The sequence below is a fragment of the Pygocentrus nattereri genome, chromosome 26, assembly GCF_015220715.1.
Source record: "Pygocentrus nattereri isolate fPygNat1 chromosome 26, fPygNat1.pri, whole genome shotgun sequence".
In the NCBI taxonomy this organism is placed as follows: domain Eukaryota; kingdom Metazoa; phylum Chordata; class Actinopteri; order Characiformes; family Serrasalmidae; genus Pygocentrus; species Pygocentrus nattereri.
This window is the reverse complement of record NC_051236.1, coordinates 12,658,890-12,767,004: the sequence shown is the minus strand read 5'-3', so window position 1 is coordinate 12,767,004 and position 108,115 is coordinate 12,658,890. Positions and strand designations below refer to the sequence as shown.

The 108,115-nt window shown below is 39.3% G+C and overlaps 5 protein-coding genes across 8 annotated transcripts; 4 read left to right on the top strand and 1 right to left on the bottom strand.

Moving 5' to 3' along the window:
* Nucleotides 1-11,687: 11,687 nt before the first annotated feature.
* igfn1.4 (immunoglobulin like and fibronectin type III domain containing 1, tandem duplicate 4) lies at nt 11,688-31,096 on the top strand. The gene is made up of 23 exons (XM_017697818.2): nt 11,688-11,725; nt 19,576-19,661; nt 20,363-20,485; nt 20,603-20,742; nt 20,849-20,948; nt 21,047-21,082; nt 21,174-21,216; nt 21,300-21,486; nt 21,583-21,696; nt 21,801-21,969; nt 22,045-22,317; nt 23,800-24,201; nt 26,086-26,207; nt 26,330-26,471; nt 26,588-26,881; nt 26,998-27,297; nt 27,511-27,690; nt 27,830-27,958; nt 28,064-28,143; nt 28,234-28,426; nt 29,855-30,148; nt 30,456-30,776; nt 30,900-31,096. The coding sequence occupies exons 2-23, from the start codon at nt 19,613-19,615 to the stop codon at nt 30,902-30,904; spliced, it is 3,696 nt and encodes a 1,231-aa protein (XP_017553307.1). The 5' UTR covers nt 11,688-11,725; nt 19,576-19,612; the 3' UTR covers nt 30,905-31,096.
* Nucleotides 31,097-41,372: 10,276 nt separating this feature from the next.
* On the top strand, nt 41,373-63,933 carry LOC108427572 (immunoglobulin-like and fibronectin type III domain-containing protein 1). The gene is made up of 25 exons (XM_037534822.1): nt 41,373-41,456; nt 43,521-43,597; nt 45,764-45,790; nt 46,349-46,471; nt 48,452-48,591; nt 52,095-52,194; nt 52,278-52,301; nt 53,058-53,106; nt 53,271-53,460; nt 53,607-53,720; nt 53,830-53,998; nt 54,127-54,399; nt 54,507-55,001; nt 57,492-57,616; nt 57,821-57,962; nt 58,145-58,438; nt 58,550-58,846; nt 60,076-60,255; nt 60,380-60,508; nt 61,075-61,383; nt 61,472-61,557; nt 62,001-62,193; nt 62,612-62,908; nt 63,273-63,599; nt 63,740-63,933. Exons 2-25 carry the CDS (start codon nt 43,567-43,569, stop codon nt 63,742-63,744), a joined length of 4,119 nt encoding a protein of 1,372 aa, XP_037390719.1. The 5' UTR covers nt 41,373-41,456; nt 43,521-43,566; the 3' UTR covers nt 63,745-63,933.
* Nucleotides 63,934-66,584: 2,651 nt separating this feature from the next.
* On the top strand, nt 66,585-71,036 carry zgc:66479 (uncharacterized protein LOC327541 homolog). Of its 2 annotated transcripts, none has more exons than XM_017697814.2 (4): nt 66,585-66,932; nt 68,290-68,768; nt 69,233-69,407; nt 69,557-71,036. In XM_017697814.2, the coding sequence occupies exons 1-4, from the start codon at nt 66,672-66,674 to the stop codon at nt 70,595-70,597; spliced, it is 1,956 nt and encodes a 651-aa protein (XP_017553303.2). In that variant the 5' UTR covers nt 66,585-66,671; the 3' UTR covers nt 70,598-71,036. The 2 variants fall into 2 exon arrangements, with proteins under 2 accessions (XP_017553303.2, XP_017553304.2); XM_017697815.2 differs by having other exon boundaries at nt 66,586-66,932; nt 69,233-69,380.
* A 2,695-nt stretch (nt 71,037-73,731) lies between these two features.
* Nucleotides 73,732-84,277, top strand: tarbp2 (TAR (HIV) RNA binding protein 2). Of its 2 annotated transcripts, none has more exons than XM_017697813.2 (7): nt 73,732-74,021; nt 74,768-75,085; nt 78,498-78,567; nt 80,005-80,122; nt 80,414-80,541; nt 80,655-80,847; nt 83,416-84,277. In XM_017697813.2, exons 1-7 carry the CDS (start codon nt 73,969-73,971, stop codon nt 83,571-83,573), a joined length of 1,038 nt encoding a protein of 345 aa, XP_017553302.1. In that variant the 5' UTR covers nt 73,732-73,968; the 3' UTR covers nt 83,574-84,277. The 2 variants fall into 2 exon arrangements, with proteins under 2 accessions (XP_017553302.1, XP_037390764.1); XM_037534867.1 differs by having other exon boundaries at nt 73,997-74,076.
* A 379-nt stretch (nt 84,278-84,656) lies between these two features.
* tespa1 (thymocyte expressed, positive selection associated 1) lies at nt 84,657-104,442 on the bottom strand. Of its 2 annotated transcripts, none has more exons than XM_017697811.2 (12): nt 104,176-104,442; nt 103,521-103,695; nt 95,191-95,233; nt 94,131-94,171; nt 92,760-92,816; nt 91,194-91,233; nt 91,046-91,099; nt 90,842-90,940; nt 88,959-89,167; nt 87,470-88,626; nt 85,648-85,735; nt 84,657-85,197 (listed from the first exon to the last, which is right to left on the bottom strand). In XM_017697811.2, the coding sequence occupies exons 2-12, from the start codon at nt 103,672-103,674 to the stop codon at nt 85,097-85,099; spliced, it is 2,043 nt and encodes a 680-aa protein (XP_017553300.1). In that variant the 5' UTR covers nt 103,675-103,695; nt 104,176-104,442; the 3' UTR covers nt 84,657-85,096. The 2 variants fall into 2 exon arrangements, with proteins under 2 accessions (XP_017553300.1, XP_017553301.1); XM_017697812.2 differs by having other exon boundaries at nt 90,842-90,937; nt 104,176-104,441.
* Between the last annotated feature and the right edge of the window lie 3,673 nt (nt 104,443-108,115).

Sequence of the window (108,115 nt, the reverse complement as noted above, 5' to 3'; positions counted from 1 at the left end):
GCTGTTGTATCATGGTGACCCCTTGACCCTGCCTCACCACAGCAATAAAAGCCTTCAAGCCTCTCAGCTCATATCTCAGCACGCATGGAGCCTGCTTTGGGTTGGCCTGTGGTGTGAAGCACTTAAAACTTCCTAAAATATCTATCGCTGTCAAACATAACATCCATCGGCAATAACAGTTTCCGGGGCATACAAGAAATGATTTATGATTTTAGGGAGAACAGCTTCTCTTTCATACTCCAACAGCGAAGGCCTAACTGAGCATCTTAAACAATTGAGTTACTCTCTGCAATGAATCCATGATTACAACACATTACTGGAGCAGAACTGCTCTTTATTAAGATACAAGTACAAACACACTGTACCTATCTCAAATTGAATTCCACGACACAATCTGTCAGACCAAGTCTCCCGTAATTTGCTGAACACAATGGAGCCTTGTTATACCACACCCTCCTGACAGCACATCACTGACATCGCTGTGCCCAAGTTGTACAAGGAGGTAAAAACAAACTTTCATTTTATTTTATTTATATATACTGAGAGGCAAATGGTAATTCCTTTGTTCACACTGCACAAGAAGTAATGCTATAGTGTTAGATGTGAAAGGGACTGTGTTAAATGCAATTGTAGATCCCTCTGATTGGATAAGTAAACTTTTAGTTTGCTCTGGTTTTATACATATGGCGCACAGTGTGTTTTTTATGCTGACAGATTTCCTAAAATTAGATAAATAAAATTACATTATATCAGCTTGCTTACAGTATCACAATATATTGCAATGTATTGAATCACACTTGTATCATGATATGTATTGTATTGGCAGGTTCTTGCCAATACACAGCCCTACTATTTTACCAATATTACCACTACTTATACAAGCCCAGAAGACCACTGTAAAAAAACTGAATCAGTAAGTTTCTCTACAATGAATCGATTCACATCAAACCACTCTGAATGAGTTTATTTACATTTTAGAAATTTACAATTTAGAAATAAATGAGTGAACGTCCTCTTTAACTGGCTCAAGTCTGTCCTGTACACCTTTTGAGCTGCTTCTCTACCAAGGCATGCGCTGTACTTCTGTACTTCTGTCCTGTTCAAAGTTTACTACAGAATCATTTGATGGAGATGCTTATTTGTTAGTAACAATGATCGTACAATTCTGTTATGAACAGATGAATGGACTTGTCTCATAATGGAAATCCGCTGGAAATGAACGTGACAAGCAATAACAAACAACACTGCATTACCATGCAATACTTATCATTGATTGATGAATTATGATGCTTTGGAATGTGGTACAATATTAATATAGATTATTGTATATCCTTTTAAACTTCTCTTTAGTTTGAACTAAAGTCTAACACAGCTACACCTTTCATGAGCAACATGTGCTCTGCACCATACAAACCATCTGATTCTGTTGCTGCTTTGCTGGCTAGCCTGAAATTTCCAGTGTTATGGATGTGACTGCACCATAAAGGAACACTGCAGTTCAACTCCAAAAGAGAGAATGTAGAAAGGCTGAATGCAGATGGTGTAAAACAAGCTCCAGATCCACAAAAAAATCTTCAAAGAAAGGCTGTGTAATTACAGCACAACAATGCGCAAAGCCAGACAATCTTTCTTGTCCAGCATTATCAACAATAATATTAACAACAAAATACTCAACGCCACGGTTGACAAGCTAACAAAGTCACCTACATTGTACATACATGCTTTAACACCCCTTGCCCCTAACACTTAGCCCTACCCCTCCGTTTAGCACGGTCATGTCTAGGGGTGGGGTTGTACCGATTGTTGTTGAGATGGAGGGGTAGGATGAAGTGTTGGGGCTATTTGGCCCTTCAAACTGAGATTTTTCAGAGGCACTACAAACGGAGCGATATGAGAAAATTCCCAGAATGCCCTGCAAATCATTTGCAAGATGGCTGCACAAACGAACAAAGAGATACATAAATGTAGGTATTTCTCTATTAAAAAGCCGCTGTATTGTAAAAGAATCATTGTAATAGTGTGTTATCGTCATTTCCTTCATAACACGCATAAAAATCGCCAGTAATACGCTGATGTCTACCAGGCGAATTTTCCCATTCCACCTTAAATGGTGCAGCAGTTATGTTCTGGTATATGAGGTTGCCTCACCATTTAAGGTGGAACGGGAAATCGATGAAGCTGGCGATTAGAAAGCTAAGATCAGCTTCATATCACAGAAGAATTCTTGGTGGTGGTGATAAATATTTACCCCCCTCTTTGAAGGCGTATGATGCCCTAAATGTATTTAAGCAGTGAGGAGCTGAACTTTCCCCTCTTCTGCTGTCACTGCAGACTGGCAGGGTCACCTACAGAGCTGTGCTAGTAGCTGTTAATGAAGTGATGTAGTTTTTTGTTTGTGCTCTTTTTTATGGGTTGGGAATGAATTGCGAGCGCCCATGCTTTCCAGTCTCCTTCAGATAAATGGCAAATGTCAGTGTGATATACCATTATTGCTATAGTATGGAGACAAAGCAGGAAAACATGTCCTGATTATTTTTCCAGGCTATTTTAAATATGATTCACCTGTCCTGTAATGTGACACCCAAGTGAGATCACCACAGCCAGAGGCGGCATATTGGAAATTATGAGAGGCAAATCCTGCCAAAAAGGGAATGAAAATGAAAACAGTAAAATGTAAATGCAAACCTCTTTTTGCCATTTCTTTTTCCAAGCATCTGCGCAAATATCCTGCCAAAATTGAAAATGAAATGCCTTCATTTGCAATTTCATTTTTCACATGAGCATGAGCTGTTTGTGACAAAAATAAAAATTAATTGAAAACACCTATTTGTCATTTTATTTTAGTTGTTATTCTGGTTTTTCATGGCCAAATCTAAAATGAAAAAGCTAACAGAAAAAAGAAAACAAACTTCACTTTGGCTTTGGCTTTTCTTTGTGAAAAGCAGAATATGTGTCAAAACTAAAGTCAAAATGCAAAGTTTACTTTCTTATTTCTTTTTCATAGTGATAGGCTCCATATCTGCCAAAACTAAAATGAAAACTTAAAATGAATAACTCAACAGCAAAGTGACAGTCTGTGATTCCGTTTTCGGTGTGGAAGCGCTTTAATTGTCAGAATGAAAAGGCAAATGTAAATGAACATCAGCGCCACCTGCTGGAGATTCACTTTTCATTTTCCACTTTTCATTTTCTTTTTCAAACTGACCAACATGCAAATATATGTTAATTAGCACTAGGCGGGGCTACAGGGTACATTTTAGGAAAACCTCAGCCAAAAAACACAGTGGTGTCTCAGATCTGGTGACCAAATGGCCCCAGAGAAAAGGTATTAGACCAAACGGCCTCAGAAAAAACTGTGAAAGTGTTATACTGGCATTTATATCGAGATACACAATAGTTTTCTAAGTTATACGAACCAGTCTGCGCTCGACCAGGCTTGTGGTCTGATACCTTTTCCCTGAGGCCGTTTGGTCTGATTCCTTTTCTCTGAGGCCGTTTGGTCTGACGGCGTTTGATCTGGTGTGGAGTTTCACCAGATCTGAGCCATTACTATGTTTTTTCTGGAGACTTGAAGTCTTTTATCTTGAGGAATGATGGCGATTCTGATGTGGACGGCTGATGATGTCATAAAATGTTCCCTGTAGCCCAGCCTAGTGCTAATTAACATATATTTGCATGTTGGTCAGTTTGAAAAAGAAAATGAAAAGTGGAAAATGAAAAGTGAATCTCCAGCAGATGGTGCTGATATTCATTTTCATTTGCCTTTTCATTCTGACAGTTAAAGCCCGTCAGTGCCGAAAACAGAACCACAGTGTCACGATTGGCCCCTCCCAGTCCTGTCCATGTGTTTGTGTTGTGTTTACTTCCCAGTTCTGTCCATGTGCTTCTTTGTTTTGGTTTTCAGTCCTGCCCCCTTGTTTTCTGACTCCACCCCTGATAATTGCCACCTGTTTCCCACTTGTCCCTCGTCTTCCCTCTGATATATAAGCCCTGTGTTTGCCCTGGTCTGTGTTGGTCTTTGTATTGCTGAATGTTTTGTTTATTTGATGTTTGATTTTCTAGTCTTTGACTGTATCCTGTGTTCTGTTTGTCATGTCTGTCCCGTGATCTCTCCATTTTGGCTGTATGAACCTGGACTGTTTCGACTATGACCCTGGATTTGCCCAAAATAAATCTCGCTTTACTCATCATATGTATCCGCCTCATCGCTCCATGTTACACACAGACTGTCACTTTGCTGTTGATTTATTCATTTTGCATTTTCATTTTAGTTTTGGCAGATATGGAGCCTATTGCTATGAAAAAGAAATAAGAAAGTAAACTTTGCATTTTGACTTTAGTTTTGACACATATTCTGCTTTTCACAAAGAAAAGCCAAAGTGAAGTTTGTGTTTTCTTTTGTCTATTAGTTTTTTTTTTTCCATTTTAGATTTGGCCATGAAATACCAGAGTAATGACTAAAATGAAATGACAAATAGGTGTTTTCAATTTATTTTTATTTTTGTCACAAACAGCTCGTGCTCATGTGAAAAATGACATTGCAAGCAAAAGTATTTAATTTCATTTTTACATTTGAGGACACTTGAGGAGATGCTTGGAAAAAGAAATGACAAAAAGAGCTTTGCATTTACATTTTACTGTTTTCATTTTCATTTCCTTTTTGGCAGGATTTGCCTCCCATAGGAAATGGCTGAAAAATCTCGTCTTGTCTGTTTATGTAAAAGTTCCTGATGACAACTGATTATGTATTCGGTTCTTGAAGGGTTGTCCCATTTCATAGGGGGAAGATTTCAACCACTACCCCTTCTAACTCAGATTCAAGGTGGAGGGTTACACTTGAAAACAAGGCGTAGGGGTAAAAATAAAAAATAGGATTGGGCCTAAAATCCATAATATCAGACAAGCCATTAGTACATCTGCAGTGCCCTTCACAAATATTGGCACTGCTGGTAATCATTAGCAAAATGAGCTGTATGAATATTCTTAATGACTTTTTCTTTTTGATCTTTCATGCTAACTATTAGCAAACATCTAACCTTTTTAAGCTATAATGATTGAAAGAAAAAAGTAAACCTATGTCTTTGGGTGCTACAATTATTGGCATTACTAGAAATTCTTCTTCTTCTTTCGGCTGCTCCCTTTAGGGGTCGCCACAGCGGATCATCTGCCTCCATCTTGCCCTATCCACTGCCTCCTCTACTTTCACACCAACCATCTCCATGTCCACCTTCACTACATCCATAAACCTTCTCTGAAGTCTACCTCTTCTCCTTCTACCCGGCAGGTCCATCTCCAACATTCTTTGCCCAATATATCCACTATTCCTCCTCAACACATGTCCAAACCATCTCAACCTGGTCTCTCTGGCTTTATCTCCAAACTGCTCCACCTTCACTGTCCCTCTGATCTGCTCATTTCTAATCTTGTCCATCCTTGTCACTCCCAACGAAAATCTCAGCATCTTCATCTCCGCCACCTCCAGCCTTTTAGACAGAGCCACAGTCTCCAAACCATACATCATAGCAGGACACACTACTGTCTTGATCACTAGAAATTCTAAAGAGTAAAATCTAACTAAGATATATTCCCATTCATATTTTATGTTTTACAGTAGAAACACTTAAATGGTCGGACATGGCTTCCGGTTTCACCAGAGAATATTTATGAGATGAAACACAGGACAAATTCCCTCAGTCATCAAAGTTACAAGAAAGACCAGAGAAAACAGCAAGGATGTACGACAAAAGGTTGTTGAACTGCACAAATCAAATGGCTACAAGAAAATAGCTAAACTGTTGAAAATGCCTATTTCCAGTAACGGGTCAATAATGAAGAAGTTTGAAAAAGAATGAAGATATTAAGAATCTGCTGGGAAGAAGATGCATATCTATACTGACCCCAAACACAATGAGAAGAATGCTTCCCAAACCACAATCAAACACCACCTATATAACCACAAGTTGTTGGGGGGGGCCTACAATTTGCCAAATGTTACTGCAACCTTCAGTGGGTCTGTGTTCTATGGTCAAATGGGACCAAAATAGAGGTTTTTGACAAGAAACACCAGATGTGAGTTTGGTGTAGACATAACAAATAACCATGCAAAGAGTACCCTATCCCCGCTGTGAAGTATAGTGGTGAATTTGTGATTATGTGGGGCAGTTTTTCTTTCAAAAGCCTTCAAAGGCCAAGTCAATCAGATACATGGTATCACAGACTCCATCAGGTACCAGCAGAAATGAAATCAAAACCTCAGCCAAGAAGCTTAAACTAGGCCATAGTTTGTCTTCCAGCAGAACAATGATCGAAGGCCCACCTCACAATCAGCACAAAAATGGTTCTCTGACCACAGAATTAGGGTTTTGCCATGGCCACCCCAGAGCTGACAAAAGGGAAATTACAGAAAGTACTAAATGAAGGGGTGCCAAGAATTGTGGTACATATCAATATGAGAAAAAATATTTACTTCCTGGTAAGATTTAGATTTCTTTTCAGTAACTGTACTTCAAAAGGTTGGATTTTTAATAATATATTGAATAAAGATTTTTTTTTGCAGCCTGCTTTTCTTTTGTTTAATCATCTTCAGGCAACTTAGAGGCTTTCTGTCCTGAAATAGCTGTCTAGTCAAATTTCAGTCAGGATTGAGACTGGTCTAATTAAGGTGATTAATGACATTTGTTTAAATACAGACTCTGGAAAAATGTCTGTTCTCCTACTGCTCAATCTCAGCGCTGCCTTTGATATATAAGATTCTCGTACATTTTCTTTTTTTTACCAGAGGTGCCAATATTTGTGGAGGGCACTGTATATCCACCACTAAGCCTGTGGTGTCTTCACCACCACAAAGATATCATGGTTAAATGACCCAGTTTAGGGCTATTAATAATGCAATTTAAATCGCTACAGTGAGCAGCCCCAAATCATCCACTTACAGTCTTGACACGTTATGAACCAACTGTTTAAAGAATGTGTTTCACTCAATAGCAGCAGACATACTTCAGGCAGTAAACACTTCACTCTTGTCAAGCATCTTTCCTAACACAATAAAAACAACAGCTGTGAAACCTTTCTTAAAAAACAGAAATCTATAAGCAGCTCTATTAAGTAATTACAGACTGATCTCAAATCTACTTTCATTGGAAAAACTGTAGGGAAAATCATCTTCAAGCAACGTAGAGGCTTTCTGTCCTGAAATAGCTGTCTAGACAAATTTCAGTCAGGATTGAGACTGGTCTAATTAAGGTGATTAATGACATTTGTTTAAAGACAGACTCTGGAAAAATGTCTGTTCTACTACTGCTCAATCTCAGCGCTGCCTTTGATACATAAGATTCTCGTACATTGAGTTCAGAGATGGGTTGGTCTCTCAGTAACTGTCCTAAAATTGTTTATTTCATACCTGCAAGAAAGGAACTACTTTGTTGAAAGAGAAAATAATGTTTCTGAAGCCTGGTTTATACCTGATGCTTTGCAAAAGTTGCAAGAGGCAATGAGGCAAAAATTATGTCACACACCCAGGCACACCCCTGCGAGAAAGCCATGAGTGACTGTTGATCACCATGTCGCTAATTACATGGCACTGACTTGGGAGAGCACCAGAGAACCAGGGTCCCCCAGGGTTCCGTTCTTGGGCCACTCTTGTTTAATTTATACATGCTTCATTCACTGATAACTAATTTATACATGCTTCATACACTGATTACTGTAGTACTGTAATACCAGTATATTTAATCTGATATGCTTCAGTAATAGGAGACAAGCAGAACTCTCAGGAATCATTAGGAAGTGTTAGTCCTGCTTAAGGTGAAGACTAAACATGGATAAGCCGATTGACAGACAGAATTAGAAGAGCTTAGTTTAAAACACTGTTAGCTCTACTGCACTTCTCTGTTGTAATGGCACTCTATTATACCAATTTACTTTTAATTAGATTTTTAATTTAATGATTAATTTCTTGTTTAAAATGTATTATTTTAATCATGTTTCAATTTCCATTTAACTTCATTCATTTGGATTATCTTTGTATTTTTTTCTTTTGTAAAGCACTTTGAATGGCCACATTCATTCTTGTGCTCTTTACTAGTTCAGAAATGGCAGCTCAAGACCACTAATCATCAGAGGGTGTAAAATGTGATAATGTCAGGGACGACTGTAATATCATATCAGAAATCCATAGGGGTCCCTGGCTCAGATGTGCAAAGTCACATTGCTGTAGTCACTGCTGGTCACATGATTTTCATATTCCTTTCACTGAATGAAAAGCATAAGCAACACTTTTTTATGGTAAACATTTCATTTTCAGCACTGTGTGATGACTGTGTGATAACGGTACTAAACAGATTAACTTCAATAAATAAACCAGGTACTAGGTGGCTTAGTTAGATGGTTTTTAGCTAACAGTGACAGCTAACATATTCAACAGCAAGTTACTAATTACTTAAACTATTAAACCATTTACTCCACAGCAATAAACAACTTCTTCAGATTAGGTATATTAAATAATATAGATAACATGGATATTATCATGTGGTTCCTCCTAGTAATGGTAAATAAGCAAAAAAGCTAACATTAACTAATTAGACACACAGCATTGCTGCTAAAATTACATATATTTTATCTGTCTTCGGGTGAACTGAAAAAACTGTAGATAGAAGCTATTGAAGGAGGTGCTGAGAAGCGTATATATTCATATATTGGTGCTAGTTAAAGAAGGACCGACATGAAAAAGTTCTTCATATAGAGAGACAAACTTGGACATATGCTTATATTCTGACCTGCATTGCTCAAGAATTTTAAAAAGTGCCACAGAATGCATTTAGTCAGCATTTTAAAGTTCTCTGCTCTCTACATAGAAGGTATATGACTTTAGTCAGGGCGAGATGTCCAGATGCAGTTTTACACGTCCATTTCCAACCCTGTGATTTGGCTGTAGAAGGAAACAAGCCGTTTTCTGTTTTTTAGTGGGCCCATGAATTATTTGATGAGCTCTGCTCAGATTTGCTGGCATACAACGAGACACTACACAGAAGCAACATGTCAAAACAGACTCAGGCAGCAAAATGAAATTAACCTCTGCGCAAATAAGCTAAGTCGTCATACGTCAACGTCAAGCCTGGTCGATATTGTCAAAGGTTCAACAAACTGTGAAATGTGCAGAGCAAACAAACAACTTTGAATAAAAGTTGTCCAGAATCCTGTTAAACATGTCAGAGCTGAAGCTGGCTTCCTATTCACCAGCTTGCTTTGCAAATTTTGCGTCCCACATTTTATATTGTCATGGGCTGTGTAGAGCACAGGAGTTCTGGTGATGCAAAGTTGCTCTTGGAAAGTGTAAAAATACTACTGCTGCTGTTGCGTAGCTGCTAATCATGTCATTGTTAGTTTAAGATGTGTACTTCTTGGCTGTGTTTTATTGTGTCAAATGTGATAAACACTTGAGATTTCACATATTTCCCTCACCAACATCCGGGATGACTGTAATAGCTTATACGGAAAAGTCCACAGGGGTCCATAGCTCAGATGAGCAAAGCCTCCACTGAAGCACCCAGAAGTCTATTTTAGGCTGGTCAGGTTGTTGTGGGTTAGTTAGTATGATTGTAGTGTTCTCTGTCAGTGGTGAGCATGTTATTTTCCCTGTGATTCAGTAGCACTGGGCAGGGCATTTCTTGCTGCTTGTTGGAGTATCTGTTCAATAACAGAGAATCTGTCTTCTCTGTCTGAATGTTTTCCACATCTTCTACTCCAACACCACAATATTTGTGTAGATTTCATTTAGTATTCTAAGTAATATTCAATCTTTTATTAATCTTCTCAGATTTTCATTTATTTAGATTTTCAGCTTTTATATATGAATGGAGATAAAGCAGAAAGGCCAAGCAAGAGCATTCCAACTGTATATGTCATTATATATTGTTGATGCCACAGAGACTCACTGAATTATCAAACATTTTAAAGCAAAACTGAAATATATCAAATGAAACCTGGAATCAGAACCTGGAGAATGTTTGTTTTTGGATGAAGAATTAGCTAAAAAGTGAAAACACACAGGATGAAGTGAAATACTGCAGTCATGTTTAAGCATGTTTTTATAGGTAATGTATACATTTTTAAAATAATATGGATTTCTTTTTCATTTAATCTCCTTGCAAATTCCATGTTGAATCAAAACGGCTTTGAATGCTCTTCACTGTCATATAATATAAAAAGATGAGGCAAGCCTGCATTTTCCTATGAGAAACTGTTTCATTTTCCTCACTCTGCCTACACTAACAGTTAAAACATTTAAACTCACTCAGCTGTAAGTTTGCATTTACTACCTTAATGAAATTTAAGTGTGTTTAAACTGATGGAGCAACGTCATGTTAATCCAGCTTTACTGTAAAACTAAAATAAGGATTACTATAGTTTTAATGGACAGTTTAAATGTAGTTCAATTTTTAAAAGAAGTTATAATAAATAGATGCACTTAATTTAAGTTAAAAGCTCTACAAGTACACGTGACACTCAAGAAGTTATTCATTTAGATATGACCTTTCCACCACCCACTGCTTTAACTTAGACTCCCCCCACCCACCATCTCGCCCCCCCCCATCTCGCCCCCCCCCCCCAACCTCCCCAGTGCTGTCTACATGCCTAGACATCCCTTCATGCTGGTATTTTCATGAGGTCTTTCAATCATATGACTAGTTTTATGAAGACATATTGAACATAGTCTGGATTGATTTAGCTTATCGCTTAGAGCCTGACAGACAGGAGTCAATGCTTAGTCTATAATGCATTCTTTGGGAATCTGGGACCAGGTGTCCTTATGATTTTTTTGGCTGTGTCTGAAATGGGGTGGGGGAGCTGGGTCCCAAGTTTTATGCATTCTCTGTTTGTTAATAGGCAACTGTACGTCTGATTTATTAATTGCCGAACTCTTACACCTTCCTTCGCATAAAATTACACACTAGTATGCCATTGTGCAACCAGACATCACTTATGAACTCATCCAGCAATGCATATCATCACAGTGGTAATGGATCTGTGATTATCCTAATAATAGCTATTATAATTGCCATAATAAACTGTGTAGGGATTAGAGTCATGCTGAACTCCATCGTCTGTAACTTTAGTCTTTATCCTTTTCCAGTATAAAAGCATTGCATTAAGCTTGGGCAACAGTGCTCTTAAAATACTGGCAATGCTAACTGCCAGTTCTACTGTAGCTTATGTATGTATAATGATCTTACTGTTCATGGTATTCATTTGTATCCTTTAGCTTTTATCCAGTGTTTCCTCAAAAGGCTGTATGTGACAATATTTCAGTTAACACTGTAAAGATCGTGCCACTCTTATCTCTATATTACAGACCCCATAACGGCTATAAAGTCTGTACAATGGAAAACCTTTCTTGCATTGCAGGAAGACTTTTGTGCTCAGAATTTTGTGCTATCACTTTTCACATGGCTAATTAGCCATTCTCACATCAATATATTATCCAAGCATCTATGCCATTAACCACAAAGCACTTCAGCTGTCGCTCTCATCCCTTCAGGGGGATGTCTCTGTCTATGATTTAGTACTCTGAGACTGGCAGTTACTGGGCAGTGGGGTCTTGGGGAGCGAAACCTTGCTGCTGCCCTGGCATTCCTAGATGGATTTATTAGCCTTGTGCATCCAGAACCTTCACTGGACTATAAGGCAAGGCAGCAGAGCAGTACGAGCAGAGGCCATCTCACAAAGGGTAAGCTCATTCGCCACACTTACGTTGCACCAAACTTTCAAACAAAGGTTCACTCTGGAGAACAGTAGTATTGCTCCTGTTAAAAAGGTAGTACTTAATTATTTAGCTTATTTTGTTTTCTTTCTTTGGTGAATGTAGGTTCATTTGGTTTAGACTGGAACACTCTTCATTCAGATATTGCTCATTGATCCTATGACGTAAATATGTCTTATGCTTTTTAGCATCTATGTGCAAAAGAGAGGTTAAAAAAAACTCAACATATTATTTGTTGATTTTAATTCGTCTTTTTGGCTCATTTTTGGTCACCACAGAATGCATCATTCTCTCATGAACTAAACATGTGCATGATGATCTAGTTCACAGCTGACTCATCCTTCCTGGATGGTAAATGCTAATCGCTGCCCTATTTCCTAGAGAACAAATAACCAATACGGCAATGCTTTAACTCCACCAACATGTAATCAGTGTTTTTTTTCTCTGCATGTAACAGCTTACATCGACATCTGTTGCCAAATACTGTGAACCTGAAATCACACAGCTATGCTGCTGAGAGGTTATTTAGAAGACAATCTAAAATCAGCAGCTAAAAGTACATCACAATGGTGTCAACTCGAATACAATTATTATACAGTTATTACAGTCTGAGCACATGACTGGATTCAGAAAACCAGCGCTAAACAATTAGACTGTTACTCATAGCATTTGCTTGATATTGCTTTGGATCACAACAACTCAGTGAGTTGTCCCCATGCGTTTTTGCCTCAGTATAAGAGAACATTTTGACAGTTAGCTGCACTGAACCTGCAGTAATGTAAGTGGATTACATTCCCTGCTCTAAAACACTGTTTTAGTGATGTATGGAGTGCTGAATTTAGTGCGTACTCCCTAAACTGTGCAGTGCAGAGATACTCCAGTGGGGAAACTTAGAGACACTAATCTAGACCACTGTGTCCTACAGCTGCATGGCTGATCTCTTCAAAGGTCTGCTGCTCATCTAACATAATATTGTGATTTTGAAGAAGAGTATATACATTGTCAAAATGCTTTGGGCTTATCATGTAAGGAATCGGTATCTGCTAAAAACTGTTTAGCTATTCAGTTTTGTTTAATCTCAGTTACAAATCCATATTAGTTGCCCTACAACCTGTAGTTCAATATAAAGCATATTCAAGAGCAAACTCTCCTTTCTGCCTCCTGTTCCAAAAAACATTTTACTCACAGATTCGTAGGACCTTTTTATGCAAGAAAGCGAGAAGCCTGTGCCCACCCAGCTGTATAATTTCCTCTGACCTCAGTTCAATCTGCTAACATTTGTCAAATGCATAAAAACAAGCTTCCCATTAGCAACTTTGGCTGCTCTTACATTAGCCATCCAACTTGCTAGACATTATGTATGCACAGCAGGCAAACTTATAATACTGCAGGGACCTTTACAATACTGAACAGGCCTTTAATAGAGTGAAGGGATGATTCCTCTCAGCAACTGCTACATCATTGTAGGCAGACCTGGCAACTGATCACTGGCCTGAGACCCGCAATAACAGCCTGCAAACTTCCATTATTATTGATGAATACTAAGCAGTCGATGGGCAGCAGAGCAAACTATTATATAACAGGGCTTTTGAATGGTACGACTGACTAAGACCAATCAGTCATAACTTAAACCACCTCCTTGTTTCTACACTCATTGTCCATTTTATCAGCTCCACTTACTATAGAGGTACACTTTCTACAATTACAGACTGTAGTCCATTTGTTTGTCTGCATACTTTTCAGACCCCTTTTAACCCTATTTTTTAATGGTCAGGGCCACCACAGAGCAGGTATTATTTGAATGGATCATTCTCAGCACTGCAGTGACACTGACACGGTGGTGGCCTGTTAGTGTATGTTGTGCTGGTACATGTGGATCAGACACAGCAGTGCTGTTGGGAGTTTTTAAAAATTGTACAACACACACTAACACACCACCACCACATCAGTGTCACTGTAATGCTGAGAATGATCCACCACCTAAATAATACCTGCTTTGTTGTGGTCTTCCTGTGGGGGTCCTGACCATTGAAGAGCAGGGTAACAGGGAGCTAACAAAGTATGAAGAGAAACAGGTGGACTACAGTCTGTAATTGTAGACCTACAAAGTGCACCTATATAGTAAGCGGAGCTGATAAAATGGACGATGGCTGGTCAGTGTATTAGTGAGGTACATTCCAACTAATTTAGAGACTGAAGTATCTGCAAGATTTAATGAACAGATTAACCAGTTAACCAGAGGAAAAGGAAATGAACAACAAACGGACTTTGGCTGAAATTACAGTACCGCTGCAGGCGGACATTTAAGATTGTAGCAATGAAGGTTAAAATTTGAAAATCTGTTTTCTTATTCAAAAATAGCCTTGGGAAATCAATAGGTTTTCATGCTGGATGAGTAATGGAAGGTGCCTCTTCAGAGGGGTCAACAGGGGTAAGATAATGCTAACCGGTACAACATTGGTCACTGATGTGGTTCCGTTATGTTCTACACAAGGCATTTTCTCCTCAGTGGATGATGTGCCAACATACTTTGTCAGAGAAATATCTTTTCATTGTTTCTTGAGCTTATTAACATCAGCTAGAGCAGTTAGCCTAGTTACCGATAAAACTGCTCCAGAGCTTGCCACTCTATCTGTCTTTTTGGTCACATCCTTCACAACATGTGCACAGTTACTTGCAAAATTGTCACATTTTACAGTCCTGTTAAAACAAAGTTGGCATTTCTCTCAATTGTTAGCCTGATTTCCTCAATATTTACTGTAAGGGAATATAACGAATACTCAAATAGTGATACCTGGAACGGTTAACTGAGTACTCTTGCACATCTTTAATCAATACTGATATTCACAAGCTTGAAAGCCACAAGTATATTAAAGTTACATGTTTTAGGACAGTTTATATTTTGTGGCAGAAGGGGTGAGACATACCAAGGACTTCTCACATGGAGTTTTGGATTTTTACAGACAAAAAAAAAAAAAAAAAGCATGTCAAAATCAATTTTAAAAAAGAGTATACATTAACACTACTGGATTGTCTAGCTTGTGGCTGCAATGGCAGATCCACAATGTACTGGACCCAAGCTAAATCGCTAGCCATATTTACTTGCTCAAGTCTGTTGACCATATTCCTCAGCACCTGTATGCATTAGATAGCCTCGTCTCGAGCAATAAAATATGAAAAGCCATGCTGTTACAAACACGTCTTTGTCTGCTTCTCAGTAAAACATGGCTCTCAGTCTTAGGTCTGGATTACCCCTGCACACTATAATGTTCTCCTGCTCCAACATACCCACCTCAGCAAGGAAAGAGCACAGAAAACATCAAAATGTGAAGGACGAAGCCACTGCAGGACCATGTGTGAAAATCACTGCAGTAACGGTTGTCAGGAAATAGTTGGTTACTAAAGTTGATTCCTCAAGGGGAAGGTGGTGTTTTTAAGCTACTCAGACTTAATGGCCTCAGTCTGCTTGCATACAGAGTGCCCTTGAGGAGCACCTTTGGTGTTTGGTCACTCCACGCAGTGACACAGCTATGTTTTCCATGCTGTTCTTCTGGCCAGGCCATGAACACTAGTGGCAGGTGTCTGCATTAAATGTTAGCATATGCAACGAGCCACATGGGACCATAAAAACCGACCCCAACCATGTCAGGCGGCCCAGCTTTACGTGTTCTGTCAGTGGACTAGAAGCTCATTTTCAGCCACAGGATCCATGCCAAGAAAGGAGCAGCCCCCTGTCCTGGTGGGGGCACAGGCCAAATTTACACCCACAAGTGTTTGACAAACCTGAGATTAACACTTTCTTTACAAGCCAAGTGATATCTAATGTACAGCTTCGGTGCTATTTTGGATGAATGTCCTGAATCTCATTCTAATACCACATACCTATTAACTGGTACTAAAGAAAAGTAGTCAAGTGTAAACTGATACATTCCTGCCTCCATATTTCTTGATAGTAAAAAAAGACTACAGTAAATGCTATAGTGGTTATATCGGTCACAGTCATGTGAATGACACGTTCTCTCAGCACCACAAAAACAGTCAATAGGGATCGATTTATTCAGTCTTTTCTCTCCAAATAAACTCATCCATGTTCATAATGTATCCAGAAGGTGATCCTGACTATGTTCTCTATGCTAAGTTGAGAGAGCTCTAGAATAAAACTTCATTTAGTTCTTTTCACTTGTAGACATACAGATTTAAAAGATACAGAAAACACAATTTATGGATCCAAAAGGACTTTTATGTAAGCAAGTTCTATTTTCAGAGTGACGATCAAATGCTGCTCATTGATTTATTTTACTTTTATATGGCATGAGGTTCAAATAACTATGTAACTTGCTACAGCCTCACGAGGGCTTGCAAGGCAGACACTTAGAGTATCATACATTTGTATCACATGCAGTTTTGAATTACATGAGATGGTAATTCAAAATCTTATAATATCTTTATTAGTTCACAAGTTTTACGTCTGTAACAGGTCAATCATGCCTGCAGTTCATCTTACAGAACATGTTATTTTTATGATTGAAGCTAAAGTAAATGAACATTTCAGAATATCTGTCTTAACCCCCTTAAGGTCGACTGGAAAAAGTGTCTATTTCTGCTGTTAGATCTGCTCTCACATGCTCACTCCAGGGGGAAAAACTAGAAAGGAAGCCTCATTCATCTTTCATATCGTGATAAAATGCATGTAGCATGTAGAAAGCTACCATGTTAAAAATACCAGCTTAAACTTTTTTTTGCATGATAGATTTGATGACACATGTAAACAGTTACAAGTTCTATTTTTAACTGGTACATTGAAGCCAATGTTGCTTAGGAGAGGGACATTAAATAACTATAGAACGGGAAATCACAGCAGCTTGTTTGTGTGTAAAAGGCTTATTTTTTGATTGCACCTGTGTCCTGAAGCAATTAACACCTCCTAAAGGATTTCCTAGTTTGTATGTTAAATTTAAGTACCTATCCTGTATGTAATAGCTGCATCAACTACAAACCACCTATGTGCATTAGAACATCACAATAAGTCAGAAATATGTCATTTCACTGTATAAATATAGATAAAAATGTTATTTAATATATTTGTATGCTATTATTTGCAAGAAAATACCTTAACAATACATAATCATTATTTAAATGAAAAATACTTTTTCACAGAGGTTCAAAACATGCTGTTCTCCTCAGCTGTCTACATTATGAACACTCCATTGCTGCCCAGGTTTCAGACAGCTTCATACAGTTCCTCTTTTCTGCTTTAGATTTAGTAGAGACCTCAACAAGTCTGTAGATTACCGAAAACATATCAACATGTCAGCATGGGCTCATCTCAGTGTTTGTGGCCAAAGGGTGAGTGACACCTGCTGTCTTCCCCTAAGAGCAGGACAAGACAAATGATCAGGGTGAGATCGGGGTGAGAGAACTTGTTCTAGCATCTAAAGGTCACGCGTGGATCTCACACATTGGTCCAAGAATGAAATGAACCCCTACGAGTTTTCTCCATCTCTGATGAAAATAATTACACTCAGCCATTCAGCAAAAATAAGATTGAAAAAAAAAATATGAACAAAATATCATGCTGCAATTATGTTGCTCACATCGTCATTTGGGATAAACCTTTCTATATAGTTGTGCACAAAACTTTGAATTCTACAACCCCAATTCCAATGAAGTTGGGATGTTGTGTAAAACATAAATAAAAACAGAAAACGATGATCTGAAATCCTTTTCAACCTATATTCAATTGAATACACTACAAAGACAAGATATTTAATGTTCAAACAGATAAACTTCATTGTCTTTTGTAAATATTCACTCATTTTGAATTTGATGCCTGCAACACGTTCCGAAGAAGTTGGGACAGGGGCAATAAAAGACTGGGAAAGTTGAGGAATGCTCAAAAAACACCTGTTTGGAACATTCCACAGGTGAACACGTTAATTGGAAACAGGTGAGTGTCATGATTGGGTATAAAGGGAGCATCCCTGAAAGGCTCAGTCGTTCACAAGCAAGGACGGGGCGAGGTTCACCACTTTGTCAACAACTGCGTGAGCAAATAGTCCAACAGTTTAAAACCAACATTTCTCATCATGCAATTGCAAGGAATTTAGGGATTTCATCATCTACAGTCCATAATATCATCAAAAGATTCAGAGAATCTGGAGAAATCTCTACAAGTAAGCAGCAAGGCAGAAAACCAAAGCCTGTGACCTTCAATCCAGGCGACACTGCATTAAAAACTGACATCATTCTGTAACGGATATTCCCACATGGGCTCAGGAACACTTCAGAAAGCCACTGTCAGTGAACACAGTTCGTCGCTCCATCTACAAGTGCAAGTTAAAACTCTGCCATGCAAAGCGAAAGCCATATGCTGCCATCCAAGCAACGTGTTTTTCAGGGACGTCCTGCTTATGTCAGCAAGACAATGCCAAGCCACATTCTGCACGTGTTACAGAAGCGTGGCTTCATAGTAAAAGAGTGCGGGTACTAGACTGGCCTGCCTGCAGTCCAGACCTGTCTCCCATTGAAAATGTGTGGCGCATTATGAAGTGCAAAATACGACAACGGAGACCCCGGACTGCTGAGCAACTGAAGCTGTACATCAAGCAAGAATGGGAAAGAATTCCACCTACAAAGCTTCAACAATTAGTGTCCTCAGTTCCCAAACTCTTATTGAGTGTTGTTGAAAGGAAAGGTGATGGAACACAGTGGTAAACATGCCCCTGTCCCAACTTCTTTGGAACGTGTTACAGGCATCAAATTCAAAATGAGTGAATATTTACAAAAAATAATAAAGTTTATCGGTTTGAACATTAAATATCTTGTCTTTGTAGTGTATTCAACTGAATATAGGTTGAAAAGTTGTTGATTTGCAAATCATCGTATTCTGTTTTTATTTATGTTTTACACAACGTCCCAACTTCATTGGAATTGGGGTTGTAGGTAAAAGCAAATGAACACATCCTCTACAGAGAACAAGCTTATATATGTTCTCTTTTTAGTTTTATTTATTCATTTATTTATTTATTTATTTATTGCAAATGTTGAATGTGCCATAAATTTAATTCACATTTAGGCTTTTTCTCAATATGTTTTTTCTCAATATGTTAAATTCAGCAAATAAACATAACTTTGCATGATGTATGATAATATGTATGATAATATATCAACAAAACTCATAATCTGAATGAGGTAAATGACTATGAGTAATGCAAGTAACATAATTCTGTAACGGTAATGTGTTCACAGTAATTTATACTATAACATATTACGCAGTATGTTAACAACAGGGTGAAGTACCAAGGCTAAAAACTGCTCTGCTTTATTTTGAACAAAAATATTCACATTACTTTGACTATATGAATTCTGATATTCACTAAAGCCCCCACAGAAACTCCTCTGGAACATTGTGCAGGATGCTTATAGAATCACAATGTTTGTGATATGGGGCTCATTTGCACACTGCAGACATTTGTGATATCAGTGTGGTCAAAGCCAATATTGTGATAATGACTAAGCAAACAATACATTGTGCAGAGCTTCTACATAAGCTCTCAGCAAACATATGGACTCACTCATAAAGATGATCCTAAAGCTTCAGCACTTTGGGTTAACTCAGATGTGAGTAGTTAGTGCCCCCTGCTGGTAGTTTAAAGTGGTACATTCTATTATGGGGGTCCTAATTATATTAAAAATCACAGTTAACTTCCAATTGATACACCGATCAAGTTTAAAGCAGTTATTTGCTATTTTAAGCATCATCTAAATCATGGATCAATACTGAATTAATAAATCACTCCTTCCTTGTACACTTTCAGGAAAACCTTGTCTGCGATTACTACTACTACTAGCAAAATGTGGAAGAAATCATCAAAGGTGACAGATCAGACAGCAGCAGGCCAAGGTAAATCTATTCAATTACAAAAAAATCTCTCCCACCTCGTCCACTGTGTGTGGGTGGGCGTGATAATCAATCCAACATGAGAGTTATTTCTAGGTACTTCAGGTATAAGTGGCACAAATCTGACAGTCCCGCTATTTGCTTGCTCTACTTCACGATAAACAGGTCCTGACCAAACAAAGCCCTGGTGTATGAAATAATAACAAAAACAATGCCTGAGAAATTATTTGTGGCTTTGCCCTTAATTAAAACAGGGCATGCATGAGTTTCTGAACAGTGCTAGGTAACTGAAGTACCCCTCATTTCCCTTACACCACCACTGAGAATGTGGCTGAATATTTTAAAACCTTTAAAAAAAAAACCTAAAACTGAATCTCTTCTACTCTGTTGCCTCTGCTTTATAAAGAACTATAGTGTACTAGTTAATACAGCCAGGCAAACAAACACATAAAAACCCTCTAGTCCAGAGGTGTAAAACTCTGTTCCTGGAGAGCCTGTGTCCAGCACAGTTTGGAGACTTACCTGCTCAAACACACCTGATTACCTGTTCAGTGCCAGGTTTAGTGGGTGTGTTTGAGTAGAGAAACTCCAGGACTGGAGTTGTACACCCCTCCTCTCGACTTTGAAAGGTTCTGGTACACTCAGAGTGATCATATCATCACTTTTCATTAATACTGTGCGCAATTTTTTTTTTCTAAAACCAGTGGGCATTAGGAAGAAGTCCAAAGTGCCTGGTGTGATGATCATGCAATTTGTGGAAGAAATTCCAGAAGGAAAGTCTCATCCAGACTTCACCCGCAAACCCATTGCTCTGACCATCCAAGAAGGTGCACCTCTTTCAAAAACAAAACACATATACTTAATAATTTATACTGTGTTCATTGAAAGTGAATCAGTACATTCAATTATATGCACAAATTATGACTCTCTTCTTTGACCAACAGGCAAATTAGCAGTATTCAAGGCTATTGTCATAGGGGATCCTAAACCCACAGTCACATGGGGCAGAAATAACGGAGATGTCTCTGATCCACAGAAATATGAAATTAAGTTTGATCCTGTTTCTCGCGAACACACACTTGAGGTTTAAGACACTTTACTGTTTCAACAAAAGCTTTTTTTTCTCTATACTGCATATACTTTTCTGAAATTTTCAAAGGATAATCCTCTCTGGCTCCTCTGTGTTTCAGATGCCTAACATTTCACCAGAACAAGCTGACACGTACAAATGTTTTGCGGCTAATGAGTTTGGCAGGGCTTCTGTCACCGTTATGCTGAACGTCATTGAATGTAGGAAACTGGCATGAAACTGTCGTGCTTTGTGTGCTTACATTCAAACTCAAATACATAAGACATACATCACTAATCATTTTGCATATGCATTTCAGTGGGATTCAAAAAGGACAAAGCACAGAGAGCAACTAGTGAGTCCTTATAATCACAGTCTTTCATTGTGTTATGATGAATGCAAATCAGTGAGTGATTTATTGATGTACTGCGTTTCTTCTTCTTCAGAAGCGGAACCAACTGAACTCAAGATGGCACTGAAGAGAAAAAGGTTTAATATAGTTAACACCGTAAATATGAATTTCATTCTACTTCACATTTCAGTTGCTGACCTATTCATTGACTTCCACACAGTAAAGTTCGTCCAAAAACTGAGCAGAAAAAAGAGGGAGAGATTGACCCAAAGTTTTGGGAGATTTTGCTGAGCGCTGATAAGAAAGACTACGAGCGCATCTGTGCTGAATATGGAGTGACTGACTTCCGGTGGATGCTGAAGAAGCTGAATGAAATGAAAAGAGAACGAGAGGAAGAGCAAGCGCAGGTAGGTCAAAGAACTCCCAAATGATGGAGTGAAGCTTTAGGTAACAAGCACAAAGGATCATGTTCTCCATACTCATAATCATCCTATCCTCTCCAGTTTGTCAAAAGCATTTCCAACCTGAAGCACATCGAAGTCAAAGGCGATGGCACAGCCTCATTTGAAGTTGATTTGGACCTTCTAGACATGAGTAGTAGGATTTTCGTCTACAAGGTAAGCTGACTAGCTTTACATGGCCTAGTTTGAGCTCATATTTCAAGATAAATTCAGAACCCTGAAGAGCCGTGGCATTTTGAAAACTGATGTATTATCTTTAGGATGGAGAGATGATTGAATACTCCAAAGACATGGACTTGGAGATGAAACACAGCCTGAAACAAGTGGGCAAGAAATTTGTTTTCTCTGTCAGAGACCTCCTCCCTGATGACGCAGGCCTTTATCAGATAGATGTTGAGGATGTAAATATGTTCTCCACAGAATTTAAAAGTAAGCGAGCACTCAAAATAATCTCTGAATACTCTTTGTCATAGTTCCACATGACACTGAATGAATTTCTCTCAGTTCCACAGGTGGACTTCTTGGTAAAGATTCAGGAGGTCAAGGCAATAGAAAGGGAAGACGCAGTGTTTGAGTGCGTTCTGTCCAATCCCTTCTCAAAAATCCTGTGGGTGGGGAAGAATGTTCCCCTTGCACAGGGAGAAAAATACGACATTACGGTGTCAGAGGACAAGCTCATTCACAGGCTTGTGGTAAAAGACTGTATGCAAGTAGATAAAGGCATCTATGCTGCTGTGGCTGGAATCAAATCTTGCAATGCCTGGCTGTTAGTGGAAGGTAAGGTCACTCTCCCACTAGTGCTGGCTGATACATCATTTCAATCGATACACTGTGACACTACACAACCTACATACATACACATCCATAGTAGTAACAAAATAAGTTTTAAGTTAAAATACTGAATAATACACCTAAGGGGTCCAAGGAGTTAAAGTGGTGTCTGGAGGTTTGTAAACCCTTCAGAATGATCTGAATTTCTACATTAAACAGACCTAAAATATTATCAGATTCATCCAATTCATAACAGACAAAGAGAACAATTAAATAGTTTTTCATTCATTTATTGGACAAAGTGATCCAACATTAAATGTCTTTGTAGGTAAAAGTATGTGAATGACCATAAGTATACAAATGATTAGTTTGGATTAATAATTGATTAGGGTCAGGAGGGTCAATAAATGGGCTGTGAGCGGAGGTCCTGCCCTACCTAAAACACATTAACCTGAGTCTTCACTGTCTGGCACAATATTTATCAGTAAAAGAACTCACAATGCGCATCAGGCTAACAGATGTTTCCAAACAATTTCTGAAGAGTCTGGACTTAATCTATCCAATGACAGGGCATGAAGGGAAAAATTTCAACGTTGTTGCTCTCTGTGGTCATCCAACAAAATCATGCTAAGAGCAAGGCATATACATTTCTGGGAGATCACACAGAACCCCAGGGTAACATCTCCCAATATGTAGGGCTCTCTTGCACTGGCTAGTGTCAGTGTTCATCATTCCAACATCAGGCAAACTGAACAAGTATACTACGTACAGAATGATAGTAGGGAAGAGGCCACTAATCTTCAGGAATATCACTCCCTGTTGCATGAACATCACATGGATGAGCCAGATATACTGAGGACTGATAGGGCAAAATTATAACTTTTTGGCTTAAATAGGAAGTGTTATGGTGAAGCACACTGGTGGCAAGATTATGGTTTAGGGCTGTTTTGCTGCCACTGAACCAGCACAGCTTTTTTTTTTGATGACACTATGAATTCTGGACCATCCTAAAGCTCAACAGAACAGCAAGACAACAAGCCACCACAGAAGAATTTAGCATTTTGGAATATCAAAGACAAAGTCCAGACCTTAATCCAACAGAAATGTGGCAGAATCTCAAGCAAAGAATCCATGCAAGAAAGCCCACCAACATCACAGAGAGGGAGCTATTCCGTAAGGAGGAATGGGGAAAAAACGTCTCCACAAAAAAATCAATGAGCAGAACTCAGTTAGTGAAAGCAGGGGTTCATATTTCATAACAAAGACATTAAATTCTGGATAAATTGTGTAGATATAGATGAAGATCACAATTTCTAGCACCACTGTTTGCTTTTTTGCTGTATTAAGTCACTAACTTACTAACCTGTATTCTTATCTGTCAGCATAGCTAGAGTTGGGATTATTTGAAATTGCTTTGCTTTCATGATCCTTGTGATGCAGAAGGACAAGCAGTTTAGAAAAATGTATGTGTGTGTTTTCCTGATCAAGCTGACAATGATCCAAAACTGCAAGGCAAAAAGAAAACAAGAAAAACAACACAGGCTGGAGGATCAAGCCTTGACCTGACAAAGATTGCAGCAGAACAGCAAGCCAAGCTGCAGAAAGAGAGAGCGGAGAGGATTGAGGCTGCTAAAACAGCCAAGGCAGAGAGAGACACAGCAGGGGGAGGAGCTAGCAGCACATCTGGACCTGGATCTGGCATCAGTGCTGAGGATGGTGTTTCTGGAGCTGATTTAGGATTTGGTTCGAGCTCAGGTTCTGGATCTACACCTGGATCTGGCTCTAGTTCTGGGGATCAATTTGGAGCTGGGAAAGAAACAAGAGGAGACACTTCTAGACACGCTGGGCATGCTGGAGATGGACGGACCGGTGTAGCCACTGACGGGGCAGGTAAGAGAGCCGTACTAATAGATTTTTTCTTGAGGAGAAAGAATTATTAATCGTAATCATTTATACAATCATGTTCTTTGTTTTATTTTCTGTCTAACATACATCACTTGTGGAAAGATTTGTGATTACATTAGACTGTTCTTGTAAATATTGCACCAACATGAAATATGAATCTTAAAGAAGATATTAAATCACATTTTTACAGAGGTAAATAATGAGTGTATCATTCTTATCAATCACTTAATGAATCTCTTCAGATTCATGACGTGTGGAGACCTTTTAAGCGTAGAAGAAACTAAGAGCAATTTGAATTACTGCATTATTGTCAGTAATTGCATAAAAACTGTCAGGGTCATCAGTACAACCTACAGGCGATGGTGTAGGTACTACTAAACTACTCGGAGACTCTGAGTTTGGTAAGATTGTAAAATATACACCTACTAGTGCATGGAAGCAAATAACTTTTCACCTTCTCCATGACGGCACTGCTTCACTAATTGTATAATGCATACCTTAACAGCAGCTCTAAAGTGTCTGATGATAGAGAGATATAATACCAGAACACAACTCTACAGTCACCAATAACTTGTCACCTATGGGATTGTCATATTAATGTTTGGCCACAGTGTGACACTCTAAGAACACTTTAAACATCATCTCTCTAAACATCTCGGTACAGATGGGATGCTAGCGCTTTATTTCTTTCATAAGCTGTACGTATTTATATCAGCTTTGTGGATTGCGGCTACAACATTTCACAAATATAATAAATGACTGTTTAGCTGAGAAAAACACATTTCCACAATACAAATGCTGATCCTGCTTGAGCAAACTTTTTGCCATTTATTCTAAAAGGGTTTAGTGAAGCAGCACTAATCTTTGGAACGGCATACAGTCATTATTGCAGCAGTTCATATAAAAATCCATCAAAAAGTAACACGCAGGACAAGTGAGTCTACAGCAAATGATGTAATTACATTTGGTAAAACTACAAGGAACTCAGTGAGAAATATTGATTTACTTAAGAGAAAACATTGTGTTTTTTGCTGAATTTGTGCTAATTATGATGGTTTATAGCTGGTTGTCATTCAGGGCCTGGTGATGGGGAAGATGCATACCATACATGCATCACTATTGATGGAAGAAAACCTTGTATCTCCAAAATGGTAACTTCACAGGGGAAGGAAAAACAAATATTTTGCTTTAAATAGAAGTCAAAGGAACCAGACTTCTTTCCAAGTCATTTTGGGACATTTCTTTGAGCCCATTCATCATGACATTTCCAGTCAATGTAAAGGACAAAAGGGCATTTTCAAATTGTCAAAAACTGAAAATGACAAAAATGCAGGTTTTCTTCTGACAGCAATGATATGTGTGTTTGTGTGTGTGTATAGGCATCAAATAAAAGTTTAGATGTGATCAATATTTCAAAACAATGTTTGATGTATTATCTGTACTCCAGAACAACAGAATGTTTGCGTGATGTTAGGCTACTTCTTTGTAACCCTTCACAAATACATTTTATATTTACATTTTATATTTATCTGTAATGCTGCTCTAGTCCCAATTTCTACGTTTTATATATGCATATGTACTGATATCAGCACTGGCCCACTATTCCTGTATCAGTGTTTCTCTAGAAACAACAAATCAATGTAAAATAATTCTTGTGTTTGCAGCCCTGGAATTTGGTTTTCATTATATGAAATGAATGCAAATGAATACAATCAACACTTCCCATCTAACTTTCATTATACACCAAATAATAAAACTCAAATAACCTGGAAATTAAATCAGCATATGTTGAGAAACCACACAAAGTTACCAAAAATTAAAAATATCATTAGCTGCCTAATATAGCCATTCCATCTGTGCTTCTGCTAGACAGCCAAATGCACCTGACCAGTGGACTGTCGGATGTTTATGCAGCCCGTGGCAAGCCAGCAGAATTAGCCTGTAAACTCAACAGCAATGTGGACGGAGTTTGGTTCAAAGATGGAGAGAAGGTAACACACTCCCTAAAACCTTTTTTTAATGAACTATTTGTAAAAACATATTTTTTTAATATTCTCTTATGTTTGCTCTTCAACAAAGCAATTCTTTTTTTCCTCTTCATAATTTTTGGTAGCTTTCCTCTAAAGGTGGACTGACTATATCCAAAGATAAGAGTATTCATAAACTGACTATCCAAAGTTGCAAGGATTCCGACTCAGGCCAATATGAGTTTGAAACAAATGACTATAAAACCAGTGCTACAGTGACAGTTGGAGGTATCCAAGTCTATTTATGGTGCTTTTCTTTTTGCAAAGTATTTATGTCACTGAAAATGTTTGCAAGAAAAGCTAACAAGATAGCATGCATGCGGTCATGTCTATGACTGTTTCAGATGCTCCAGAATTTGACCCTGATGAACTGCACAACTTCTCCAAACCTGTGGTAGTGAAAGTGGGCCAAACTGCATCCTTTAAGATGATGTATCCACCACAAGATTCTCTGGAAATCAAGTGGTTTAAGGATGCTTATGAGCTGAAGGATGGTGGTGGGGTGAAAGTCGTGAAGGAACCAAATCACAGTCGCCTTCAAATAAAGGACTGCCTGGAATCAGATGCTGGAGAAATTAGGATCCAGCTTAAAAACCTTTTTGGTACTGTTGAGGCCTTATCCAGACTAATTGTGCTTGGTAAGGAGAATTTTTCAAGATAATTTGTTACCCTCCATTCAGAATATTAACTGTCTATTAAGACTAATATTTATATGAATGAATTATTTCAAACACCACATTTGTTCCCCCAATAGGCAAGCCAAGTCCACCAAAGGGCCCTGTAGATGTATTGGAAAGCACTGACTCTGTAATTGAACTTAAGTGGAACCCACCAAGTGATGATGGTGGCTCAGCAGTAACAAACTACATAATTGAGCGTCAGCAAGTAGGCCAAAGTTTCTGGAAAAGGCTGGGGGATGTGTCAGCAGATCGAGCAACATTTAGGGACAGAAATGTGTCCCATGGCAAGAGGTACACCTACCGCATTTATGCAGAGAATCCTGAGGGTATTGGTGACCCCCTGGAGACTGACAACATCATGGCCGGCACTTTAAGTAAGAGGGACTGTTTGTTTGTTTGTTTGTTTATATTTATGGTCAATAAGTTCTGGTATGCAGTACACATGGCAGGTCAAACCACAAGTAAGCATGAGTCTTGTTTTGGTTGCATGCTTTGTATGAACATAAAAAGGACCACACTGACTGTTGATGGAGTCATGTTAACATTCAGGTACACAGAAGCCACTTAATACCTGTAATGTGTTGCAGTATTCCCTGACCCACCAGCTCCTCCTAAGGTGGTCAGCGCATTTAAGAACTGCATTAACCTGGAGTGGACACCTCCAACAAAGGATGGAGGAACAGAACTTCTGGGGTACCTTTTGGAGAAACGCAAGAAAGACACAAACCAATGGGTAGCTCTAAACCCTGCCAATGAGCCCATCAAAGGTATTTTTATTTGACCTGCAGATGCTTGAGCACTGCAGTAATTTCAGCGATGTTAACACACAAGTTTTAACTTAAGTGGTCCTTAAAATTAATAAAAATGAAATGCTCACATTAATAAATATACTCTGCAATCTCTCAGCGTTGAAATATGCTGTGAAGGAGGTGTCTGAAGGGTCAGAGTATGAGTTTAGAGTGTCAGCCATTAACGCATCTGGAGCTGGAGAACCGAGTCGGCCCTCTTTGATGGTCTGTGCTAAAAATCCCAACTGTAAGTGGCTGGAACAACAGGCATAAATGTAAAATCTAATGGAAGCTAAATTAATATGAAGTTTCGAGCCTTTGTAAATATTTGTCTTCCTGGATTGGTTTTCAGTGAAACCTTATTTCAAAGACCCTGAAGACTTCATGGTTGTGCGAGCAGGAAATTCTGCCAGAATCAAAATCAATTATGAGGTAAGATACTGATTTATAAACTATTTTTAAAGTAACATCCTTTCCCTTTTGCTACGACTCCCTGTAACATGTGCAACTGCTCATTTACAGGCTTCTCCACTACCAGAAATCCAGTGGTTGAAAGAAAATGAGCCTGTATCTCCATGGTTCAATATTGTCAACGTTGAGGGCACATCGACTCTCATTATACCCAACTCAAAGCGCTCAGACTCAGGCGTGTACACCATCGTGGCCAAAAATTCCAGCGGAAAGACTAGTTTTGACATAGATGTCAGAGTAACAGGTAACGTTAGCCTCTATTTTACCGTCATTTTCGTCTCACTACAGGAATAATCTGGGTGTACTTTGGTAATGGTAGCTGTAATAGTTTATTAATGCTTACATAAAACCCAAGCATGGCTGACTCAAACAGCATTTTACAGTTGTAATCAACCTTATACACAACAATATATATTTTTTTTTCTTCTGATGAAATCTTTCCATTTTAATCAGTGTTCGCCACTGGCTGTTGATCATTTCTGCGTGAATGAAGTGAAACTACCACTTCTTTGAAACTACTGGAATGTAGTTTTCTGAACTACACTACTACTAGTCTTTCTGACAATGTAGCTTCAGAGAGGCTCCAGCACTGTTCTTCAGCACTTCTCAGTTACAGTGGTTAAAAACGTATGATTTTGTGGAAATAAACAGATCTGTTCTTTGTGCTGTCAGGTTTTAAACCTGTTGCAAAATTGTTTATTTAGAAAAGAGGGAAAAAAAGCTAACATTCCTGCCTGAAGTGGTCAAGTCACTGAAGTAGTACTCAGTCAGATAAGGCTCATATTTGAGATGATTCATCAAACTTGTCGTGTCTCTATGGTATAGCAGTTTCTTATTGCCTATCTTTGACTGGCCATTTTCTCATCCTATATTTGTGATTTGTTCCAAGTCTTCTTTGTTTGTTTTTGGCTTCAACAGCCTCATGGAAAGATGCACACTCTGTTAAGCTCTGAGATAAGGAGACGCACATGCCTGGCATGAATTTATGATGCATTCAACTAAAGCAGCCACATATATTTTGTTTCCCCTCAACATTTTCTATGTATTAGTATTTGCTATTCACTCAGAATTAAAATTATTCAGACCAGCCCTGCTGTAAAGTAATGCAAATTAAGTTCACTTGCATCCTAAGGGTGAAACGTTGATCAGGCTCAATAAACCAGTCACAGCATTGTTAGCATTGTTAATTTATTATGGTGGCCAGAAAATCATGTGAAGGATATGGATTTGAAGGAGATTTTACAGACCAGCAAAGGCCAACACGCTCAAAAAAGGTGGTTCTTCAGAGGTACTATAGTAAAGGCCATGGTTTTAATTAGAACACCAAGTTCTAAAGAACAATCATTGTTTTATATGGTTCTACACAAAACTTTTTCAAAAACCTTGTATATAGAACCACATACAACACATTCTTCATCGGTCAGAAGAACCATTTCTTCATGAAATGGCTCTATATAGTAGTCAATATTCTAAATTGAGCCCCTGCCTTTACTAAAGAACCCTCGAAACAGCGTCTTTTTCAATTGTAGTTGACATGAATGAAATTTACATACTGTGACTTAGTTGGCCATTTTCCTTAATACACATTGAAGGTACAAATTATAAACTGCCTACTATCCATCCACTCTTCTAATTTTTATGCCACCATTCTTTGTCCACTGCGTGCCATCAGATGAACCCAAGCAACCAGGCCCAGTGGCACTGGAGCAGATGGTCCATGGTAAGGTCATCATTACATGGGCTCCTTCACCAGACCAGGAGCTGGACGACCGGCTGCACTACATGATAGCAGAGCATGAGTCCAACACACGCATATGGCGCCCAATAGCTGATCGCCTCTACTGTTTAACTTTTACCACCAACATCCACTCGGGCCGAGAGTACCGCTTCAGAGTCTATGCCAAAAATGACATGGGACTATCCGAGCCCTCTGAGTCACCAAAATGGGGCATCAACAGTTGCAAAGGTGAGGATAAGTTACAGAGCAGAAATTGTAGGTCCCATATTAAACTGCACAAACTGGTCACTTATCAATAGCAAAGGTGTTGTGTGGTGATTAATATCAGCTTTGTATACCTATAAGCAATTCCAAGTGTCAGGTTTTCAAACTATACAGAGATATTTGAATACAAGCCTTGCAGGTGGTTGTACATTCTTTGAACCATTCATGACCATCTAAACTCATTTGCAAGACAAAGTTAATTTATAAATGATATGCCATTTTGCAAATCATCATAGGAATTCATTCTGTTTGCTTTCTGTTGCTTGTCTAGCGTCACAATTCACAGCTCTGCCAGCCTTAATCACCTTTGAGAGACCCCCCTCCATTCTGGTTCCTTTGAAAGTCCACACTCCACCAAAGGGGTACCAGTGCTATATGACTTGTGCCATTCGAGGCTGCCCTGCACCCAGCGTCTCATGGTACCTGAATGGCATCTGCATCAACTCTGACAACCACTACTACATCACCAACGTTCACGGAGTTTGCTCCTTATACATTCTCAGAGTGGGACCCAGCGACGGTGGCGAGTACAAAGTGGTGGCAGTCAACTCATTTGGGAAAGCAGAGTGTTCTGCCAAGCTGAAAGTAAAAGGTAAAGGAAATATGCAGATTACACTGGTCCAGCTTATGTTATTGCGATTATTATCATTATTAACAATAACAACAGGAGTCTTGCTGCTATTAACAGTGATTTTCCAATTTCTTTATTTTTCAGATTGAACTTCTGCATGTGATAATGGAAGATAATGTAGATGATTCATTTATTTTTCCAATCAGACCATTCACAAACACTCACCAAGTGTGCATAATCTCTTTTCTGAACATTTACCTGACCATTGCAATGTCTGGTTTATTACCCTGTGGATGTCTGTTAAAATAAGAAGAATTAAACTTAATTTGACTTTCTGTTTCTCCATTCTGTTATTGGGTGTTTGTGTTCTGTTTGTTAAGTCCCCCAATATCTGCAATATCTGATTGCAGAGGCTGTGTAAAGGTGTGCCAGATTTCCAGTTTGGTGTTACGTGATTTCAACTGAACTTAGCATTGTGTAACTACATAACAGTCATCAATGTGATTTTTAACATTAGTTTAAAGTAAACACTGCCAGAATGCTATGGCTGAAGTTATATCCCAAATGTTTATCATACACAAGCTATTTTTGGTAGTTCTGTTTCAAACCATGTGTAATATGAAATGAACATATATATGAATACATATATATATATAGCAGATGTAGAGTGACACATAAAGGCAGACCCTGTAATTTAGGTGTCACAGTATTAATAGCTGATCATCTCTACTGTTCATCTTACACCACCAGTGTCTACTCAGGGCAAGAGTACCACTTCAGAGCATATGCCAGTAAAGACATGGGTCTATCTGAGCCTTCACAATCACCAACATGGGGCATCAACAGTTGCATAGGTGAGGATAAGAGACTGTGTGAAGGTGTGCCAGTTTTCCAAACTGGGGTTACAAGATTACAACTGAAATTAGCACTGAATAATCACATAACAGTCATCAGTGTGATTTTTTCATATTTCACACACACACTCACAGGCCACATCAACTATGTAGGTGCACATGTAGGTGTTTACCCTGTTCTTCAGTGGTCAAGACCCCCACCAGAACCATCACAGAGCAGCTATTGTTTAGCTGGTGGATCATTCTCAGCACTGCAGTGACAATGACGTGGCACCTTGTTGGTCCACCTTGTAGATGTAAACTCTGCATGCAACAACTCATCTGTTGATAAACAGTTTGTTTTACTCATCCTTTAGGCCAGGGGTCACCACTCTTATCTGCAAAGAACCAGCATAGCTGCAGCTTTTCATGCTAACCAAGCAGGAGCTCACCTCATATAACTCAGGCTCATTACATGCTCAGGCTTATTGTTCAGTAACTACAGGGACTTCCATGCAAACTAGGTGAGCTATTCTTACCTTATACAAGTGTGTCATAAAACTTCTGGCCCACCGACAGGCCACCATAGCAATCCCTATATGGATAAGGTTGTTCAATCATGCTTTAGACCTTCATCAGTGGTCACAGTGGATGGATATTTTTGGTTGGTGGACTATCCTCAGTCCAGCAGTGACAATGAGGTGATTAAAAACTCCAGCAGCACTGCTGTGTCTGATTCTCTCGTGGCAATACAACCCAAACTAACATGCCACCACTACAGATTTAAAACATTTGTAGATTTTAGAGGCATCAGGGCACATATTCACAAAGCTTTTCAGAGTAGGACGGCTTTATTCTTTACTTTGACTAGCCACCTCGCAACTGTCTGAGAATGTCAAGTCTGTTCAACACAGTACATAGGAAATAAAATCCTTCAAGTGCACCAACCCAAATACATGTCTCACCATAATTTCAAAATGGTCTAATACGCTTTACGTTTTATCAGGTCATCATTGCACTGAAAACAGCACAACTCACTCAAGGAAAGTCTACGTTGACATCAATGTGAAAGAGCAAATGACTGTTTCTGAAGAAACAAAATGATACAGACAACTGAGGAACTGAGATCTTAGTACAATGAATGTTTATACCTTATTTTAACAATGAGATTATAATCTGTCATGGCATCACACAGATAATCAAACATTCTGTCTTACTCATTATTACAAAAACCTGAATGGCCCATGTTCAGGACCTCATCCTCACTGCCAATGTGAGCCTAACCCAAATATAACCCTAATATGCCAGCTGATCTAGTTAACCATATGCACGGTTTCCATTAGGTGACCTAATATTTTACTGCTAAACAAAAAGAGGAGGTCAAAGTCTAGAAGTCAATCAGTAAAGGCTCAGGCCACAGAGAAGATTCTCCATCTTTTTTTTACCCTCAGTAGTCTAGACAGCTACCAAACTACTACCCAAATTCAACAACTCACAGAAGCAGACAGAAAATCATAGTTCTACAAAAAAGTGAAGTGATTCATTTTATTCATAGGAATTTAATGATAAATTGTAATAAAGAAGGCCTGCGATGGACTGGTGACCTGTCCAGAGTATATCTTGTCTTCCACCCAATGACTGCTGGGAGAGGCTCCCCCACGACCCAGAAGGATAAGCAGCTTAGAAGGTGTGTGTGTGTGTGTGTGTGTGTGTGTGTGTGTGTGTGTGTGTGTAATAAATTATTAATTATTCATTAATTATTTGTTCTCCTAGCATAGGTACCAATTTGTTTTCTTCTTAAAAACGTAGAAACCAGGGAACCACATGAACAGCTTTAACCTTCAGGCCCAGACAATGCAGTTCACACATCATATAAATTTGATTAACACAAAACATGTATTATTAATTGCTAAGCAACCTTAATTTGAGATCTGAGATTTGTGAAAGCCCCAAGAAGCTGCAACGGAGATGCCAGGACATGTCTGAATTGTATGAGGTATATGACCTATCAAACGCAAAATAAATGTCCTCGTCAGCTCACAAATATCGCAAAGGATCCTATGAACTCTAGAAGACTAAAATTAAAAACTGTACTGTTGGGTCTTGTATTACTCCACATGCAACATATTAAAAACAGAACCAGTTTTAAATTTGATATCACACACACTACAACATCAATACATTGGTGACTAAATAGAAAACAGGGCCATCACATGAATGACGAAGTTTAAATAGTGAAATACCAAACAAGTGAGCAGGCAATCCTTAAAGAAAATTTAAACAGGGAATATTAGAAATAAAAAAAAAGTTTTATCTGGTGTAGTTCCATGACTAACATCCTGAAGATTCATTTTCAAGTATATTTTAAATATACAGTCATAATCGGAATGTGTTTTACAAAATCATATATCAGCTCCATGATCCAGCTGAGGACAGACTGTGTGACATTTACTGCCAGGACGGGAGAAGGCTGGAATATCATGACATATCCTGAGGGGTAGTCAGAGAAATACAGCTGTCAGATAAAGGTTCATATTACATGTTTACACCCACAGTGTCTTGGCCTCTGATAGATAGTTCTGTAGTGATTTGCAATGAGATGATAAGAGTTTTTCACTTCTATCCTCTGCACTAATTTCTATAGATTAAATGAACTAAATGATTCCAGATTTACACAGACAGTAACAATCTAGCAAGTAATATTTTACTAATTTAAATTAGTACTAATTAAATTTTAAATTTAATTGAAAAAAGAATGACAAGGGAAAAAGTTGGACTTAAAGACTTTGAAACTGCAGCCTCCCGCAGGAATGGGTAAATCGAAATATACTGTTTCTCAGTGTTCAGGCAAAAATGAGTGAAAGAAACCTACATACATCTAATTCTTAAGGTATGCATTTCAGAATTACATCTCTCTGCCTATAATTTTGGAGCTGTAAACCAGGGTAAAGATACACATGTACTATAACATCTGAGTAATCAATCAGATCTGAGTGATAAAACTTCACTATCAAGGAGTTTAAGTGCTAAAGTCAGTGTGATGGGCCAAAGTCAACCTACATAAAAAAGAGCCAAAAGAGCAAAAAGGTCATAGTGTTCAAATTCAAATGAAGAAGACATAGAAGAAGAAGAAAAAATTGAGTGCTACAATCCAGTTTTCATGTCAGGATGTTTAGTGTTATATCAAAACCTTGTAACTCAATTTTTTCCCTTTTTTTCCTTCACACAATTTGAAAACACTAGCTTAGCTTTAAAGTGTGCATTTTCATTACAAATGGACCAAAACAAGCGCAATGATATCTCTTTACATTCATTTCCATTAAATGCTAAGAATATTATTTTGCTTTTCCTGAAAAGTTACCACTGTGGAAACCCAAGATTTCCCATAGAAACGATGTAGGCATACTACTTAACTAAATGCTTCTTTTTCATTTATTCAGAACATTTCACATTTCAGACATGTCAGAGGAAGGTACTCCTGCTGTGTTAGGTAAGCCAGAGTCAGCATTTTTTTAAACAGTGCAGAGTTCTCATCCACATACTTCCATGTGATACTGCTGCAGCTGTTTATAATAATACATAAAATGAAACATATTTTCATCACTCCTATTCTAATGTCACCAGTGAAAATCAAGAAAAGATCTAGAGTTCATGGAGTTACGATTATGCAATATGTAAAGGAACTTCTACCTAGAAAAAGTACCCAGATTTCACCAGAAACACCCATCGCCATGACCATTCAAGAGGGTATGAATTTTTATTTTTCTTCTCATTTTTCTCATGAAGCAAGTGGAGCAAATGTAGAGGCATCTGTTTACATGCAGGTGTTTTCTTTATCGACTTCAAGTTCAATTAGATAGGAGGTAAATGTCAATCTGGCAACATGATGCTCATGAGTGGGATCAACACAATGCAGTCTGTCAAATTCTGATACCTTTTAAGAAATTATCTGCAGATACAGATAGAAGTTAGATATCACTGCATCTGTGAGTACATCCCTCACATTTCTGAAAATATTTTATTTTATCTTTTCATGGGACAACACTATAGAAATGAAACTTGGATATAACAAAGTAGTCAGTGTACAGCTTGAATAGCAGTACAGATGTCTAAATAGCTGGCAACACAAGTAGGAAACACCTTTGTGTGATCACCATTATTATCTAGCACTGCCTTAACCCTCTTGGCATGGAATTCACCAGAGCTGCACAGGTTGCTACTGGAATCCTCTTCCACTCCTCCATGATGACATCACAAAGCTGATGGATGTTAGACACCTTGCACTGCTCCACCTTCTGCTTGAGGATGCCGCAGGTGCTCAATTGGGTTTAGGTCTGGAGACATACTTGGCCAATTCATCTCCTTCACCTTCAGCTTCCTCAGCAAGGCAGTTGTCACCTTGGAAGTGTGTTTGAGGTCATTATTATGTTGGAAAACATAATAGGGAAATAAAAAAATAAAAGGAAAGGGATCATGCTCTGCTTCAGAATGTCACAGTACATGTTAGAATTCATGTTTTCCACAGCTCCCTAGTGCCGACAGCACTCATGCAGTCCCAGACCATGATGCTACTACTACCATGCTTGACTGTAGGCAAGAGACCGTTGTCTTGGTACTCCTCACCAGGATGCCACCACACATGCTGGACACCATCTGAGCCAAACAAATCTGTCTTGGTCTCATCAAACCACAGGCCATGGTTCCAGTAATCCATGTTTTTGGACTGTTTGTCTTCTGACTGTTAGCAGGCTTTCTTGTGTATCAGCTTCAGAAGAGGCTTCCTTCTGGGACAAAGGCCATTTAGACAGATTTGATGCATTGTGTGTATGGTCTGAGTGCTGACAGGCAGACCTCTCACTTCTTCAACCTCTGCAGCAATGCTGGCAGTACTCATGGTCGACTCTGGCGATTCCTGTTTAGAGTGGAACCTGTCCTGGAAAACCGCTGTATGACCTTGGCCACCATGCTATAGCTCTGTTTCAGGGTGTTAGCAATCTTCTTATAGCCTAGGCCATCTTTGTAGTGAGCAACAATTCTCTTTCTCACATCCTCAAAGAGTTCTTTGCAATGAGATGCCACGCTGAATATCCAGTGGCTGGTATGAGCGAATTGTACCGAAAACACCAAATTTAACAGCCCTGCTCCCCATTCACACCTGGAACCTTGTAACTGACGAGTCACAACAACACAATTGGGCACAATTTGGACATGTTCACTATGAGGTGTACTCCCATGTGTTGCCAGCTATTTAGACATTAATGGCTGTGTGTTGGGTTATTTTCAGAGGACAGTAAATCTGTACTGCTATACAAGCTGTACACTGACTACTTTAAGTTATATCCCAGTTTAATTTCTATAGTGTTGTCCCATGAAATTATATAAATAAAATATTTGCAGAAATGTGAGGGATGTACTCCTTTGTGATATACTGTATACTGTAAGAAATCACTGCATTAAACTATAACTGAAAAAAAGGAATAGTGCTATTGCATAGTCTGTTATATCCTTAATGTACATATATTAACATATGTGCTATATATAAAGCAACAGGGGGCCCATGAAAATACAAACTACATTTATTGTACCTGACAATGTTCAGTAATCTATTCTGATGACCGGGTGCACTACATGGTAACAGAACACGACTCCAAAACATGCATATGGCGCACAATAGTTGATCGCCTCTTATGTACAACCACCAGTGTCCACCACTCAGGCCGAGGGCCAAAGAACCAAAATATTAGTGGTGGTTACCGGTGTTACATGACTTGTGCCATTCGAGGCTACTTTGCACAGCCTGAAACAAGTGGGCAAGAAATTTGTTTTCTCTGTCAGAGACCTCCTCCCTGATGACGCAGGCCTTTATCAGATAGATGTTGAAGATGTAAATATGTTCTCCACAGAATTTAAGAGTAAGCGAGCACTCAAAATAATCCCTGAATACTCTTTGTCATAGTTCCACATGACACTGAATGAATTTCTCCCAGTTCCACAGGTGGACTTTCTTGGTGAAGATTCAGGAAATGAAAAAATTACATCTGAGGTTAACACACCGAGCTGCTCGTGTTTCAAGTTGTTAAGGGTCTTGTTGGCTGGTTGAGCTTTAGTTGAATGTTCCCTAACATCATAGTTGGTCTGAGTGATATACTACATGATACAGAGTCGCTACAGACAGCTCTGTCTACGAACAAAGTTTTCAAAGATTTCAAAGTTATTTCATTCAGAACAACACGCTGAACACTCAAGTGCTGAGTAAACATTCTGCTACAGCAGCTTTGGTAACTTGTGCCACACAGTGCACTGAAGTTAAAACCAGGTGGTGATATAGGACAGAGTAAAGACAGCCTATACAGACTTTAGTACCACAAATGTAGACTTTTTTGCCTCCGTTTTGCTGCCCTACATATCTACACCCATATTAAGGAAGTGATTGTGTTTGTGTGTTTACAAACAGGCTACATTTGCACAGTGTATACCTGATGGGAATATGCCAAGTTGGACTGTTTAAAGTGACTAGTGACTTTGTGTCCAACTGCCATTGAGTCAGCACAGTTTGAATGAGCAGAGCCTCTCCACTGCCAGCTTCAGTCATTAGTTCAGTAGCATGCACTAGTACACTCGGCTTACCTCACATGGTATCAGGTAGCAGTGGATGCTGGTATCGGTGATATGAGGTTGATTATCAGTAAATTATCATGGTATTGGGCCGATACCTGATCCCAGTATTGGTATCGATGCATCCTTAGATGTACATTTAGAATTATCTTACATAAATGTTTGAAAGCATAACTAAACATAATAAACATTATATTTAGCTAGGATTCTAAATTCCTGCATTCTGGGTTGTGGTGAAAGTAAATAGGAGTAGTGTGTACAGTTTCTGCATTTAACAGACTATCAATGTTCAAAAATCTATGAATACTATGAAATGTATAGCCCCCTGAAATATACTGTACTCTGCTTTCGACATGTGAGCTGCTAATGGCATTAAAGACTGGACTGCATTGTTTCAAATTTCAACATGAAGAGCTCTAGTCTCAGCATGGTTACTACCATACACGACTCCAGTGACAGCAAGCATCCTGAACCACCTCATTCCATAAATCATCCTGATAGGTTTAACATATGGCTGATATCAGATGTAACACCAAAAGCACTTATAAAGACGGAAAAGGATGACTCACACCAGCTCTACTGCCACTACCGCGTTGGTGTCACGGCTTGACTGAGAATGGACGATCTGATTACAATGCAAACATTAGTAGTTACAAACTACTTTTTTGGCACGGTATGAAAATTCTGTCGCACATAAGTTCTTTGTATTACTTAGTTGTGCTTCCTAAATAAGGTAATGTAGTCCATGTAAAATTTGGTGTATTCACAGTATTTTTATTGCTTTTTGTAGTGATATCAATAAATAATTCTGTTCAAAGACACTATTCTAGGCCCCCACATGCTTGATGACACTACATAGACACAACACTAGTTGCTTCAAAGGGTCTACAACCCAGCCTGGAAACAACAGTTTATAAGAAACACTACATGTTATATTATTATATAGATTCCAAATTATTACATATCAAACATCAGCATCTACATACACTACATGGCCAAAAGTATGTGGACACCCCTTCTAAGTATTGGATTTAGTTATTCCAGTTACGCTCATTAGACTAATAGGTGCATAAGATCAAGCACACAGTAGAACAGAAAAGGCTCCGTGACTCATCTCGGTACTGTCATTTGATATCTGTCTATCAAGCCACACACAGTGTGGGAAAAAAAAATGATCTCAGTTGCAATGCTCATTACCAAACTGGCTCTGGAAGCAACTTCAGCACAAAAAACTGTTTGGCGGGAGCTTCGTGGACTGTACCATGGATTAATCACGCTTCACTATTTGTCAGCCTCACGGATGTTCTCAGGTGTGTTTGGCAGAGTGCCAGGAGAATGCTATCTCCCCAAATCTATAGCGCTAACTGTAAAGTTTGGAATAGGAAGACTAATGTTCCAGAGCTGTTTTTAATGGTGTGGGCTTAGTTTCCTTAGTAAAGAGAAAGTCAAGAGAAATTTTAAAGCTATAGTGACATTCTAAAGAACTGTGCATTTCCAACAGTTTGAGGAAGGCCTTTTCCTGTTTCAGCATGCCCCCTGCACAAAGCTGTATCCATAAAGAGTCTGGTGTGGCAGATTGAATGGCCTGCACAGAGCCCTGACCTCAACCACATTAAACACCTTTGAGATGAACTGGAATGCTGGGCCTTATTGCCTAACTTCAGCACCTGACCTCACTAATGCTTTTGTGGCTGAATGAAAGCAAATCCTCACTGCCATTTTCCAAAATCTACATCAAAGCCTTTACAGAAAAGTGAAGGCTAAGGGGGACCAATTCCATATTAACGCCAATGGTTTGAAAATAAGATGTTCAACAAAGATGGCCACATACTTCTGGCTAAGTAATGTGGCTGAGTAATGAATTAAATAAGAAACCATGTAAAATGGTGGACAAACATTTCAGAGAATGAACCTACTCCCCAAAATATGACCTAAATGACTGAAGTGTAAATGCGCATTAAACATTTAATTGCACTCGGTCAATTCATAGAATTGTCATCAGTCCTTTTGACTCTTCATGTCTATTTTCTGCAGTGCTTTTATATGAATATACATTTATCTCCTCTGATCAAATCTCCTTTGTTTTTAAAAAGGAAGGGTATTTCAGTTTCTTTGGCACTGCAAAAAGAGCTGCTTACTACTGAGCACAACTGTAAAGTACTGTCATTAATGATTAAGGGCATTAAGGGCACTTAGGTCAGTTGTTAAATAAACGGTTAACTTACTAGTTCATCCTGCTGGCCTTACAAACCTTTTCTTGTCTTAACTGTAATGCTTGAGTCAACATGTGCCTTTTATTGTTAAGTCACTGGTGTCAAGTGCCCAGAAATGTCTCAGGTCAGTGGGTGAGATTTATGTTTATTCTCCTGTCATACTCTGAGGGTTTGCCATGTTTAGGGCCCAGCCCATGTTGAGGTTATGAGAGCAAGCTGTCTGGGCATATCAAGGCTTGTCATCCCCTGTCAATGTGAAATGTAACCCTGTTACAAGGGCAATACAAATTAGCAGACAAATACTTCAGCACATTTGTGTTTTACAAGGTGGAACCGGGGTCAGGATGAGTTAATGGATTTCATGCAGATTTAAATGACTTTGTATTATATCATACAATCTGAGTGAAAAGGACCTCACACCTAAAGGGATTACGTGTAAATGATGTGCTGCCAGCACATGATTTAAAATACCTTAGGTGACCAGTTCAGATGTCTTTAATTGTCCAATAAACTTGGAACATGATCCATCATAAAGGTCATCGTCATGGCACAGCACACCCTAAACAATCAGAAAATACGCAAAACACGTGAATACATTTGTCACTGTGGCACAAACTACAATTACTTTATATTTTCTGTGGTTTTACTTCTACGGTTTTACTGTGCTAAAATTACTGAACCCTTGAGAGTTGATGGTAAAGTCTTATCTGTTTATCTATTCAAAAGAAATGGATGTGATCCTTCTTCTGTGGAATAAGGTGATATGGGTTCTATTTCTTGATAATCATATCTGAAGATTCACCCAATGCAACTCAAATTTTGCTCTCAACTATTCCTGCGAAATATGAATATAGCCTTGTGCAGGACCTCCTCCCTAACGTAAGCCTCAACCAAATAAAAACCATAAATGTGGCAGCTTATAAACCTCACCTCCTATAAGGTTTCCATGTGGCCCACCAAAATTGTATTGCTGTGCAAGGAGGACTTGCACTACAATTCTGGAGTCCGAAAACGTTTACAAAAGGTAACAGGATTTCAAGGTGAGTCTTTTAATCTTTTCTTTGCCACTCGGATAAATTCATCACAACTTTCTTACATTTGATCATTTCATTCAGGCATGTGTCTAAACATGGGATATAGTGGGAATACTGAGAGTGCATGATACATGAAGTTACCTTGAAATATCAAGGATAATGTTAAGCAGATTAAGAACAGTGTGAATGATGCACAGACACAAATCACTGGCAGCTATAGATTTTACACAATACATCATTTACACACTTAAATGTAAACTAAAAACTTTTTTTTTAACTCAACGTGAGGTCACTGGTGAGCTGGCTCACAGTGGGCACTTACACCTTACAATTTAGAGATGATCTGACCTTTTTATAGCACATGAGATATTATAGAGGTCATGATTTCTTTTATCAAAGAAAACATTGCATTTAGGATTCTGACATGACAGCTTTGAGTGACAAAACTAACTTTCTCTACTGATTTTTTTTCTGACTGGTGTCAAAAGGAACTGAAAGTAAAGTTATTTGTCACTGGCAAATTTCTAAAACCACATTTAATTGCGGAGCAAGTTTTAAAGACAGATTAATTTCTTTGTTTTTCCTTTGATGTGACAGCCTATTAAGCTACAACAAGAACAAGAAAAGCATCCAACTGCACACACATCTTCACTGGGAAAAAAAAATCGCATATCCACAGTTGGACAGATTTTGTTTGCAACTGATATTTACATAGTGTCAGTTATGTAGTTTCCAGGGCCATGTAATTATACAATTAATTAAATACATACACATATACACCAATGAATAATCACATACTCACATAGTTTTCTCATGATCAGAAGCCGTTTTAGTGCAAGTGATCTTTGGTCCTGGTCATTTTATTTGCTGAAGTACTAATTTATTTAAAAATAAAACTGATTCTACAGAAGACGTGTGACTGCTCTCCCAGTACATCTCTAATGGTTTTATGAGGTATGTGACCTATCAAAAGCAGAGGATAAATAGCTACCTCATGCAGCGTGCAAACGCATTGCAAAGGATCCTGTGAACTTCAGAATGCCATTAAAGGCTTTATTATCAGTCTTGTATTACTCCATATGTAACTTGTATCAAATCAAATTCTTAAAATATCTTTATTGGTTCATTTTTTGGAGGTCACAGAAGCCATTTCTTGCTAATTAAGGAGTAGCTATTACTATTATTTTGGGAGTTCACACATCAATGTTTCAGGTACTGGAAGAAAACACACAGAACAAAGCATGACAGGCATATAAGATTAAAAGTATATCAACATCAGATTCCTGCTGACGACAGATTGCCTTCGTTTTATTATCTTGAGGAAGCAGATCGCGGTGTCTATGTGGCTGCTGAAGAAATATGACCATCAGATGGAGTTTCATATTTCTTGCCCTCACACACAGGCTTCCTGGGAGGAGAGCATCTATGTTTTGAAATTACATCTACATAAAATGTTTTGAAATAATAACTAATAAAAAATACTAGAAAACATTTTATTCATTTTAACTTCAATACAACAGTTTAACCAAACAGATGCGGAGCTGCCAGTTTACCTGCCTTGGCCATTTTATCAGGAACGTCTACAGCACATATAACTGTGCTGTGGAAGTATAATGACTGTATATTTGTTTGCTAAACAATTTTCTGCCAGATTTTACCCCATATATCAATAAAATGAGACCACCACAGGACCACTGCTGACCAGATATCATTTGTGTTAGTCATTCTCTGGCCTTTCATCAGCGCACAAGACCATTGCTGGCCAGATATAAAAAGACCTAAGCAATTCTGTTGTGCCTGGCACAAACATATCAGCACACTTACATGCAACTACTATGCCAATGTCACCATTTTATTGAGAATAGTCCACCACACAAATACCACGTGGTGATCATTTTAAATTGATGGACATTTTCTACTGATGGATGGTAGGTGTGTCTAATAAAATGGCCAGGCCAGTGAGTGTAGGCACAAGAGAGGTGCACCTAATGAACTGGCTGGTCAGTATAACCTGAGCACTGTTCAATATTACCAAAATGCATTTCATCTAAACCCACTTTTTTACTTCAGAGCCAAAACACCTCGCTGAATTGTGGAATTAAAGTAGGAATTCAGGATGTCTGCAGGAAGAGACACCACAGGGCAGGGTAAGTCAGCCTTCTTATTGGCCCTCATTTCCGTCAAGATAGTTCAGACATGAATGCCCGAAACCTCTGAAAAGCATAATTGAGTGTCAGAACCTGAATATGCAAGTGGGAAAGAAAGGCTTTGGAATACAGCATCATTACTGAGATGTCCATGAAAACGTTGTTAAGTTGGTGACATGCATGCAGTGTTCAAGTGTTTAGATGGGTAGGATGGAGATCTATGACGGAGGACAGTCAAGAGGAACAGAACTAGGCAGCTTTTTGAGCTAAATATGACAAGTCAGCCATATTGAAATCTGCGAAGAACTGAAGAGGACTCTTTGCTTTTCATTTTCTTTTTTCAATAATCACATTACTATAACTGTTCTTATTTCCAACGTCAAACATGACTCAGCAAGAAGTGAATTCCAGCAGCTTTGGAAACTTAGTTTACTTCTATTTTTGTGGTGGCATGTTGTTGTTGTTGCAATATGCTTTTATTTTTTAGAAGCAACTTTTTTTCCCATCTTGTCTGTGTGCTTGTGTGCATAGTGATTAAAATGCATATGCAATGTTGACAGTATTAAACCTACCAGCTGATCAGTAAATGACCAGACCAAATAGAAATAGACTAGGTATTATTTTTTACTTATTCCAGAGTAGCAACAGGCAGCAAAGCTTTGTAAGAGACACTAGCTCTTAATAAGAAACTACACGGACGTGCCAAAAGTCATGTGCTAGCAGTATGGAAATTGATTATGAAGTGTTGCTACCTCAGGGGTGACCTTAAATGGCCACACCTGCATAAGTTGTGAAGTTATCTTGTGAGTGAGGGTGAACATTGGACTGGTGAATTATTGGAGTTTGATCGAGGCATGATAGCAGATGCCAGACTGATGGGACATTCCATTTCTGAAGTTGTGTGGGTATTTAACATTTCTCAATCCACAGTGTCATGTGTGCACTGGGAATACATCACAGATGCTTAATATCATGACTGGCAGCATCTGGCTAGAACAGACAAATGACTCTAGCCAAAAACACATTCACATTCAATGCAGGAGGCCTCATATGCATATCCCGCATGTCAGCCCATGGGATACACCACAACACCATGACACCAGCCAAAACACCTCACCTGGGCTTGTGAGGTTGCTAAATGGTCCTTAGCGGATGGGCAACGTGTGGCATGGACTGATGAGCCACAGGGCCAATTGTTTTGGGTTGATAGTAGGGTTTGTATGTGACGCAAATCCCATGAAGCCTGGGACCCCAGTTGAGAACAAGGCACTGCGCAGGCTGATGGTGGTTCCATACTGGAGTCCCCTGGTCCACTTAAACCAGTCATAATGTTTCACTGCTTGGTGATCATTTGCAGCCCTTCATGGACTTCATGTACCACCCAGAATGACTGGATATTCTAGCAGGGTAATGCACCATGCCATGAGGCCTAAGTTGTCCAGTATTGGTTCAGGATGCATTCTGGAGAGTTCTGACGAATGAAGTGACCTGCATGTCCGCCCGACATGAGCACAATCAAGCATTTATGGAAAGTGGTGGAGAGGTCTATTCACACCCGAGATCCTGCACCTACAAATACCACCGAGCTGTGAGTGGCTATCCAGATGGCATGATTTAACAGACTTGTAGAATCAATGCCATGTCGAATTGCTCCAATTCGTCGGGTCTGAGGGAGTCCTACACGATAAGTTCCTGTCCCATGACTTTTGGCACATCAGTGTATACTAAGCCTGTATTATCTTCACAAATGCAGCACACTATTACTGCAAAATTTGCCAGTATTGCCACTTCCACAGACTCTACCATTTTTTTCTTTTACTGATTTACTTATTTTTCTATTTCATTTTTTCATTTTATTTATTTCTTTTTTCTACTACTTTTTTACTTTTATTTTAATCTGATTTACATTTCTCTTCTTTTAATGTGGTTTAGTCAGCCACACATATAATATATACATTTATTACACACATAACAAAAAATACATACATAACAGACAAAACAAGTTCATAGACTGTCCCCTTTGTGTTATTTGCACTGTTGTTTTTTTTTTTTTTTGTAACAGTGAGTGCCTTGAACTGTCTTTGTTTAGCTTTGCGTTGTCTCTATTGGAACATTTGAGTTCTGTCTTTATTGTCTCTATTCATGTGCACCATGCCACACTTTCAGGGGAAGACGACTTGCCACCTGGTGCAGGTAGGAGAAACTCCCATTTGTTTGTTTTAGGAGGAATATTTTAAAAAATTTAGTTAATGCAACTCACTACATTTTGTTAATTACTGTATTACTAGTTTAGACATTTGAGTGCTCCATTACGGTTTTACAGACATCAAAACGAAGCAGTTACTAAGTGTAAAAAGACTACTGAAGCAATGACATGACATGTCACAGTAATTCAAATCACTCCTCTCCTATACACATATATATACACACACACACACACACACACACACACACACACACACACACACACACACACAGTACTGAAATCCTATGGGTTACTCCCTTCTGACCTGTTCCTGTGGACAGGAAGTGCTGCTCTCTGGTGGCTTAATGAAGTTACTGTTGCAAAAGCTTGAAATCACTATGATTCTGATGTCACGTATATTTTTGGTACTTATAAGGCATTTTTTGAATGACGTAATGAAATATAATTACTGCTTTGATAGTTCTAGATAAACTGTAGCTGTTGCAGTGGTTTACAGTGCTTATGCTGCCTCCTATTACAAATCTTCCCCAAATCTTCTTTACCAGTGGCAATCAAAAAGAGATCCAGGGTGCCAGGTGTTATGATCACACAGTATGTAGAGAACCTTCCACCTGGAAAAACTACCCCAGATTTCACCAGAAAACCTACCGCCATGACCGCCCAGGAAGGTACTCAATGTTTTTTTTTTTGTTGGCATGATGCAGAAAAGGTTCTGCAGTATGATACAATAATAGAAACGATTCATTTTCTCTAATTAGACTTTTCATTTATTTAATTCAGGAAGTTTATTGACATTTATGTAAACTTGTTTTAAGGTTATGCTGTCATTTGCAAAGGTTTGAACAGCTGCACTCCACTTACACGTTTTGCTTGAGTTAACACATCCTTAATTTTTCTGTATTTTAGTGCATAATTTCTATGTATTAGCTGAACTTAGTGTACTAGAAAAAAAAATTAAGTGAAAATGTATCATTACTTTTGCACAGTTCACATTTTACGCTTAATTTTTTCCCCAATATTTTAAATTCAGCAAATAGTTAATGCCTATTAAAGTGTGCAGAAGTGTGTTCTCTGTAGTGTAATTATTTACACTATTTTCAAAAAAACAACACGTAATTTGACCGTGGGTGCCCACACTTTTACATACAACTGTTCATACCTGATTTAAATCAGACAGAAGCTGTTCTAAGTACCAGTAGTTTACACAGACATAATGTGCAAACAGGCTGTTGCGCCAATAACATACTTACAAGTGTTTAAATTTATGCATTTATTATTTTAACCAAGAAATTAATGTCATTTGAAATTACTTTTGTTGTTGTTGTTGTTAATAGTGTTCCTAGTAATCAGATATACCTCATTATTTTGTTCCAAATTTCAGGGGTGATTCATTTAAAACAATTTGGCACCATTTCAAAACAGCACTAATAAGCTTTCCAGTGGCCTGTCAATGCTCATCCCCAAAATACTTACTTTGTCAGCCTTGATCATCTATGTAAGTGATTATTGTTGGAACATTTCCTTTGCCTTGAAATATAAGTATGCATCTTTTACTTGCAATTTTATAAGTATTTATAAAATTATGTACAATAAAACTTCAAAAATGACTAAATGGAGTTTAACAATCACGAACAATCATAATTAGTGTCCTTAGAAATAAGAGCACAAACTAAATTCATGATCCATCCATTTTCTACAGGAGACAGACTACACCTGCTGTTTAATATTAACTTTACTTTAAGTTTTCTTTCCTGGTGAATCATCCCGCTATTTTGAAGCACATGATATCTGAACAGCCACATTTTTATGAGCAGTAGGGCTGTAGCTTCGTCCACAAAGTCAATACTATGCTATAATATTCCCATGATACATATACTCATTTTGACAGACTGTAAAACATTACACACAGGCAGAGGTTTTAAAACATGCTGCTTGTGTGATGAGTGCACAGTGAGAGAAAACAGCAGAGGGCATAACGGTTTGATTATCTAATTAAAAGTCTACGATTATACAATGATGGAAGTAGTCATTAGGGGTAGGCCTAACAAATGTCACTGTATTTTTCTGAAGCCTGTGGCTCATAATAGGTAAAGAGGAAGGGACTCCAGTTCCTCTTAGTACACACAGCTGTATTACTATAAAATTATGGCAGTGCTGAAAATTCAGACAAAACTATGAAAACTATGAAAAAAGCACACATACTGTTTCATGTCTGAGAATATAACGGATTGTATAATTACGCCATCCAATTAAAACACAGAAAACAAAGTTATATGCAAGCTTGTGATGAAAGAGATTTTTTAAGTTTAAACTTAAAGGAATTCCTCACAGATAAACATGAAAAATATTCAACATGAAGCTTTGAAGTTTGTAAATCAGTGTTATTATGTTCCAGTCTACCATTTGCCCAGTCCTGACCCTCAAATACATCTGCATTGCACGTTTAATGACGTCCCTGCTCCCAACACACCTGATTAACGACTGACATGAGCTTAAAAAGGCTTTTTGAACCTTCTGTCACCCTCGCACAAAACTGAACAGGCATGGGCAAAATCATTTTAGCTGTGAAATCAGAAATGTGCTTGTATTGCATAAAACTCCAGTTGTCTGAGCAAGCTTATAATATGATCTGTCCTATCTGATTGCAGGTAAGAAGGCCTTCTTTAAAGCAGTAGTGACAGGAGAACCAGCACCCACTGTAACTTGGGCACGCAACAAAGGAGAAACTTCTGACCCTGAGAAATATAAGACACGATATGATGAAAAGACTGGAGAATATATTTTAGAGGTAAAACATACATTTCTCGCTTTTAATACAAAAAAATGGTTGGCATTCACGAACCGTTCTTAAAAAGAAATTTCCTCTTAAAACTCAGTTTCACGATATTCACCAACGTTTTCTAATTTAGGATTTGTTCTCAGGTAACAACAGAATCTACACACACTCAAGAGCACAAAGGTGCAAATAATTCTGAGATTTAAGAACACGTTATGTATGAATCTGATGCAGACTTCTTTTTAGGGCCTTCCTCATCCTCAAGAACAACTTTAAGAAAAACCTTAGGAAGAAATTGGTGAACGAGGCCCTTCATGTATAATTTTGTCTGTGATCAGATCTTGTAAGTAGTGTGAAGTGGCCCTGGCGGAGTCTGATCCGTGATTTTATCCTAGTAAATAGTGGCAGGGACAAGATATGGCAAAATGCACATAAAAATGAAAGGGATCTTTAAAAGTTTTGAAGGCACTGTATTTCCACAGCAATGTCTTCATGCATATCAATGACTGAATCAGTATGACTGAAAGTCAGGCCCCCATTAGGACACATAGCAAGAAACTTCCATCTTACCAGTCACTCTGCTGGGGATTTCCAGTGAGAAGCATCTCTGTGAAATGACAAAGACACAGTAGATAACATTAAATGCAGCGACACACAGACCTAAAATATTTACCACAAAGTTTCACTAGTTTCTGCTAACTGCAGTTGCAATCAGGTGGTTCGCTTGTTAACTCGCAGACTATTCACTATTTATCATGGGCTATATCCTCAACTAACTAGGCAGCCAAGCATCGAACAACCAAATGACTTTACAGACACTACATTCAGAAACACTGCTTCTTAAAAAACCTACGGATATCTGTGTGACGCCTGTCAAGTCAAACGCACGACAACCCTATGAACTGCCATTATTGATTAAGTTGTAAATAAGTTGTTTACACAAAGCTGAAAGTAAATGATTAAAAGTAAATCATGTAGTTACAAGAGATGTCAACTAAGTACTTTAATGACCGACTCCCCAATGGTTTTGTCACAAGTTTATACTTCACCAACACGCTACACCAACAGGTTTCCTGTAATAATGTTCAGTGGGAATGTTTTGCTACTAGTGTTGGAAGTATTATGTCTTGGAAAGCGACAGAACGTCTTTCACTGAAACGCTTATGTTAAGCTCCCCTTTCCCCTAAGAAGTGTTTATGAGGAAGAACTCGAACTACAGATCAGAGTTTTATTTCTTCTAAGACTAAGAATGTGTGATCTCAAGAAAGACATTAAGTAAAATGTAAAATGACACTGATTTTCATTTGTTTATAAAATTTGAGTGAAAGCTGCTGCACACATCATCCATATATCAAAATATGCAGTGAATATAACTTAGGTCTTCAACAGTGAACTAGCTAGTTAAATGTGGAGTGAAATTAACGCTGAAATTTCAAATAATGTTGCAAAATGGAACGTTGTTATACACTGCTAGCTAGGTTAGTTAGCTAGTATAGAGAGCAAGATTTCGGACTTATGTGACTAGCTAACGTCAACATTTCAGATAGCAGTTGTCTAGGCTGTAGCTATGCTTTTGGCTAATGTGCTATTTAATTTTTTCCACCCTTCAAGATGTTCCAAAAGATTTCAAACAACAAGAAGCCTTTCCAACACGGCGCTGGGAATCGTTTTCAACCTAAATCTGATGAAAGCTTAGCTAAACACAGCTAGCGTAAGCAGACAGCTAGGCTAGCTAGCTAACGTTATTTTACATAGCTAAGCTAGCCAGCTAACCTACGACGCCAGTGTTAGCGGTTCCTGACGGACTGAGACGGTGGTAGAGCTAAAGACACACTGCTTACAGAGTTAAGACCCAAAGTAATCTTATCGCGTTAGTATTCAGCTTTATAACCTTTATAAAAATAGAAACTGACAGGGGAAGTAAATTAACATTCGTCGCCTGCACTTGATTGAGTGCAGCTGTTGGTGAAATGTCATCTGTGTTGTTTGGGCTGAAAACGTCGTTCGTCACATAAAACTGTCATTACAGTACCAAAAGTGATTATTTTGGCGAGACTTTGGTGTAACGTACGCTGTGAGTAAACACAGGACGTAAGTTGCTGAAGTAAATGATGATGTGTATTAGTGGTCTAAACAGCTTGTGAAGCCCTCCATACACACACTGTTTATTATGAAGGTGTGCACACCGGCAGGCCGAGACATCTGAAGAATATTCACCTAAAAACGGCAACATCGAGTGCACAAGCAACATAACTTATTATCACGTGGCCAAACTTACTGGCTTGTAATAGCTGCAGGTTTTGTCGCGTATCAGTGTTGGGGAGTCGATTCCAAAAGAATCGATTCTTCGACTCCAACACGTCTGGTAGTCGAGTCTTGGCCAGTGGCGCTAAGGCGACGTTTCACAGCAGGTAAAAGTGGCCCAAATCTGATTTTCTCACCAAATCCGATTTTTTGTTTGGCTGTTCACACTATCGTTTAAATGTGACCTGTATGCGACATCAGTCTGAACAGATCACGCTTTCAAACCGACCCGCGTGCGCAAAAGAACAATACTTCACTTGGCTCGTCCAGAGGTAATCATCCAAAAAACGAGTCACTCCCGGTTTCCTCTTCACCACTTTATGAAGTTCCAGTGGTTGACAGCTGGACTCATCACCCCCAGTGTGTTCGAGTTCGCTGTAAAAAGGGCGCGTTATTCGGCCAGGTCCACTTCTTTAGTTCTTTTGGTTTGAAACATCAGCCTGAGTATTTATGAGTCTCAGCAGTGCGAAATGTGGAGTTGTACTGACGTAAAAGTGGCATGAATTTTTAGTACATCACATTGAGTTTCCCTTCGCATGTCACTATTGTATGAAATAAACTGAATCTTCAGCATATCACTGCAGTCGGTTTCTACTGAAAATGTCCTGAGTTAGACTCATTTAGGGTGCTGTCAGTCTCTGCTGCAGCGGCACGGCTCTCACGCCCACGCTCTTTTAAAACTGCAGGTATAAAAATGAGCTACACTGGTGTTTCCCGCAGTGCGCTGCTGCCCCCTGGTGGACTGCGGAGGCATTACAGCCACAATTGAATTATTCTGCCTTTAATGGCTTTATTTTTTTATCCTTTATGATCATTTTCTCGCTGTACTCCTCTGTTCCTCGGTGGGATGAATCAGTTTATATGTGTGTAAAGTGCACATTATTAGATAATATTGTGATTAAAAATACCCACAAAGAACATTTGAGTTCCCTTTATTTTATCATTAATAACAAACAAGCAATTATTAAAATAAACAAACAACAAAAAATAACGGAAAAAGTAATTTCTATTGATCTCAATCTTTCTTTCTATTAATCTCTGTTTTTCTTTCTTTATATTAATCTGTTTTTCTTTCTTTATTTATATTAATCTCTGTTTTTCTTTCTTTCTTTCTATTAATCTGTTTTTCTTTCTTTCTATTAATCTCTGTTTTTCTCTTTCTTTCTTTCTTTCTTTCTTTCTTTCTTTCTTTCTTTCTTTCCTCACAAAAGGTCCTAAATGTGACTGTAGACCATGCAGACACATACAAATGCTTTGCTACAAATCCATTTGGAAGAGCCGTTTCTACAGCTACGCTGAACGTTATCGAGGGTAAGAAATAAATTACACTCATGTCAGTGATAAAAATCTCCTAGCTTGTCTTTCAAACTTACTGTTATCACTCTCTTTTTCAGTTGGATTCAAGAAGAAGAAGCCTGGTATGTATGTTATTGAACCACAACGTTGATGTAAGACTGAGAACGAATGTGAATGAGAGGGAAGGACATTGTTGCATAGAAAGTCTTATAGAACGAAATCTAATCTGAAAACAATATGATGACACGTTATGTGTGCGGGAGCCTCATTTGCTTTTCTTCTAGTGTCATTCATTCTGGAGTAAAACCTGCTCTGTGTATAAAACCTCCTCCCATATTGCAAAAACCAAACAAAAGAGAAAATGCACAATTTGGAATTTTCTTGGACTGAGATTTAATACCGTAATTACGTTAAAGCTGCACTATCTATGATTTAGTTTTTTTTGTTAACATTGAAAGAAATAACATTACTGAGTCCAGAGAAAAAACGCTAAGATATGGTGTGAGTGTGCGGCTGTGAGTCAACTTGTAAAGCCTGAAAAAACGATTTAATTGTCTGCTGCATCAGGTCGGAGTTCACAGAGATTTTAGAACCATGTAGATAGTAGATAATTCAGTTAAATCCCTATAAGACACATTCTACACCAAGGACACCCACAACACAAAATGCTCTCCATGCAATTCCACATTATCACCAGAGAGGTCTCCAAATCCCCAAATCATACGTAGTGTAGCTGTCAACAAACTACACCAAACATTCCATTCAGTCTGAAATGTTATCAGATTACAAATATATATTCTAATCAGTAATTAAACAATCTGGTAGGTCACAGATATATTTGTTCATGTGTTTATTAGTTTTCTCCTTTTATATTCCAGGTGCACAGAATGACCCTGAAGACTTCAGAAAGATGCTGAAGAAAACTGTGTACAGTATAACATCTGTTCCTTTTAGGGGTTCATTTTTTTGCTATGTAGATGAATATTGTCTCCGTAATGAAAATCCCCTCTCAAAAGATCAAAAACCGAGCTTTGTTTGTTGTAAAGATGCTTTTGAAATGTTTGTTTGGCTTTTTGTGACTTTTAATTTAGAATTGTGAAGAAGAGGAAAGAAAAACCGAAGAAAGAGGGAGAGATTGACCCAAAGTTCTGGGAGGTGTTGCTGAGTGCCCAGAAGAAGGACTACGAGCGAATCTGTCGTGAATTTGGAATCACTAATTATCGCTGGATGTTGAAGAAACTTAACAGTATGAAGAAGGAACAAGAAGAAGAACAAGCAAAGGTATCGGAATATGCTTCGGAATATGTCTCTGTTTTCAGCAGCTCTAATATGGCCTACTTTTCTGTGCATGGATCAGTTTAGATTGACATAGCGTTTAAGTTCCTGAGCTGGCTTATTGTATCCCACCTATTATCATGTCTTCACAGGTTGTTGAAAATGTTGAAAACCTGAAACAAATTGAGGTGAAAACAAGTGGAAACGCTGAATTTGAAATTGACATGAAGGTCAAGGATCCCAACAGCAAAGTTTTTCTCTACAAGGTGATGTTCAGTAGAGTCTTCACTGCACAAAGTATCGACAGTGATGCAGAAACTATTCAAAATCAGTCTGTTTAGGTGCTTAATACCTAATATCTTGATGCTTCTGCAGGATGGTGAAATGCTTGACTATGGTGATGGCACTGATAAGTCTTCCAAACACAATATGAAGAAAGCTGGTGATAAATATACATTCAGCGTCAATAATGTTGGTCCAGAGGATGCTGGCTTATATCAGGTGGATGTTGACGATGTCAACATCTTCTCAACTGGTCTTGAAAGTAAGACGTCACTTGTATCAACATGCTAAAGACACATTTCTGATTTCTTTAATTACACCAAGTTCCAACTGCATATATTTTGGACTATATTAGTTCGGTCAACTTAGATCAATAATTTCTTTCCTCAGTTCCTGATGTGGAATTTGATGGCATGTTGAAAGACGTTAAGGTCATTGAAGGACAGGATGCTACATTTGAGTGTGTCTTATCTGGTCCTGTGACAAAAATCACATGGTGTGCAAACGATGCCTCTGTTGAGGCTGGTGATAAATATAACATCACAGTGTCAGAGGACATGCTCACTCACAGATTAGTAGTGAAGAACTGCCAACCAGAAGACAAGGGCATCTACACAGCCATCGCTGGCATTAAGTTAAGCAAAGCCTCCCTGAATGTTAAAGGTGGGTTTTTATATGTAAATATGTAATATGTAATTTTACATTAAATATGTAATCTCCAATATTCCATCTTCATATTCTCTATTCTTAATATTTTTCTCCATACCTAGATGATCCAAATGCCCGTGGGAAAGGCCAGAGTGGTGTGGATGATGCTAACAGCGTGGCTGAAGAACAGGCCAGGCTGCAGAAGGAAAGAGATGAGGCAACCAGAAGGGGCCAAGCTAAAAAGGACGCTGCTTTGGCTGGTGGATCTAGTTTAAGAGATGGGTTTGGAGGAGATGGAATCAGTGAAGACAGAAGTAGGCGGACTGGAGAAGGAGATGGAGATGGTTCAGGAAGAGATGGATTAGGAAAAGATGGTTTAGGAAAAGGAGGAGCGGGAGATGGTTCCAGAAAAGATGGCTTAGGAAAAGGTGTATCAGCAAGTGACGGAACAGGGAAAGGAGGATTAGCAGCAAATGAGTCAGGAAAAGATGGTTTGGGAGGAGATGGAAGAGGTGGAGCAGGAACAAGTGGAGACGGGTCAGGTGGTGCTGGGACAGGAGATGCTAAGCATAAGAAGCGCATCAGAGATGGCCCACTGGTCCCTGACACTATAACAGGTGTGTTCAATGCTGTTGTTCGTATATAACACAACAGAGCTGATTTGGAAGAGTAAATTCAAACAACCCGGGGTGGAAATAGCCCAGATTTACTTCCACTTGTTTTCCATCACTGAAAAACACCAAATGAGCTTTTTAATCAACCAATAAATTCTTGAATCTAGTGCTAAAGCTGAAAGAACAAAAACCCTTAAATTCTGTATGTTGTCATCAACAGTACTTTTGATTTATCATTACAAATTAATCACTTTATTTACTCAAACAAGAAGAAAGAGTACATTTGTTAACAAATGTTAACCTGGAAAAGGGAACATGTATTTTAAAAACAACAGCCTGGAAAATATATATTTAAAAAATGGAATTGGTTTATAAATTAAGTGGTATAGCCGTTTGGTGAAATTTATACAAACAGATATGTGTGAAGTCTCCTAAAGCTTAATGGAATTTTGCATTACAACTATCAAACAAACCTTTGATCATGGACAAAATGCTATTTCACTAAATTATCTTGCTCATATATAATGGGATTTACTAGAAAGGTAAAAATGTCTAGGGCCGATTTAGATAAGTTTTCATATACACTATATTTCCAAAAGTATTCACTCATCTGCCTTCACACTCAGATCCCATTCTTAATCCATAGGGTTTAATATGATGTCGACCCACCCTTTGCAGCTAGAACAGCTGAAACTCTTCTGAGAACGCTTTCCACAAGGGTAAGGAGTGTCTTTATGGGAATTTTTTTACCATTCTTCCAGAAGAGCATTTGTGAGGTCAGACACCGATGTTGGAAGAGAAGGCCTGGCTCACAGTCTCCACTATAATTCATCCCAAAGGTGTTGTGCAGCTCTGTGCAGGCCAGTCAAGTTCTTCCACATCAGACTCGCTCATCCATGTCTTTAAGGAACATTTCTTTGTGCACTGGTGTGCAGTCATGTTGGAACAGGAAGGGACCATCCCCAAACTGTTCCCACAAAGTTGGGAGCATGTAATTGTCCAAAATCTCTTGGTCTGCTGAAGCATTAAGAGTTCCTTTCACTGGAACTAAGGGGCCGAGCCCAACTCCTGAATAGCAACCCCACACCATAATCCCCCCTCCACCAAACTTTACACTTGGTACAATGCAGTCAGACAAGTACCGTTCTCCTGGCAACCACCAAACCCAGACTCATCCATCAGATTACCAGACGGAGAATCAGGATTCGTCACTCCAGAGAACATGTCTCCACTGCTCTAGAGTCCAGTGGCAGCGCTTTACACCACTGCATTCCACGCTTTGCATTGCGCTTGGTGATGTAAGGCTTGGATGTAGCTGCTCAGCCATGGAAACCCATTCCATAAAGTTCTCTATGCTGTTCTTGAGCTAATCTGAACGCTACATGAAGTTTGGAGGTTTGTAGTGATTGACTGCAGAAAGTTGGTGACCTCTGCGCACTATGCGCCTCAGCATCCGCTGGCCCTGTCATTTTACGTGGCCGACCGCTTTGTGGCTGAGTTACTGTTGATCCCAATTGCGTCCACTTTGTTATAATAGCGCTGACAATTGACTGTGGAATATTTAGTAGTGAGGAAATTTCATGACTGAACTTTGCATATGTAGCATCCTATCACAGTATCATGCAGGAATTCACTGAGCTCCTGAGACCGACCCATTCTTTCACAAATGTTTGTAGAAGCAGTCTGCAGGCCTAGGTGCTTGGTTTTGTACACCTGTGGCCATGGAAGTGATTGCAACACCTGAATTGAAGGATTTGGATGGGTGAGTGAATACTTTTGGCAATATAGTGTATTTAGACAGCTAACATGCAGTGAAAGGTTGACATGATTAGGCTATTTAGCTCAATATCAATCATTACCTCCCCTTTAGGTCACTAATTGAATAAGGACATTTTAAAATGAGCTCAGTTCTTTTTGTCAAACATATGAATCATCAAGATATATTAATGACATTCATTAGACTCTGAACATAATGCAGTGTCATAATCAAACAAGAGATATGCAGTGGCTGATAGGGAGACTTTCCTGCAGTGTCCTTTGAAATGAAACTGTTGATTACTACTCCCTGTACAGTTTGAAGTTCCCTTACAATAGAACTTTTTACTCCCTATGGTTTGGAATCACCTTAAAATGTCTGAATACTCTATGCAGTACACTTTGCAGGGAACTAGGAGGGTGATAGGAATTCACCTACGGACAAACTACTGCAGAATGTGCTATCATGGACACTGGGCGGGCACACCCTGCTGCAGAGTGATTTTTCGTTGGCTGAACATGCTGTTAGCTGATCAACACTACTTTGGCTCATGCACATGCTTTAAATACAGCGTAGAATAATGCAATATGCGCTTTTTTGTATTAAAAATACATATAAATATATTATGTTATATATTAGTGATATATTACTTTATATGGTATATTACTTTTGCTGTCTAAAATTTTGGATTACAAGAATTAAACATGTTTTCATATTTCCTCTACATTTTTGTCCAGAACCTGGAGTCCACTTTCTCAGTGGATTATCAGACTCCACTGCCAATATTGGAGAGTCTGCAGAATTGACCTGTAAGCTTAGCAGTAAGGACTGTGTTGGAATTTGGTACAAAGATGGTAAAAAGGTAAAGGATAACAGATGAGTTTTAATGACCAGATAAAGCTAACATACGTATGAACATATGTCCTTTGGTATTTTGACTTGACACGCTTTACAGAATTTAATGTCCGTTTTTGTAAAATGTCTTGCAGGAATGTCATAACAGAAACATTATCCTTAATATTGCATGTTTTCTATTTTCTGTGTACGTTCTGTGTTGGAATCTTAGCTGGAATCTATAGATGGCATTACTATTGTAAAAGATGGAGCCACTCATAGACTAATCATAAAGAACTGTAAGGAGGAAAATACAGGCACATATAAATTTGAAGCCGATGGACGTAAATCAGAGGCAATGTTGCGCATTGAAGGTAAAAACCTATTCTTATGTTTTTATGAACTTATTTTTTGTCAGGTTATCATATAGATGAAGTGTATATTAATATGAATGTAGGTGTGCTTGCCAAGGCTTAACTTTAACAAACACACTATGCCATAACATATGGACCCTGGGTTACAGTTACTGATTGTGTTTAACTCTGTTCTTGTTTAGATCCACCAAAAATCAATGCAGATGCCTTGGGTAAATTCTCAGAACCTATCATTATAAAAGCTGGTGAAAATGCTATTTTCAAGCTTCCATTCTCGGGTAAAGAACCAATGAAAGTGCAGTGGTTCAAAGATGAAGAGGAGCTTTTACATGGACCCAATGCCAAGATAGAGAGTTCCTCAACTCACAGTCGGCTATTTCTCACCAAGTGCCAGCGTAAAGACACTGGAGAAGTCAAAATTAAAATCAAGAATGAATTTGCCGCCATAGAGGCAACATCAAAACTCATTGTCCTCGGTATGTCTAGAACTGGATTTGTAGAACATAGTTAAGACCCTGAAAATAAAAAGGTAAGTCTTCTGTATTTTGTACTAATAGTGTAATATTTCTACATTTGTGATTTTCTAGACAAACCCGCTCCACCGCAAGGGCCTGTAGAAGTGGTGGAGAGTTCATTGTCTGCTATCGAGTTTAAATGGAGGCCACCAAAAGATGATGGTGGGTGTCCTGTGACCAATTACTACCTGGAGCGCCAGCAGCTGGGGCGTAACACCTGGACTAAAATTGGAGACATCCCTGGACAGCCAACCTACAGAGATACAGACATAGACCGTGGCAGGAAGTACTCTTACAGGATCAGGGCCAAGAACTCAGAAGGCATAAGTGGCTTGATGGAAACTGATGACATCGCAGCTGGCACACTGGGTAAATTTTCGATAAATGTTTCTTTTAATAAGCTCTATTGGTGGGGTTTCATTCCACTTCTCTTATGAGCCTCAACCAGACACATCACGTACAGGGTTATACTCCTCAACCTATTCCAGTTCAAGCAGAATGAAATGCCATCAAAGACATACACCAACTGGCCACTTCATTAAAACCACCTTTTTGTATCTACACTTATATAAAAGAAACAGTGCAATAAACATTTTTTCCCCTTATTTCAGATGTAGTTGATAAGCAAGATGTTTAATGTTCACAATTTGCTTCCTTAGTTTAGTTTTGCCCTGAGGGTACCATTGATAACAAAAACTAGAAGTCAGAAGTACATTCCCAAGACTCATCACATAAAACCTGCATAAGGTCACACAGCCTTGTCGATGTGGTTTAACATACAGTTTGACTGACTGTGAACTATAAAAATGAACAAAAGTTTAAACTCCATTGTGTAGCTGAGCGCTTTGGTCAAACCTGTGTTTCGTCAAAATACGAGTTGCTTTCAGGGCATATGGGCCCTACACTCTTAAAAAGATGGTTCTTTAAGGGTTCTTGGATTCTATATAGACCCCTGAACACTCAAGGCGGCATTTGCATACTTAAATGATTCTTTGCATTGTAAAATAGTTCTTCAGATTGATGGAGAAAATGTTGTATATGGTTCTATTTGAAAAGGGTTCTATATAGGACCAAAAAGGTTTCTTCTTATGTTATAATAAGAACCCTTTTCAGTGCTATATAACACCCTTTTCCAGAAAGTTCTGTACAGAACCACATTGAACACATTCTCTATCAATCTGAAGAACCATTTCATGATTCAACGAATCCTTTAAGCATGCAAATGGATCCTTGAGTGTTCATGGTTCTATATAGAAGCAGTGCCTTTACTAAAGAGGTTTTTTAGGAGTGTACAGATTAAACTTTGACTTTTTGTTGTTTCCTTTTATAAATGGTTGTTAATCTTGACTTTTTGAACCAAAGATATATATGTTTATGAGTAGAAACAAGAGAAATTGCAAACATAATTTAGTGTCCTCTGTGCTGTGTGTGTGCATGAAGTGGCGCTGGAATTCAACACAATACCTGTCATCTAAAATGCCTGCCCAATGCGTTCAGTTACCTGGCGAATAGATTGAATCAAGGTTTCTTATCTGCAAAGGGCAGATGTGGCATCAGGTCATCATACTAACAGCCTCATGACTCTGTTTTTCGTTTAGCCTTCCCTGGCCAGCCTGCTTGTCCAAAGGTGGTCAGCGCCTTCAAGGACTGCATTAATCTCTCATGGCTCACACCCTCAAATACAGGAGGAGGCAGTATTATAGGCTACAATGTGGAGAAACGCAAGAAGGGCAGCAATCTGTGGAGTCAAGTGAATCCTCCAGATGAACCAATCAGAGGTTCTTGTGCATCTTGTGTCAGGCCTATATTGGGCATGTTATTCTTGTGTATAGCTGCATGTACAGCTTGTCTTTGATCATTTGGATATTTTTGTATTTACTTATATTCCCATATTGTCCCTAGAGAAAAAGTATGCAGTGAAAGATGTAATGGAGGGAGGTGAGTATGAATTCAGAGTGGTTGCGATCAACACATGCGGTCCCGGAGAACCAAGTGGCCCCTCTGACTGTGTGTTCGCCAGAGACCCTCAGAGTAAGAGAGATCAAACAGCATGCTTTGTTAGACTTAGTAGAGTGAAATTAAAGGAAGGTCAGTCAGTCAGGGTCTGTTTGGTGTCGAAAGTTTGGACAAACTTTAGTTTTAGCACATGAGCTACAAGGCTAATAAGTAATGTAGGCTCATATCCCACCAACTAGTACAGTGTGAACTGCATACCTAAATCATCAGAAGCTTGCTTAAAACTGCTCTGTGTTGTTGAATAATCTCAAAAAGACTAAAAACATTGACACAATTCAGGCTTCAGTATGGTTGCTACTACCATGTTTAGGTATAACAGTCAATTTTTCCTTCCATTTTTACAGAAACGATCTGTCAAACAGTGTCTGTAGCACATGAGCACATTTAGACTCTCTAGACTACTAATGAATTGGTGGTATATAAACTTCACTTACGTCCTTCATTAGCCTTGTAGCACGAGTGCAAACCTAAAGAAGCAAACTTTAGGAACTAAACACATCTTGGCTGATCGCTTACATTTATGATAAGGATAAAATTGTGAAAAATAGACAGGACTTTTATGATTACTTTTGTGACTGTAGAGCCTCCTGGGAAGGTCAAAGATCTCAAAGTAACTGACTCTAGTTACACCACACTGTGTCTGGCTTGGACCAAACCAAAAGCAATGAACGGAGAGGAAGATGAAGCAAAAGGCTACTTTGTGGAAATCAGACCCACAGACCAGCTGGAGTGGAACCGCTGTAATGTCAGCGCTGTCGTCCAGACGTCCTTCACTGTGGTAGGTTTGAAGGCTTTAGCTGCGTACTGGGTGAGGGTGATCGCCACCAATGAGGGAGGAGAGGGACTTCCACGAGGGTTTGATAACTACGTCATTGCCATGCCTCCACCTGGTAAGAGAAATCATTGGGCAGCTTTGCTCATTGTTGTTTTTCCTTCATTTACAAGAACTGCCCCTCAACTTGACATTTGCCTTTGCAGTAAAACCGAAATTCACTGACCGTAAGATGAAAAGTTTCATTGTTGTGAAGGCTGGAAACACAGTGCGGGTTAACATACGCTTTGAGGTACTGCACTTCACAAAGGGTAACCTATTTAAAGCTCATTAAGGTGTAAACACACATGACCATGCAAAAGTTTGGAATCATTTTTCATAGAAATATTTTTTGCTATTTTACAAACAATAATAACATACAGTGCATATTCAAATATTATCTACAGTCTATTCACTCATATTGGACACCTTGCAAACTTTTTTTTATAGCTTCCTACTTATTATTCAAAACCTGGGACATTTCACTGGCTAATATATCATAATCATTTTATACATTATGCAACCGATTTGGTTTCAGATTACTGAAATTTAGTTACTTTTGAACAGTAGCGTAATTTGGAAGCTTCCCAGGAACCTACATTTTGAGCACTATTCAAAGGGTGACTGGACATTTTTAATGATGTAGCCTGTACAGTACATTTATTCAAATAATCAATACTCCATTTTTACCAACAGGCTTCTCCTTTGCCAGACATCACTTGGCTAAAAGATGGTGTGCCTGTGGCCAAACATGTAACAATTACGAATTCTGATAAAGGTTCTCAGCTGTTGATTCCATCATCTGAACACTCTGATACCGGCATCTACACCATTGTTGTGAAGAATATGGTGGGTCAGGACACCTTCAATGTTGAAATCAGAGTTACAGGTAATGTAAATAGGCATGCAGTAATAACTAATTTCATTTAAGCCACCTCTACACAGCTAATTAAAGTCATCTTGGATGGGTTCAGCTGGTTCAGTAAAACCATGTGTTTCTAGTGAGACACTGGTCCTAGTAGTGTGAAAAACTTATGAGGATAATTTTAGTGATATTCTTATTTGTCCCATGTCTGAATTTGTTTTACAAAATGAAGAATTCCTAACTCTTTCTTTTGTAAATATAAGTTGCATTTCAAAAAGAATGCATGTAAATCACTCCATTGAAAGATTTATGAACAGTACACTCCTTCTTCACAGCTTGATACAACCTTTCTGAGATGGATATAGCTGTACAGATATACCTCTGTAACACTAACAGCAAAAAATTACTGTTACTAATAATTGTGTGGGTTCATTTTTTCCAGATGAGCCCATGCCTCCAGGTCCAGTGCAACTTGTGCAGAATGTGGAGGGCACAGTGACTCTCATGTGGACTCCGTCTCCTGATGAGAAACGAGATGACCGGCTCCACTATATGGTGTTGAAGCGGGACTCTGTCAAGCGTACCTGGCGGACAGTAGCAGACCACCTCTTCAACCATAAATTTACTGCTGTTAACATCATGCAGGGGAGAGAGTATAACTTCCGTGTGTTTGCTAAGAATGATATGGGGCTCTCTGAACCATCTGAGTCTCCAGTGTGGGGAACTATCAAAAAGAAAGGTTTGGGCAAAAATGTTATCTTTTTATTTAGTATATGATATCAGGGGAAGGGATCACTGGGCCTGGAGGGCTGGATTCCTGCACAGGTTGATGATCTACCTGCTCAGTTCATTTCCAGGTTTAATAGGTGTGCTAGAGGTGTACTAGAGCCCTGTCCTTTTAACATGCCAGACAACCACTAGGCTTAAAATCCAAAGCCACATACTTCACAGACTCCACATACTTCAACACCAGACCAATGCACAGACAATGAATACTCACATTTTGTGTCTCTCCTGATAATCTAAATTACTATTTTTAAATCATGTCATAAGTCATATACCCAGCACAGCACTTAGCAAAATCCTGCTTTTCTTCTTCGCAGGGAAATTTGTAGTAAACCTGCCAGAGCCAAAGATCCTGGACTTCCGGTCAGCCCCAAAGTTTATTGTCCCTCTGAAACTACATGCAGCTCCAAAGGGCTATGAGTGCTACATGAGCTGTGCTGTGAGTGGTGACCCTACACCCCACGTCACCTGGTACCGCAACAACGTCAGCCTCAACACAAACACCAACTACTACATCACCAACACATGTGGTGTCTGTTCCATGCTCATCCTGATGGTGGGGCCCAAGGACACAGGAGAATACAGAGTTGTGGCAGAGAACCCACTGGGCAAGGCTGAGTGTTCCACCCAGCTCACAGTCAGAGGTGTGTGTCTGCATTACAGTGGAACATAAAGATAATAGAACATTTAACTGGAACATCACTGAAGGTTATGTTTCCTTATGTACATACATTATGATCATGTGATAACATCTACATATTTTCATTTTTTTTATAAATTACAGAGTAGAGGAAGTCAAACAATAAAAGAAGACAAGGAAATGGATCAAATCTACAGCTTGCTTGTGCCCTGCATTTACTCTACTCAGACTCATTTTTCCTCTCTAGCTTAAAAATGATTGGTGCCAGGTTTCTCTCAATAATGGAATGAAGCCCTTGTCATTTCAATGGCTTTGTTTCAAATAAAGTCATCATTGAATTCGTCATTGTCATCATTGAATTTACAGGCCATTTAAAAGTGACACTGTCTCAGGCTGTTGGTATTACCCAAAATGTAACAGGGCCTACACACTACTGTAGTCACACGTTAGATTTAGTTTTGACACTAGGTCTTAACATAGACAAGATTAACATCCTACTGCAAACCTCAGCAATCGCTGACCATTGCCTAATTTCGTATGAGCTACAACTTAGCCATAATAAAATTTATAGAAAACCTCCCAGAACTATCAACCCCAGTGTTCACTACATCAGACCCAATGGAGCTAGATTTACTAACCGATTATTTAGAAAATACCTTCCGACCTACTTTGGAAAATGTGGCATCACTTAAAATAAAAAGAATCAGGCAGAAAATACTCACCCCATAGTACAATGATAAAACCCGTACCTTAAAACAAACAGTTCAGAAGCTAGATCGGAAATGGCGACAAACCAAGCTGGAAGTGGTACACTCTGCCTGGAAATACAGCCTTATAGAGTATAGAAATGCTCTCACTAAAGCTCGCTCAGCATATCTGGCCTCGCTGATTGAGAATAATAAATATAACTGTTTAGTGTGATTTCCCGAATCATAAAAAATCAGGCAGGTACTGAACCAGAAATTCCGGCAACTCTCACTAGTGAAGTTTTTATGGACTTCTTTAATAATAAAATTGAAAATATTAGACAACAAATTCAACCCACAGTATTTAATCCAACTTGGCCATCATCTGACTTGGCTGATATAAAACAAAACACAGTTGTAGAAAAAAGGCTGGAAATTTTTTACCCACTCCCACAGCTGGAGCTAGAGAAGATTATCTCCTCTGCAAACTGTACAACCTGCATACTCGATGCAATTCCCTCAAAATTACTCAAAGAAGTACTGCCAGTTATTATAAACCCTCTTTTAACTACAGTAAACTCGTCCATTAGCCTGGGCCATGTACCCAAAGCTTTTAAACTAGCAGTTATCAAACCTCTGGTCAAGAAACCAAATCTTGATGTTAGCATATTGTCAAATTACAGGCCTATTTCTAACTTACCATTTATATCCGAGATCTAAGAAAAAGCTGTGGCCCAACAACGTAGTTCATATCTACATAAGAACCGTATATATGAAAAATTCCAATCTGGATTCAGGCCACATCACAGCACTGAGACGGCTCTAGTTAAGATAACTAATGATCTTCTTCTTGCCTCTGATCAAGGCTACATATCCCTCTTAGTGATACTTGACCTTAGTGCAGCTTTCGATAGAATAGACCACAATATTCTCCTTGAAAGGTTAGAAAACATGGTTGGAGTCACAGGGACGGCCCTATCATGGTTCAGATCTTACCTATCAGAACGTTATCAGTTCGTCAGTGTAAACAATTTATCTTCCAATTATTCAAAAGTAAGATTTGGAATTCTGCAAGGCTCTATTTTAGGATCATTATTATTTACACTATACATGTTACTATTAGGCACAGTTATAAGTAACCATGGCATTAACTTTCATTGTTACGTAGACGATACGCAACTGTACATATCAGCCATGCCTGATGACAAATACAGGTTAAAGAAAATGGAGGACTGTGTAAAAGATGTGAAATGCTGGATATTACAGAACTTCCTCCTACTAAACAGTAACAAAACTGAGGTTCTCCTTCTGGGTCCAAAACTGGCAAGAAATAAGCTACCAGATTTAGTGTTAAATCTCGCCGACTTTCCAGCCACCCCTGGCTCAGCAGCAAAAAATCTTGGCGTTATAATTGTTTCAGATTTATCATTCGATCAACACATAGGCAGCATCACTAGGACAGCTTTTCTACATCTTCGCAACATTGCCAAGATCAGAAATGCCCTGTCCCTGCGTGATGCGGAAACACTAGTACATTCCTTTATTACTTCTAGGCTAGACTACTGTAATGCACTACTGTCAGGATGTATGAGCAGGAGTTTAAACAAACTCCAACTAGTTCAAAATGCCGCAGCCAGGGTCCTCACTAAAACTAGAAAATTTGATCATATCAGTCCAGTGCTATCATCACTTCATTGGCTGCCTGTTAAATTCCGTATTGATTATAAAATTCTTTTATTGACGTATAAAGCCCGACATGGTCTTGCTCCTGAGTACCTGCAAGACCTTATTTCCCATTACGAGCCATCACGACTCCTCAGATCCCAGAGTACTGGCTTATTAATAGTCCCCAGAATTCATAAGGCTGCAGCTGGGGGAAGAGCTTTTTCTTATAAAGCCCCCAAACTCTGGAATGATCTTCCAGAAAATGTTCGGGACTCAGACACAGTCTCAATCTTTAAGACTAGGCTGAAAACACACTTGTTCAGTTTAGCTTTTGGTAGTTAAATGTTCCCCCTTAGATAAAGGCAGCAGATCCAGGGGTCCATGGACACAGGGAATTATAGTAAACTGAGACGCTGGTTCTGTCGTCCCGCCGAATAACAGTGAATAACAGTGTTTAATTAATAGATTAATAATAGAATGATAAAAATATGTCTTCATACTGAAATGCAGGTAGCCTGGAATAAAAAGCAGAAGGCGACCCGTATCTTGGGACGGTCAGTGTGTCACGCCCCCTATTGCTGCAGGCGCAACGAGCTCTTTAGCAGGCGTCATTTGATGCCCCAAACATCGACCACGCCCCCCGGTACCCCTTTCTAAACTTAACCAGCCGAGGGTGAGAGTGAGAGCTGCGGGTAGGCTGGGCTACTGCGGCGCAGTGAGGCGGCATGGCGAGGCGCAAAGGAAAGGGCAGCAACAAACAGGACGACGCGCTCTTACTGCTGGAGCCTCCGGCCGGACAGACGCGTGGACTCAACGAATATGTCCTCCCAAGTGCTTTGTTTCTCATCATCCTTATTGGGGGGTTGGCACTGGCCTGGTTCTGTAGTCAGCAGCAGCAGGCCATTGATGACCTGTCCGAAACCCTCACGACCATCCAGACAAGAGTCGCCAAGTTACAGCAGCAGCTCGGGACTGGAAGCGCTCAGGTAGGAGAGTCACTGTTATATATACCTGCAATGATCTGCTGACCTTCTGACCTTCATATATTAACAATCTTCACATGTGGTTTAAAGTTTTAGCCTATAAAGAGCTAGACAGCTCAGTAAAACAGTTATCTGGGGGGAGAATAAGTACTATTTGTGCCCAAGTAGGTCAGGAAACTGTATTTGAAATGCCATGTCTGTCTAAGAGAGAGCGAGAGCGAGAGCAATAGCTGAGCACGTTGCCCATGACTTTTGCTGTGCTGAGCTATGCAGTGCAGCCAGCCCCCCAGGCCATTAATAGTTGCACTGTCAGTAGAGAGTATGATCATATTTCCTTTGACAACATTCGTTTAGAAGAGAGCAGGAGCTGTTCTACAGAACTGGACAGAGGAAAAATGAAATTCACTTTCCAGGCGTGCTAACGGGTATAAAATAGCATTTTTCTTATTTTACTGTGTTTTATTTTAGAAGTCCGGTTGAGTGGAGACTTGGCCTAGAAGGCTAGTTAAATGTAATAGACAGCACTTGAGCTTGGAATAAAAGCCTCAGCTTGTTTTTGCTCCTAACCTTTACAGTTGCCTTTTACTTAGAAGAGGGGATGTTTGGCTACATATGAACTCTGCTACATATGAATCGCTGCTGTCGGAAGAAAACCTTGTATCTCCATTTGTCAATTTTGGGTATAATTTGAAAATGCCTGTTGCTCTTTACGTTGTAAATTTCATGAGGACTGGACCAAAAGAAATGGCCCAATATGACTTGTAAAAATGTCAGGGTCCATTGACTTACATTAAAAATAAAGTAAGTTTATTCCTTCTCCTGTAAAGTTATCATTTTGGAGACACAAGGCGATATGGTTCACACCTTTAACTACACACTTAAAAAGATGGTTCTTCAAGACTTCTTTAGTAAAGAAAATGGTTCTATATAGAACCATGAACACTCAAGGCACCCTTTGTATGATGCAAGGGACCTCTGCATTGTGAAAGAGTTCTTCAGATTGATGGACAATGTGTTGCGTATGGCTCTATACAGAACCTTTTTGAAAAGGATTCTATATAGAACCAAAAAGGGTTCTGCTGTTGTTACCATACAAATTTGTAACAATAGAAGAACCCTTTTTTGTGCTGTGTAGAGTCCTTTTCAAAAAGCTTCTATATAGGACCATGTATAGCACTTTCTCCATAAATCTAAAGAATCTCATCATGTTGCAAAGCTCCCTTTTATAATGAAAAGAGTGTTTTGAGTGTTCATGGTTTTATATAGAACCATGTTCTCTTTTTTTCTTTAAAGAGTGAAGTCATGTATAAGTCTAAAAGACTTTGTTGCTCTGTATGAATGATCTTGATTCTATCTCCAGCTTGCCAGCGTAGGAGGTTTTGAGGAACGTCTGCTGGCTCTGGAAGAAGCCTACACCAAGGCCCAGAGACAGGCTGAAGTAGCCCTGGCCGCTTCTGAACAAATCAAGTCCAAAGACCTTCAGAGCAAAGTATGGGCTCTGCAGACTGAGATGAACACCAAATCAGCCGAGCTCCAGCAGAATACCATCTCCATCGCGTCTCTGAATGCCATCGTCAAGAACAAGAGTGATGAGTTTGAGGCTGTGAAGCAGAGTGTCAGCACCATCATGAGTGCTAATTCAGAGCTAGTTGTTAGCATTTCTGGCCTCACCAATACACTTTCGGTCACAGAGTCACGTCTGGATGAGCACATCTCTGTTGTTGATGGTCTGATGTCTCAGCTGGAGGGCCAAAAGAAGGAAATTACTGAAATGAAGGAGTCATTCACAAGCAACCAGGAAGCCCTGGCTATGAACTCACAGGATTTGATTAATATCAAGTAAGTGGGCAACTGAATTATCAGTTAATGTTGTGTTTTTCGCCGGCCGGGTGACCGGGGTCCTGTCTGTGTGGGTTTCCTCCGGGTTCTCCGGTTTTCTCCTACAGTCCAAAGACATGCAGTCAGGTCAATTGGAAATGCTAAATTGCCCCTGGGTGTGAGTGACTGGCGACCTGTCCAGGGTGTATCCTGCCTTCCGCCCAGTGACCTGAAAAATGGTCCTGCATGGTACTAAAAAGGTTCTTTTTCTTGGACCAACTGTTTTTGGTGCTATAAATAAACATTCTTAATGTTTTTTTAAAGAACCATATACAACAGGTTTTTCAGTACAGTTACAGTTCTGTATAACCTTGAAGAAGACATTTAAGGATAGAATAAAAAAATGAGATTATACTAGAAATCAGGATTTTAATTCAGTATAAAAAATAAGTATTACTTACTAACTGTACTTATTTCTCTGTAAGAGAGCTGCTGGAAGTGGAGCAAATTAAAACGGCTCAAGCAGTAGAGGACAAGCTGAAGTCTCTGTACAGGAGTCTGGAGGACCATCAGACCAGCACAGAGAGCCTTCATACCCACCTCACTGCCCAGCTAGAGGCCGTACAGACCCAGGTGCAGGACTTAAAAGAGAAAGTATCTGTAAGCATTGTGAGAAATAGAAATTGCAGTGTTATGGATAAATATCTTTACAGAATGTCCTGTACCTTTCAAATCACCTGTCTTTTCTGCAGGTCAAGGCAAAGTGTAGGGACAGCTTGAAGATAATCATATATGCTTTGTGTTTTCAGTTTGTGCCTGGATCTCAGGAAGAGGAGGGTCAGGCTGAGGAACAGGAAGACACTGCTGATAGCAAAGAGCAAGAAACCAAGGAACATACAGAAGAAGAGTCTACAGAGGAACAAGGAGCCGGTGAAGACGAAGTTGCTGAGGAACAAAGAGGAAGAGAAAAGAAAGGAGATGCTGAGGAGCATAGAGTCCATGAGAAGAAAAAAAGGACTGCAGAGCAAAAAGCAAAAGAGGAGGAAGCAGTTTCTGAGGGAAAAGAAGCAAGAGAAATGGAACAAGTAATTGAGGAACAAGGAGAAACAGCAAAGAAAGAACTTGTTGAGGAACCAGAAACAAGACAGCAGGAAGAATTATCTGAGGAACAAGGAACAGCAGAAGAAGTAACTGAAGAACATGTAGCAGGAGAGGAGGACATATCTGCTGAAGAAGCAGAAGCAGGAGAGCATGAGGAGTTACCAGAGGAGGAAGGAATAACAGCAGAAGAAGTAGTTCCTGAGGAACACCGAGCTCTTCCAGAGGAAGTTGAAATAAGCAAGCGACAAGTAAAGAAGCATGTAGCAAAGAAGATTCAGACTTCAGAAGAATCAGAGACCACCACAAATCAAACAGAGGAGACAGACTTGGACAAAGCAGAAGATAAGCAAACCAAAGAGACTGTTGAGACAGAAGATATCCAGATTCCTTTAGCGGAGGCCACAAAAGAGGAGAGCATTGAGGAGGAGCAAATAGAGGGGCCCGTTGCGGAGGAAATTCAGACTCTTCCAGAGGAGATTGATCTAGATGTGAAAGAAGACAAGGAGACTTTTGCTGAGGAGCAACAAGAGGAGAACTTTGTGGTGGAGAGCCAGACACTTTCAAATGACGAGGAGAATGGCACTGATGAGCAAGAATCAGAGGCAGATACTTCAGATTCAGACGGTGCCACAAATGAGACAGAGGAGAGTGTTGTAGGAGCCTCAGAAGAGCAGGAGCGAGATGAATCTCAGGCTGAAACTGAGCATCAGCTAGCAGAGGAGCTTCCAGAAGAGTCTGCTGAAGAATAGGCTGTTTCTAAATAAGTAGAAAAAGCAAGGACTTTTCAAGAGGAGACGGTGGACGCTCAAGATGTTATATCAGATTTCTCAGCTCTTTTAAGAAGGGCTGTGATGCTTTTTGTGCGACTTTTTGCATGAACATGGTTTTCACTAAAAGGCTTTTGATAAAACATGAGATTTATTACTTGAGATTTATTTTGCAATTTTTTAGTCTTATCTCCTTTTTTGGATTGAAAATCCACAATAAATGGAAGTGTCCATGGTGTACTGTGGACATGGGGCAGTACTGAATTCCAGTTGTCTCTCTAACATGAGAAAATGCTATTTGTTTTGTCACGGAAGGTGTCTGACATTACTGCATTTTTAAAACAGTTTTCAGTTCAGATGTTCTTTCCTTATTTACACTAGCCTTTTTAAATAAACCAGTTTCTACATTTTATACCACTTACTTAGTTCCTGCCCTTCTTTGTTGTGTGCAGTTGGTGCTTGAAATGGGACACTGCATGTGTATTTACAGCAGTAAGGTCATGGGTTCAGGTCTGCTGCACTAAGCCAGAGCTCTGGGTGCACGTGTGTTTCATGAGCGACCATAGTACTGATTAAAGCTGCCTTAATGCCTGAAATAGAATAGCGGGCGTGAATGTCCTTACTCACTGACCACAAGGTTTGTTGAAAGTGCAAAGCTGCATTCCTTCAAAAGATGAACATCAGTAGGTTTTTGATCAAGTGGGGGTGCAATGTAGGGCAAAAATGCTTCTATTTTTTTAATATAACATTTTTATCACAAATTATATTATCAACATGAGAACCTGGGTGATGCGTTGATTATTTATTTGAAATATTTCAATTGATTTTTAATGTTTATTAGTATTTGATACCGTATGCCCTGCTTTAATGACAATGTGCACTTGTGCTGGCATGGGCTCCTCAGGTTTGCGCAGAAGCCTCTGAAGAGTACATTAAAACCACCAGGGAGTCATCTGGACACGACTGGACAGTCAGAAAAAAAAAACCTTTTTGACCTGTTTAATGTCACAAATCGGCTAAAAGTTTATTTACACAGCACCTTTCATACTCTACAGTCATTGAAAAAGCTTTACGAATGAGGAAATAGAAAGGTAATTCAGATTCAAATTTAAGAAAAAGTAAAGGAGAATAGAAATTAAAAATCTGATTAAACAATAGGATTTAAAAGAGAAGAAAATATAAAATAATAAAAAAAAAATATTTAAAAATGAAATGAGAATAATGAGAAGTGCAGTAGAGCTAAATGTTTTAAACTGATCTGAAATCAGCTGTTTTCTGCCCCGATTTAAAAGTGGTGTGAGCTCTTCTAATTCTCTCTATCAACTGGTTCCATTTTAAACCTTCGGCAGGACTAATGACTAGCTATTAATGATCTGAGGGTTCTGCTCAGCTCATGTCACTGCAGCATATCAGATAAATATGCTGGTCGGACGACATTAAGTGATTTATAGACCAGTGACAGTACCTTAGAGTCTATTCTGTAACAGACTGGTAGCCAGTGTAAGGATTTAAGGGTGGGGGTGATGTGTTCCCTTCTTTTACTTCTAGTGAGACGCTGGCTGCTGCATTTTTAATCAATTTAATACCATGTGAGTCTTTCAGATTTTATAGGTCTTGAATCCAGATAGCCAGTTAGTCTGTGCCTCTGCTGTTCCTCCATAAAATAATCTGTTTTTTCTTAATTCAACTGCAGAAAGTTTTGTCCCAACTAGTTAGTGATGTGCTCAAGGCACTAAAAAGTGAGCCAAGGGGACAAAGTAGATCACCTGCATAGCTGTGATAAGATAACTTGTTGTCTTGTAGTATTTGCCCAAAAGGAAGCATGTTTAAATTAAATAAGATCAGCCCCAGAATTGAACCCTGGTGAACCCCACAGGTCACTGGCACTCTTTCAGAAACATTATTTTCTGTTTCAACAAAGTAGTTCCTTCCTTGCAGGTATGGACTGAACCATTTTAGGACAGTTCTTGAGATACCAACCCAGTTCTCAAGTCTGTCTATGAGAATTTTATTGTCAAAAATTCTTCATTTTGCTTGTCTTGCTCTCTGTTTGTTTCCAGGTTTACAAGGGAAAAAATCCCAAATGATCGACCTAGCTTCAGACTTTTGGACCCTGCTGTAAAACATCATTGTAATGAGGAAAACACTGGTGTCCTGTGTATTAATATCATTTTGAAACTACTACATGTGTGAAAGTGCAGGACTCATGTACTGTAAGGAAAGCCCGTTCTATTTGTGTGCACTGCTTTCCTATCGTCTGCAGATGGAGCTACATTTCCATAAAAACTATCACAGACCTGCAGTTGTACTGAGAATGTTAACACTTATTACATTAAGACACATTAGTCTTTTTCTCATTCCTTCCTGCAGCGCATACATACATTTTTGGAACAATTTATGTGCAAAATGCGAAGAAGAGACGAAAAATACGTACGTGCCAAATGTGTTGCTCCTCGGGTGGTTATTTAATAAACTGCAGCATTTTCTAGGTCTTCATCGAGTATATGATGTGTATCATCTGATTAATTTGTCCTTCTGGGTGTATATACTCATAGATCTTTACTACTGACGAGTTGGGCATAATTTTAAAGTTAATTAATGTAACTTTTCCCCGTATGAAGTAGTCAGTTTTGGCACAACTAGCACAGGTGAAAATTCTTGGCACCTACTTTTTCTCTTTCACGATTTAGACTGAAAGACATTAGCGGGGTTAAACCTGCATTTTAGGCCTATCCTGTTCTAACATTTAACAGAGGAATGCGTCAGCTTTGTCATGTAGGCCCACTAGGCTTGGATTAGTAGTAGCAGTATTTTTCCCCATTTTAAAAAACCACCCGGCAGTGTCTCTGCGCGCCTGTAAGAACCTTTATTTTGAAGAGTGTTCACGCTGGTGGCCATCGTTCACAGGGTGCCTTCCATACAAGTCCACAGAAAGATTCAGTGGTGTTTTCGAAAACTGGGACATTCAGTCTGCTGTACATCTCAAAATGAGAGAGTAGAAAGATAATGAGGCCTCTAGTTACGTATCTATTGTCTGTATTTAATACAGCCACGGATGTTCAGAATATGACTCGCACAACAACTAGCTTAGCTGACGCACACAGCAGTGAGAGCAGCGCTGCTTGAATGTAACCGTGAAACAGCTCCGCTGCACGGCGGCCTGCGTTACTGCGGTTTGAACGCTTCTCGGTTCCTTGTGTGATCATGTGGGTCTGCCGGAGAAGGGGCTTCCCTCTCGTGTCACAGGTTTCCCCTCCAGGAAAACTATTAGCTAATGATATCAAGGGGGGTTCAATTACTTTGGGGGGTATCTGCAATCCTAAAAGAGTGGGTCTTCTGTCTTTTGTTGGGGAATGAACGACGAGAAAAGCCCGGGTAGCTGCAAGAGAAACTCTGGGTGTACCAGGTGAGGCTCTGTTTGGATGCTCGGCTAGCTTTTGCTAGCTTGCCCAGTTCGCAAGGTCTGTACACGAGAATGACACGGTCACTTCAAAACTACATTCTGACCAACTTTTGAACGATTTTCAGGTTTGCAATATAGCTGATAGTGGTAACGTTATATTTTCAGATAAAGATAGCTAACTAGGCCACCATCAGCGTTGCTTGGTACCATGAAGTCTCTTATTCGCCAGCTTCTTGTTCGAACTTTCCAGTTCCACCTTAAATGGCGCAGCGGTTGTGTTTTTTTGCGCCTCTACCATTTAAGGTGGAACGGGAAAATTTTTAAAAAGCTGGCGAATACGAAGCCATATAAAGCATAGTTGTGGTGCCGAAGTCGGTAGCAGTTGTAGACGTAGGCCAGCAGTAATTAGCTAGTACCTGTTAAATGCAGGTAGAATAGGTTATAGGTTATATAACTTATAACAGGCCCGTTTTAGGTTACGTCTGAAAAGATTTCAGTTTGGATTTAACGTTAAAATGGTTCTACAGTCAATGTCCTGCAGCAGAAAATACATGTTTATACAAGTAGACCACAATGACTTTAGCTGCCCAGATGTGTGTTAGTTTTGTTATTCCAAATATTCTTTTAAAAAATCTTGGCTTATCCTGAATCTTCCTTAAAACATTTGAAAATGAATCCCACTGTTCAGTCATATTCAGATTACACTGAAAGGAGTATTCAGAAGTCTCTCTGTGTCTCTCTCTTGTCAGTATTGAGCAAATGCTGGCTGTGAACCCCGGAAAGACACCCATCAGTCTGCTGCAGGAATATGGAACGCGGATAGGCAAGACCCCAGTGTACGACCTGCTAAAGGCTGAGGGCCAGGCCCACCAGCCCAACTTCACCTTCCGCGTGTCAGTGGGAGACATCAGCTGCACAGGCCAGGGTCCCAGCAAGAAGGCCGCCAAACACAAGGCTGCAGAAGCCGCCTTGAAGATGTTGAAAGGAGGGATGCTGGGAGGGCTTGGGGGAAATGGGATGGAGGGAGACGGGTTTACTGGCATAGACATTGCCTTGGAGGGGGATTGGTAAGAGCTCTGTGAAATCATAGTAATATATCAAATGTCACTTTTCTGATCCTAAGTGTGAACCAAATTATCAACACACATTATGACTGGAATACATAATTGCACATTATCAAGTTTTTTTTATTTTTAAATTCATATTAGACTTTAGCCTCTGTATTGTCTTTCTAAGTGGAAAAGCAGCCATTAGGGGTGTACTTTGTGTACTTCTGGTGCCGGTCCCAAGCCCGGATAAATGGTGAGGGTTGCGTCAGGAAGGGCATCCGGTGTAAAACCTTTGCCAAAACTATCATGCGGATCACAAATATGATTGCCATACCGGATCGGTCGAGGCCCGGGTTAACAACGACCACCTCTGGTGCTGTTGACCAGCAGGGTGCCGGTGGAAATTGGACTACTGTAGGTCGAAGACCATCAAAGAGGAGAGGAGGAAGGCGGGTTAGAAGGCAGCGAGAGTGAAGGGAAGGCAGGGGTGTGGAGGTTAGAGTAGGGACTCTGAACATAGGGACAATGACTGGTAAAGGCAGAGAGCTTGCAGACATGATGGAGAGAAGGAAGGTAGATATTCTGTGTGTTCAGGAGACCAGATGGAAAGGAAGCAAGGCCAGGAACATTGGAGGTGGATTCAAACTGTTCTATCATGGTGCAGAGAGGAAGAGAAATGGAGTAGGGATAATCCTAAAGGAACAGCTTGTGAAAAGTGTTCTGGATGTAAAGAGAGTGTCAGACAGGATCATGAGCTTGAAGTTGTAGGTTGATGGTGTGATTTTGAATGTGCTCAGTTCATATGCACCACGGGTTGGTCGTCAGTTAGAGGAGAAAGAGGAATTTTGGAGTAAGATGGATGAAGTGGTAGATGGTGTCCCTAGAGAGGAGAGATTGGTGCAGACTTCAATGGACATGTTGGTGAAGGGAACAGAGGGGATGAGGAGGTGCTGGGTATGTATGGTGTGAAAGACAGAAATGCAGAAGGTCAGATGGTTGTAGATTTTGCAAAGAGAATGGAAATGGCTGTGGTGAACACGTATTTTCAGAAGAGGGAAGAACACAGGGTGACATACAAGAGTGGAGGGAGGTGCACACAGGTGGATTATATCCTTAGCAGGAGATGCCACCTAAAGGAGATTGGAGATTGTAAAGTGGTGCCAGGGCAAAGTGTAGCAAGGCAGCATAGGGTGGTTGTCTGTAGAATGAGATTAGAAACAAAGAGGAAGAGAGTGAAGACAGAGCCAAAGATTAGATGGTGGAAGCTGAAGGAGGAGGATGGTTGCAGGCAGTTCAGGGAAAAATTGCAACAGGCCCTTGGGGGCAGTGAGGAGCTACCTGAGGACTGGGAAACTGCAGCTAAGGTGGTGAGAGAAACACCCAACACATTTTTGCCAGTTTCATCTGGTCAGAGGAAAGAAGACAAGGAAAGTTGGTGGTGGAATGAGGAAGTCCAGGAGAGTATTCAGAAGAAGAAGGCAGCTAAGAAAAAGTGGGATAACCAGATAGATGAAGGAAGTAGGCAGGAGTACTGTGAGGCTAGTCGCATAGAGAAAAGAATGGTGGCAAAGGCGAAGGCTCAGGCCTATGATGAGCTGTATGAGAGGCTGGACAGTAAAGAAGGAGTAAAGGACTTGTATCGTTTGGCTAAACAGAGAGAGCTGGAAAGGATGTACAGCAGGTTAGGCTGATAAAGGATAGAGAGGGAAATGTACTAGTGAGTGAACAGAGCTGAGTAGATGGAAGAAGTACTTTGAAGAACTAATGAATGAGGAAAGCGAGAGCGGGGGGAGAGATAGTGGATCAGGAAGTGCAGAGAATTAGTAAGGTGGAAGTGAGGGTAGCTTTAAAAAGGATGAAGAATGGAAAGGCAGTTGGTCCAGATGACATACCTGTGGAGGTATGGAGATGTTTAGGAGAGAAGGCAGTGGACTTTTTAACCAGGTTATTTAACAAAATCCTGGAGAGTGAGAGGATGCCTGATGAGTGGAGAAGCAGTGCATTGGTCCCCATTTTTAAGAACAAGGGTGATGTGCAGAGCTGCAGTAACTACAGAGGTATAAAGTTGATGAGCCACACCATGAAGGTATGGGAAAGAGTTGTTGAAGCAAGGCTAAGGTGAGAGGTTCAGATCAGTGAGCAGCAGTTTGGTTTCATGCCCAGAAAGAGTACCACAGATGCAATTTTTGCATTGAGAGTGTTGGTAGAGAAGTACAGAGAAGGTCAGCAGGAGCTACATTATATCTTTGTGGATCTAGAAAAGGCCTATGATAGGGTGCCAAGACAGGAACTGTGGTACTGTATGAGGAAGTCAGGTGTAGCTGAAAAGTATGTTAGGGTGGTGCAGGACATGTATGAGGATAGTGAGACAGTGGTGAGGTGTGCAGTTGGAGTGACAAATGGTTTCAAGGTGAAGGTAGAGTTACATCAGGGATCAGCTTTGAGCCCCTTCTTGTTTGCAATGGTGATGGACAGGTTGACAGATGAGGTCAGGCAGGAGGACCATGATGTTTGCAGATGACATTGTAATCTGTGGTGAGAGTAGAGAGCAGATGGAAGAGAATCTGGAGAGGTGGAATTTTTGCAGTGGAGAGGAGAGGAATGAAGGTCAGTAGAGATAAGACGGAATACATGTGTGTGAATGAGAGGTAGGCAGGTGGAAAGGTGAAGATGCAAGGAGTAGAGGTCGTAAAGGTGGATGACTTCAAATATCTTGGGTCAACCATCCAGAGCAATGGACAGTGCAAAAAAGAGGTGAAGAAGAGGGTGCAGGCAGGATGGAGTGGGTGGAGACGGGTGTCAGGGCTGATGTGTGACAGAAGGATAGCGGCAAGAGTGAAAGGGAAGGTTTACAAGACAGTAGTGCGTCCTGCTATGATGTCTGGTTTGGAGACTGTGGCTCTGTCTAAAAGACAGGAGGCTGAGCTGGAGGTGGCGGAGATGAAGATGCTGAGATTTTCACTGGGAGTAACAAGGATGGACAAGATTAGAAATTAGCAGATCAGAAGGACAGTGAAGGTGGAGCAGTTTGGAGATAAAGCCAGAGAGGCCAGGTTGAGATGGTTTGGACATGTGTTGAGGAGGAATAGTGGATATATTGGGCAAAGAATGTTGGAGATGGAGCTGCCGGGTAGAAGGAGAAGAGGTAGACCTTAGAGAAGGTTTATGGATGTAGTGAAAGTGGACATGGAGATGGTTGGTGTGAAAGTAGAGGAGGCAGTGGATAGGGCAAGATGGAGGCAGATGATCTGCTGTGGCGACCCCTAAAGGGAGCAGCCGAAAGAAGAAGAAGAAGAAGAAGAAGAAGATTGTCTTTCTAAGTGGAGAAAACTCAGACATGCTTTGTTGAAGAATGTGCTCTTGGTCACAGACACTAGTGCCTGTTTTGGGTCTTGTGTTCTTTACTGACGGTGTTAAATGGTTTCCACAGCTCCCAGTCAGAGATTAAATCTTCAAGCTCCAGCCAGCAAGCTGAGTGTAATCCAGTCGGAGCTCTGCAGGTGAGCGAATGATGGATTCTTTACAAATTACTGAAATCAGTTGGAATGCACTGACATTTCAGCCACAAAAAATTCATCAGCTGAAAGTGGTAATGAGAAAAAGACAAAATATTGTGGCCAAAAAGAAAAACCCATGGCAAACAAAAAATGAAATAGCACTAGTGTCAAAATCTAATGCTCAACAAATGAATAATAATGAAAATTTGAAATTGAATGAGAAAGCGACAAAAATCTTTTTCTTCACTTTCCTGTGCTGTGTGCACAGACTCATTCAAACAGCTTGAACAGCAGCAACTATACAGTGAAAACTGTGAAACCATGTGGAACTATTTAATGATTTCTTAGGAACATAAGACAAGCAGTTATTATCATTGGTCATGTGAAGTATTAAGGGGGATAAAGCATTCAAGAACTTCTCTACTGCAGTTTTGAAACCACTAGGAAATATGATGAAGGACGTCATTCAGCAATATTTTCATTAATGTTTTTCTTAAATAAGTTCTTGAGAAGAAAGAAAAGGTCTACATCAGATTCATGATGTGTTCTTAAACTGCAGAGTTGTTCACGCCTTTGTGCTCGAGTGTGCATAGATTCTGTTTTTACTTAAGAACAATTTCCAGATAAAATATTGGTGAATGTCAGAATCTTTATAAAAACTGCATGATGGGGGTTTTTAGAAGCAATTTCTTCTTAAGAATGGTTGGTGAATGAGGCCCAATGTGACTCAACATGCAGACTGCAGAAAAGAAATAGCAGCTCAAAGGAAAGTCCCTCTTAGCACGCCAACATCATGTGTAGTGGCAGTTTTGAATAACGAAGAAAAATGAATAAGTGGCTGTCAAAGTTCAACAGTGATGAAACCGATTGCCTTGGATGACCAAGTCTGTACTTTACAGTACTGTATGTCTTGTAAAAGCATACACCTAATTGCATAAGGCTGGATTTCTTTTATTTTAAATAGACAGTAGTGCAAGTTACAGTTTGTTACATCTAGTATCGCATAGCCCTCCTGAGGTAGTTGGTTCAACCTGTAGTGTGGCTCATTTGCACTCAATGGGGAAATCCACTAACATTAACTAATGTGTGCAGTGATCGTTGCACTTCAGTTATGTGTTTGTATTTTGGAACCGAATGAACAGAGAAACTCGGAAGGCTTTGTGCTGAATCTCTTCACAGGCACAAAATACTGCATGCTGTGCATAGGGATGAGTCTTGTTTCTTTTGTTTTATTTATTTATTAAATCCTCTCTTTTTGTTTACCTCTATACTTGCCTTCTTCAACTCTCGCTCACTGTTCAGACACTTCAAACTAAGCCTCACGATTAAGTGTCAGGAATAATGACACTGCTACAATTATGAATCCTCGATAGGTCAAATTATTTGGCGGTAGCTGTAGAGAAAGGATCATCCCATTTCTGAAAAGTCACTCTCTCATAGGAGCTGGTGGTGCAGAAAGGCTGGCGTTTACCTGAGTACACGGTCACACAGGAGTCTGGACCTGCACATCGTAAAGAGTTCACAATGACCTGTAGAGTGGAAAGATTTGTTGAAATTGGTAAGGCATCAGTTTGTCGTGTTTTTCCTGGGTAATGTGAACATGTACAATGTAAAACATCAATATTGGTATGGCAACAAAGTACAATATAATATAATGTTGAATTAAATATTTAATATATACCTAATTGTTATAAACAGTTTTTTTTCCAGCAAGCTGTTTTTAATATCTTGATACATTAATACAGGATTCTTTTTATGTGTTTTATGTTGAGTATTTTAGCACAGCTGCAAACGTTTCAATCAACTTTTAGAACTTTATTTATATTAAAAATGTGCCTGAATTTCATAGGCAGTGGTACATCAAAGAAGCTCGCTAAGCGTAACGCAGCAGCAAAGATGCTCTCCCGGATCCATGATGTGCCTGTAGACATGCGCAGCAGTCATGAAGTTGAGGCGGAGGATGACACCTTCAACATGGTGAGAAATGCTCAAATAGTACTTTAGCAGAAACCTGTATGCCTCATAGTGTGGTTAGTTACAACACTTCATCTGATTTCTGTTCTTTGTTTCCCACTTGCTCTCTGTCTAAGCATGTGGGTGGCAGGTTAGAGGGAGGGAAGTGTAAGGGATTTGGATGTACGTGGGATTCTTTGCGGAATTCAGCTGGGGAGAAGATTCTGCAGCTGCGGAGTCATCCTCTAGGCCTCCCTAACTCCAACTTCTGCTCTCTGCTCCACGACCTCTCTGAGGAGCAGCGCTTTGATGTGAGCTACTTGGACATAGGTAAGCATCATGGCTCACCTCAGGCATATGTTGTGGTCACTCAGCTTTTTCTCTATCTCAGAATGGCTATTCATTTTTGAACGATCATATTAGTTTTAGTCAGGGCTCAGTTTGAGGGTGGTCGGAAGGGGATGCCACCCCCTGGTCAAAAATGCCCAAAACCTCCCCCCCTTTAAATTCTGTTGCCTTTGGATTAATAGATCATGTACACTGCTGGTCAGAAGTCTTGGAATAACCCCATGTTTCCAGGTTTATGGACATGCTATTTAGTTCCTTAATATACTGACATTTACACAAAGAACAAATAAACAGTTGGAGATAAAATGGAGTCATGGAATCATTTTAACAAAATTAGATCTAAATCTTTTTGTATTGAATTCCACTGCGACATGCACTCACTGACAGTCTAGCTTTCTTTGCAGTTTCTCTAAAGGAAAGACCTACACTTTTAAAGGTTAGAAAGGTTTGTCTGTTTTCCTTTGTTAATTGTCTTCTTGTAATATGATGGATATATTATATCCTGCAGTCCCACAATATCCAAATACTCCCCTTAGGGTTTAGTCTGTTGCATCACTGCTTTTATACACAAAGGGTTTTTTTTTAATATAAACTTTAAAAGTTTAATTTCGTTTCATTGCTGCAGATCAGCTACATGCTTTTTTTTTTTTTTCTCCAGTTTATTCAGTTTTTTTTTTGTCTCTGGCAGTTTACCACTTACCTTTTTTACCCTTTCAGTTTATTCACTGGACTTGCTTTAATTGCTTTAATGTAAGTAAATGCTGGAAAAAAGGTGTTCTAAAACTTTTGACCTGTAGTGTATGATGGCTAGTGAGGGATATTTTGATGTTAATAGAACATAAAATTGGAGTTTATAATCTTAAGAGATCATTTTAATATTTAAGTTAAAATTAAAAAGGCAGCATAGTCAGCTGCATCTCCATAATGAAAACTGATAAGCTATTGTAGTGAAATAGCTGCCAGTAGTGTTGCTAACACTGCACTGATGAGTGTAAATGCGTATTGATGTAATATTGTAAATATCAGTAATTGATATGGAGAGTTTTGTTAGAGGGAGCAAAAGAACCCAGGTAACATGTTGAGAGGCACCAGTAAATAATCTAGCATTTTATGTAGTGAGCCACACTGAGTGGCTCATGCCTTTCAGTTTTCTTAAGAATGGAAGATGATTGTTAGAGAGGTGAGAATTTTGCCAGAAACCATTAAATAACTCTGAAAGGGTACTGTAACTGACCCTGATACTGATGAGATTACAGCTAATGAAAGTGGTTTAATCAAAATCAGAGGTTGAAACATTTTGAGTAAATAAATCTTCTAAAGTAATTTATGTAGGATGTACCTAATTATCATAGTCTAATCAGCCCAATTGCAGTGTAAGGCAATAAGCCCCCAGCCCCCTTGGTCTGTACTGTGGAAACAGTTTCAGTTCAGTTTAGGCTGTTGTGTGTGTGTGTTGTTTTTTTTTTTTTTTTTTTTTTTTTTTTTTTTTTTTTTTTTTTTTTTTTTTTTTGTCTTAATTACTCCATGTCTTCCACATTTAAAAAAAAATGGCAACCAGACAGCAGGCTTCCTGAAGTCCATGGCACATTAACAGTGCAGGAACAAATCGATTTTCAACAGTGTACATATTTGATTTGGTATATTTTAGTTTAAATGGGAATTAGATCATGTACCCTATAGCTGACATACAAAGATCCACTGATCTTGAATTTGTTGGCCTGGTTCTGTTTTTTGGCCTGTTTTTTCTAACCTTACACTGTGGTCTAAATGAACACCTGAGACACACTAGCACTTCTAGCAGTTTCTGTTAGCCTTATAAACTTATTTGCTCTATAAGGAGATTTCCACCTAAAGTTCTGTGTAATTCAGTTGCGAGATGTAAACAGACATTGAGTGTAAACTTTTCTTACTGATTTCTTTACAATAATGATAATCGGAACCAGGGGTCAGGAGTAATGGCTTTCTGTGAGGCATGTTGGAGGCATGAAACGCTTCACATATCTGGTTCCTGTCACCACCACTCTGAACAATTCTGATTCTAAGTTTTTCTAGAAGAGAGCATTTCACAGTAGACCACTCAGAACGACACAATTTAATTATGCAGAAAAAAACTGGCTCGTTATATTTGTAAATGAAAAATCAGTTTATTTACAGAATACAATGAAGTGCCACTGATGCATCAAAAGTAAGGCTGTCTATTTAGTTCAGTGTTCAATGGATAGTAACACTGATATTTTGACAGATGTAAGAGTAGCATTCAAAAACAGTTTAAGACCACTTACCTGCCTCATATTATTTGGGTAAATTGGCCAATTTCCATCTGAATTGCCTAGCATGTATAATAAAATATTTGTCTGTCCTTTGTGGTAAGATATTGGTGAGATAACAGCTGGTTTGGGAATATATTGAGAATTTTCCCATTTTAGGGAGTACACAAACTTTCTTTGTCCGTTTCATAGAATCTTTTTGGTAGGTATAAATTTCATTTGTAAGCAGTCTGTTGAAATAAAACTGCTAAACTGAATATGTGCATTTGTGTGTCTTACCCAGAGGAGCGCAGTCTCAGCGGCCTGTACCAGTGTCTGGTGGAGTTGTCCACTCAGCCCATCACAGTGTGTCATGGCTTTGCCCCCAGTCAGGACGCAGCACGAGCCAGCGCAGCACACAATGCACTCCAGTACCTCAAGATCATGGCTGGTGGAAAATAAGGCTACGCCTGTCTGAGAAACATGACTTGAAAGGAGTTTGGAAGATTACCTCTGTAGCCTGCAGTGTTTTCAGCTGTGGGCATATTGGATTTTTGTTCACTATCTTGTTGGCCCACTGATTTTAGTAATGCCCCTAAGCTATTTGACTGTCCCAGAGAGCTCTAAAGATGACTTGATGAAGCCTCTGTCCCCCTGGAAAGGATCCAAAGCCTCCCCACATCTGTACTCCAAAAAAGACTGACAACAAAGGTTTTTAACTCAGAACATTTGCTTTAGCTAGTTACCCCAGGTGAGTTTTATTGTGTCTCTGAATTATCCTGAAATGTCTGTTATTCCCTTAATGCTTTTAACTAACTTTATTTATCTTCCCTTTTGTTTAATGAGACTAATGACTTTCTATTTACCATGACATTTCCTTTCAAAGTTATCTACCTAGTTTGTTCTATATTTTTAACTAACAAAAATTTTACACTTCATAACATTCAGTTGGCCTTCAGATTAGATTTCACATACAAAATTTGCAGAAACGTGTAGCTGAAATCAGATCTTTTTAAAAGATAATTCTCTCCAGTATTTATTCACCCTTTTACTCTGTCCATACGGTGGGGAAAATAGATCCATCTCCATTCATTTGAACAATTCATGTGCAACACTAATTGTGCCATGTAGTTTTGAACTTCCCTAATTAAAGCATTTTCACAAGATTATGTGTGAAATGTTATTAAAATGCCAGCATTTTTATTTTGAGCTGGATTAAATTAAATAATTGGCACATGGTGGATAAAGTTAGATTTTGTCAATATGCGCATAAATAACTCATCTACCTCTAAACAAGTACGTATCGATATGTAATGTGATTCTTTTAGAGCTGTGATTTGTCCATAAATAAATTCATATAGAGCTTAGAATGTGTTTTAATTTGATAAGAAGAGTGTTTTCATGCTCATGTTTGTAATATACAGTCCCAAAAACAATAATGTTATTAAATGTTGAAATATCCAAAACAAAACACTTTTTTTTTTAAAACCACCACAAAAAGCATTGATGTGCTACTTACTATTCAGCAACTGATATTAGCAATGATTTCCAAATAAATTATTTATTAAACCACAAATAAATATTTAAAACATTTGCAGTAGCTCAGACCCACAAAGTGCAAAGCAAGTAGCACAAGGTCAAAGGCAGGCAAAGTCATGTCAACATACAGTACAGAGTTATTGGAATACATTCAAGTAGCTTGGAGCCAAGAGCTAATCACGTTCACTCAAATAAACGGAAAGGAATTTGATTACACAGATTTCCTGGGTCAACTTTTGGCTCCATTGTTAAGTATGTTATGGCTTATTTTGCCACACAGAAAAATCAAAGCCCTACAGACAAAGTAACTTTAAATGACACCGCAGTTGTTGTGGCCTTTTGTTCTGTCACATATGAGAAGTTTTACTCTCTGTAGACAAGCTAAACCCCAGATGAGCAGATAGGTAAGGGTGCACACACAGAAGGGTGACAGCAGAGTTCTGTCTTTAGCTGATCTCTCTGTTGTGGACAGCGAGAGAATGCTGCATGTCCTCTTCAGCATAGCCACTGCTGTCTGACTGGAAACTGTCCCCTCGCAAGGGCGAACCTGAAACAGTAAATGAATACACAGAAATCAGTCTAATTTATGTTTTTTTTTTTTTTTCCCCTTTCATTGCTAAGCAGCTTTCTGAGAATGCAATGTGTTTACTTCAGGGGTTTCCTCATAACTTCCTGTAATATTGAATTCGTTGACGGTGGGTGAGTGCTAACACTGACAGTATAGGATGTGCTCTTACTATGGGGTTAACACTTCTGCTTAACAATTTTTTTTAAACTGCTCATTGTCAACCAGCCAGAATATTTCTGCCAAACTGATTACTGTAAATCCTGTGTGAAAAAAAAGGTGAACTATTTACTGAGCATGCGGAACGAAAGCTGTTTTTGCTTATCTGGGTTCATTACATTTGCATATAAAAAACAGAACTAGTCTTAAATCTGTACTTTACAAAGTTATTTGTGTGGGGGCGTGAGAAAGAGGGTAACTGGTATGACTCACATTTCTGTTGAGTTGCTGCTGTAACAGATAGTGTATGTGCACCGCATTGCTCTGCTGATAGGTTCTCTTCCTCCCCCGCACTCTGCACCTATGGAAGCAACATGTTGCTAATGGTTATTCAACACTCAGATAAAGCCAGCACACCGGCAAGCATTTCAGTAACACTGTCACATTAAGGCTCCTGATGTGTTCACCATCGCAGATACAGTTTCCCTAATTTGCCTTGTAGGCTCTGTGGAAACTACATGGGCTGCATGAAAAACTGACTAAATACAAGCACAACTTGTGATATGCTTTGGTGAATCAATGTGTCGTTAAAGATGCACTTGAATTATTATTTTGTTGCTGGGATAGGCTCCAGCATCCCCCCCCCCCCCCCGCAACCCTGACGGAGAAGCGGCTTAGAAAATGAATTGATGGATGGATGGATGGAACATGAATATCCTTATTTACTAAAGAGGAATAAATGTGAAACGTCTATAATGTAATAATTTGGAGGGAACTACAATGGTTTGACGTGAAATGGTGCATTTTAAAGAAAATTTCTTTACTGTGGTTGTGATGGAAACCAGGTCACAATGTCTACAACACAAATATAGCCATTTTATTTACTATGCAATATGACCAGTGAACTACTCTATCACAAAATAATATCTCCCAAATCAGACAATGTATTCAAATGCATTTTTTTGTAATAACTGTGTGATGTAGCATTAGATGGCATTTAGGCATTAGATGTCTCAGACGTCTGGTTCCCATCACCACCACTGTGAACAGTTCTAACTGGGTAAGGTTTTCCAGGACGAAGCATTTCACATCAAACCACTCTGGATGGGGCCCTTTTCACCATTTCATTTAATTATTAATTATGCTGAAATCTTAGTAGTTTCCTTTTAAACCACTCACAGTGCAATTGTTGTCTCTAATGATATTACTATCGTAAAAAGCCAGTAAAAGTAGAAATTATTAGGAAATTATATATTCTGCATCCCCCTCTCTAGCCAGGTTTCCATCCATCTGTCAAATAACTGGAAATCGGAAAAAAAAAGCATTTATACAATTATAGCTGTCTCTCCATCATAAAAGAATAAAACACTGTCACAGTCATTAAAACACTTCTAAAAAAATATGGAGTTTACAAACAAAACTAATCCTGAACAGCTACTCTGCTGCTCTTTTTACTTTTGTGGGTGTGGTGCAGAGAGACAGAACACACTGGCTAAATATTAGCTCAGGAAATATCTAATAATCAGCTACACCCACGTGACCTTATGTTTGCTTGTGTACCGTCATATCACTGTCATGTTCTATGATAAGATAAAAGTATGCTTTAATTTATTCAGCAATTAACTGGTACCTGGCAGCTCACTAAATATGTTTTGTAGCTACAGCCTGTGAAAAATGGAAAGATGTGATCAGTCATATAAATTTGATCTGCAAATTATTTCAAATAAATAGTTTTATCATAATTGATCACATTTGTTTTTATCTGCAAAACACTAACCACCACAAGCAAGCATACAACCTACTGCAAATTTTGGTGATTATTACTCCGTGTTTGCCCTTTTTTCCGATGTCAAAATGTGTATAGAAAATATAGGGATGGAAAACCGTGCATTGCATGAGTCATGGCTGTTCAGCAGAGGGAAGTGGTGAGGGCTGAAGAGGGAAGATGCATTATGCAACAGTCAAGAAGATTCAAGGATTCTCTGAAAGAACAATCTACAGGGAACATCTGTAACTCTGGGTTACCTCTTCTTCACTGATGAATAAACCATAGTGAAATGTATGTTCTGAGAGAAAATAAACATTAGCTACAAACCTCCTCCAGCTCAAAGGAGTTGGCCTGCTTCATCTGGCTGGTTGAGGGTTTGATGGGGCTCAGGTACCTCTGGTTGCCTAATGAAGTCAGATGAGGGGTGCTACCAGAGCACAGGGGAGATACAAAGTCCTCAGATGGTTCTCTTTTGAGGGTGGTGGTGTCACCATCCCATCCGGTGACCATGATCCTGCATGGTGACCTTCGTGAAGTTCTGGGACAGAGGGGCACAGGGTCATCTTGTGGAACCTCTGAAGGTCCCTGGACCAGGTTCTCATCCTTAGTTGAGAAGCAAACCCGTGGTCGTGCATCTGTAACAGCTGGCTTGTCTTTGGGTTCAAGTGTTCTAGTACATGAGGATTCTCTGTGAATCCGAACATCAGGAGGTGAGGCCACTGTTGCCCTATTGTCCATTTGTGGACAACGATATGGTGCCTGATGCACGTACTCCACTACTTGAGGGCTAATGACATCATAGGTAATAATGGTAACTGTTGGCTTATTATCAATAGGTTTGTTCAAGGTGGCAGAAAGCAAAGTGGAACAGGTGGAACCTTCATTTACGACTGTACCACTACTTGAGTCTTCAGTTTGTGTAGATTCCAGAGATGCAGATACACACACAGGCTTAAACAAGCTGGCCTTTGCTCTAGGACCATCTCTCTGCCCAGACTGTGACCAACGTTGTATTCTCTCTTTGTGCGGATTGGTCACTTTCTCAGCAGTCTTCACTTCTGCGGACTGTAACGTATTTTTATCTCCTGCTCTCTGGGCCATGTTATCTGCCACATCCTGGAGCCATGCTCTTCTAGGGTGGTCACTGCCGCCTTCATTCTTTGCAGTCCCCAGTACCATTCCAACCACATCTGGCAGGCTGTTCCTCTTGCGTGGAGAACTATTAGGAGAGGCAGAGTCTGAACCACGAGAACCTGTGTATAAGCACATCTTGGAGACCGTATCTTTAAGGCGCTCCACAGGAGATCGCGGCTCGCTGCGGATGTTGCCGAAGAAGCGCTGTCCAATGCTCCTCTCCACAGTGGGTGAGGAGAAACTGAATTCAGGTGGAGCCAGTTTCTGAAGCGGTGTCCGCGACACGTGGGAATAGAGGGAGTAGAACGCATTGGCCATGGCTGTCAACACCTCCACCTGACGGAAACGACCTGCACAGAGCAGACCAAAAAGGTATATGAAAATATAGGCCCAAGGACTAAAGAAATTGTACACATATTCCTTATTCTTTTGTTCCTTATTACAAATAAACATATTACATTTACTGCTCCTCAGTTTGCAATATAGCTGTAAAGTTTTCAGAATATTCAGTATTATGTGACGCACATGGTTACCACAGCACATGGCGCGTTACACTAGAGATGCACACTTACAATAACTTATATGATTTACATGTTTAATGTGGACACAGTGCAATGATAAGGCAACAGTCCTAGCCTTTGCAAATATATATCAATTAAATTAACATCGATGCTGTTCTTACTTGCGAGTGAAAGGCTGGGGTCCTCCTCGCGTATGCGGCGGAGCTGAGACTCGAGGAACAGGCGGAAGTTGATACCTCTGAGCTTCGAGGGAAAAGTGAAGAAACGGGCCGGGATGCGAGCAGTGACCTGAGGCTCCTCGCAACCAAACCCCAAATGATACAGTGTCTCCTCTGCGTCCTCCGCACACATCTGCAGCACCTCAGACACACTAGCATGAGTGTGAGGTAGAGAGACATGGACAATGCATGAGAGTGCCTGGAATTGCTTTGCAGTATTGAAAACAAAATCAAAAAGATGAGACAATAGCAAAGGTATTAAGTTAAGGCCTTTTCTTGCAAAAGGGATATTAGGCCAAGTGGCTGCTTTAACCACTCTATGTGCCTTACGTTTTTGTATCCCTATATTTTAAATGAGATGCATAAAATATTTATAAGTATATACTATATATTGCTGGCATTTTCCTCCCTGAAATCTACTCATAACTTTTGTGTGGCTATATGTACGAATCAGTCATAAGTCATGTGTATATAACCATTTTTCAACATTTATTCATCCCTTAGAATGTTTGTTTTTGTTACTGTGTCTTTAAGACTGATATATGTAAATAACCTATAGTCTGATTTGTTGCCCTGTGTTGGGCCTCATTCACAAAAGCTATTTGGGGTTGAAACACCCCTTAAACTTCAGTGTGAATGGGTGGGGCCAAACTACTGTAGGCAGCTATATATTGTCATATTGACATCACAAAAACAATTAATTTAATAGAGACTCTCTTCCAGCTTATTGTCCACATTGGCTGAGGAGTGAATGACATGTTTTGAAACTTTAAAAATATTTTCTTACTACATTATAGGCTTTCATCTCAAAAAGATGAGGAAAAAATTGGTTTTCCATGATGTGGACCCTTAAAGTGAAATATGTAAGTGGATAAGGCTAAAATCGTTACGCGTATTGTCACTGTGCAAAGAAAAACAAGTAGGAGGAGAGGTAAAAAAAACGTTGCTTACTTTCAATGTAGATTAATGGAAAAAGATATGTTTACACATGGTATATTACACATGGTGATGTAAAACACTTAAGTACACCAATCAGGCATAACATTATGACCACCTCCTTGTTTCTACACTCATTGTCCAATTTATCAGCCCCACTTATTATATAGGTGCACTTTGTAGTTCTACAATTACAGACTGTAGTCCCTCTGTTTCTCTGCATAGTTTTAAACACCTCAGTGCTACTGCTGGACTGAGAATAGTAACCAAAAATATCCAGCCAACAGCGTCCTGTGACCACTGATGAAGGACTAGAGGATGACCAACACAAACTGTGCAGCAGCAGATGAGCTGTCGTCTCTGACTTTACGTCTACAAGGTGGACTGACAAGGTAGTAGTGTTTAATAGAGTGGACAGTGAGTGGACACAGTGTTTAAAAACTCCAGCAGTACTGCTGTGTCTGATCCACTTGTACCAGCACAACACACACTAACTCACCACCACCACCACGTCAGTGTTACTGCAGTGCTGAGAATGATCCACCACCCAAACAGCACCTGCTCTGTGAGGGTCCATTGGAGTCCTGACTACTGAAGAACAGGGTAAAAGGGGGCTAACAAAGTATCAGAGAAACAGATGGACTACAGTCTGTAATTATAGAACTACAAACACTTACTATACACTATATAGTAAGTGGAGCTGATAAAATGGACAATGAGCATAGAAACAAGGAGGTGGTCATAATGTTATGCCTGATTGGTGTATAATCCTTGAGTAATCCTTAGTGAAACGCATCCCTTAGCTTATATAAGGATATGCCTTATGTAATTAACTTGAGGTAATATTTAAGAGGGTTTATGCAAGCCCTGTTGATTTTGAGCTACCTTACCTGGAAGCAGTTTTACTGGTGGTGGATGAAAAAGCACTGGACGCCATGCTGTGACCCATATTACACATTGGTAAGCTGAGCCGTTGCTGAGGAGTGCTGCTGATAAACAAACACATGGTATAGAAAGACTGCAATAAATGACTGAGACTAAAAAAAACATATAACGACTAGTGAAAGCAGCAGAGATGAGGAGTGTTTTATAACCTTGTGTGGAAGTCTTTACGTGATTTAGGAGGAGGCAGGAGTAGTGGGCAGTGCCTGCAGGGACAGGAGCCAAATGTTATGAATATCTCTGTAAATGAACTCCCTCAGCCCTTAAAGGAAAGATTTCAACAGGAAGGAAATTTCTTACCCAAACTCTTCATGATGTGATCCAACATCTAGTGCTGTAGCTACAAAACAATGGCAGGATGTATCGCAATTTGTTCAATTCTGCTCAAATTTACATCATTTACTGAAAGTCATTACAGGTCACTGTCTGCACTTATGCTGGGTCTGGGTCAGCTTTTCAAAATGTTTCAATACACATGAGTATTTCTTTTTTTGTTGTTTCTTTTGTTAGCTTGCAATAACTTTACATATTAAAGACTATTTAGGTTTATTCTGAGGAAAACAATATAAAACATGTTATATATTTGTAACAGTGCTTGGGAATAATGCCAAAGGCCACATATTTCATGCCATTGTTGTGACATCAGCACTCAAACCTTCCAGGTGTTTAAACCACCTACAGGCCAAAAGAATCTTAATTAGTTGTGAACCATGGCCTTCAGTTTTGACCTTACATGTCAAAACCTGGTCAAAAATGAGGGAAAACACCTTTACAATAATACTAATTTCTGCTAATGTCCCTGTAGAGTTTTAGTGGCATGTTAGCACTAATATAACAGCTATTTACATATTTTTTGCCATTCTGAAGCTTGTAAAAGACATCATATATATATATATATATATATATATATATATATATATATATATATATATATATATATATATATATATAGGTGATTTATCATACACACACACATATACATTCAGAGGTTTAATACAACAAGCATGACTATTCTATTAAATTACAATGAAATCATTACAATGAACTCATTAAGCCTTTTCTGAAGGCCTTGAATGCCTTGAGAGTTCCTTGTTGGTTTTAATATGTACTACTAACCATTAAATCATCATATACATGATCTTAATACCACAGACGATACTTTGATGAACATCATGAGTGTTGCAGGTATTTTTCTGTGCATATTTGAAAAGTACCAATGATTTCAAATTTCAAAACAAAGCAAGGTCTCCATCAAAACACTGACTGGTCTTTTAGAAATCTTTAACTTGCAAAAGCTTAATTCATTCATTCACATTAGTGTGAGCGCATTCTATGAGACTCTGCCCCTGTGTCCATCTGCTTGGGCAGGTATTTGTTTAGCCTGCCTGATTCCTATCTGGTCTAGGTGTGTTGTTACGTGTTGCTAAGTCCTGAATGAGAGTGGGAGATGGCGCGTATCCAGTCACAGGCTGTTGCTTTGTGTATAATCATTGCTATCACACAGTCACTGACGGAGGCTCACTGACAAGTACAAGGATGTTACTCAAGGAAGAGATTTTGCTTTTGATGTCACAATCAGGCCATTGTTGCCAACGAACTGATCAGCTACAGCAGGCGGCCAACAAGTTAAGACTAGTTGAAAAATGCCACAGAGCAGGTGTTGGCCTAGAGAATTCAAGGGGAGGCTGAAAGGGAAAAAGGCTGGCCTGCATGTTAGATTTGCATGTGTCATATATATTACATGTGTATATATTGCCTGTGACACTGCCTTCCGGTTTGTAAACATCCTAAAATACCTTCCATCTTACTTGCTCATGCAAATATAAATCAGTCAACAGTTGCTATAGTATTGGCTTTTTTACCTACCTTCAGCCCCGAGGCTCAGGTCATCCTCAAAACTATTAGCAGCCTTCAGCAAAGATTCTGCAAAGTGCAGTTAAGCTGAATATTAGAAGAGGACTTCCGTACTTCATTTGCAGACTTTTCATTACCACAAGCTGATTATGAATATAAAACGTCTAAAAATCTGTTAATATAATGCACTTTGTACATTATGTACATCCATTATGTAACGCTGTATATCGAAGGACAAGTCTGTCTCATCACTGCTATAACTGAAATATAATTACATTAGTGCTGCACAATGTACTAATGTACTATTTATTAATCCTTACAGCAATAACATTAATACAACATGGTTAGATTGCAAATCTAATCAATCACAGTGTTTTTACTGTGAGTATTTACTGAGTCCATCCTAACTGAATTTAGACTGAAGTACCTTGAGGAAATCACTCATATTTTGTAGCTTACAAATCCTCCAGAAGGGGGCACCTTTAGGAGTCAATTAGCTGTTAATGCTTCATAAGAGCACTGCTTCACTGATACTGTGTGTAATTGTTCAGCATTAAGGTCTTTACACACGAAGCATGATTAATTTGTCCAATTTATTCACATAACAGTAAATTAAACTGAGCATGTGAGCATCTTGGACACCAAACAAGATTTTTCCATTGGCAAAAATGTGACATTATTTTATTTGCCCTGTTTGTTTGTTTTTTTTTTTTGCAAACTGTCATCTGTGACATGAACTCACTGATCATTCACAGTTGTCTTTGATGTTGGCATGACAACAATGAAGATGATGAACTGGCAGCATACCAGCAACTAGAACTTCTTTAAATGTCAACAGGAACATAATCTACAAATGCAGTTCAAACTGGCCTACAAACATTGAGCAATGTATGTTTGCACTTGAAGATATTTGGCCCATTTGTTTTGAGCTTCATCTCCTTTCCAAAGATACCTTTCTATTTTAGCTTTTCCAAAGTGGAAAGCATTCTGCACAATGCCACAAAGACTCTTCCCTTTTTTTTTCACAGCTCAAATAAAATCTTATGTGTACAGTTTTGTTGTGAAAAATTGCAGCTGAATATTTAGCATTTTCATGTGATTTATTCACAACACTTTTAGTATGTACTGGCCTTCACAGTGCATTTACAGCATTTCATTATTTTTATTTTGCACAAAAGTAAATGGTGCTTTTATAATTTTGTTTGTTGCTGTTGCTTAAAGTAGAGGTTAGTTTGGTTTCTGTTTACACAAAAAAACAGTCTGTACTTCCAGTCAGAGATACAATATTTAAATACATTTCATTACTTTAGCAAACATTGCATTTTATGTTAATAGCAAACAGTCATAAACTAGATAATGCTATAACCAAATAACTGAACTTACCCACAGTGAGGTGACTGGGGTTCTCTTGGTTGGCCTCATTTCTGAAGATGTACATATGAGAGAGAGAGGGGGGGGGGGGGGGGGGGGGGGCGGGGGGCAGGAGAGGGTGAGAGGGAGAGAGGGAGAGAGGGGGAGAGGGAGAGGGAGAGGGAGAGGGAGAGGGAGAGGGAGAGGGAGAGGGAGAGAGAGAGGGAGAGGGAGAGAGAGAGAGAGAGAGAGAGAGAGAGAGAGAGAGAGAGAGAGAGAGAGAGAGAGAGAGAGAGAGAGAGAGAGAGAGAGAGAGAGAGAGATGTATCAAGTCTGAAAACACAGCAGCCACTTTCTATCACATCTGAATCAGTGTGGTTCGTGGGCGAACTGCAGGCATGCAGCAAGATGCTCTGACAAAAATACACACTTGCACACAAACCCCTCCGGAATGCAGATGAATCACAATATTACATTTCATGAAAGTGGTAACAATCACATAAGAATCCGTTAGTCCGGCATTTCAATCTATGTGCATCAATTCTCTAGCATTGAGCAAGATGCTGGAAATGCTGAAGATGCTAGAGAGTGTGAGAAATGTAACAGCATCTCACAGAAACAGGCTTTCTCACAACAGTGTGAAGAGCAGCTGAGAAGTACCACTATGGCAAACAGTCACAACACCCACAGGAACAAGTCAAGACAAAACAGGCAGATCAAACAGCACCACTAAAGTCAACTACACTTTTGCTGCTTCCTCCTATGCCTGTACAGCACAAACAAAAGGAAGTTTGGGAATAGAACATTTCTAAAAATAGAGCAAAACTATTCTCTTTAATATGAAGTTTTATACTGTAAGCCTGGGGATACCATCAGTGAATCTGTTCTTGATCCTCTCCAAAGGTGCATGCATTTATTATTATTTTTATCATAACCTTTATCCGGATCTTGTCTTGGCAGTTTCCATTCCTTTGTGTTTTTTTTATTGCCTTGCAACTGACAAACACTATGTTCAACCACAGTGTGGTACTTGCTTTGCTACTGACGTAGACTGTCTGCTCTCCACTACAAGCTCATGCACACACACACTTACCCACAGCCTTGGAGCCAAGTTTCAATCTTTCCTGTAGAGCATCCTGTGGAAAATAGATTCAAGTGTTAGCACTCAGTACATCTGTGCATGTATGAGTTAGATAGAAAACTGTGCTTGCTCTTTTGCTGTTTTTGCACCTACCAGATTTTCCATTGTACTTTTTCTGCTTATAGTCTGTTTAAACATATTGTCTACGCAGTCAGAAAAAATGTACAGAGCAGGTATATGTTTGTCCCAAGGTACAAACTAGAGCATTTTGAGTAATTTTGATAATCAACTACCATGAACAGACATCCAGTTGACAATAGAATACGTATAAAACAACAGTAAATATAAAAATATGTATTATAGCTGTACAGCTGTGGTGTATATTTTAGGTAACAGCACTGGTGTAGAAAAAAATGTAGCATCACGCAGAGGAATGCATTTCAAAACACGTTTTATTATTGAAAAGTAGTAACAGTATATTTTTGAGTCAGATAAATAAAGTTAGCAGAACGGAGGCTGCCTCAGATGAGCTAATGTGCTTAAGCTACAGCCAACCAGTACAACACTGGATGTTGAGGGAGATTTCCCATTTTCTATATGTATCTTCTACATATAATGGAGAGCAATTAGTGCCACATTTAAATGCAATAACTACTGTGGAAAAACGAAGCAATGAAATGCACATATGACACTACTTTTCCACAGTGACATACAGAGTACATTCAAATCCTCTAATACATCATTGTCATGTCTCTCGAGAAAATTAAATTTAAATTTATGCCAGAATTGGAATAGCCATGTTTGGCATTCCCAGCAATGCCGATCTGTTTCCTTCTAGAATTTTACTCCGCTGAGATCTCCCCATGCCCCTGCAAATCTCACTATTATTAGAAGACAGTTGGACAAAATGAAATTTACAGTTAGAGAAAATTAAATTCACTCTACAGGGATCAGTAATAAAGTTTCATAATACTTGGCAGGGACTTATGACAACCTGGAAACCTGCAAACACAGAGATGTAGTCTTATAGCTTTACACTGGATGTATATCATACAACACAATTTTAAATCAAACTGATCAGGTACAGGTTATTACAATCCCATAATTTGCAGTTAACATGATGTAATGGTGTGAAGAGCAACTGCTTAACAGGTTTAGTTGGGTTGGGCCAGGGTAAAGCAGACTCCTAGCTGAAAAACAAGGTGGAACTGTATTTTATTTCTAGTCTGATGCATTCCTTGTTCTTCTCATTAAACAAAAGATCCTGCAAAAAGAACTAAATACACCCTAAACTGAAATGTAATGAATGCAGTACTTCAAACAATGTTAAATGAATGTAATGGATCTTTCGCTTTTCATTTTGGCCAGATTTCCGCATGTTGCTGTTTAAATACAGTCTCATGTTTGCACTGCATTTCCCTGTTTTGGTTTTATTTAAATGAGTCCAACGTGTTTAAAGAAGCGAAGTGACAACCATGTCTATAGAGGTTTTGTTTTTCATTTTGGCACATATTCCGCATCTCCTATGGAAAAGTGATGTGTACATCGTATTTCACTGTTATGACTGCATTTCAATGAGGAAAATCCATTTAAAGCACCGCACGGTGGAACACAACAGCTGTGCCTTCAATACATTTCAAAGTGGATTGTATACAATTCTGACAAGAATTCAGCATTTCATTTTTAAAATGCAAATCCTTATGCATTGTTTTTCAGTCAAGTGGTCAAGCCATATGAAAATGTCATAAAGGGTTTGTTTTTATTTTGGATTTTACTCTTCATGTCACAAACTTTGCATATTTACCCTGAAAGTGACAATATGGTCTTTAAGATCCAATTGTGTACCTTAAATGAGTTTTAAAGGTGCACTTCATCAATTTTCCCAGAGCAAAAGGGTGTATTTGTCTTTTCATAACTTTTTTAAAGCAGAAAAGATAAATAAAAAACTAGCCAGTAATGAGTTAAAAGCAGCTTAAAAATGAATGGCAATGGATTATAGTACATTTACATCCCATAATATTTATGTTCTGTAAAAAAGTGCTAAATTTGGACCCCTGAGGGTCCCAGCCCCTGACAGCATTTGTATCCTGAGATGTCTAATTTCTTCTGAAAGTGAAAAACAGCAACACATCCTTCTTAAATAGACTATTATTAGAGTAATCATTAGAGTAATTCAAATAATACTATTAGCCAGCTGTTCTCAGTAGCAGCCATGTCCTATTTGAAAAAACAAAGAGTATAAAACTCCACACTGCTCCTATAGCAAACACCAGCAAATATTTTGCTTAATCAAACTATTGGGAAACAATTTGACACTGTGCCTTCTGATAAAAGCATGGATGACATGTTTACTGTGGCCATCCATAGTATTAGGGGTGGGCAATACAATGACATGTATTGTTATTGTGATAAAGTATGTCACTTTAAGTAATAATATGCTTTTCTGAGCATGCTGTGGGCACGGTCAGTACTAAACTCTTTCAAACCTACACTGAGACACTTCTACACTTCTGCCTTTCCATACTTCTGCACTTTCATATTTTTTGACAGAACCATAAAGGTTTATATATCCCTCGATTGAACACAACCTCAGCTGATACAGTGTGCCATTCAAAAAAATATTTCTACACACTATATTTGTGAATTAACACTTCAACAAGCAGCAGCAAGTTCATTTTTCATAAAAAATACACAAAGTTCTTTGACTTTTTAAGTTTTATAGTTTTTCTCTGTACAACCTGTAAGAGATGTGCTTCTGCTGTATCGCTCACTTTTGCATGGGATACAGCTTAATTACATGCAGTGCTGGTACCTATCAGTACTCTCTGTAATTAAGATGTTATATAACCTACTGTAATGTTTTTCATTGTTCAGCATTATTCATGATAACTGCCTCTAAGCAAAGGAGCCTGACATGATATAAGTTAAGTCAATGTGTTGTTGATTTCTACTAAGTTTAAACGCGCCACTAAACGTGGCACAGAAATGGAACATATTAAAGGAACTGATATTGAAGGAAACAAAAACTGAATGTAATCTGAACCAGTAACAAATCTAAACTAAAATATCTGGGGACACGACAATATGGGCATTGTGGGCCAGTGCTGGCACACAATATTTTTTATCTGAGAATAAATCTGAAATTGGGACTCCCTGGACTAACATTATATGGAGATATAACATTTATTTACAGAGGCCTATAAATGCAGGAAAATGCTGATTATTTAGCACAATAACCCTGGGTCACAAACATTCTAGGGTACAATAAATACGCCACCACTTATCTGCCGATATGTTTTATAGCTCCTGGATTCTCAGAAACACTGAACACTCACACTGTGTAGTGTGATGTTCTTAGCTGTGTGCTTCTTCCTGTGGTGTTGTAGGGTGTGTGACTGGTTTTTGCATGATACCACACTTTTAGATTCTTAGATGTGAAGTCACCTTAGTTGAAGCACTTGAATTAAATATAGCTAATTAGATCTTAAAGATAAAATATGGGAGATGTCGTTGCTTTGGCCAGTACTGAAACTTTCAAAAGTGTTCAGTATCAGAAAAGAAGTGATATCATGGCATACGTCCATACAGTTCAGTGGTCACTTGGATAAAACATCTTAAGTGACACTCGCAATGATAAAATATGAAGGTATAACTTCAAATTTATCTCTTAAGCATTTAACTTGGGATAAATACTTAAGATAAATGTTTTATGCAAGAGGTCATAGATCCATATACTGCAGGATACACTCTATGCAGTCTCATTCTATCAAGATTAAAATTTCTAGGTACTTGTGCTATCTGGCATCTGACTATTACACTGTGACAGCAAAAAATGTTGATTAACAACATTCACATGACAGTTCTGGTTTAGCACCGTCCCTCTGATGTTTCCTCCACTTAGCACAGTTTGGAACTAAAACTCTTGAACACGGATGTCAGATGTAGGCCACTTCTAGCAGAAATATGGCAGAGCTGATACCATTGACACTGGCAAACTCTTTGTGATATTAAAATGCTTGTATGGCCCACATGGCCCACTTCTGGCAAACATTGCCAGTGCTGACATGAGCTAAACGATAATCATTTATGTTTTAAACAGGGATTAACGGGACTGTGGGGGAGCATTTACTTTCAGATCTTGGCCATATATGGCACCATACACTGTTAAAAAAAATCCAACCCGAAAATGTTTTAGCATTTGTGACATTTTATGTGGCATTTTAATGAAGAGAAATGCCAGGTTATAATATTATATTAATAATATTAGTTCATTGTGGCTGCTTAAACTGTGCATTCATTAAACAACAAAACTGATCTGAGGTTGACTGAACTTACATTTCTTGCCAGGTACGTCACTTATTTTAAATGAAACTATATTTTTCACAGTGTAGTAAACGTTTTGGACATGTAGGATAGTAAACGGAAGCACTTGAGTAGTGCAATTAGCTAAGCTTTTGCTCCTGTATCATGAAATCATGAGTTCAAATCCCATCAACACCATAGCCATCTGCAGCTAGTAGTCCAAGAGTGGAAAACACCACCTCTCCCTGAGCCTCATGGCGCCGTGCAATGTTCCCACCCAACAGGGCAGTTGTTGTAATGACCTGGTTTTGGTACTAATGGTTTTGAGTGGTGGGTCAGTCCTTGCAGTGGTGATTTAAAGGTGTCTAAGATATGGTAAACAAGCTGGCTTCTGGCAACTACCTCTTCCTGTGTCATCATTCCATGTGGTATGCCAGATGTGCTCCAGATTTGGGCCATATCAAATGTGCAATCTGGGGTGAGGTACATTTTTCAGTGCTGATGTGAGGTGTAATTAACTATGATTAAGATTAGAATTGACAGATTAATAGTTTTCGTATTGAAATTTGATTTTTTTTATTGGAAGTGCAAGAGAAATGTAACCAGATAACGCACAGCTTATGAACTGCCTGTTGATGAGTTAGACCAATCAGAAGCAAGCAAACACCCACATGATTTGTTTGTGATCTCTGTAATCTCTTGAATGACCCCTATCATGAAGAGTCTAGAATTTTCTGATTGAAAGAATAAATAAATAAATATCTATCTATTAAACTCAGTGACTTTGAACTAAAGACACTTTAAATGTGACAACACAACCACAACTAACAGGCAGTCTGGCATGCTATGTTCGGTGGTCAAGCCTCAAAACCAAAAACCAAAATCAAAAAGACAGGCCTGGATCTCAATTTATAGAAAATAATCATAATTTAAATTGCAATCACAATACTCGTCAGAACCATCAGTATAACATATTTTGCCCGATACATATGCTATTTTACTATGCCTCTGTCTGGATGTGCAGGAAGCACAAAGCGTGAAAATAACTGAATAATTAATTAATATTTTTTCAGTAAACTTTCAGTCTCTGTTCTTTTTTGGTGGTTTTGGCGGTTTATTAATAAAAAAAGCAGTTAATAATATTGTTGCTGTTTGGCTCAGAGTGATTCTGTTCTATGCCACAAGTTGTTGCCGTCACTGTTGCTGTTAGCGGGTAAATGTAAAGTGCTGATATTCTGGCTTTCTGAATCTCAGGTATTCTGTTTGTAATGTGTATATCATAGAAAATATTATTGTTGTGAGGACACACTGTGCATTCTTACAACACACAACAAATCAGGAAGGACTTGCCAATTATATTAGACCAGTTGTTGCCCAAGCTTCAACACTGGCCCTGTCCCAAATGTCACGTATGTGGGCTTCTGGTCCTCATTTGTACGTTCCTGTGATGAATACAAGGCCGTAACGTTTCCAGTTTTTCACTATATTCAAAGGGGTGTTCACTCTTAGGATGGGCTTTGGTGAAGCCCACATCTATTATCACTTAGCAGCGGCCTTGTACCCCAAATTCCCTGTGATACAGGCTAGGATTTTTCATAGCGGATGGGTTTGTTTACAGCTGCTCGACCAACATGGCAGAGAAGAAGATACTGCAGTGTGAAGATACTGAGAAAATACTGATGTGTAAACATGCTGAGGTGTCTTTTAAGGACCTGGAAACAATGTTTTTATTTCCTCTCCAATTGACTACCGCAACTTGCTGTACTTTGGAATCTGTCAGGTGAGCCTGTCACGTCCACAGCTGGTCCAAAATGCAGCTGCAAGGCTCCTGACTGGTACTTGAGTCACTTCACTGGTTACCAGTAAAATACAGGGCATTTTCTCAACGAGTGTATATCTTATTAAATTTGCCTTTAAAGGCACTTGCACATAACATGATAAGCATATGTTTCATCAGAAAATGCTCTGTTATCTTCGTGGCAACTTTCCAAAACTGCTGCAGGAACTTCAGCAGCTGTAAAGTTTTTTCACACCTCTTCACACGTGTCTGCAATATCAACTGAATAAAGACTGAAGGGTTTCCGATGTGATCTGTAAGTCCTTAGTGATTTCCTGAGTGTTCATTGGTAAGTTTTAAATAAAACGTAGATGGACAAACAAATCCACCAACTTTGCATGGTGAGAGGCAGATGACATATATTTCAACCCCTCTTCACAGCCTCATACCTCCAAAAGTGAGTCATGATCTCACGATAAGGTGAAATCATAGGGCGACTATACAGACTCAGGCAGTGTTTGAATCATATTTCTGTGCTGTATAATCACAAAGACAGAAAAACTTATATATAGAAATTACATGTTAAAATTACAAGTGCATTTGTGGACCCCTAAGGGTAAAGTTTTATTATGTGTTTTTAAAGCTTGAGTTGCTAAAAAATATTAAGCCCTGAGCTCTGGACTAAATTAAGTGGATAGCAAACTTGACCTGCTAGATCTTTAATCTAAATCTAAATATTTGACTGGATTATTTTTTTCAAATACTTAATTTAAAAAAAGGTCTATTATTATGCAAATGACCATTCTTTCATTCTTTCGCTGACCTTCACGTGCCATGTAATTTTTTTATTGCTTTGTTTTTATTTAAACATTCCCACTGTACAATCATTCGAATCATTCAAATCACTTACAATTAGACTACATTATGTTTTGTGTTGCTCAAAAATGTATGCAACAGAGATCACATGTAAATATGGGCTATACAAGAGTATAACAAAGAAAAAAAGTACACAGTCATTCGCAAAAGTTCAAAAACCCACAGACAGTTTTCAAGTTGTGTTGATTTTCTGAGTGTAAATAAGTTAGCGCATCCTCTACAGAGAACACACTCAAATTTTAGTGCACATTGGTATTTGAGTTTACACAGGCCACATTTTATGCTTTGTTTTTCAAATATGTTAAATTCATTAAAAATAAACAGTGATTGTGCATTGAAATGTACAGCAGTATGTTGTCTGTAGAGGATGGATCAGCTTATTTTCAGTTAGAAATTCAACAAAAAGTCATCTGACCGATGCGCTTAAACGTGTGCGTACAACTGCAACACAGATATTCAGCCTGACAAAAAATGGTAGGAATAAAACAAACAGATAAAACAAAGAGACTCTTCAGTAGAGAGTAAAATAAGCAGGCTTGTCCAGAAGAATAGGTGCCAACGTAGCAGCTTGGCAATACTTTGGTTTCCAACCAAATGAATGTGGAGAAGCACTGAACGTTCACAGTGCTACATGCCATCTTTGTAGAACATTGTTGTGAATACAAATTGATGACATTAGAAGCTGGCAAACACGGTAACTGTATGGCAAGCACACTTTGTATCACTTACAGGGGGTATCACAGTTTTACCATTTATCATGACAAAGTTTTAGACGATAATCATTTGCCTGAATTTACATTATTGTCCAGGTTTAGTGAATAAAAGGTGTCAATTCAGCTACAGAACCTGCTATTTCAGTAACCATGCCTACTGACTAATCCTCTAGCCAGCAGCGCACCTTTCAGAAATAGCTGCCCCTACAAAAAGCGAAACCTAAACCCATTCTTTGCAGAGAAATGGATTAACTGAATGGAAATATGCACCCAACGCTATTTAAAGTTAAGAGGAAATGTGGGAAAATGTGTGTCTGGGAATGGAATTACTTTTTTCTGGACAGACGGCCAAAATCTAGGACGATCCGGAGCCCATATCTGCTGGTGACATAAATAAATAAATGGCCATGACTTAGTAAGGTGTAGGAACAAGATAATTATGCCGCGGCCACAACTCATTAAGGCGTGGGAACAAGATCCTAAACAATTTAGTAAGGCATGATCTCATTCTCATGCCTTACTAAGCCTTGGCCACATATTATTTTTATTCATATGAGATGTCACCACCAGGGCTCCATACCTCACTAAGTTGTGGCCAAGTTATTTTTATTTATACAGGATGTCACCAGCAGGGCTCCTTAACGTCTTAACGTTCCTACTAACTTGCCACCTACCCTCCACGAAGACCTCGTCCTGCATTGAGAGGTTTTGGGGCGGTGGGGTGATTGTGGGGTTGGCGCTCTGGAGCTCTGTGTCCGCCAGGGGGAGCCAGCGGCGGCTGCTGGTCGCCCACGCCTGCCTCCTGCCAACCGAAGACGGGCTCTCCATTGCCGTGAGCCAAAAAGACACCTAGAGAAAAGACAAGGATGTCCATGAACTCTTGAGCTGGTAGCTCTCTGTTCTTCCCCCACTCTGGAACAGGGACGGACACTCTAACCCTGAGAGCGGGCCAGCCTAGGAGGAAATGCTTCACACGTTTGGGTTATTTCAGCCCCTCGTTCGCACCCTTGTTTAAGTAAACCTGAAGTGAAGCTTTAACGCCTGAATTCGTTCGTTACCGACGACCGTCAAGGTGCGCCACCCGCTGCACGAGGGCGAGGGGCACCGATACAAAGCAGCCAACAGCAGCTGCATTCTTCCTCACAACTTCCCTTCACTGCAACTCCAGCGTTTTAGCACTGACCAGACCAGACGTTCTCCCTATGTCGCCACACAGCCTGCGTTTGGTAAGAAAGTCCACCCTTAGGCTGTTTACACCGCCTAAGTTTTAGCGTCGGTGGCAGTGGTGCAGATTTCCGTCTGTCAGGTAGCAGAACCGACTTAACCTACCTCTGTTCACAAGCGCGCGCCTAACACAGCACCATCACACTTCACCGCCCTGCTGTCAGACCCTCAGGACGCGGAGGCATATCCCAGCTCCCAGCTCCCAGCTCCCAGCTCCCGCACAGCAGCGAACACGAGAACTCGGGGAGCCCCATTCGGACCATCGCCGCTCCGCCGACGCAACTTTCGCGCTGCTTCTACTGACAGTTTGGCCTCGTGACGCGCGATAAATGACGGAAGCGGCGAGAGGAAGAAGCGCCGCTGTGCTTGAACGGCAGCAGCTTCAGCACAAACTAAAAGGAAAGCTGGCTGCTGATTCGCGGGAGCCAAACACCTTAATCCCCCCCCCAAAGAGACCCCAGAACCACTGTAAACAACGGCTATAGTCAAGGTTGAGTAACGTTTCATTCAGTGCGCTGGACGCGATATTTAAAGCGTTATTACCAGAAAACAGCGCTGAGTCCCAATGAAACAATACGACTAAAGCTTTACATCATATATGAGCAATGATATCTGCTTACTTCATTAAAAGTAGACATGAATAATCTCACTGATTCTAAATAGTTTTAGTAACATTTCCCAACTTAAGAGAAAATATATGAATCTTACTTATCTCTAATTTAACCCTGTTGTAGTAATGATAGTGTGTACACACACACACACACACACACACACACACTCTCCTATTTTCTGTAACCGCTTATCCTTCTAAGTCACCTTGGGTGCTGGAGCCTATGCCAGTTGTCACTGGACGTAAGGCTGGACAGGTACATAAAAACTTTAGGCACAGGACAATTACACTAATAGCTACAAATAACACTAATACTGTAAGTAGTGATGCCGCTTACATCAATATGTTTGTTCAACTACTGAAGGAAGCCCAGTATTATTTGTAGTTATCATCCTACACCTGGTAATTGCCCAATCAGGACTTCATTACATTAAATCACGTGTGCTGGCGATGATATTTATCACATCCATGTGATGACAGGGGTCCAAGCCTGTCTTCTTCACACTGTCTCACATGATATCAGCAACTTCCCATGATATCAGTTAACTTATACTGTGTTTGTTTATTTGCATGTATTCTTTAATAATATGCTTGACTTTTGCACAGTGCTGTATATATATTGCAAACCATAGCTGATCTACTACATTATACGAATAATCCTTATCTGCGTGATGTCTATGACACTCAGATATGTCTGCTGACAGTTTAAAGCTGTTTTGTGAAAATGACCCAAGGCTTCTTCTATCCGGTTGTCTCAGAGGCTTAAAACAAAGAATTATTCCAGACATTTCTTTGAACAGTGAGTGAAGACGAGCCTGGGTCAGAGATGACAGTATGATTAGTATTACTTTGACAACCAAATGCGTTTAAGCACAGCAGATGGTACAGTGTGTTGTATTATATGCCTCATTTACCTGTTACATTCACTGAAGAGATTTTCCCAGCATGTATTTGAAAACCCCTCTGATAATACACACACTCAGCGGCTCCTGTGTGGAGAAGGAAATGCATGTCTTGTTTATACAGTATATTTAAAGCTCATCTGTTGACATTTAGAACCTTGATAAAGATGTAAATCCTCTTTTGTTTGCATCAGAGTTATGATACGATACACTGAATGTTTGGCTATGGATTGTGTAATATGACAATTAGGCTTAATGTATTTGCAAAGTTCCTCCAGAACTTTTGATTCCACAATTTGCAAATAGTAAAAGCAAAGTTCTGTCTTTGGCTGGTGGATTTAGAGCTTGGCCCATTAAAGGGCACATATCATGGAAAACCTCACTTTATTCTAAATGAAAGAGTCCACTGTAGTGTATAAACGTTTCAAAACACACGATTCACTCCTTATACAGTCTGTATGTGGAAAACAGCCTGTTTGGATTTAATTGTTTTTGTTATTATGTCACAAAAAAAAACATATTTACATATACCCATCTATTTAGCCCACAGCACATTAGCTCTGTCCATTCATAAGAAGAGTGTTGCCCCGGATGGCTTTCGAAGCAAAGCATAATAACACAGGAGTCAATCAGAACAAAGGTCATTTACATATATCAACTGTAAAGGCACATTAAAAAAGCTGATTTAATTCTAAGTGCTAAACAGAGGTTTGAAAACATGTAATGCGAAATGAATCCTGACATAAAACTTGTTATGTTTGTTTTATCTCAGCCCTTTAATCTTGAGCCCTTTAATATCCTCAGGTTAATATGTAAGGATGCACTAACATGGGGATTATGTATAGATGCCAATCCAATAGTTTTTGTATACATATCTTCCAAAACAGACACCAATGCATGCTTGCCAAATTTAAAAATTGGGACTAAACACACTGGATTAGCCTTATAGTGAAATATGGTATTTAGTTCTATAGAGTTACAAGTGCAGTAAAGTAATGTAAATTATTTTAGCACAATAGCCAGAGCTCAGTTTGAGGGGGGATGTGAGGGGATATCATCTCCCCAGTCAAAAAAAAATGACAAAAACCATCCCCACTTGTAAAACAAGCATCCCCTTATTTCCACCCTGTTTGGGTTCATATTACTTGAGATCTCTGTATGTAACATTTTCTTTCCATCCATATATAAAATCTAAATGCTTCATTTCAAATACACGAGTTATAATCAGAGCAGAGCAGCGCGCCAACTGAAGTTTATGTAGAATTGCATTGCATTGGTATTGTTGACTGCTTGGTGCAGTGCACACGCCCACTGTGAGGGTCACAAGCTTCAGGGCTTTCCTGCCAAATTGGGCTAGTTTGAAAACGCTTTCATGGGAGAAAATTTGAGTTTCAGCTTATGGTGGACGGCTTTTGTTGGATCTGGCAATCCTGCCTGCCATAGGCGATGCTAAAATCATCATCGGTTTGACCCACCATCCCCCTGTAAATTTGTTTACAACTCGACCGCAGACAGCAGCCCAGCATCACCTAAAGATTCTGCTCTTCTGCAGTGTAGTAAATACATTATCAAACCCAATCCACCCTGAGCATTCTCCTGCTTCTACAAAGTCAACATAGCCTCCTCTCATGCAATGAAATTGGCAGTGATATCCTGAGCTACTTCAGTTTCACTCTAGGTCAATGTTTCTTAATCCTGCTCTTGATGATCCGCTCTCCTGAACGGTTTCAGTTCAGTTATTCCCCGCCCCAACACACCCAGTGCAACTCATGATTGCCTGACACTTTAAGAATTCTGGATGATGTCCAGCAATGTCAGTCATTGAGAAAATCGCTAGAAGGCATTTCCAATCGGGGCAGGATATTTGAATGAATGACTGTGTCATGCAGTACGTCACTGCGCATACTGTGTTGGTTACAATCTCAGTGAGGTACCCACTGTACTTCAGCTTTCGTAATCATGCAGCAACAGGTGCATTCAAAACACCTGCTTTTATTGTTTGATTATGCAGGATGTTCCACTAGTTAACCTTACACATGTGATAGTAAACAACATCACTTTAGCTATGTGTTCAATTAATCTTATTACCCTATTTCAGGAACTAAACACCTGGATGAGTTTTGTACTTCTAGATGAGTTCTTTTTTAAGAAAACCAAAAGGACAACTTTCACCCTCATTGCTTAGTCCCAACTGTTTAACCTGGAGCGCAGTCTTGATCAGGTCCATCATATACAGTACTGTGCAAATGTCAGACACACCCTTCAGAGTTTTTGGGCCCAAAAGATGTTAGTAACCTGATAATTCTATATGCAAATATAACACAGTAATCGATGTAGCCTATCAAATTTCACCTGACTGTGCAATCATGCAAAACATCCTATTTTATACAGTATTTTATACTCTTCTTTTCTCACATGTCAAGCTAATGACCAACTATGTTGGTCATGCATTTTGTCAGCTCAATCACTGAGCTCGACCTTAACGTTTAGATATTTTTGATGTTTCATTTTTGCAAATAATTATCACAGTATG

Excerpts from the sequence above, each read along its gene's own strand:
- tarbp2 (XM_017697813.2), top strand. The coding sequence starts at position 73,969 with ATGAACGACGAGAAAAGCCCGGGTAGCTGCAAGAGAAACTCTGGGTGT. Across the intron at positions 74,022-74,767 it reads AGAAACTCTGGGTGTACCAG|TATTGAGCAAATGCTGGCTG; the intron begins GTGAGGCTCTGT and ends CTCTCTTGTCAG. Across the intron at positions 75,086-78,497 it reads ATTGCCTTGGAGGGGGATTG|CTCCCAGTCAGAGATTAAAT; the intron begins GTAAGAGCTCTG and ends TGGTTTCCACAG.
- igfn1.4 (XM_017697818.2), top strand. The coding sequence starts at position 19,613 with ATGTGGAAGAAATCATCAAAGGTGACAGATCAGACAGCAGCAGGCCAA. Across the intron at positions 26,472-26,587 it reads TGCTACAGTGACAGTTGGAG|ATGCTCCAGAATTTGACCCT; the intron begins GTATCCAAGTCT and ends TGACTGTTTCAG. Across the intron at positions 28,427-29,854 it reads CATAGATGTCAGAGTAACAG|ATGAACCCAAGCAACCAGGC; the intron begins GTAACGTTAGCC and ends GCGTGCCATCAG.
- zgc:66479 (XM_017697814.2), top strand. The coding sequence starts at position 66,672 with ATGGCGAGGCGCAAAGGAAAGGGCAGCAACAAACAGGACGACGCGCTC. Across the intron at positions 66,933-68,289 it reads TCGGGACTGGAAGCGCTCAG|CTTGCCAGCGTAGGAGGTTT; the intron begins GTAGGAGAGTCA and ends TTCTATCTCCAG. Across the intron at positions 69,408-69,556 it reads ACTTAAAAGAGAAAGTATCT|TTTGTGCCTGGATCTCAGGA; the intron begins GTAAGCATTGTG and ends TTGTGTTTTCAG.
- tespa1 (XM_017697811.2), bottom strand. The coding sequence starts at position 103,674 with ATGGAGAGCCCGTCTTCGGTTGGCAGGAGGCAGGCGTGGGCGACCAGC. Across the intron at positions 92,817-94,130 it reads CCCCAGTCACCTCACTGTGG|AATCTTTGCTGAAGGCTGCT; the intron begins GTAAGTTCAGTT and ends TGCACTTTGCAG. Across the intron at positions 89,168-90,841 it reads ACCAGTAAAACTGCTTCCAG|TGTGTCTGAGGTGCTGCAGA; the intron begins GTAAGGTAGCTC and ends CACTCATGCTAG.
- LOC108427572 (XM_037534822.1), top strand. The coding sequence starts at position 43,567 with ATGTCTGCAGGAAGAGACACCACAGGGCAGG. Across the intron at positions 53,461-53,606 it reads AAGAAGAAGAACAAGCAAAG|GTTGTTGAAAATGTTGAAAA; the intron begins GTATCGGAATAT and ends ATGTCTTCACAG. Across the intron at positions 54,400-54,506 it reads AGCCTCCCTGAATGTTAAAG|ATGATCCAAATGCCCGTGGG; the intron begins GTGGGTTTTTAT and ends CTCCATACCTAG.